Source organism: Lontra canadensis, unplaced genomic scaffold, assembly GCF_010015895.1.
Source record: "Lontra canadensis isolate GAN:19392208 unplaced genomic scaffold, GSC_riverotter_1.0 scaffold30, whole genome shotgun sequence".
Taxonomy (NCBI): domain Eukaryota; kingdom Metazoa; phylum Chordata; class Mammalia; order Carnivora; family Mustelidae; genus Lontra; species Lontra canadensis.
Window position 1 is genome coordinate 14242661 of NW_022631024.1, and position 124605 is coordinate 14367265.

Below are 124605 nucleotides of genomic sequence, written 5' to 3' on the forward strand. Positions count from 1 at the left end.
TCCCAAAGGTCAACTCCCTGGGGGAGACGGCCGAGCGCCTGATCCAGTCCCACCCCGAGTCGGCCGAGGACCTGCAGGAAAAGTGCACGGAGCTGGACCAGGCGTGGAGCAGCCTGGGGAAGCGCGCGGACCAGCGCAAGGCCAAGCTGGGCGACTCCCACGACCTGCAGCGCTTCCTCAGTGACTTCCGGTAGGAGGCCCGGAAGCCTTTGGGCGGTCATTCGCGTCGGGCAGGTCCCCCTGGGCGAGGCGGAATCGTCCGGCTCCCCATGCCCGCGAGTCAGGAAGAAGTCTCCGCTTCCCTGTCCACATGCGCACCGTTTCCCGCCGGATGGCATTCGGTTTCTGCCTTCGACGTCTCTCTCACTTACTACAGATGTACCGTAGGCTCTTTCGCAAACCTGTTTTAGTGAGAGAAACTTCATAGTCTTCGGGAAATAGAAAGGATGAAACAGTGAACCCGGACGGCACCTTTCGCAGTAGCCACCAGTTGGCTTTGCCGCCGGACACCTGCTTCTGCGTTGCTGACCCCGCTGTCGGTGCTTTGCAGATAACATGGCCCTTTCCCTCTAAATACATGGGCCTCTGCCTCCCGCGTGCCCCGCGTTTCCACCCTCCACCCTCACGTCCAAGGCCAGTACAGCAACATCTTAACCTAGTCCCGGCCCAGGTTCTCCCGGTTGTCTCAAATGTGTCTTCACGAGTCCGGGTTTGTGTTTGGGTCCAGGGTCCAGCAGACAGTTCCCGTTGCAGTGGCAGTGGTCGCCTGACCCCGCCGCCCTCTGCGTGTTGTCTTTCACGACACTGACGGTTTTGAAGGGTCGAGGCTGGGTGTCTAAGTGGGATGTCCCATGACCTGGGCCTCAGGCTTTTTTAAGGCTACGTAGTGCCCCACCGGCGGGTGAGGTAGAACTTGGTCCCTGGCACCCATTCGGGACAGGTGTTTCTCTGTGGCACGCTTCTGTGCTAACAAGGGTTTCACACGGGTGTGTGCGCACAGGGGTATACACGTACATTTGTTTTATCCGGGCACTTGCTCTGCGGGGCGGGGCTGGGCAGGTGATGCGCTTCCCCTTCCCAGGCCTCTAGTAGGAGGTCCCAGTTGGGTTTTTGGTTTTCGGTTTCTTTTTTTTTAAGGTAAAAATCGAGTAACAGAACAGTTACATGTCTTAAAGGATGTCATTTATTGGTAATCTTACTGTGTTATACACTGGTACTTACTGTGTTATACGAGTAGTACCTCTCTGAAGTTTTGACACTTTCCACCGCCTCAGAAGAGCACCCCGAGCCCCATGAGGAGTCACCCCCCCACACCAAGTCTGTTTTCCGTCTCTGGAATTGCCGATCCCAGGTGTATCTGATCAAAGGAAGCCTAGGATAGGACCTGTGACCTCACACGTTGATTTCTGTGCCCTCACCTGCAGACATCGGTCAGAAGCTGGGTTCAGTGCCTGCGTGGGCCCAGGACTGCTGCAAGCTCAGAGAAAAGTGATTCCTCCGAAGCTGTGGAAAACTGCACCATAGTTGTTGCTTGTGTTAGAAACTACTTTACGGCTAGAAGATCTTAGTCACAACTTTAGTGCATTGATTTCTGAGGAATGCTCATTCTTTTGTTGTCGTTTTTAAATTTTTTTTAACATCTCAATAGGATGAACAAGAGGCTTTGAAATATTTTGCCCAGAGATGCGGATTATAACTAGTTAACCATTCAGTAGATTAACCGGTTAGTAGATTAACTAGTTGACCCTGAATAATCATTTAGTAGATTAACTACTTGACCCCAAATAATCTTCTGAGACAGGAATTGTGTGGTTCTCTTTTCCTGGGCAGAAAGCTTGCTTGCCAGGTAACGTAATCGCTGTTCCTCTGTGTCTGCTTGCCAGGGACCTCATGTCTTGGATCAATGGAATACGAGGGTTGGTGTCCTCAGACGAGCTCGCCAGGGATGTCACCGGAGCTGAAGCTTTGCTGGAACGGCACCAGGTAGGGGGCTCTGCCCGCCGAGTGGCGGGGGGGGGGTGTCATGCTGCTGGGCTAGGAAGACTGTGCCCCCTTCCCGCCCCCCTGCTGCCAACAGCACCCTAGCCACGAGTCGGTGGTTGACACGGCGGTGGGCATCCCGTGCCGGTTACCTAACCCCTTCCCTTCTCTTGGCAGGAACACCGGACAGAAATCGATGCCAGGGCTGGCACTTTCCAGGCCTTTGAGCAGTTTGGGCAGCAGCTGCTGGCTCATGGGCACTACGCCAGCCCAGAGGTCAAGGAGAAACTAGATATTCTAGATCGGGAGCGCGCGGGGCTGGAGAAGGCCTGGGCTCAGCGCAGGATGATGTTGGATCAGTGCCTCGAGCTGCAGGTGCGCACAGGACGTCGCTTCCCGTTTGCCATGGGCTTTCAGACCGGGAGTTTCGTGGCCCACGGCCCCATCTGCCCACCTGCCCCCTTTTCTTCAGCTCTTTCATCGGGACTGCGAGCAAGCTGAGAACTGGATGGCTGCCCGCGAGGCCTTCTTGAATACCGAGGACAAAGGGGACTCGCTGGACAGCGTGGAGGCTCTGATCAAAAAACACGAGGACTTCGACAAAGCCATCAACGTCCAGGTGAGGCCTTTCTCCCGTCGGGTCTCGGTGTAGGTTTGTCCAGAGGGGCAGCTCTCTTCGGGGGCTGCTGCCGCTTCCCCTCCCAACGACTAGAATAAAAACTCATCCCTGATGTGCCCAGCTCAGCCTTGGCCGCTCCCTGAAGCCAGGAGACTTGCTGTTGGCCACACGAAGGAGGAGCGGCACCCCTGTGGGAAAGCGCATACAGACCTGGGTGCTTTTTAAAACTTCTAAGTTCTGATACGTGTGAGGTTTTAGTAACAGGGAAGCCCCACGGAAAAAACGTATTGTCAAAGCAGAGTCACAAGTGTGCTGGTGAGAGAGAACGCCTGAGCGCTGACAGCTTGGGAAGATGGGCACCTCTTTGATTTATAGCCCGTGTTGTTGAGAATCTGGCACCCATCTGACAATCAGCTTGATTTTGTGTGTGACAACTCCTGGTGTCCTAGCCCCTGTCCCCAGTGTGACCTGGAGTTGTCTTGAGTTAAACTCTGCTAGTGGTCGAAATCAAGCTTCTCCTGGCCTCTGCTCTCCGGCTTCTAAAGTGTCAGCGTAGTCTGATCCCGGCGCCAGCTCAGGCCCCGCCACCCAGAACAACCACTCTCTTCACAAGACCTGCGGCCCGTGCAAGGCTGGGCCCGCCCGCCGTGGCCTCACGCCTCTGTGTGCCCACAGGAGGAGAAGATCGCCGCCCTGCAGTCCTTCGCTGAGCAGCTCGTCGCCGCTGGCCACTATGCCAAGGGCGACATCTGCAGCCGACGCAACGAGGTTTTGGACAGGTGCGTGTCGGTGCTGCGCGCGCACGGGCCCCGGGGAGCCTCCGGCCCGTCTTGTTCTCCGGGAGCTTCTCGCTTGGCTTCCATTTCACTCTCCCAGGTGGCGCCGCCTGAAAGCCCAGATGATTGAGAAGAGGTCAAAGCTGGGAGAATCGCAGACCCTCCAGCAGTTCAGCCGGGACGTGGACGAGATCGAGGCCTGGATCAGTGAGAAGCTACAGACCGCAAGTGATGAGTCCTACAAGGACCCCACCAACATCCAGGTGAGCCGAGCCGAGTGGCCGCTCATCCCCGAGGCAGCCTCGGCTTCGGGACAGGGTCTGAAGAAGGCAGCTTCGGCTGGGGGCTCCACCTAGAGAACCATGTCCTGTGTCCGTGCGGAAGCCAGCCAGGATTATGCCAAGAAGCTCAGCCCGCGGAGGGGTGTCACTAAATGACCCCATGGGCGACAGTGCCTTCCTCACCTGTCCCCGTGGAGGCCGTGTCCGCTAGAGAAGTGTGCGGCGTCCCCTCTAGCAGCTCTGCCCCACGCCGAGCTTCCCAGGGGAAGGAGGACAACAGAGCGAGCCTCTGTTTAGTAGCGGATATGTGCTTTCACCTCCGTGTACTGAACTCTTGTTATTTTAATCTGTTTTTGTAGCTTTCCAAGCTGCTGGTAAGTTTCTAATCTTCAAGAGTTTTTTAGTTAAATGCGCTCCAGTGTTTGTGTCCCTCTGCGTAGATCCTTGTCGTGGCCTCGTGTGGTCGGCTGGCGTCTCCTCACGCGTGCTTCTCATTTCTAATGACCCATCACACTCCATTCAAGTGTCCCTGTGGGATGTGGCTTTCTCTGTCGTAATTAGCCTGCACCCCTGCACCCCCTCCCTTGTCCCCATGTGTCACTTAGGCAAGTTCTGTACGATGTTTGATTTGGGGGCAGTAGTTAACTGCTGTCTTTTCAGAGGCGCTTCTTTAAAAAAAAAAAAAAAAAAAAGGAGTAACCAGTTTTTTCTGTATGGAGTTGTGCTCCCGGTTCTCGGTGGCCGAGGACAAGGCGTCTGGCATGGTGCGAGTCTGATGACGCAGCCAGGCTGCTGTCAGAGGTGCTGGTCCCTGGAGACAGACAGTTAAGTTGCCTCAGGGAAGCAGATGATCTGCTTCCAAAGCTCACCGGAGCCAGGGGTGAGAGATTAAGGAAAAAGAGGGACGTTGTTACGCAGGGGGCAGCGTAGGGGACTTTTCGGTGAAAATGTAGTCCAGATGGTGCTTTAAACGGATCAAAGAAATGAAGAAACGGGATAGGTGGGCTTTGAATCAAAGAGTGATCAGAGCAAGAAAGAGAAGCGGGAACTGGACTCGGGTCAGGGTTTGTGGGTATTTGAGACCCTGCTCGGACTTGGGCAGCGGAACGTGGAAGGAGGCCACCCGATGTGAGCTCTGCGCTCCGCCAGCCGGGCGGCTCCGTCCTTCGACAGTTGCTGCCCCTGAAATGAAACATTTGATGCAGAATCCTTCCCTGACCGTACTTTTTTTATTTTCTTTAAGTTCTTTTCCCCCAAATAACATCCCCCGAGACCCTGCCTTTCTCACCCAGAATTGTGTCACAGCTGTGTCCTTGCATTGTCTTGTAGTGTTTCCCGTGCCTTCTGTTGCTTTGCAGACTCTGAAAATCCCCTTGAGACCTAGCATCAGGAGCCTGGCATTCTCCCAGCCCTCTCTTTCCTTAGAAAAAATCATTTCCTACTTCCAGTCAAGCTTGGATTTTAACAGTGCTCAGGAGTTTTGGTTAATGACAGCTACAAAAGGCAGCAAAGTCAAGGTCTGGGGCAGCCGTAGTTACTCCGCCTGCCAGCCAAAGTGATCACGGCCTCATGAGTATGACAGGCGAGCCAGGTGTGTGTCACCTGTTAGATCGTCTGTCCGTGGAGAAGGTTGTGGATAGAAATTGATGTCCGAGTAGTTTAAACACTGCCGTTGGCTGCTGGTGTTTTCTGCAGAATGGTAGAATGTACCCAATTCTCGGACTTCCCTCCCAGCTGATTGAAGAATTGACTCCATTCCCCTGCTCCTGAGCTGGTCCATCTCCTTTCTCCCAGCCGGGTCCTTCTGCCCAGCTCCCAGAAGGCTGAACCCCACACTGTTTGACAAATGCCATGACTGCCTTCTATAAGAAATGTTGACACTTGCCCCCAGTTGTTTTAAGTTTCGGAGACTCCCTCTTCCCTAAACGGAGGTAACCTCACAGGACCTGGTTTTGAAAGGTCATCTTTCTGGAATTTTAGAGCAAGCACCAGAAGCACCAGGCCTTCGAAGCAGAACTACACGCCAACGCCGACCGCATCCGCGGGGTCATCGACACGGGCAACTCCCTCATCGAGCGCGGGGCCTGTGCGGGCAGTGAGGATGCTGTCAAGGTATGGGCCGCGTGGTGACAACTTTGAAATATGGCTTTAAGAACTAAGCAGATAGGAGTGCCTGGGTGGCTCAGTCGTTAAGCGTCTGCCTTTGGCTCAGGTCATGATCCCGGGGTCCTGGGATCGAGCCCCACATTGGGCTCCCTGCTGAGTGAGGAGCCTGCTTCTCCCTCTCTCTCTGCCCTTCCTCCTGCTTGTGCACTCGCTCGCTCTTTCTGTTAAATAATTAAATAAAATCCTAAAAAAAAAAAAAAAAAGAACAAAAGCAGATTGAAGATTTTTGCCTACATGACCGATGGGGAGTGTTGGTAAGAAGGGCTCCCGTGAGGCTGTTGTTCTCTCCCCACGAATCGCTCAGCTTTAGAAGAAGGGGCTCTTCCTGGACTTCCCCATCTCCAATGGCCCCTTCTCTTCCCCAGGCCCGACTAGCTGCCTTAGCTGACCAGTGGCAATTCCTGGTGCAGAAGTCAGCGGAGAAGAGCCAGAAGCTGAAAGAAGCCAACAAACAGCAGAACTTCAACACCGGCATCAAGGACTTCGACTTCTGGCTCTCTGAGGTAATGGCAGGTTTCCCCTCCCACCAGCAGAGGGTTTCTGGTCATTTGGGATAACAGGACAGTCAGTAAGCTCCAAACCATGAAAAAGGGCACCCCTTTCCACAGAATCTTCCTTATCACAGAGTCTTGTGCTCAAGGGGTCAGAGGAAATGAACGTTTTGAGAAGAGAGCGCAGATATAGATAGGAATTAGGCAGCAGCTCGCTTGTTTCCATGGGAATGCGAACAGGGAGCGGGGGTAGGGTCTGGGCGGCGGCAGCTCTAGAGACTCTGCCTGGGTGGAACCCAAAGTAACAGCTAAGTCAGGAAGCCAGAGTTAGTAGAAAATTTGGGCAAAGAAATTTTTGGAGCCTACCGTTAATATTTCTCTCCAGTCTACGCATATTTCCATCAACAGTAGCGTAGTTCTGTTTGTATACGGAGTTGATCTCAGAATATAATTTTTCATGAGTGTGTTTTGGGAGTATTATCCTGAGTCATTAAGAATTCTTCCTAAGGAGGCGCCTGGGTGGCTCAGTGGATTAAGGCCTCTGCCTTCAGCTCAGGTCATGATCTCAGGGTCCTGGGATCGAGCCCTGCATCGGGGAGCCTGCTTCCCCCTCTCTCTCTGCCTGCCTCTCTGCCTACTTGTGATCTCTGCCTGTCAAATAAACAAATACAATCTTAAAAAAAAAAAAAAGAATTCTTCCTAAGCATTTGAGGAGCTGCGTTGGGTCCGTCCTAGTCCTGCCATAACTGAACCATTCCCGTGTTGGTGGACGTTGACGTGTTCGCAGCATTCCGGTGGGACGTCTGCCCGTCAGCCTCGTGCATTAATCTCAGCCGCTGCTGCTGATTCTGCTCCTCGGCGGGGGCCCCCTGAAGTGCAATCGCCCCACAGTTCGCCCCTGAACCTCCGGGACCCTGCCTTGAGCTGTGATATCGCAAGTTCTAGGCTCTCAAGTCTGAATTTGATTGACAGGAAGGGAGAAGGACTCAGGCCGCAGGGGCTGATAGAGGCTGAGTTGCTGTGACAACATAACTTGGGGCTGACAAGTTTGCAGCTGGCCAGAGACCTGGCCAGACAACGGGGCACCCTGGATTTTCCGGAACACCCGCTGTGCCTCATACACACGGGGCACCACACGGTCACATCTCCCCTTTCCTGTTTCCCTGCCAGGTGGAGGCCCTGCTGGCATCTGAGGATTACGGCAAAGACCTGGCTTCCGTGAACAACTTGCTGAAGAAACACCAGCTGCTGGAGGCAGATATATCTGCCCATGAGGTGATCAGAGGGGGCTGGGCCCGTCTGAGGCGCAGCGGTGCCTGACCCGGGGAGACCCAGCGCGTGTGGGGGAGGAACGTAACGGCTGGCACCTCGAGCCACGTTCCCAGTGTGGCCTTGAGGCTGTTTTATACCCTGTGCTATTACCGAAGGCCCCAGCCAGAGTTTATGTGGGTTTGTCTGTTGGTAGTTGCTGTTTATATTAAAAAATTAATTTTAAAAGTTAAATTTTAAAAAGACAGTCTTAGGGGATTTTTGTCATTCTGAGAATGACAAAATGAGATGGAAAGCGGAGCAGTGGTCCCCGGGAGTTAGACACAGGTGGGGTGCAGCAAGGAAGGGACAGGGGTTTCCCTTGTGCTCACAGAACAACGTAGCTTGGTTTGGGTTACGGGACTCTAGGCGTGGGGGAGTCATGTGGCACTATGGACGCACACCCTCACGGACACCCTCACGGACACGGGTGGATGCACGTACAGTTGGTGAAATCTGTGGTTTTGCACCATGGATTGCACCGGGGTCCATGGCCTGGTCTTGGTGGGGCACCGCAGAAGCAGCTGCTGTGGGGAGGGACTTGGGGAAGGACACACAGGCGCGGTCCTGGTCTTTTGTTTTTGAAGCTGTCCTGGTTTTGCAGCTTCTTGTGAGTCCGTAATTATTTCAAGATGAAAAATCAAGAGTAAGTCTGAGAAAAAGAGTAGCACTTTTTATGAACGATAACCATGTCCAAAACCAAAACAAGATATAGTAAGAAGACTGGCATTGGCGGTGTTTCTCAAATCTCTTCAGTCCGGTTTAGTAGAACACAGCCAGATTCTCATAGCTGCTTCCAAATTCAGTGTGTGGGGTCGGTCAGAGCCGATGGAAACCCAGCCTCGCACAGGGGGTTCGAGAAGGGAGCGGTGTTTTCATTCACATGATTGTGGGTCCTCTGACACCAAAGTCAGTACATGGTAGGTGCTTAATGGTTAGTTGCAAAGTGGACTCTGAAACCCGATCCATCAGTGTTTCATACCATTTAATATTAAAAAGCCACTGGTCCATCATGGACATGGAATGTTTTTCTCATTGCACGTCTAAGTGCATGATGTCACAGAATCATTTGGAAAACCTTCTGACTGAAGCAGAATTACCTCTTGTTCCATGAGCTCCCACGTCCCAGTCGCTGACTTCACAGCCAGTCTCAACAGGACAACCTTCACTGGTTGAGCGGCTGGTCCCCCTCATGGAGGCCAGTGCACTTCCTCCAGAATTCCCACTTTCACCTGAAAGTTCAGGTTTTATCGGAAGCAGCAGACTCTGCCTTCCTGAAAGTGACAGGTTCACTTCCATCTTTCTGAAGAAGGCTCTGTCAGACGTTAAAGTCTGGATGGCCGTAGTCTGGTCATCGTTCTGTCTGTGAGGACAGCCCGTGAACGAGCGGCCAGCTCGGCTCAGGACACGGGCTTCTCCTCAGGACCGTCCTTGAACTTGAGCGTGCTGCTGAGTTGCTTGTGTGCGCTTCCCATGGTGTCACACAGGACACCGACACCGACACGTACTCTGAGATGGAGATTTGGTAAAATCCACAGCTTCTGCCTTCATAGGGATGCCCTCAAGTGAGGGGTTTCTCCCACGGCTCGGAGTCTGGAGGCATCGGCACCCCCAGCATGGCTGTCGTACCACATGTGAGCGTCCATTCAGTGAGGAAGGCAGATGGGGTCTTTGTGTCATTAAGAAAATAATTTTGACGTCTTAGAACCCCAGGGATCCACGTAGGCCACGTTGAGAGACCGTCCAGTACGCCACAAGGCCAGGCTGTCGGTGAAGAGTTCGAGACTTCTGCTTTCCAAGCAGACCGTCCTGGGAGAGCCGGGTTCCTCACCCCCCGTTGTGTCCCCGCCCCAGGATCGCCGGAAGGACCTGAATAGCCAAGCAGACAGCCTGATGACCAGCAGTGCCTTTGACACCTCCCAAGTGAAGGACAAGCGGGACACCATCAACGGTCGTTTCCAGAAGATCAAGAGCATGGCAGCCTCACGGCGAGCCAAGCTGAATGAGTCCCATCGCCTGCACCAGTTCTTCCGGGACATGGATGACGAGGAGTCCTGGATCAAGTACGTGTCCTCGGGCCTTCGCAGTCAGGTCCTCTGGGAGGTCCGTTGAGCCTCTGCTGGCAGGTGCTGGGAGCCACCGTACCAGGGGGGTCTGGAGCTCTGGGCGGCCTGGCCGTGAGGTCTGGCTCTCTCCCAGAGTGTAGCAGCACCTGGCCCACGGGGACACCTTGGCGGCTTCTGTTGCCCAGCTGTGCAGTTGACAGGGCCGTCGATGGCCTGAGGTGGGAACAGTATGTGATGATGGAGCCAGACTTTGTGTAGACCCTGCCCGGGGTCCCCAGGGAGATGAGCGAGTCTTGTTCCTTCTAGAAAAGACAGCCCAATATTCTGGGCAGGGTCAGTCCCCGAAGGAGGGAGAGTTGTTTTTAATTCCTTTCCCGTTGCAGTCAGAGGGGATTAGCGTTTTGTAAACACGCCATATTTTAAGGACAAAAATCCCGTCTCCTCTTCCTCGCTTCCTTAGAGAATGTTGTCCAGGTTTTTTCTATATTTCCACGTGTGGTGTCTGCACGTTTGGAAAAGCGGGGCTGGTGAGGCGACCCCGCTGGCGCCTCCTCGTTCTCCTGCGCACCCTGACCCTGGTGGGGCTCCTACATGCCCGCGCCGGTGCCCTTCGTTTGGGAAGTGGAGGCTTTTATTTTCCAGAAGACTGGTCGGGGTTTTTGTGGCGAGATCAGCAGGTGTAGGTGAAGGACATGGGGTCCGGAGACGTCACAGCTCCTGACCAAACCTGTCCAGTTGAGAACTCGGGGTGCAGAGCGCCTGCCCGTGTTGTGCAGGGAGAAGAAGCTGCTGGTGAGCTCTGAGGACTACGGCCGAGACCTAACGGGCGTGCAGAACCTGAGGAAGAAGCACAAGCGGCTGGAGGCGGAACTGGCGGCCCACGAGCCCGCGATTCAGGTGAGGGGTGGGCGATGGGCAGGAGACCCTTTGCCCTCGCGCTTTCTGCTGTCTGCGGTGTCTGCGAGCCCTCGTTCCACAGCCGGAAGAGAGGACGCCTGGGTCTGATGCTGAGGCCTTTCTCTGGACACACCGAGGGGCAGGTGATAGCTGTTGTTGTCGTTTCTCGCCCGTCAGGGTGTCCTGGACGCTGGGAGGAAGCTGTCTGATGACAACACCATCGGCAAGGCGGAGATCCAGCAGCGCCTGGCCCAGTTCGTGGAGCGCTGGCAGGAGCTGAGGCAGCTGGCGGCTGCTCGGTGAGCGGCCAGGGAAGGGGCGCGGGCGCTGCGCGTGGAGGCCAGGACCGGGGCTGCCGGCCCTCTGCCGCCTCCTGGACCCTCGTCCCGGGCGCGGGCGCCGCACCGGCTTGTTTCGGAGCCGCCTGGACTGGCCCGTGCTGAGCGGGTTCCCTTGCGCGGATCTGAACCCGCATACGGCTCCGGAGCTTCTCCTGTGAACAGCCCTGTGTCGGCTTCACGTGACGCAGAAGGGTTGATGGAACCAGCCACATCCCGTGTTTGAAGGAAAAAAAAAACACAACTTTTTTTTTGTAGAGGTTTTTTTGAGCTTTTTTAGTTTATTTGACAGATAGAGCAAGAACGGGAGCACAAGCAGAGGGCGTGGGAGAGGGAGAAGCAGGCTTCCCGCCAAGCAGGGAGTCCAGTGTGCGGCTCGATCCCGGGCCGCTGAGATCATGACCTGAGCCGAAGGCAGCACTTAACTGAGCCACCAGGAGCCCCAGGAATGTTTTTAAATACACATTAGCTGTGAGGGTTAAAGTCGGATGACATCAGTGGCTCCTGTGGTGTGTCCTGTCATCAGGGGCCAGCGGCTGGAGGAGTCCTTGGAGTATCAGCAGTTTGTGGCCAACGTGGAAGAGGAAGAAGCGTGGATCAACGAGAAGATGACCCTGGTAGCCAGCGAGGACTACGGAGACACGCTTGCTGCTATCCAGGTCAGAGAAGCTGGCGCGCCGCCCCTCGCTTTGTCCAGTGGCTGCGTTGGTGCCGGGAGATCCCCCGGCCGGCAGCCTCCGCCTCTGGCTTGGTCACAGTCCTCCAGACCTCACGCTAGAGATGCTGCTCCTCTGTCCAAATGCACCACGGCCGACGGCCCGGAGCCCACAGGCTCCTGATGTCCATGGGGGTCCAGCAGCTGCCACCCCGGCGCGCCCTTGGCCGGGGGGCCGTACAGCAGGCGTTGTCCTGGAGGCTGGAGGTCTGAGACCAAGGTGTAGACAGGGCCTCGCTCCCCAAAACTTCTAGGGGAGGCCCGTTCCGGTCTTCCAGCTTCTCGCCGGCGCGCTTTGTCTTGTGGCCACGTAACCTCAGCCTCTGCCCTTCACGGCTCTCCCCTCCGCATCTATCTGCCCGCGGCTCTCCCTCCGGGCCACTGCATCTGGAGTTCCCGCTCAGAAGGACGCAGGTCATCCTGGACTGGGCCCTGCCCCAGTGGCTTCTGAGCATCTTCAGTTGGTTTTGTCTGCGTCTTCCACATCCCTAGGTGCCAGGAGTCAGGACATCGTTCTTTCTGGGGGAAGCATCTCCGCTTCTGCCTTCAGTACGCTGTGTGACAGCCCGACAGGTCGCAGTGGCTTGTTCCCTGAGGGGGGTCCCTCACCAGCACCAAGGTGTGGCAGCAGGCCGAGAGAGCCGCCATTGTCACCAACGGCTGGCACGACTCTGTGTCCCCTGACCCCCCACACCTCCCTTCCTCCAGCGGCCCTGCCCCGTGTCCGTAGGTAGCTCTCAGAATGGCAGAGACAGAAGCTTCCAGTTTTAGCTTCAGATGTTACATGACCTTGGCCATGCTGTGTTCCGTTGGTCCGACTGGTTGCAAGCAGCCCAGAGCCATGGGCTAGTTGAACGGCCTCCTCTCTTGCTGGGGGGACCCCCACCCCATAAAGCCCCACTTTATGGTCAGATGTTCCCAGATGTGGGCCACCGGCCGTGGAGGCAGAGGTTGCCTTCCCCAGAGTCTGGGTGGTCCCTGAGCCACATTCTCAGAGTGGCTGTCCTGGTTGGCTGGTCAGGGTGCTTCCGGTGGCTTAGAGGGAGGGATTTCCTGTCCCCAGGAAGCCCACATAGAGCCATCGTTTCCAGTCTTTCAGGTCTACCGAGGACGGGGACACTTGGAAGGTCCCTTAGGAGCTGTATTCAGGGAAGCCATCTGTTGGGTTCTGTCTTAAGCTCCACGGGGTTGTTTCCTATGTGGCCTTCCAGAGGGGACAGAGGGACACTGTAGTGGTTGCTCAGCAAGAGCTTAACCCCTTCAGAAGGGCCTTCCTGGACGTCCCTGCTCCAGCTGAGCTCACCGCCAGTTACCCTTGCTGCCTCCGAGTTTTACCACCCTTGTGATTACCCACCGACGTCAGTCCCCAGCTGGACTGGGCTGCCCCAGAGGGCAGGCGCCTTCCAGCTCTGGTACCCTCCGACCCGCAGCCGGGCCCGCCCACCAGCCCATGCCCGGCTCTCAGCCACCGGCCTTTCTGCTTCCACTGCAGGGCTTGTTGAAGAAACACGAAGCTTTTGAGACGGACTTCACGGTGCACAAGGACCGTGTGAATGACGTCTGCAGCAACGGACAGGACCTCATCAAGAAGGTGAGCTGGGGACACGCTCACTTCCCACACCCGACACCTCCGTGCCGGGGCCGGGGCCCCACAAAGCCCATCTGCTTGGAATATCCACCCCAGAAAGGTTTGCTTGGAGACCGGGAGCAATCCCACTGCCGTATTTCATCACAAAAGAAAGAGTCTGCAATTGGGCGGACGTTTTCCCCCTTACCGAAGCCAATTAGTGACGTTACTGTGGGGCACGTACGTTCTGTGCGCGAACTAAGCAGAGAAGCCTCCCTTCAGCCGCCCTGGCCCCCCACAGGGCTCTTCCCTTAGTTCGCTTCTGTGGTAGTACAGGCTCTCGACAGAACTGGTTGGAGATGCAGGAAGCATCACGAGAGCCGCCCCTACCCAGGACAGAGCCCGCTCCTCGACGTGCGTTGCTCCACAAAGCCTGGCTGCTGTCCACGCTGGCTTAGAAATGAGTGTGTTTAAGTCACAAGACTTGGGTGTCACTCAAACAGCCCCCTAGCGAGAGAGCAGAGGGGAGGGGTCCCGGGGATTTCTCCCCGGCACTGAAGTCAGGTCCGTGGCACATTGGAATTCCAGGTCCCCAGTTAGTTACCGCCGATCACTTAGGTGCGGTGACAGGTGTTTGGTACTGGAAGACAAGAACTTTTCACAACTATAATCTGTTGCAAATGTAACTAGTAGAGAAGATTTCTCATCCCGGCCTTTGCTGCGGTCAGCATGGAGATTCGGTTCATAGGTAACAGCATGTTCAAATCCATGTTCGGATTTGAGCTTTTTTTCTTTACCCTTATGGGCAAATGAGCTACCGTGAAGCTCATGTCCGGTCCAGACTGTGTACAGAGGGGGAGGAGGTCTGTGTCCGACCGTCACCCACACACAGCCCTGCGTCTCAGTCTCTGCTCTTTCCGCCTGCGCGGGGACCAGCCTGTGACTGTCTGCGGCCAGCAAAGGAGCCCGGTGCTGTCCGCAGCAGTCTGTTTCCTCCTCGAGCTTCTCTCTAAATTTTATGCTGACTTGTGTGTGTTCTCAGACTCCGTTATTCCAAAACCAAATCCGAGTGTTTGGGGCCTAAGAATTTCCAGTGTCTGCTTTCTATGAGCCATTGTGTTTGTTGCTTGTGTTGGGAGCCGCTGTTTGGATGTCTCACATTTTATGTCTAAGTATTTGCTCTTTTACTGATTTTTATTATCAGACACACTAATGAGTACGTCACTGTGATGTTTCAGCTCATTCCTCGTTTCTTCAGGACTCATTCTTATCGGTGAAATTGCCAACAGTCATCCTCTCAAGGCTTTTACTCATGTTGCCTTTAGAAAATCTTTAACCTGTTCTCCCCTGGAGGCTGGTGCTGGGCCGGAGGCGCAGGGCCCGCCTTGCAGCCCTGGAGGACCTGCCATGGCAGGGAGGCCGTGGATCATCCGGCCAAGGCAGGGCGTGAGGCCGACCAGAGTGTGCCTTCTCTTTATGGCCTAGAACAATCACCACGAGGAGAACATCTCTTCAAAGATGAAGGGCTTGAACGGGAAAGTGTCAGACTTGGAGAAAGCTGCCGCCCAGAGGAAGGCCAAGCTTGAGGAGAACTCGGCCTTCCTTCAGTTCAACTGGAAGGCAGACGTGGTGGAGTCCTGGATCGGTGAGCGCTGTCCCGCCCGGCCGGGAAGATTGTTCCAGAGCCGTAGCTCATTTATTATCTAAGCAGCTGGTCTTCTCCAGAGAAGAAATGGTCTAACGCGGGCATTTCAGTCATGTCCGGCGGCCGAGAGTGGGGGACCCCGTGGCGCCCGGCACTGGGCCAGCACCAGGGTTAACAAAACAAGAATCTTTAAACCCTGGGAGAAGCAGTAAGCGTCACAGCTAAGCAAGATGGCGCAGCAGCGGGCCCCCAGCGGCTCTGTCCCCTCGCTGCCCGGGCACAGTCCGGCTCCCGAGCGCAGGGCGGCTAGGCTCGGATTTCAGGACCCCTGTGACCCTCGGGATTGCTGTCACATAAGTGGCAGTGGAAACACATCCAGGGTGAGCTGGAAGGATCTCCCTACAGCTGGCCAGTGGGGCCCAGGCTGCGAGGAGGAAGGGGCAGCCGGCGTGGGGTTGGGAATCCTGCAATTTAACCATCAACGGGGTGATAGGTGCGCCTCGGTTCGCTTTTTTCCCTTCGTCATTCGCTGTACCAAGGCTGGCCTGTTTCCCACGCTTGGTTCCCTAGGTGAGAAGGAGAACAGCCTGAAGACAGATGATTATGGCCGAGACCTGTCTTCCGTTCAGACTCTCCTCACCAAACAGGTCAGTCGTAGCCCCTGTCAACAAGACTGGGACGTCCGCGGCTAGCGCTTCCCGGTGCACGAGTGGTGGTCGGCGTCTTCCAGTGAGAACGGCCGTAAGGGCCCGGCGGGAGCGAGGTCATTCTGGTTCTCGGGGAGCTTCCGGACGAGGCTTCGGTGCTAGAGCGGCGCGGCGCTTCCGGGGAGCAGAGCGGTGGGATGTGCTGGGGACTTAACCCCCAGAGCTGACTCGCTTTGCCGCGAGCCGGGGTTGATGGGGAAGGTCTTGCCCGAGGAGAGGCGTCTCAGCTCCGCTCACGAAGGGCAGACCGCAGCTGTCGGCGGGAGGCAGCCATTCCTTCTGGGGAGAGATGGTGGGGAGAGCGTCGCACATTTAGGGGACCCTGAGCCTCAGTCTGCCCAGGGGGCAGGAGGATCTCAGGACAAGGTGGGGACTCGGGGCTGACCATGTGGCCGGGGCGGCTGGCTGAGCAGACCGGTGCCATCAAGCTGAGCCACTGCGGAAGGGTGGCTTCTAGCATCCCAGGCGACCCTGCAGACCGGGCCCACCGCTCTTTGTTCCAGGAAACGTTTGACGCTGGCCTGCAGGCCTTCCAGCAGGAGGGTATCGCCAACATCACCGCGCTCAAAGACCAGCTGCTGGCTGCCAAACACATTCAGTCAAAGGCCATCGAGGCCCGGCACGCCGCCCTCATGAAGCGATGGAGCCAGCTTCTGGCCAACTCGGCCACCCGGAAGAAGAAGTTGCTGGAAGCACAGAGTCACTTCCGCAAGGTAGGAGCGGGCCCCTGCAGAGCTGCCCCGGCCCGGCTGTGGGGACATCTGCCCCCCGGCGGGGAGCCCGCCAGAACCCAGCAGGGGGCCCTTTGCCTCCGAAGCACCCGAGACAGACTGAGGGGAAAGGGTAGCGAGGGAGGTCAGAGGCCTTTTGAGACATGGAAGTGGGGCACCCCGGCTTGCCCTGGCTGCCCCCAGCACGACCGCTGCCTTCCTGTCCTGCCTCCTGGGTGCGGCCCGGGGGCCCTGACGCAAGCTGCTCCGCTTCCAGGTGGAAGACCTCTTCCTGACGTTCGCCAAGAAGGCCTCGGCCTTCAACAGCTGGTTTGAGAATGCCGAAGAGGACCTGACCGATCCCGTGCGTTGCAACTCCCTGGAGGAGATCAGAGCTTTGCGCGAGGCCCACGACGCCTTCCGCTCGTCCCTCAGCTCTGCCCAGGCCGACTTCAGCCAGCTGGCCGAGCTGGACCGCCAGATCAAGAGCTTCCGTGTGGCCTCCAACCCCTACACCTGGTTCACCATGGAGGCCCTGGAGGAGACGTGGAGGAACCTGCAGAAGATCATCAAGGTGCCCAGCGCCCCCGCCCGGGGCCACCAGCCAGCAGCCCCCGCCGCCAGGCTGTCGATCAGCCACTCCCCCTTACCTCTTGCCAGAGTTCTTGGGGGCCAGTTGTGAGCGGCGGGGAGTGGAGGGCTCTGAGCTCCCCGAGTGTCTCCCGGGCTCCTCCTTCGGGTTGATGTCAACATCCGGTTCGCCCTGCCCCACAAAACCGTGATTTCTGGTCACGTTCAGCGTCCAGAAACGGAAGTCGTTAGGCCGCTCGTCCACCCCGAGGGCAGACCAGCAGGAAGGACAGGCTCTGGTGACACGGCCTCTCCTCCCTCTGGGCCCTAGGAACGGGAGCTGGAACTGCAGAAGGAGCAGCGCCGGCAGGAGGAGAATGACAAGCTGCGCCAGGAGTTCGCCCAGCACGCCAACGCGTTCCACCAGTGGATCCAGGAGACCAGGTGCCCCCCGCCCCCGGTGCACAGGCCCCCAGCACTCTGCTCCTGGGCCCCCGGCTCTAGCGGGAGGGGAGCTCTGTGGGAAACCGGAAGGCGGCTCGCAGTAAGGAAGGAGAGTTAGGGGTGCACCCTGGTCTGGCTCGAACCGGAGGGGCGGGCAGAGTCTCGAAGGTACTTTTTCTGAAGGTCAGGTTGCTAGGTGTCCTGGATTGGGTGGAGCCCTGCGTGGCCAGTGGTCAGTCCTAGGCAGCACCGCGGTGATACACAGAACAGAGTTGAATGCAACGTGGGTACTGATGTTCTCGGTTTTGTTTTTCTTTTCTTTGCTGTGTCTCTCTCTGTCCCCCACCTCCCGACCGCTGCTGTCCGGACGCCACTTTGTCTTGCGGCTGCTTGGATCCCATCTGCACAGAACGTATCTCCTCGATGGGTTAATATTGTCTTCTTGTTTCTCCGGGCTCGTGGTGTGGTGGTGTCTCGTGTGCTTGTCCCCCTGCCCTCTGTCCCCCCATGGCCTGGCTTGCAGAGGATCCCAGGATGGGCCTTTCTGCCCCAGGAGGGCTGCACTTTCCCCATCCCACCCTCGCCCCACCCCCGTCCCCGTCCCCCTACAAGGAGTTTGTGCCTTGCCCCACGCTGTCCTGACAGCCTGCGGTCTGGGGAGGGGAGCCACTCGCACCTTCCTGTTCAGATTCCAGGGGTTCTCAGGGAACGTGACCAAGCCAGAGGGCCAGAGCTGGAGTCCAAAGCCTCTGAGAAACCCCATGCTTGTTTAGCCATTGGGATTTCACTGGCCTTCTCTTCTGCTTCTCCCCGTGTGTCCGGTGGGACCATACTTAGCTTCCTAGGAGGTCATGGTCCTGCATGGAGGAGGAGATTCAGCGGGTGCAGTGAGTCCCCAGCTGTGTACTGACCCCTCCCCCAGGGCCCCACCCCCCAGCGTTCCCAGGAGAAGGGGAAGAGCATTGTTGCCCCTAATAGAAGGCAAAAGTGCCCGGGGTTTCGTGCGATGGAGAGATGAGGCTAGGGAGGAGCCCCCCGGGAGGAGCAGGGCGGCCCTGCCCAGTCCAGTCCTGGGAGTGGCGTCTCCTCTAGACTTTGGCCTCTGCCAGGCCCACGTAAAGCCAGGGTAGCGCGGGGGCCAGGGGTGGGGCGCGGGCCTCAGCAGCTGAGACGAGCGCTGCTGGGGTTCTGCAGATGGGTAGTTGGGGCAGCTCAGCATGGCACCAGGAGAAAGAGGCGCACGTTGACGCGACCACCTGTGCTGAAGGGGGGGGTGGGATTTAGGGGTCACGGTTTCTAGCTTGAGTTCATTAGCCCCCTGGCCTCCACTCCCCTCCCCAGCCCTGTGGCTGTGTCTGCCAAGCTGGTCTTGTCTCCGTGGGTGCCATGCTCCCCTTCCCATGTGGCTCCTCCCTAGCCCTGTCCCGTCTTGCTTGGTCCCAGTGTGAGCTGCCCCAAGGCCGCCTGTCCTCCCTGCGGCCGGTGGCCCAGCCCCACCAGGTCCTGCCTGGGCGCCAGGTTGCCCCGCCTGTGCACCGCCAGCTTGGGCCTTGTGGCGCGTGTCTGTCTCAGTCTGCTCTTGCCTGCCCGTGCCTTTGGTGTATTCATTTGGTTTCTTTTCTTTGACTAGCATAGCGTATCGTCGGGTCATTCGTGTCTATCAGTATGAAGTTGGGGATGATCTGTCCGGAAGGTTTTTCTCCTCTTATTTCTCTTCTTCCCTCACTGTGGTTTTACCAATGCACTCTTGACTTCCCCAGGCGGCTCCGCTTTCTGACTAACCCACCGCCCTCGGCCGCTTGGGAAGGAGGGATCTGTCCTCCTCCCACTGCTCCGGCACCCGGCCTCCTGCCCCCGGGGCCGGGGGGTGTTGCTTTTCCCTGGGGGCCATGGCGTGACTGTGAGTCTGAACTGCTGGGGTAGGAGGAAGCCCGGTGCCTTGCCTTGCTCGAGCACTTTGAACTTGGGGAAATTTCAGAGCTAACCCGGGCTCGCTGGGTGTTGAAAGGGTAGGTTGGGGCACACGTGGGTGCGGGGGAGGCTGGGCTAAAATCCCACCACAGACCCGCGCAGTGTGACTCGTCCCTGCACGTAACCCCAACTCGTTTGTTGTCTTCGTTCACTGGTGGCCTTCTGTGACCGCACACTGTATAGCGTCGGGAAGATGGAAGCTCCCCGGGGCACCCTGTTCTTGAAACTTGGCCCTGGGAGCCTCTGGCCCAGACAGTCTCATGGAGCCTGAATCTGGGGCTTAATCACAGCCACCTCCCTCCTTTGGGCAGAATTAGAATCGCTTTCAAAACCCAAATCTGGTCATGATCTCTTAGCATCCCAGCTTCGTGTCTGAGGGGGCATCTGACTGCATCTCTTCCATGGCTGTCACACCCTAGAATGTGGCTCCCCTCCTCAGGAACCTGCAGGAGACTTCCAGGGATTTCTGGGGGTGGGGGGCAGCGCTCTATTTGTCAGCCTCTCCCTGCTAAGGTCTCCGCAGGGGGGCAGGTGCCAGGGGTGTACAGAGCAGCCTTCTCCCCAGTGGCTGCAGAGAGGGCATGCTGTCAGGCCCATGGGCCCTCTGACGTCCCATAGAGCAACTTCAGCTTGGTTCCTCAGGTACCCCTTGAGGGCTGAGGGCCTAGTTTGAGTGAGGGACCAGGTCCTAGCCTGGCTGGGCCGGAGGAGCCACATGAGAAAGGGTCCTAGCCTGGGAGCAGGCTGGGTGGGGCTCGCCCCTGGCCCCCCAGTTGGCCTGGGGCAGGTGGCACCCCCCCTGGGGTGGCAGCATCCTGTCTCTGAAGCAGGAGAAAGACTGCCTCCGCTCCCCGGCTCCCAGGGCCCCTTAGGAAAAGATGACCAATAGCAGATAGGTTTCATTTCCTTGAAAAAAGAGATTTAAAAAAAAAAAAGTTTCAAGACAGCAGGCACTGTAACCTGGGGATAGTTAGGTTTGAGCTCACAATCCGGCCCTCCCGCCTCACTGTGCTTCTGTGTTCAGGTCCTGCATGGTGGAAGAATCTGGGACTCTGGAATCCCAGCTCGAAGCTACCAAAGTAAGTACCCCCTTTGTTTAAAGTCTGGCAGGAAGGAGGCTGGGTGGGTGCCTTTCTCCCTTTGCATAAAGCAGCACAGAACACCATCTTGTTTAGAGAAAGTCTTTTGCTTCTGACAGTTGCCACATGGTGTCTTACCAGAAAAGAAAGAGGGCCGTTTGGTTCTTCGTGTATAGTTTCCTCCGCAGTCTGACCCTGCTTGTCCCTCCGTGGACCAAGGCTGCTGAATTTCCCCTCGCACCGCCCCACACCGCCCCATGCAGCCCCGCAGACCTTGGGCTGGGAGCACTCTTGAACAGGCTCTTAAGCCCGGTGACTGAGGCGAGAGCCCCTGTCACCTACATCCTCCCTCCCCTGCCCGTAGCGCAAGCACCAGGAGATTCGAGCCATGAGGAGTCAGCTCAAGAAGATTGAGGACCTCGGGGCAGCCATGGAGGAGGCCCTGATCCTGGACAACAAGTACACGGAGCACAGCACCGTGGGCCTGGCCCAGCAGTGGGACCAGCTCGACCAACTGGGCATGCGCATGCAGCACAACCTGGAGCAGCAGATCCAGGCCAGGTACGCGCCCCCAGGCCCCCTCTAGCGTCCAGCACTCGCTCTGCTGGGATCCAACAGACTTTGCCACCTGCTCACTCCTTCCCGTTCTTCTAGGAACACAACCGGAGTGACCGAGGAGGCCCTCAAAGAATTCAGCATGATGTTTAAGTGAGTATGGCCTCCCGGGGGTCGGGTGGCAGGCTTGGCCCTGCGGCCCATGCTGAGCAGCCCTCGTCCGGCAGACACTTCGACAAGGACAAGTCGGGCAGGCTAAACCACCAGGAGTTCAAGTCCTGCCTGCGCTCCCTGGGTTATGACCTGCCCATGGTGGAGGAAGGGGAGCCTGACCCCGAGTTCGAGGCAATCCTAGACACCGTGGATCCAAACAGGTGAGCGGGAGGGAAGGCAGCAGAGGTGGCTGTGCCTGTGGCTCTTCCTGGCTCACTGCGTTTGCCCCTCTCCAGGGACGGCCACGTCTCCCTGCAAGAGTACATGGCCTTCATGATCAGCCGTGAAACCGAGAACGTCAAATCCAGCGAGGAGATCGAGAGCGCCTTCCGGGCCCTGAGCTCCGAGGGGAAGCCCTATGTGACCAAGGAGGAGCTGTACCAGGTCTGGGGTTCTGCTTCCCTGCCCCGGGGGTGGAGGTTTCCTATCTAAATGGACAGACGTCCCTGTGGAGACGCTCTGTTGGGCACAGGCCTTTCATCCCTCTTCACCGCTGACCCCCCCAGCCCAGCCCCTCGCATCCGCGAACGCGCTGTGGCCTCTGAGCACGGCTCTCCCTGACGCTGGGGCCCGGGGTTCCTGCTGTCCCCCATGCCCCAACCCCCCCGGGGGGGCAGCAGGGCTGTGCTGACGGGCAGCCTCCTCCCTCCAGAACCTGACTCGGGAACAAGCCGACTACTGCGTCTCCCACATGAAGCCCTACGTGGACGGCAAGGGCCGCGAACTCCCCACCGCCTTCGACTACGTGGAGTTCACCCGCTCGCTCTTCGTGAACTGATCCCGCCCCCCGCCCGCCCGCGCCGCTTGCCCTGCCGTTGCCTCGCTGCATGTCACCTCCTCTCTGTGCTCAAGTGTTTCCAGTGTCACTCTCCACTGTAAGCTCACGGCCGCTTCGCTTGGGGCTGAGACTTAGAACGGGTGCTTCACTAAGCCGCTTCTGGTCCAGAGGCACTCGCCTTTGCCATGGGGACCCAGACTCCCGCCAGGAAGCCAGCTGCCCATTCCGACTCGAGCAGTCGCCGCAGCTGGCTCGCTCCCTTCTTGTTCTCCCCCTTCATTTTGTTTTCACGTAAAGACAAATAAAGGACTCTCCCCAGAGATTTGTGAGGTCTTCATTCAGCTTCCCTGAGAGCACCCCACAGCGCGGCACAGCTGTGGCCTCGCCAGACCTGCCCCCCCCTGCAGGGCCCTGCTGTCGTTTCGCTGTCCTCAGGTGGCCACCTCGGCCGCCAGCTGCTCCAAGTCCTCGGTCTCCCGGGGCCCTTGTTCTGTGAACTTGGTGCTCAGCTGCCACACCTTGACCGTGCCCTTGGCGTCGCCTGCGGCCAGGAGCTGAGTCTGCTGGCGATTAAATTCCAGGCAGTAGACCGGGCTTTCATCCTGGGTTTGCTTGATTGAAACCGTGGGTTTCTGGGAGCTCTTCTGGAGATCAAATAGCTGCACGTCACCTGCGCGGAGAGAGGCGTGGGGACAAGTGTCTGCCCCTCCTCCAAGTCCCCTGCGTACCCGGAAGAGAAACTCGACAGGCCGCAGCACGAAATAAAGCCACTGGCCGGTATGGCAACCCCCCCACGTGCTGTCTCTCCCCAGCTCAGAATTCCAGGTCAGGGCCGGGCCCCTGCAGCGTTAGTGGATCTGAGTCTGGTGTCCTTCCTACCTTCTCCAGAAGCAGCTGCAAACACCAGGGGGCGCACTGGCGACCAGCGCACGGCGAACAGATACTTGTGGGACAGCTGCAGGGAGGCCAGGGGCTGGGCCTGCAACATGGAGTACAGGTGGATATGGCCATCGGTCCCCGCGCTCAGGAAGAGATTCCTAGACAGGAAGCAGGGGAGGAGTGCTGAATGTCCTGGTCCACTGGGCCTCCCTGGACCTCCCCAAACCGGGGATCCCCTTAGGGAGCGAGAGGCTGATGCCCTGGAGCCAACCACCAGCGCTCTGGGCACGAGAGCTCCCATGGGGAAGACCTGGGCCGCGAACAGACTACAGGCCCTTCCCACGGTTCTGCGGGACCCCCTTGCCCTCCCTATGCCGGGGACACTGGGGCCTTCTCTACCTGTGGAAGGGGGAACAGCTCACGGAGTAGATGGGACCACCGTGGGGAGAGAAGGTCAGCTGTGCCGGGGCCCGCAGGGGCACAGAACTAGGCATCCGGGTGAGGGCGGCCTCTTCCGCCGCCAGTGAACACTGGAGTGGGAAGCCGCCTTCTGTGCCCAGGACAAAAAGGCTAGGGTCAAAGCTGGAGAAGGCCACCGCCGTGGCACCGATCTCAGTCTCTCCCCGGGGAGGCTGTGGAGAAATGAACGCCAGGGCAGAGTCAAGAGAATCCCACAGTGTCCCACAAGAGCCCAGTCCCTCGAGTGGGCACCGGGGCCCAAGGAGGTCAACGGGCAGGTCCTCCACTGGTACTGCGGGAGCCCGTGTCACCTGCCCCCTCCCACCCAGGGCTCCTCACAGAGGCCCTGCAGGGTCCAGAGGCAACTGGGCCCCAAGTACCTTCTTTAGCTTGGTGTTCCTCGGGAGCTGCTGCACAACCAGGGCGAAGCCCTCCGTAAGCTGCAGCCGGCCCGCCCCGACCCCCTGCCAGAGCAGCACCTTCCCGTCCGTGGCCACGCTCAGCACCTGGAAGCGGTGGCTGTGCCGGGGCTCAGGCAGCCAAACCACCTGGGGCCGCGGGATGCAGGACCGAGGTCAGGAAAGCGCTGCTTGCTCCCCAGCCTGCCCCTACCTCCCAGCCAGACCAACGGTCATTCCCCCATTCCCACCCACCCCTTCTAGGAAAATAAGGAGAATTCTGGGGGAGGCCAGGAGCCACCTCACACACCAGGGGGCAGTCCCGAGGGTTCTGAGCTCTGTCCCTGAGCCCAGGCAGGCCGGGACAGCTGGGAACCTCTAGTGGCAGCTTGGGGGGGGTGGGGTCGGGGGGTGCAGCTGGGAATGGCCCAGGGCCCTGGGGGTGGCTCCTGCCGGGGGTGGGATGTGACTCATGCCCTGGGAGCTCTGAGAATGCTGAAGGCAGCTGTCCCAACTGCCAACTCCCCAGTGACCTTCTGCCATGCCTGTGCCGAGCGGGCACCCTCTCTCCTGCCTGGCCTCCAGGAGCAGGCCTGTGACAGCCCAGCCCAGCCTAGCAAGAAGGGGATGGTGCCTGGTGCCTCCCGGACACACACAGCAGCCCACTGCTCTGACCTGGTACACGGGGTCTGTGTGTGTGTCATCTGTCAGGCCCGTTCTCCAGAGCAGCGGGTCCTCGGGATGGCTCATATCCCATACCAGCACCTCACCATTGTACAGCCCACCTGTGGGACCAAGCAGGCCCGGGCAGGAACTGACCCACACCCAGCCCCCTCCGGCTTCCTGGTCAAGTGCCAGCCCTTCACAGCCACGGAGCCAGGACGTGGAGCCACTTCCCCAAAACCACCCTGAGAAGGAAAAGCCCTGGTCCTCCGCACACCCCCCACACACCCAGGATGCTTCTCCCGCTGCCAGGCTGACCTCCCCGCCCCAGCATCCTGCCATTCCCTCCAGCAAAACCCCCTTTCCCAACACATGAGGCTCCTATCATCGCTGACAGCTCCCCAAGGGTGCTCATGTCGCCCCGCCTCTGGTCCTGACCTGGCTGTGCCCTTCCATGGCCCACATCCCAAGGCCCACACCCCATGGCCCGCCAGACTCCGCGATGACCTGCCTCCTCCGCCTCCCAGCTCCACACCAGCCATCCTCAGCATCCTCACCTGAGCTCAGGGATCAGAGCCCCCCAGTCTCTCCTCCCCCCCTCAGCAGACCTACCTTGGCTGTGCCCAGGGGCTGACAGCCCAGTGGAGAGCTCACCACCGGCCACCCTCCACGGGGGCAGAAGCGAAGCAGGCTGAAGGCTTACCTGCGATGTGGGATGGCTGTGTTGGGTGGAAGGCCAGGCACATGACAGCGCTGGGCACCTCCACCACCGCCGACGGCTGCCGGGGGTTTAAGCCTCGCCTATCCAGGTTCCAGGCACACACGAAGGACTTGAGCGTGCTCCAGTCCCCGTCATCCAACCTGCACAGGGACAAGCCTGAGCTGGCTCTGCCTCGAGGCCGGGGCCTCCTCCCCACCTTGTTCCTATCACCTGACCTACCGTCCTCCCCAGCCAACCCCGAACAGATGAGCCGCAGTTTCCCCCATCACACCCAGACTGTACTGGGTACTGAAGTGGCACAGGCATCTCCATGGCACCCCAAGGGCACAACCTCTAGAAAAGGGTTCCCGGAAACCAAGGGTGGGTGCACCCAGTGGCAGGGAGGGGGAACCATGGCCCATCAGGAGACAGCTCATGGAGCAGAGGCGGCAGGCCCAGGCTCACTGCCCTGTGCTGACAGACAGGTGGGCACCAGGACTCCTGCACCTGAAGCCCTTCCCTCCTCTGCTCTTACCAGCCAACCTGGTGCCCAGGCAGCCTTGAGAATAAAAATACTCCCAGAATGGCCAGACTCTGGCCAACCCTTCACCACACGGACAGGAAAAAAGAGGTCTTAGACCTCTTAGACCAGGGTCTGAGGGCCTCCCAGTGCCCGATGCAGCCACCACGGCAGCCACTCACCGGCCATAGGCACAGGCCACCACAGACCCGGTGGTATTCCAGGAGACGCTGGTCACGTGCAGACCCTCCCCTTGGGCTGGGGGGTAGCCCAGGGTGTGTAAACAGGTCACCTGCAAGAGACAGACCATCACCAACCCTGAGCCCAGAGCCACCCAACAGGTGGTCTCATAGCCACCTAAAAAAAAAAAACTATACACAGGCTTGGACCACCCAAGCCACCCAGGTCCACTGCCCAATCCTGGAGGGAAATCTGGAGGCTTCACCCAAACATACCCCTCAAAGGATACTTCCAAAAACCCAGAAGAAAGGATCTTCCAAATCGAGACAAATGCCAGGTTCTGGATCAGAGGCAGACCCTGTTCTACACACCATTTCAATAGGTTTGGCTTCTGGGGTGCCTGAATGGTGCAGTCGGTTAAGTGTCCTACTGTTGGCTTCGGCTCAGGCTTGGAGCCTGAGGGTTGTGAGCCTGAGCCCCGTGTCAAGCTCAGTGCTGAGTGCAGCCTGTTTAAGATTCTCCCTCCCACGGGGCTCCTGGGTGGCTCAGTGGGTTAAAGCATCTGCCTTCGGCTCCGGTCATGATCCCAGGGTCCTTGGATTGAGCCCCACATCAGGCTCTCTGCTAGGCAGGGAGCCTGCTTCCTCCTCTCTCTCTGCCTATCTCTCTGCCTATTTGTGATCTCTGTCAAATAAATAAATAAAATCTTAAAAAAAAAAAAGATTCTCCCTCTCCCTCTTCCCCTCCACCCCCCCCCCCCAAAAAAAAGAAAGAAAGAAAGAGAAAGAAAGAAAGAAAGAAAAAGCTTTGGCTTCTGGAACTGGATGGTGGTGATAGCTGTACAATGTGACTATACTCAGTACCACAGGGCTTTACACGTAAAGGCCTGGCATCTTCTTTCTCAGCCCAGGGCAGGCTGGCACAGCAAATGAGAAGGCTGGCCATGCGGGCCACCATGAGCCATCAGCCCAAGGTTTCTGGGATGGGATCTACAGCACAGACCAAAACTTCTGTGAAAAGCTCCATACTCCTGACCTCGTGACTCCACAGAAGGAAACTATCCAACGGAAAGAACTTAATACGTGTAAAAAGCTGTACGGTGGGAACCCTCATGTGTCACTAGCAAGAATGCAGAATGGCGCGGCCGCCGTGGGGAAACAGTCTGGTGGATCTTCAAATGGTCAAACAGAGAGGCACCCTATGACCCAGCAATTCTGCTCCGAGGTCCACACCCAGAGAACTGAAAACACGTTTATCCAAAAACTTGTACACAGGTGTCACAACCGAGATGCCCACCAGCCAATAGATGGGGCACACCCCCCCCACGCAGGAAGGACTACCGAGCCACGGGAAGGAAAGAGCTGCTGGCACACGCCACAGCCTCGCTGACATTCCACACGTGGAAGAAGCCAGTCACCGAGACGGCTTCGTGCAGGATCCCATCCACAGGAAATGTCTACAACGGACACCGTACAGACAGGAAGACGAGTAGCCGCCAGGGATTTGGGGGGAAATGGAGAGTGACTGCTGGTGGGTATGGACTTTCTTCTTGACGGCAATGAAAGTGTTCTAAAATTGTGCCAGTGGGGCGCCTGGTGGGCTCCTTCGGCTCAGGTCATGATCCCGGACTCCTGGGATCGAGCCCCGCATCGGGCTCCCTGCTCAGCAGGAAGCCTGCTTCTCCCCCTGCCTGCTGCTCTCCCTGCTTGTGCTCTCTCTCACTATCTCTCTCTCTCTCCATCTCAAATAAATAAGTAAAATCTTTAAAAAATAAAAATAAAGTTGTGCCAGTGTTGTACAATTCTAGGAACGTAAAATCTTACTGAACTGTACACTATTTTTTTTAAGATTTTATCTATTTATATGACAGAGTGAGAGAGTACGAGCAGGGGGAGCAGCAGAGGCAGAGAGTGAAGCTGGCTCCCCGCTGAGCAGGGAGTCTGATGCAGGACTCGATCCCAGGACCCTGGGATCATGACCTGAGCTAAAAGGCAGACGCTTAACTGACTGAGCCGCCCAGGTGCCCCTACACTTCACTTTTTTTTTTAAAAAAGATTTTTGTATTTATATTTGAGAGAGAAAGAGCATGCACACGAGCAAGGGGTAGGTAGAGAGGGAGGGGAGACTCCCCACTGACCAGGGAACCCAGTGTGGAGCTCAATCCCAGGACCTGGAGATCATGACCTGAGCCAAAGGCAGAGGTTTAACCATCTGAGCCACCCAGGTGCCCTTGAACTGTACACTTTAAATGGGTGAATTATATGGGATGTGAATGATATTTAATAAATTTTAATAAAATTTAAAACCAAGCCATATAAGGGTGCCTGGCTGGCTCAGACAGCAGAGCATGCAACTCTTGGCTTCACGCTTATGAGTTTGAGCCCCACATCTGGGGTAGAGATTACTTAAATATAAATAAACTAAAAAAAAAAAGAAAGAAAGAAAGAAGAGAAAAAGAAAAGCTGTGGGGTAGGAGGTGGAGGGAACTCAAGAAAACCTCCAGGGTCGCACTGCATTCAGTTTCCTGATCTGGGTTCTGGTTCCACAAGGGTTTTCACTTTGAAAAGCCACAGGCCTGAAGTGGCAAGATGTGTGCCTTTTTATGTCACGTTCAACCAAAGTTTACATTAGAAATAAACCGTATATATTATTTGTCATGACACTACTTATAACTGCAACAACCAGTACAACTGAGATCTGAAGATGAGACTACAAAGTGGGAGAAGCTGGAGACAATGGGACCACCCCACACTGTCACCGTGACGGACACAGAACAGCACAAAGGGTAAACAGACATGTGTGGAGAACACACCTTAGGAAACCTGGCACAGGGGCTCCTGGGTGGCTCAGTGGGTTAAAGCATCTGCCTTCGGCTCCGGTCATGATCCCAGGGTCCTGGGATTGAGCCCCACATCAGGCTCTCTGCTCAGCAGGGAGCCTGCTTCCCTCTCCCTCTCTGCCTCTCTGCCTCCTTGTGATCTCTGTCAAATAAATAAATAAAATCTTGAAAGAAAGAAAGAAAGAAAGAAAGAAAGAAAGAAAGAAAGAAAGAAACCTGGCACAAAAAAATACAGTGTGCAGACAAAACATTCAGAGGTTTTTAAAAGGACAAGCATGAAGTCTCTGTAGCCACCTGACAACACAAAACAGGCTTTGCTCCCCAGAAAAGACCCCGAGATCGGTCACAGTGACGCACAGCTGTCCACACATATGTGCAAAGCCAGAGGAAGGAAACAACAGAGCCAGGAGATCAGAAGTCCTGTGGGAGCCCCTGTCTCTTATCTCTGATTTCTAAGCATTCCCCAAGGTTGTCAGATTGTTTTTGGAAATCGGAAATCAGGGTTTCTCTCTGAGCACGGCATCCCAGCCTTTCCGGAGTGGCTACAACAGTGCCAAGGAGAGCGATGAAATGTCAAGGCCAACACTTTGACAGCAGGAGAAGACACAAAAACCCCATATCAGCCAAAATAATAACTCCACTATGAGGAAATCAACAAAAAGCTAATACAAAAGAAGAAGTGAGAGGGAGAGATTTGCTGACGTTGTTAATCTAACAGCAAACTTGGAGAATTCTCTGCCCGGCATTCCGGGAACCGCTAAGACACGAGGCCATCAGGGCAACACGCCCCACTGCCACTGAGAGGGGCCCAATCTCCCGCCTGTCCACACGTTTCCGGAAGAGACCGAGTCCCATAGGAGCGTCCGATAAAGGATGGCACATCTATGCAGTGGGATGCAGCCTGGCGCACCTTTATAGGAACTGACGTGGAGAGCCTTGGCAAGTGAGAAAAGTCATAAAGAAAATGTACAGTGCTTTCCATTTTTTGTTTAAAATGTCCTAGGGATGGGCGCCTGGGTGGCTCGGTCATTAAGCGTCTGCCTTCAGCTCAGGTCATGATCCCGGGGTCCTGGGATCGAGCCACGAGTCTGGCTCCCTGCTCGGCGGGGAGCCTGCTTCTCCCTCTCCCTCTGCCATTCCCCCTGCTTGTGCTCTGTCAAATAATAAATAAAATCCTTAAAAAAAAAAAAAAAAGTTCTTAATGACACTAGTAACAATGGTGTGTGTTATTGTAGCACAGGGAGGAGTTAAAGGCCCAGGAACAGGAGTTCCCTACCGCTGTCTACATGGTACACGCTTGTTGTTTCTGTACTGCCCGGATTTGTTACAATGAACACATATTGTTTCCGCAGTCAGAAAACAGGTATTTTGTAAAGGGGAGAGAGCAATATACACTGGGACCAAATTAATTCATAGAAATGAGTAAAAGCACCTCTAATAATAAAAAAAAAGTTTAACCTCTCTAAATGCAACTGTAAAGTTGGGGGCTGGTGCGCGCATGGGCAACAGCAGGAGAGTGGGCTGGGCTCTGATCACCAAGCCCTTCCATCAAGCAGCTTCCCTGAGCCTCAGGGACTGCCCACTTCGGTATGGCCTCCACACCCGCTCTTCAGAGGGATTTTGAGGATTTCCCTGGAACAAACCAACTCTCCCTTGCCTTCCACCGACTTGGGGGTAAGTGGGCAGAGGAGGAGGAGCGGCTAGAGCAGGGCTTATGACCTCTGAATACACAGTTACTCAGCTCTATTTCCCAAGGAAGAAAGCATTGTATAAAAAGTTTGGCCCGGAGCTCCAAGGCTCTGCAGCCGGTCCGTCGAGGGCATGCAGCACCAAGCAAGTGCCCTGTCCACAGGGTAGGCTGAGGCCCAGCACAGAGCCAAAGCCAAGAGCCCCTCCCATTCATGCCAAGGCTTCCTCATCTCAAAGGCTGGGCTGTCTGTGCGGCTGGCCACCTGAGTATACAGGGTGACGGCTCTGAACTGAGCCCTGGAGACACCGAAGTCACTAGAGCATGGTAGTGAAACCAGACCAGGCTCATATCCCAGCTTAGCCCGTGAAGCTGTGTGACCACAGACAAGTCACTTAGCCTCTCTGGGCCCCCTGTATAAAATGGCGATCATCCTAGTACTGCCTCATGCAGTCATGCTGAATGAGATGGCACAGAGAGCCCTCAGTGTGTGCTGCCTGGGGAGACACAGCCAAGCAGTGGGGAGAATTCAGTCCAGAGTCCGACTCCCCGGGTTCAAACCCTCCCTCCATTGCTAACTAGCTCCGTGTGACCCTGGAAAAGTCACTTCAGCTTGAAGTCTCCCACCTGTACCTCTCAGTACCTCCCAGCTGTAAATGGAGATAACCACACCTACTTTTTTTTTTTTAAATATTTTATTTATTTGACAGAGAGAAATCACAACTAGGCAGAGAGGCAGGAGGAAGCAGACTCCCTGCGGAGCAGAGAGCCCGATGCGGGGCTCAACCCCAGGACCCTGGGATCATGACCTGAGCCGAAGGCAGAGGCTTTAACCCACTGAGCCACCCAGGCACCCCAACCACACCTACTTCTTGACAGCAGGGAAGTCTTTTTTTTTTTTTTTTTTAAGATTTTAATTATCTGTCAGAGAGAGAGAGAGCACGCGCAGCAGGGGGAATGGCAGGCAGAGGGAGAAGCAAGCTCCTCACTGAGAAAGGAGCCTGACGTGGGACTCGATCCCAGGACTCTGGGATGATGACTGGAGCTGAAGGCAGATGCTTAACCGACTAAACAACCCACAGGTCCCTCTCCTTTTTTTTTTTTTTTTAATACTTTGTTTATTGAGAGAGTGTAAGAGAGAGAGAGAGCACCCACAAGTAGGGGGGAGGGGCAGAGGGAGAGGGAGAAGCAGGCTCCCCGCTGAGCCACGAGCCCGATGCAGGGCTCAGTCCCAGGACCCCGAGATCATGACCTGAGCCAAAGGCAGGCACTTAACCGACTGAGCCACCCAGGGGCCCCTGAGGACTTACTCTTGTAAAATCATCCACCCGGCAGAATGTTAGAGCCCAGTGAACTCTGTTAGTATTACTACTATTATCAGTATCTGGTTGGCGTAAAAGAAGGACTGAAAGCAAGGCTAAGGCGCGAGCTGGAGCAGAGGAGGGGCGCGTCCCAGGCCGCGCCAGCCCGTTCCCTACCGTTGGCTGCTGCTCAGTCCAGTTCACCTCGAAGCCATCAAAAGCATGGCTCTGCCAGTTCTTGTTCAGCTCCCGAATAACCATGGCCTCCACCCTCCGAAGAAAGGCTGCGAGCCGGGGGTCATCATGCGGGGACACGGACGGCGCGCTGACTGGCACGGGGGCCTCCGTCTGCACCTCGGCATCCACGTGCTTCCGGGTCTGGGCCGCCTTCTCGGCGGTGGCAATGCTCGCTGTCTGGCAACTTTTCTGCAGAAGATCACAACCCAGCAGTCAACACCCAGCCTCACCAGCCCACACACTCCCCTCCCATGCTGCTGCTGACCCTCAGGCCTCTGGTCACCCTGTCCGCCCCAGCATGTCCCTTTCCTCTTGGCCCATCTTCCAAAGGACGAGCCCAATCCGTGTGCCAAGGGTAGAGACGACCCTTCAACCTTCCTATGTGCCCTAGGTCACACTGAGAGGTCCAGGGGCAGCCAACATGACCCAGTAAGAGCCTGACTCAGAACCTCTGGTGACATTATGACACTATTTGGAGCAGATGCAGGAATATCTTTTTTTTTTTTTTTTTTTTTTTTTTTAGGAGTGCCCTTTTGAAGAACCTGACAGTAGTCATGTCATATTAGAGCCAGCAGTGGTCGCCTAAGCATGTCAAACCTGGACACCAGCAGAATGGCCCACGGCTTCTCCCTCCCTTAGCAGGCACTGTCCAAGATGCCCCCCGTCATCAAAGAAAGTGAGTGTGTCTGTGATGAGCTAGTTGGTGGAAGGCAGGCTTCTTCCCAGCTGCCCCTTTTCCCCACCCCACCATCTGCCTCCAATCCCTCATCCCCTGTTTAGCTGGGCACAGGGACAGACAGCAGATCAGCCTCTTTCTTACATGGACGTGACCCATCATTTACCAAGTGAGGGGCCATCTATCATATGTCGTGGTCTCGCAAGAGGCTCTGTTCACGCGGCCCCTCACCAAGCACCTGAACACAAAGGGCAATGATGAGGCCCAGACCCCTGTGCCCCGCACTCAGGCCTGGGGGACAGCGCTGGGCAGCAGGCCAGCACTAGCAAGCCCGAAGGAAGGGAGCTGGCCCTACCTAGGGGCAGCCCTTGCTAGAACATGAAATACCCATCCTCACATTCCCTTTCACGTTCCACAAAATTCTCCTTTTCTACCACCAATTAAACTGTAAGTGCCTCCAGCTTCAGAACCCTTCTGATGTCTCTTTATATCCCCGGCTCTTTGCATGGTATTTGGCACATGGCATAAGCCTGTTTATGCTATATACTACATGTATACACACACACACCCATAGCACTGTATTACATATACATATATACCATATGTAACGTGTATTACATGTTATTTATATGTATCTCCATTTTGCTACACACACACACACACACACACTATTTACTGAGCATCCACTTGCCAGGCACTGTCCAGGTACTACTGATACAGCAGCAAACAAAATGTGCAAGATTCCTGTGCCTAAGGAGGTTCTACGGGGGTCGGGGCTACACAAACAAGAAAAGCCATCAACTACCAATGACGCTAAGTGCAGCAGAGGTGTGGGAGAGTAGGGAACAGCTAGGAAGGCCTCTGGGCACACAGCACTTGCGCTGAGGTATGAAGGACAAGCGGAGAGCGGCAGGAGAGGGGCCTGGAACAGGGATGGGGACCAGCCGGGAGGCGAGACCAAAACCCGCCGGTAGAGGAGGCCCCACATTCAGAAACTGGAGAGCTGGCGGCGCACCCGGCCACAGTGGGTGAGGAGGGCGGCACGCGAGCAAGGGCAAGGCCCAGAGGTGTCTGAGAGCCAGGACAAGTGGGGCTTTCCCTCTAGGTGTGAGCCCCAGGGTGGCCGTAAGCAGGCCCATGCCTCTCTGGCTGCTCAGGGAGACGTGAGGAGCAGAGAGCAGGTGTGACAACCAGTGAATGCGATGGCAGGTTCTGGGAGAAGAGAGCGCAGAAGCGGTTCTGTGGGGCCCCCTCTATACTGAGATGCCTCCCTGCCGTCTGCATGGAAGCGGCCACAAGGCACGAGGCTCGGAGAGCATCCAGCAGAGACTCGACCTGAAACCATAGCACTGGAGGGCTGCCCCAGTGCCAGTGGAGCGTGCACACTGAGGAATTCGTGGATGGGCTCGGGGACCAGAAAGAATACAGGCTGAGCCAAATTCTAAGACGGTGGGAGAAAATCAAAGTTCCAGAAGCCACAATGATGGTAAGAGTGTCGGTGACTAAGTGCTCACTCACGCAGTCTCCCCAAAGCTCTAGCCACATCTTATCCACGCTCACAACCACCCTATAGAGAAAATCCTATTTCTGCATTACTGCTGTTGGCGCCGAGGCACAGAGAAGTAACTCACCCAAGGTCACACAGCACAGAGGTGAGTGCAGTGGAACTTGAATCCAGGTAGTCTGACCTGTGACACCAGCCTGTCTCAGCCACGGTGTTCTCTCCCAAACAGTCCAGCGTCCTGGCCACTGATCACACCAGATGAATGCAGAAAAATGCTTCTAAAAGAATGTTACCCCAGTGTCCTAACGTAAGACAAAAATGGCCACAAGAGACACATAGCGGTCACCTTTCCAGCTATCTCTATTAATATTTGCTTGCTGCTTGCTTATTCAGACAAACGACAAATGTCAAAAAAACACTAGGGAAAATTTAGGGAGAAAAAAAACCTTAAAAAACCAATGATAATGCACCTGCAATTTTTTTTTTTTTTTCTGTGAACTGGCAGGAAACCACCATGACTCTCTTTTCCCTCGGGGACTCCAACGTAGGTTTCCATGGTTCATGATCCAAGTATCTGGTCTGATCCTGACCAGACCCAGATCGTCTGGGGTTGGAGCCCCAAACCTCCAAAAAGGAAGGGCTCGCTCAAGGCTACCCAGTATATACTGGTGCCTTCTGTGCCAGGCAGTGTGTGGCTGTGCTGAGGCTCCCGTCTGAGATGTCAGGGAAGAGGTCAGGGCCCAGTGGGGTCCTTGCTTCTTAGGCCCCAGCAAGGCCCGGAAGGAGAGTGTTCGGGATGCTGGGCTGCAGCCTGCCTCCCACACCTCGGAGGCACAGGTGTTGCAGGGGAAATGCGGAGGTGGGGGAGGAGCTGGGGCCAAACTTTAATCGCACTAGGAGGTGTGGACCAGGGAAACAATTCCCAAATCAAGACTACCAGGCTCCGTGCTCTGGAGTCCGAAGCCCCAGCAACCTAAAGCGGAGAGGAAGGCAGTGAGACTCAGGGAGTAGAGCCTAGGATGAGTGCCTAACAATCCTGCCCCAAGAGAGCCCGCAGACATCCAGAACGCCAGGACTCCTACCCAAGCCACAAAATGTGCCCCCAACACCAGGACTGCAGCTTCCGACTAGATGGGAAGTGAACACTACTCTGCTGGGCCACCTGAGCTCTCTCAGGGAAACTCATGACAGAGACAAAGATTTCACAAGTTAGACAGCACAGGCCCGGAACTGAAACCTCGAAACTCTGGGCCCTGACACTCAGCCAGTGCCACCATGTGACCAGGAGCCAAGTAGAGACAGGCCTCAGGGAATGCATGGCAACAGCAGAGCCCCCAAAGCCTCCTGGATTCCTCAGGACCAGCCGCCGCACCTCCATGAGGGACCCAGGAGACCCCTGCATCCTGAACAGAAGTGCCTGGTCTGGGCCAGTTTCTGTCACTTGCTATCACACTAACCTCTAGGAAGGCTTCCTGACCCCCAGACCACCACCCCTCAAGGCCTCATTTCTGAAATAATGGGTCTCTGGCTGGCATTTAGGATGGATCGATCAATTTCAGGAACATTCCTCATGACAGAGGAACTGGCCCCACTGGGTCTGGTGACCGGCCCCCACCCCAGGCTCTGAGAGGTATGTTGACAGAATACTAGGCTTTGCCCTGCCTTCAGGGTCAAAGACTGACCAGTGCCAGTGTAACTGCGCCGATGTGTGACTCTGTCATTCAGAAACTGGCCAGCTAGAGAAATCCATCCAGGGGATATCAATATGGGGCAGGCCAACTTCAAAGTCATAAGTAGAATAGTCATTTTCTTATTAAAAATATACATTCTAGGGGCACCTGGCTGCCTCAGTCAGTAGAGCATGTGACTCTTGATCTCAGGGTCATGAGTTCAAGCCCCCCACTGGGTGTAGAGATAGATAGATAGGGGCACCTGAGTGGCTCAGTCCGCGAAGCATCTGACTCTTGATTTCAGTTCAGGTCATGATCTCAGGGCCGTGAAATCAAGCCCCTCATCTAGCTCCATCCCAGACATGGAGGCTGCTTCAGATTCTCTTGCTCCCTCTACCCCTCCCCCTCCTCTCTCCCTCTCAAGAAAAAAAGAGACAAATAAAATATATACATCTCCTTGACTCTAGGATGTATTGATTATAAAACATTCCAATTATTTAATAGTTCTTCGGGGGAAACTATATTAAATACACAGGTCATTTGTGAGACACACCGAATTTTAAGATCTATTACAAAGGCTGGGGGTGGGCGTGTGTCCTCTAATTGAGGAAATACATCACCATAGAAAGAATGTGTCTTTGAAGGTCTGGGGAAATGTCGTGAGAGACGAGCCCCCATTACTCCCCTGGGTAGTAACCACCACCAGCTAATACCAGAAGCATACCACTTCTCGCTTCATTCTCCCAGTCAGCCTGAGCCAGCACATCTGACTCCAGAGTGGAAAAGAACCTCAAAGACCATTCTAGACCTGCATTCTCAATGGGCAGGCCCCAGAATCACCTGGAAGCTTGCGAAAACACAAGCTGCGACCTCCTAAAGGGGGGCTGAGTGTGCCGTGCTAACAAGCCCCCAGGTGATGTGGATGCTGGGGGGGGGGCGGTTACTGAGACCCCACATGTGGGCCTCACCCCTTTGTATGCTTCCCAGGGCCACAGCCCAAGGCCCATCACCTCCCCCTACCCCGTACACACCATGCTCACATTCCCCCCCTTTCTGACTATCTCCATTACTCCGGGTCCTGGGCTTCACCTAGGGTCATGGCTCATCCCCAGAGGCAGAGGAATGCTGCCAAGCCCACCTGAGGGGCGCTGCTGGGCACCTGCGGGGGGAGTGGCTTGTCACTATCACCTCGCCACTTCCAGCAGGCCCGCTTCCACTTGTCCTCCCCAGAGCTACCTTTTCCTCAGGCTGCCATCACCCCAAAGGCCTCCTTTCTTCCTCCTCATCGGGCCCACACACCTGAGGAGAAGGCAGGTGTGATGGCAGCGGAGAGGACCCCCGCCTAGATCAGCAGCTCCCTGTGCACATGCTGCAAAGCCCACGCACCAGCCCCGCCTCGATCTGACCCCGGTGTGAGGCACAATCTGCCAACGAGCAGACAAGGTGGGGCGGGAATGTCTTGGGTGTGATGCTGAGTGGGTTTCACGAGGCAGCATGGACAACCGTCCCAAGTGGCCTCTGCAAGGGTGGAGTAACTGAGCCGGGAACCCGTGTCAAGGCACAACCTCCTGTTCAGGTGAACTTCCCTCTTGAGTCTATCAGGGCAACAAACAGCTTTTCAAACGACAACGTGGAGCCGGGGCTCGGCCACGTGCGGAGGACAACAGCAGACATTTCCACAGAAGCTGGGAGCCACCGAGGTGCTAGACCCCTTTGAGCTGCAGTTACTGCAGACCATTTTGGTGTCATTTTAGCCTCTCAATCTCCTCTCGTGCTCTTTTAAAAAAATGAATAAATCTAGTATCAACACTGTCTAGCAAACTCAAAGGCAGAGAACCACAGACTGAATTCTCCTTGAAAATCAGTAAGAGGCCAGACCCCAGTTAAAAACAAACACCTTCCAGCAGGGGGTGACATACGCTACAGAAGCCACCAAGGCCACCAAGCAGCAGCCCGTCAGGAAAGGAGGAAGAGCCCGCAGGAAGGCAGCGAATTTAATTCAAAGCAGGAGAGGAGAGATGTACCCTGTGTGGGATGACAGCACACGGGAAAATTATTCAATCCAGTATTTCCTGGTTGCCTTCAGGAGGTGCAAAAGTACACAAGACTAACTTCCCTGTCCTCTGGGAGCCCACAGTCCAAGGAAGACAGATCTGAATGTCCAAAATGCATCCCACAGATGAGAAAGTTCTGAAACTAGAGAGTGGTGAGTGGTGGCACCATGTGAATGAACTTGACGCCGCTCAACTGTACACTTAAAAACAGTAAAATTTCTATTATGTGTCTCTTGCCACAATTTTATTTATTTTTAAGTAATCTCTATGCCCAACACGGAGCTCGAACTCAAGACCCTGAGATCAGGAGTCACATGCTCTACGCTGACCCAGCCAGGCACCCCACCACAATTTTTCGAAAAAGGAAAAAAAACACACCCCACACTTTCCTAGGATCAGAATTGGGCTTCGCTGGAAAGTAGGATGCACTCGATGGATGGTCTCAAATTTTGCTACCTATTAGAATGACCTGGGAAGCTTTAATAAAAGCAGATTCCCACATCACAACACTTACCAATTAAGCCAGAATCGCTGAAGGTAGGACCCAAACATCCATATTTTTCAAGGGTCCCAGGACATTCCAGTGTCAGCCAAGTTTGAGAAACGGCGGATGAGAAAGGAGGGATAATTACACAGCCTCCGTCATCTCAGGCAGCTGCCCAGGCGCCTGACACCTCCAGATCATTCACCTGAGCAGCTCCAGGCTTTCAAACTGCTTTCTTACTCACAGTCTCATTTAACCCCTCAGGAAGTGTTCTCATAAGGACCCACTTTGAAGAAGAAGAGATCGTGTGACTGGCCCAAAGCCGTAAAGAGTGTGTGCACTCCGGTCTCGAACCAAAGCTCGGGACACTATCCCTCTGTGAACATACTGGAATACGACAGGAAAACTCAAGGAAGGCCAAAGACCATTAGTATTAAAACAGAAAAGGGGCACCTGGCTCATGAGTTCGAGCCCCACGCTAGTGTAGAGATTACTTAAAGAGTAAAATCTTTAAAAAATATATTAAAAAGGGGAGTTTGGATGGCTTAGTTGGTTCGGTGTCTACTCTTGGTTTCCACTCAGGTCATGATCTCCGGGTTGTGGGATCAGGCCCTGCACTCAGTGGGGAATCTGCTGGGGATTCTCTCTCCCTCTACCCCTCCCTCCCCAATGCACTCTCTCTAGAATAAACAGTCTTTAAAAAAAATTTTTTTTAGGGGCGCCTGGGTGGCTCAGTGGTTTAAGCCTCTGCCTTCGGCTCAGGTCATGATCCCGGGGTCCTGGGATCGAGCCCCACATTGGGGTCTCTGCTCAGTGGGGAGCCTGCTTCCTTCCCTCTCTCTGCCTGCCTCTCTGCCTAATTGTGATCTCTCTCTGTCAAATAATTTTTTTAAAAAAATTATATTAAAAAAAAAAAAAAGCAATGTACCTCCTTCTTCCGACCCCTGCAACATTCTTATAACTTAATCAAACATCTCCTTCAATAAGACAGGAGATGCTAGTCCAGGGAAACCACCCTCACAGATGAAAGCTTTTTACCTGGAATTTGTTCTTAGAATCCTACAGGTAAAAACTATAGTCACAAGAAAATGAACCTGCCTCCATTTCATTCTCTGTAAGAAGAAAGAAACTTAGACTGAATCAGTGGTTTCCAAATCTAAAGTCTTCTAGAATCTGGGCCTTTGGCAAACAAGAGCTACTTCAAGTGCTCTTCAAAGCCAGGAACTGTGAAGTACACTTTTACCTGTGATAAGAATGGGCAGATTTAACTAAAACATCCACTTGGCTTTGCACCAGAACCATTTCTAGGCAGGATGTGAGTGGGGAGAGCTTTGAAGCCACATCAAATCCTGGCTTGAGACCTGCAAGCCCGAGGCAAGAAACCTATCTTCCAGAGTAAGACTTCATGGAAAGCTCATCGGTGTTGGTGAGGAGCTAAGCTCTGCAGGTCTGGCCACTCTGGTGGCAAACTAAGTTTTCTTTTCTGGTAAATGCATAGCACCTTACAATGCCCCCCATTTTCACCAAGGAAAAGCCAATGTCCTTAAAATGATCTGCAAGACCCTACCTGACCTGCCTCTGCTTACCCACTCTGACTTCAGTTGGGACCATTTCCCCTTCTCTCATTCCACGCCAGCCGGGCTGCCTCCTCAAACACGCAAGATCTGCTCCAACCACTGGGCCTTTGCACTGGCAGTCTGCCCTGCGGGGCTGCTCTACCACTCCTCTGATGTCACCTTCTCAGTGAGGCCCGCCCACCCCCTCACTCTCCAACCCAGACCCTCCAAGCCCTCACCCTTCTTTTGCGTTCGTCCGTGGCACTCCTCACCTCCTAACAACACACCGCAGAATTTACTTATTGCCTAAGTTGCCTATTGCCCGTGCCCTGCAAACGACCCCACGTCGGCTCCAGGAGGGAAGAGCTCTGGGCACACAGCAGGCCCTCAAAGTCTGCACAAAGTTCCCTGAGGAGAAGACCCGACGCCCAGGAGCCCTGCCCCTCACTCCTCAAAAAACCTCGCTGTGTGCGCTTTTGATGACGCTCCTAGAAAAACGCGTATCTCGACCTTGAAACGCAATCTGCTCTTTTTTTTCTCTCTCTTTTTAAGAAAAGTTAGTTTGAAATGCCCCGAAACGGAGGTTCACACAAAATCCTGCAAAACACGGTGTCTTCAGGAGTCTTAAGGAAAAACCCCTTCTGTGGTTGCACAGAGAGTCTGAGGAAACGCTCGAGAATCCCGCCAGGGTTAGCGTCTGTGAGTGAAAATACAAAACAAACCGGCGGCACGCCAGAACTCCGCCCGGAGACCGCGCGCGGACCCTCGCCCTCCGGCCCCCGTCGCCCGGAGCCGGGCCGGCGCTCTCACCGTCTCCCGGCGGATGCCCTGGACGCCCCTCCACTGCGAGGGCACAGATGCCACGCCCAGGGTCTCGTCCTGCAGGGGCGCCGGGCGCCCGGGCCCCTCGGCGCTCAGAGCCCCGCCTGTCGCCAGCGCCTCAGCTCCCGCGCTTCCCGCCGGGCCGAGCGGCCCGAGCTGCGCGCGGGTTGCCATGGAAATAGCCCCGCCCTGTCGCGCCTGCGCACTCCGACGTGACCTCGCCCATGCGCGTCTAAAGCGGAAGACAGGGAAGGTGAGGGTATCCCCACCATTTTTGAATTGGTCAGACCGCATCCTCCAAGACCTGGGAGTACGCGATAAATTATTATTTGGGGCCAGCATGAGACAAGCCTGGCCAGCTACGGGTACTTCATCCCAATAGGGGAACACTTGGGCATGAGTGGCTACCCCTGGTTTGGGGAGGAAACTGCGGAAATACGGCTCCGTGCCAGGCTCAAAGATGGCGCTGAATGGCTAGATGCAGAAGCGAGGACGGGAGGCTGTGAGGACACGAGGCTGCGACAGCGGCGGGCTGACAAGTTGTGGGTCTTGGGGGTTGCAGGGCCCACTGAGAAGTTGGGCGCTCCCCAGGGGAGCGGGCTCCAGTTGGCGGCCACCTCGAGTCCAAGTGCTTGCCCTCTGATCCTCAAGTCTCTACCGCGATAAAATGATTATTTAAAATATGCATCTGCGGAGGTAGAGTTTGATTGGATAACTGAAAGGCCAAATGAGGTCGAATATAGAAAAATGCTTGTTAAATCGAAATGAAAGGCTCAAATAACTACCACTTATTGTCTGTCTTGTGTCAGGCAGAGCGCAGAGATGTTATGTATGTAGAACTTACTAAATCCTCAAAACAACTCTAAGAAGAAGCAATTGCTCAATGTTACATGAGGGTACCTGGTCTGAGAAGTAACTGACCAGGTCACCCAGAAAAGCCCATAAGAAATTTGCCCAAGGCCCTGAAGATTGCTGCTTAGCCCCAAAGGTCGGTTCCCGGCTTCTTGGCAGGTATCCTCCCCGCAGGTCCTCTGGGCTGCTTTCATTCTATCCCTGAACTCTCAGGGATGAAAACCTGCCCAGTTAGGGGCCCCTCTGCACCACAGCACAAATGAGTCCTCATTAGGACCCTGGTGCAGCTAAGGCCTTGAAGACTGATTAGATTAACAGCACTGGGGGGGGAGGGGATGAAATCCAAAAGAAATTTCTTATGAAACGAAGAAGAATCAGATAAAATTGTCCTAGTGAGGCCCTCTTTAACAATGTGCAAACGTCACCAAGGATTCCAAAAATCGAGCTCAAAAAGAAGCTCAAGAACATGGGAGTCAAGAGGTCTAGATTTGAACCCTGCACAATGCTATGTCCTCCTTGATAAAATGGGGACCTCTTCAGGCCTTGGTTTCCTAGGTGTCAAATGAAGTTAGTAAGACTGGATCTGCTTTACGTGACCAAGGATGGTAAATATTTCAGGAAGAGAAGAGTGGCCAGAGGTATTAAATGGCCTAAACAGGTCAATGAAGATAAGGACCGAAAACAGATGAATCACTGAAAATGACACTCGATGAAATCTGATGACCTCAGTGAGAATAATTTCAGTGGAGTAAGAAGAACAAAACTCAGCCTGAAAAGAGTTTAAGAATGAAATAAGGAAGTAGAGAAACTATTGGACATTATCAAAGCAGTTAAAGACAGGAAGTGGGTGTGAGTGTAAATTGGGAAAACCTAATTGGAGGGTAATTTGACCTTAAAGTCTCCTCTTGAATCTAGAAATCCTACTTCTGGGAATTTTTCCTGTGTCAGCAATTACAGACATGCCCAGATGTTGAGCCCCAAGGAAATTCACTAGCGCCTCGTTTATAATAACTTTACTATGGTAATAGTAGGATCTTGCAGTCAACCTAAATTTCTAAGCAAAGTCATGCCACACAATAGGTGCTCACTGAATATTTGAGAAAAAAGGGTGCCTGGGTAGCTCAGTGGGTTAAGCATCTGCCATCAGCTCAGGTCATGATCCTGGGGTCCTGGGATAGAGCCTCACATTGGGCTCCCTACTCAGTGGGGAGCCTTCTTTTCCCTTTGCACTCCTGCTCCCCCTGCTCATTTTCTCTCTCACTCACTCTCTCTCAAATAAATAAATAAAATCTCAAATATAAATAAATAGGGGCGCCTGGGTGGCTCAGTGGGTTAAGCCTCTGCTTTCGGCTCAGGTCATGATCTCAGGGTCCTGGGATCAAGCCCCACATCTGGCGCTCTGTTCCGCGGGGAGACTGCTTCCCCCTCCCTCTCTCTGTCTGCCTCTCTGCCTACTTGTGATCTCTGTCTGTCAAATAAATAAATAAAATATTTAAAAATAAATAAATAAATAAATAAATATTTGAGAAAGAATGTATAGTTGGCTTTTAATTGAGTATTTCTGATGCATGGTATAGAATCTCAGGTGGCCATTAACAGTGTTGTTATAGAGATATTTACTGTGGCAAATGTGCAGCATATTAAAGTTTTTATGACTCAATTTATGCACAGTGTATCCTCTTTTATGATATTATGTATCATTATAATATATATCATTATAATACATATTTCTGACAAAACCTAGGAAGATAGATCCACATACTGATAGCAGTTGCCTCTTCATGGCATTCAAGTTTTATGTGGCTTATTTGTTAAAAAAAAAAAAAAAGCCATGAACGAATGAATGAATGATTGGAGTATGCTTAGTTATGCTGGAGAGAGTATTAAGTATTATACCTTGGGCAAGCAGGGCTGTTGGGGTAATGTATCCAGGGTGGGAGAGTCTTGAGCAGGGACATGTGCCAGGAAGGAGGAATCTGGAAGGGAGAGCACTGGATGAGGAGTGGAGGGGACAAGGACAAGAGCAGTTGGGCAGCCAGTGGCCTGTGGTGCTTCTCCAGTCCTCATCCTGAAGCAGCAGGCACTCTGGGGCATCCTCTGTTCCCCTGACAGCAATTCAAACTCCTCTGCTCAGCCTTTGGAATGCTCCTCCCTGCTCTCCTAACCTTCAGGCCTCCCACGAAGTGTTACTTGCTAAAGGGACCAGGTCCCAAACCCCTTTATTGTCTAACAGTTTCTCTCCTCTGGAGCACCCCTCCAACTTGTAATTAGGTAACAAGGTACTAATGCCTGTCTTTGCCCCAGTGGGTCATTTTCACCAACACAGGAACCACAGGTGTCCCCAGAGCCCAGCCCTGTGCCTGGAATACAGCAAAGACTAATTGAATGCCTCACTATTGGTAAGTACAGTTTCAGCCTTATAGGAGGATGGAGCCCCTCTTAAATCTCAGATGGGCAGAGGGAGAGGGAGCTCAGTGAGTTAAGCATCTGACTCTTGATTTCAGTTCTGGTCATAATCTCAGGGTCATGAGATCGAGCCCCATATCAGACTCTGGTGGAGAGTCTGCTTGAAATTCTCTCTTCCCCTGTCCTTCGCCCCTGCCTGGTGTTCTCTCTCTCTCTCTTTCTCTCTCTCTAATATAAATAAGTAGGGGCACCTAAGTGGCACAGTCAGTTAAGCATCCGACTCTTGGTTTCATCTCAGGTTGTCTTCTCACTGTTGTAAGATCAAGCTCCATATCAGACGCCACGCTCAGTGTGGAGTCTGCTTGAGATTCTCTCCCTCTCCCTCTGCCCCTCCCATTTGTGCTCTCTTTCTCTCTCCAATAAATAAATCTTCAAAAATAAATAAATCTTGGGGAACCTGGGTGGCTCAGTGGGTTAAAGCTTCTGCCTTCGGCTCAGGTTATGATCCCAGGGTCCTGGGATCAAGCCCTGCATAGGGCTCTCTGCTCAGCGGGGAGCCTGCTTCCCCCTCTCCCTCTGCCTGCCTCTCTGCCTACTTGTGATCTTTCTGTCAAATAAATAAATAAAATCTTTTTAAAAAATAATTTAAAAAAAATGCAATTATTGTCTTTTTTAAGTTCTGTTTTTTGTTTTTTGTTTTTTAAGATTTTATTTACACAAGCCAGGGGAGAGAAAGCAGGGAGAAGCAGGCTTCCTGCTGAGCAGGGGGCCAGATGCAGGTCTCAATCCCAGGACCCTGGGGTCATGTCCTGAGCCGAAGGCAGATGCTTAACAACTGAGCCACACAGATGCCCCAGTAAATCTTTATAAATAAATAAATCACTCTGTGTCTCAACTATCTTGTCCCTAAAACTGAGGCACTAGGGTCTGTCTCTTTGGAGTTGAAATAAGATTGAATGAGTTAACACTTGGAGAGCTAGCACACAAAGCAGTGCCTAGGATGTTATCAGTTCTTAATACTTCTAGATTAATTTTTAAAAGATTTTATTTATTTATTTGAGAGAGAGAGAGATACAGTGAGACAGCATGAGAGGAGAGGTCAGAGGGAGAAGAAGACTTCCCATGGAGCTGGGAGCCTGATGTAGGACTTGATCGATCCCAGGACTCTGGGATCATGACCTGAGCTAAAGGCAGTCGCTTAACCAACTGAGCCACCCAGGTTCCCCAATACTTCTTGATTATTTTTAAAGTGTATTTATTTAAGTGATCTCTATACCCAATATGAGGCTCCAACTCACGATACCAAAGTCAAGAGCCACATGATCCTCTGAGCCAGCCAGGCACGGCACTACTTCTTAACTATTAGCATGATTATTTTTGTAAAGACTTTTATTTACTCATTTGAGAAAGAGAGAATGAGCTGAGAGGGGCAGAGGGAGAGGGAGAAGCAGGCTCCCCCCCTGAGCAGCGAGACTGATGTGGGGCTCGATCCCAGAACCCTGGGATCATGACCCGAGCCAAAGGCAGATGCTTAACTGACTAAGCCACCCAGGGGCCCCTTAACATTATCTTTTTTAAGATTTCATGTATTTATTTGAGAGAGAGAGAGAGAGAGAGAGCAGGAGCAGGGGGGAAGGGTAAAGGGGAGAGAGAGAGAGAAAATCCCCAGCAGATTCTATGCTGAGCATGAAGCCCCACAAGGAGCTCCATCTCATGACCCCAAGATCATGACCTGAGCCAAAACCAAGAGTCTGACACTCAACAGACTGAGCCACCCAGAAGCCCCTTAATGACTAACATTATTATTACCACCAAGCCATATGAGATCAGGGAGGCCACACAAAGGGAGGCTGTGTCTTAAAAGATGGGCAAGATTAGTCCTGAGTAACACTGGGCACCGGATATGTTCTCAACATATGTGTGCACACATACATTTGGGTTTGGTCTTCCAAATAAGGGTCGTCTTCCCCAAGTTGCCACCAGTTATGTGCCAGGCACTGCCCTAGGTTCTGGGGACCATGTTTCTGCCTTCAACAAGCTTACAGTTGTACAAGACAGACAGTGTCCATACTCTGTGAGTCAACTCTGGTGATGGCCAGGAATGTGTAACCAGCAAAGGAGCCTCATGGAATGGGGTATCAGGAAGGGCTTCTGCAAGGAGAGGGCTTCTAGGCCGAGCTCTAAAGAAAAAGAAGTCATCCAGGGAAGAACAACTTGAAGGTGAAAATAGGAGTGGGAGCAGGAAGAGAGTTTTCCAGGTAGAGGGAATCATTTTTTGAAGAAAGTCCCCAAGGCAAGAGAGAACTTGGGGCCTTGATGTGGCAGGTGGACCCAGGCTGGATCACGCAGATATTACAGGTACAAGGAGTTTGAACACCAGAAAACCACTGATGGGTTTCAGGAAGAGCGTGACTTAATTGGATTTACATATTTTAAGAAGAAGTCTGGCCGCAGAATACAGAAGAGATTGTGAACACCTACATTCCGTTAGCCCAGGACGCCCACTAATTCATTATCTTTAAGGTGGGTTCTGGGATTTCCCTTGGTCATTCTCCAAGTGCTCTGAAGTTTAAGACCTAATCATTGCAGAGGAATTCCAGAACCATTCAGAGTAAAGGTGGAATCAGTGAGGTAGGGGCTGCTCAGAAGAGGACAAAGCCCATGGAGTTCAGAGCAGTGGGCATTACTGCAAAGTCCTGGCCAGCAGGCTTCCCAGTTCAGCCCTTCCCAGGCATTCATCCCTTCATTCGTCCACTCACTTAGCAAATGATTGTCCAGCACCTCCTGTGCATTGAACACTGTGCTTGAAAGCACGAAACATCACCAAAGAGTCCTGTTTTCTTGGAATTTACACTTTGTGCATTGACAACGTACACATGAGGGTAAAAAGTGCTTGCAAGGGGCATCTGGGTGGCTCAGTGGGTTAAGCCACGGCCTTCAGCTCAGGTCATGATCTCAGGGTCCTGGGATCGAGCCCCGCATCGGGCTCTCTGCTTAGCAGGGAGCCAGCTTTCCTTCCTCTCTCTGCCTGCCTCTCTGTCTACTTGTATTCTCTGTCAAATAAATTTTAAAAAAATTTTTTTAAATAAAAAATAAATAAATTTAAAAAAAAGATTTTATTTTTTAAGCAATCTCTACACCCAGTGTGGGGCTCAAACTCACAGCCCCAAGATCAAGAGTCACAGGCTCTACCAAAGGAACCAGCGAGGGGCCACAAAGAAGGACCTGATTTTTAGAGTCAGGATTTAGCCAGAGACAAAATGAATGATTATATGGGACCCAGCAAAGTGATCTCTTTTGATCTATAAAATGGATTGTGAACATGACTTCTGTTCTAGTTCATTGGGAAGAATAAACCCATAAGAATGCCCAATAAATTAGCTAAAATTATAGAATAATGAAAGCAGCCAGGCCCTACTACACAGTAAGAAGTAGACAATAATAAAGCCAGATGTAAAAGACAACATATTGTAAGATTTAATTTATGTGAAATGTCCAGGAAAGGCAAATTTATAGAGACAGAAAGTAGTTTTAGTGGTTGCCTGGGGCCGGGGGTGGGGACTGGGCATGAGGTTTCTTTTAGGGGTAATGGAAATATTCTAAAATCAGATTGTGGTGATGGTTTTACAGTTTTGTAAACTTACTAACAATCACTGAATTGTATGGTTAAAATGAATGAAACATGTGGCATATAAATTATACTTAAATAAAGCTATTAAGTCAGAGAGAGAAATAGTCCAAAAAAATAATATAAAGAACATGGAATTGAATTTGGAATCACAGATATCTGTTCAATGGAATAGCAAGCCCAGAACCAGCTATGGGTAAGAATACATTTAATGTGTATGTCAGAGGCAATACTTACATTGTTCAGTAAATGATGTTACCTTCCTAACAATGCAAGCTCACATACTCCACTCATCTATGAGATGTGAATGATGGGCTACATTGTTTTAATCTTTGCAAACCTAAGGTCTAGCTCAGTACTAGAAACATGTAATATCCATTCTAGGGACCCCTGGGTGGCTCAGTCAGTGAAGAGTCTGCCTTCAGCTCAGGTCATGATCCCAGGGTCCTGGGAAGGAGCCCCAAGTTGAGCTCCTTGCTCAGTTAGGATCCTGCTTCTCCCTCTGCCTACCTCTCCCCCTGCTTGTGCTCTCCCACACTCTCTCCCTCTTTGACAAATAAATAAATAAAATCTTTAAAAAATATAACATCCATTCTGTAAAAGGCTGAGTTGTCAATTCCTTGCAATTTTCAAAGGCTCAGAACAAGAATTCTCATTTTATTTTATTTTATTTATTTTTTAAAGATTCCATCTATTCACTTGACAGAGAGAGATCACAAGTAGACAGAGAGGCAGGCAGAGAGAGAGAGAGAGAGAGAGAGGGAAGCAGGCTCCCCGCCGAGCAGAGAGCCCGACGCGGGACTCGATCCCAGGACCCCGAGACCACGACCCGAGCTGAAGGCAGCGGCCCAACCCACTGAGCCACCCAGGCGCCCCAAGAATTCTCATTTTAAAAAAATATTTATTTGAAGGAAAGAACGAGAGAGAGAGAGTATGAGCTGGGATAGGGGCAGAAGGAGAAAGAAAAGCAGATATCCCCCAACTATCCACCCCAGCTGAACAGGGAGCACAAAATGGGGCGTGATCCCAGGACCCTGAGATCATGACCTGAGCCGAAGGCAGTTGTTTAACCAACTGAGCCACCCAGTCACCCCTTGAACTCATTTTTTTAAAAACTCTAACAACTTTGGTACACCGGGGTGGCTCAGTCAGTTAAGCCTCCCACTCTTGATTTCAGCTCAGGTCATGATCTCAGGGGGAAAGGATCAAGGCCTGTGTTGGGCTCTGCATTTAGCACCAAGCCAACTTGAGATTCTCCCTGTTCAGTGGGGAGCCTGCTTCTCCCTCTGCTTCTGCCTGCCACTGTGCCTGCCTGTGCTCCATCTCTCTCTCCATCAAATAAATAAAATCTTTAAAAAAAAAAGATTTTATTTATTTATTTGAGATAGGGGGAGATGGACAAGCAGACCCCCTGCTGAATAGGGAGCTCAATGTGGGGCTCAGTCCTAGGACCCTGAGATCATGAATTGAGCCAAAGTCAGATGCTTAACTGACTGAGCCACCCAGGCGCCCCAAGAAGGTCTTTCCTTATTATTTGTATTTTGTTCATAGAACTTGTAGTCATTGCTACCTGGCATGTATTAGACAACAAATATTGACCAAGTGCATGGATAAGTGTGATTCCATATACGCAAATTTTCTTCTAATATGGTAATTCCAGCATTTCTTTTGTCAACATTATGACTTGTAGCACAAATTCTTTTTTTTTTAAAGATTTTATTCATTCACTTGACACAGAGAAAGAGATATCACAAGTAAGCAGAGAGGCAGGCAGAGAAGGGGGGAAGCAGGCTCCCCACTGAGCAGAGAGCCCAATGCAGGGCTCCATCCCAGGACTCTGAGATCATAACCCGGGCCGAAGGCAGAGGCTTAACCCACTGAGCCACCCAGGCGCCCCTGTAGCACAAATTCTATTGAAAGAAATGTGTCATGTAAACAGTTACTTGGATAAAGTTAAACTCTATGAACTTCAAAGTTATTTGGGGAGGGATGGTATGTGTTATATCCATCTTGATGTTTGCAATCACTTTTTAAAAATTAAAAAAAAATTTTAAGAATGCTGTATGCCCAACCAGGGCTTAAATTTATAATCCCAAGATCAAGAGTTGTGTGCTCTATGGACTGAGCCAGCCAGGGGCCCCTGCCATTGCTTTTAACCAGAGATTTCTCATAAAAAATAGATACTTGATATGTATTGAATAGAAAGAAAAATGTGTTGGATCAACTGATCAATTTGATCAATTTGGGGGGGAAAGCCTAATTATATCTTTGCTTCACATCATATTTCAGAATGAATTCAGATAGGTTATAACTTATAGCATTAAAAAGGAAGATATACCAATACAAGAAGAAAACACAGGTGATTATTTGCAATAGCCTGGGATGGAGGAGTCTCTCTCTCAGTGTCTCCAAAGGCAGAAACCATTGAAACAAGAAGAAAAAGAAGATGATGAAGAAGAAGGGCAGTGGGGAAGAGAAGGAGAAGGAGGAGGAGGAAGGAGAGGAAGGAGAAGGAGGGGTAAGGGGATGGGGAGGGGGAGGGGAGGAGGGAGAAGCGGAGGGGAAGGAGGAAGAGGAGGAGGAAGAGAGGACAAGAAGGAAAGAAAAATTTGAGAGCCTTGATTACATAAACACATAATACTTTACTGAGTCTTCCCCAGAATTAAAAGGTCACTAAAAATACAGTGAGTAGCAAATCACCTAGGGAAAAATATTTTGTTATATATAAGAGAGAAGGTTTATATGCTTAATACATAAAATACACTTATAAATTAACAAAGAAACATCCCAGTAGGAAATTGGGAAAATTGATATGAACAGACTATTTTCAAAAGAAGAAATATCGAGGCATCTGGGTAGCTCAGTGGGTTAAGCCTCTGCCTTTGGCTCAGGTCATGATCTCACAGTCCTGAGTTCGAGCCCCACATCAGGTTCTCTGTTCAGCGGGGAGCCTGCTTCCTCTCTCTCTTTGCCTGCCCCTCTGCTTACTTGTTGTCTCTCCCTCTCTGTCAAATAAATAAATAAAATCTTTAAAGAAGAAGAAAAAGGGGCGCCTGGGTGCCCAGTGGGTAAAAGCCTCAGCCTTTGGCTCGGGTCATGATCCCAGGGTCCTAGGATCGAGCCCCACATCGGGCTCTCTGCTCAGCGGGGAGCCTGCTTCCTCCTCTCTCTCCCTCCCTGCCTCTCTTCCTACTTGTGATCTCATCTGTCAAATAAATAAATAAAATCTTAAAAAGAAGAAGAAGGAGGAGGAGGAGGAGGAGGAGGAGGAGGAGAAATATCATCAGAAAAGCATAAGAGAAGTGCCTGGGTAGCTCAGTCGGTCAAGCATCTGCCTTTGGCTAGGGTCATGATCCCAGGTTCCTGGCATAGAGCCCCAGCTTGGGCTCCCTGCTCAGCGGGGAGTCTGCTTCTCCCTCTCCCACTCCCCTGCTTGTATTCCCTCTCTTGCTGTCTCCCTCTGTGTGTCAAATAAATAAGTAAAATCTTTAAAAATTTTAAAAAAAGGGGGGCGCCTGGGTGGCTCAGTGGGTTAAGCCGCTGCCTTCGGCTCAGGTCGTGATCTCGGGGTCCTGGGATTGAGTCCCACATCGGGCTCTCTGCTCGGGAGGGAGCCTGCTTCTCTCTCTCTCTCTCTCTCTCTCTCTGCCTGCCTCTCTGTCTACTTGTGATCTCTCTCTGTCAAATCAATAAATAAAATCTTAAAAAAAAATTTAAAAATAAAAGAGAGTAAACACAGCTTAAATTTCCATTGCTGACATTTAAATAAATCTTAGCATATTTAGGGGCACCTGGCTGGCTCTTTGGGTTAAGCCTCTGCCTTTAGCTCGGGTCATGATCTCAGGGTCCTAGAATCGAGCTCCACATCGGGCTCTCTGCCAAGCGGGGAGCCTGCGTCCTCCGTCTCTCTACCTGCCTCTCTGCTTACTTGTGATCTCTGTCTGTCAAATAAAGAAATAAAATCTTCAAAAAAATACTATTACGATAACTTTTTAATGAGTACTAAGGAGCCAAAGCACAGCCTGGGGGGCAATGAAAGAGGAACCAAGTGACTTTCAGGCCCTGGCAGCCAGTTAAGAAAAAAGATTGTCTTAATACAAGTGCCCCCTCTGTGCTGAGAAGTATGAAGGAAAATCTACCAGGAGATGGCCAGAGATGATCTCCTGAGGTTCTAGGAGTCTCAGAGACAAGTTTTGGTGTGTTCTGGGCTCACCCAGCAATGAGGCTCTGGGTAGCCATTTGTTTGCATCACACTAATGCCAAAGTCATACACCAAGTCAGGAAGACAGAGGTTTGAATCCTGACTCTTCTATCCCTTTCATTCTGGGACCTGATTCTTTGATTACTGACTCTTCATTTTGGTTGGATTCTCCCATCTGCAAAATAAGGACATGATACTGTCCTGGCAAGGATGATGGAGGGTTCAAAATGATAATGCTTAGTGAATACCTCTCATACCTCTAATGCTCAATAAACAGTAGCTATTTATAGCTACCCTCTGGTGCACACAGATAACTAAACAATAGTGAGTTCTGGATATTTTGGAAACCCCTGGTTCCCAGAAGGAGCCTGGCCTCAGGGTTACAGAACATCATGAGCCTGTCAACCTTTGGTTGGGTTGGAGGGAGGCCATTTGCCTGTCCCCCACCTTGCCTGCAGCTGTCCTGGAATGAAGCAGAGTTGCACGGTTGCCTAGTAACACCTCTGGAAATCCAGGAAATTAAAATTTTGGAAGCCACAGAGGAAAGGAAAGGTGGGGTCGGGCATGTTTGAATGTAAGCTGACACGTACCAAGTGGGTGCTGTATTTAGGTGATCTGAATGACTCTAAGTATTGGAGCTCAGGTAATCCTTGGTTGCTGTTATTGTAATTTAAAACAATTTATTTTTTAACTAATCTCTACATTGAACATGGGGCTTGAACTCAAGATCCCAAGATCGAGAGTCACCTGCTCCACCGAACTAGCTAGTCAGGCACCCCTGTTTTGTTCTGTTTTAGTTTTATTTATTTGAGAGAGAGAGGATGCACACAAATGGCAGTGGGTGGGGGGTGTGGGGAGGAACAGAGTGGGAGAGAGACAAGCAGACTCCTGCTGAGCTTGGAGCTTAACTCAGGACTTGATCCCAGGACCCTGAGATCATGACCCAAGCTGAAGTCAGATGCTTACCACAAAATAAAAAGTGAAGCATTTCCCTTTTATTTCTGTCTTCTCTTTTGTCACCACCCAGTCCCCTCCTCAAGGCTGGTGGGTTATGGCCTTCATGGGAGTCCTTCAAGAGCTGTATTATAGGCATACAGGCAAATAAGTGAATATGTATATTTTTAATTTTTTAAAAAAGATTTTCTTTATTTATTTGACAAATGGAGATCACAAGCAGGCAGAGAGGCAGGCCGGGGGGTGGTGGGGTGGTGGTGGTGGAGCAGGCTTCCTGTTGAGCAGAGAGCCTGATGTGGGGCTTGATGCCAGGACCCTGAGATCATGACCTGAGCTGAAGGCAGAGGCTTAACCCACTGAGCCACCCAGGTGCTCCGTGAATATATATATATTTTTAAAGATTTTATTTATTTATTTGACAGATAGAGATCACAAGTAGGCAGAGAGAGAAGGATGGGAAGCAGGCTCCCCGATGAGCAGAGAGCCCAATGTGGGGCTCCATCCCAGGACCCTGAGACCATGACCTGAGCCGAGGCAGAGGCTTTAACCCACTGAGCCACCCAGGCGCCCCTGTACTTTTTTCTTAACACAAATGGTAACATACTAACCACTTGGTATAGGATTTTGCTTATTCCACTTAGCCATGGCTCTGGTTCCCTATTTGGTTTGATGGTTGTAAGGCATTCCATAGTTTGGATATACCATTTGGTCCCCAGGAGCCTAAAGAAGCTGTTAGGTTGTTTCCAATATTCTGCTTTTACAATGTTGCAAATGAGGGGCGTCTGGGTGGCTCTGGAGCCCTCCGTGAAGCAGGGACTCATGATTTAGGGTCAGGCCAGGATCTGAGGGTCTTGAGATCCATTCAGAATCTGTGCTTCAGCATCTTTCTCTCTCTCTCCCTCTGTGCCCCCCTCGGATGCCCCCTGCTAGCAAAGGTGAGTGGGGCTCTTGCACCTCCCCAACTCTCTCTCTAAAAATAAATAAATAAACAATGTTGCAAATGAATTGTTTCATACAGGTGGCATCTCCCTGCAATACGACCAATCTGTAGGACAAATTCTTGGAAGGAGAAATTCTGGGTCAAGGGTAGGTACTTTTGCACTATCATAGATATCCTGACGGCTAAATTGCCCTCCAAAGGAGTTTTATCTCTTTAAGCTGCTGCTAATAAGGAGAGCACCTCGCTTCACACCCTCTCCCAGGTGTTTCCAACTTCTGGATCTCAGGTTGGTAAGTTAAAAAAAACAAACAAACAAAAAAAAACAACTCAAGGAAATTCCAGTTTGTCTTATAAGATACCTCTGGGCTACTCTTCATTTAGTCCCTCCTTTGTTCTAGGGACCCATCCAGTGCTCCATCCTGTCCGTACACCCTGTTGTGGCTGCTATAAGCAAGGAATTTTGAATTTGCCCCTCAGCTTCCAGAGGTGTCCCTTGCTGATACTCCCAGAAACATGTAGCCAAGGCGCCTTGTCCTTCCTTCCTGCACACAACCTGTTTCTTTTCTACTGCTTTGGCCAGCCAGTCACCCATTCTGTGGTCTGGGGTTTAGCAGACTCCCAGTTTCATCAAAAGAGAGTTTTCATGTTTTTTTCCCATACAGTTTTTGGACAGTTTCAGAGGTAAAAACAGTGAGAAGATGACTCTTTGTCCACAAATTGAAAATTCTAAAATCAGGGGCATCTGGGTGGTTCAGTCGTTAAGCGTCTGCCTTCGGCTCAGGTCATGATCCCAGGGTCCTGGGATCAAGTGGGAAGGCTGCTTCTCCTTCTCCTTCTCCCACTCCCTTTGCTTGTGGTCCTTCTCTTCGCTTTTTCCCCTCTTTCTGACAAATAAATAAAATATTTTTTAAAAAAATCCAGGGCTCCTGGGTGGCTCAGTGGGTTAAGCCTCTGCCTTCAGCCAAGGTCATGGTCTCAGGGTTCGGGGATCCAGCCCTGCAGAGGGCTCTCTGCTCAGCAGGGAGCCTGCTTCCCCCTCTCTCTCTGCCTGCCTCTCTCCCTACTTGTGATTTCTCTCTCTGTCAAATAAATAAATAAATAAATAAATCTTTAAAAAATTAAAAAAAAAATTTAAAGATCCAAAATCAAGAGGCCAGCATTAATATCACCCAAGTTACAGGTATAAACAGCAAGACTGAGGTTGGTTAAAAGATGCATCCCTGTGATCAAGCGACCCAAGACCCTGGTTCTAGCTATAACTTATTCTCCTCAAGACCTCAGGCAAATCTCATCTTTCAGGTCTTAGCTTGCTTATCTGTAAATCAACATACTTTGTGGTTTTCAAAATGTTTTAGAAGGAGCCCAAAGTCCCTCAGAAACTGACAAAGTATGGAGGGATGGAGGGGAATGAGAGGTGGTAGTGGGGAGGAGAGTCTTCTTCCAGAAAGAGGTAAGCTTTTTATCGATATTAACATCATAGACTTGTGCCTAAGATTTATTTTGTTAAGAGATTAATTGATAGGGGAAAAACCTTTAAAAAAAAAATGGAAAATCATTGCACCATCTCACAGGTTACAAATCATGGCTTATAGAATGAAAGTAGCCTGGCCAACATGTTTGGTATGGTCCACAAAGTATGTTTCAAAATATTTAAGTTGTGGAGTGCCTGGGTGGCTCAATCGGTTAAAGCCTCTGCCTTCGGCTCAGGTCATGATCTCAGGGTCCTGGGATAGAGCTGCACATCGGGCTCTCTGCTCAGCAGGGAGTCAGCTTCCCCCTCTTTCTCTGCCTCCCTCTCTGCCTACTAGTGATCTCTGTCTGTCAAATAAATGAATAAAATCTTTAAAAATAATAATAATAAAAATAAATAAATAAACTAATTAAGTTGTGGCTCAGCCGGTTAAGCAGCTTTGTTTGGGTCAGGTCATGATCCTAGGGTCCTGGGATCCAGTCCCACATCATGCTTCTCCCTCTGCCTGTCACTCCCCCTGTTGTGCTCACTCTCCCTCTGATTTAAAAATAAATAAAATATTTAATTCGTTGCTAATTTTAAAAAATCCAGAGAGTTCACATTAAAAAAAAAAAGGAAATGAACCCCTGGCTTCTCTTTAGAAAGACCAGAAACCTGGTAACAGAGATTTCATGAATCAGACACAGTGATATAGCAAGTCCGAGATCCAGAAACAGGCACCCGGAGGACTCCAGAGGCCCCTGGTGCACTCTTTCGATGACATCTCTCCTCAAGGCTAGTTTAGCTACTCTCCAGACTTCTCCTAAGCATTGACCAGTTTTGCCTGTTTCTGTACTTTATATAAATGAAATCACACAGCCTATCCTATTTTGTGGCTTGTGTCTTTCATTCAACACTACACATTGTAGGCTACAGACACATCATGGCATGTAGTTGTGGTTTGGTTATTGTCATTGCTTTATCATATTCCATTGTGTGAATATTTCACAATGTATGCATTCAAGTATTGATTGTTTCATTTTCAGATTTTTACTACTGGGGCCCCTGAATGGCTCAGTCATTAAGCATCTGCCTTACAGCTCAGGTCATGATCTCACGGCTCAGGGATGGAGCCCCACATTGGGCTGCCTGCTTCTCCCTCTCCCCACTCCCCCTGCTTGTGTTCTCTCTCTTGCTGTGTCTGTCAAATCAATAAATAAAATCTTAAAATTTTTTTTTTCTATTGTGAATCTTGGTATAAACATTCTTGTACATGTCTACCACACATATTAGAATACACCGGTAAGCATTTCTGTTGGGAATATAACCAGGAGCAGAAATGCTGAACACGAGTTCAGTTTTGGTGGAGTTAGCTGTTTTCCAGAGTGGTTGTACCACTCCGCCTTCCACTGGCTCTGGTGAAATCCAGTTGCTTGCTTATTCATAGTTATTATCTGACAGGCTACTAGCTCTGAAGTTTGTGACCAACCCCCCCCCCACACCCAACTCCCCAGACAAGATGCCTTCTAAAGATTCTTCAAACTCAACCTTCTTTTTCCAAAATGAACGTAGAATGAGATGCTCCAAGTCTTCTCAAGAGCACCTTCTTTTCCCTCTTCCTTTGTAATTCTTGACTGGGAATCCTGTATTTCAGTGTTCATTTCTTTCTTTCTTTCATTCATTCATTCTTTCTTTTTTTTTTTTTTTAGATTTTATTTGTTTATTTGACAGACAGAGATCACAAGTAGGCAGAGAGGCAGGCGGGGAGGGGGGTGGAGCAGGCTACCTGCTGAGCAGAGAGCCCTATGGGGGGCTCGATCCCAGGACCCTGAGATCATGACCCGAGCTGAAGGCAGAGGCTTTAACCCACTGAGCCACCCAGGCACCCTCAGTGTTCATTTCTGTCTCCAAGCTGATACCTGGAGTTTGGGTGGGAGTTAGCCAGACATGGATGGGAGTGAAGGTTATGGCTCTGAGGAATGATCCAGGCTGAGGTGAAGCAAGGGTATGTTTAAATCTAGAAGCCAAAAGAAAAAAATAAAGAAGAGGACAAGTTCTCAATGGGGCAGGTTTGCCTATCTAGAAGATTTAGGAAATGCTCACTACGGAGGGTCTTAGCACAGAACTTCTCCCACAGGAAATACCTCCTCCCGCCCACCGAGGGCCGAGAATGCCCCATAGGGAATTGCAGAGAGCAACTAAAAGAAGTTGATCTTGATTGGAGGGTGGGAGAGAAGGGATGAGACTGGGGGAGGGGATGGGGTGGGTGTCCCACTGTCATGTAAATATCCCTTCCTGCTGGCGGCGGCTCCGGTAGATTTAAACCTCGCCACCTGGGGCAGCTCCAGCAATCAGAGCTTCCAGACGTGCCTCTCTCCCGGTTTCCTGGGGTTTCCTCGCAGCATGGCCCCCAAACGCCAGTCTTTGCTCCCGCCTCAAACGAAGAAACCGAGACTGCCTCCTGCCTCCAAGCCAGGGCAGACGTCAACATCTCAGCACTTGCATAAGGGAGGTAAGTTCCTACACTACGCTTTATGGGAGACTTACAGGATTTTTTTTTCTTCCCAATGCCTGTTGAGATATGACCCCAAACACCTTGAAGGCTTTCAGCACAGGGTGGGTGAGTGGATTAGGGTGATGTGAAGAAAAAACTAGAAGGCAAAACTGAGAGACCTGGAGCACGTGGGACTTCATCCCTGCCCCCAACCCAACACTTAAGCTGGCCTGTCTCCCAGCCCCCAAACTCACTCCTCTTGGGTTCCCGGTCTTGGTAAGAGGCACCCCCATCCAGCCTGAGGCTGGGTGATGCATGACCCCCCTCCCCATCCAGACAAATCCCCCAGTCCTGGTGGTTCTACCTCCTGAATACCTCTCAGATCCGTCCACTTCCTTCCTGCGGCTGCTGCCTGGCCTCAGCTCTGGCCGGATTACTGCCACTCCTCTGGCTTCCAGCTTCCTCCTCCCGCCCCCCACCCACCCATCCAGCCCCAGCAAAGCCAATCACGTGACTCTCTGGTTAAAAACCCTTGCCTCCCCATCGCCCTCAAGGAGCCGACTAAGAGACTTCTCTCGTCCATCTGGCCCCTGGCCACCTCTCCAGGTTCCTCCTCCTTCTGGCACCTTTCACTGCTCTTCTCTCTCTCTCTCACCTCAGGGGCTGGAAGCCCACTTTTCCTCTGCCTGGATCACTCTTGTCTCCTTACCTGTGCTCCTCTCCTTCTGCCCTTTCTGCTGATAAGTCACTTCTTGCAGGTGTTCTTTGAGCCACAGCTGCCGGGTGTTAGGAGCCCCCTTCTGCCCTTGTAGCGAAGCGCCCAGAGTCCCCCCAGCCTCCCCCTTACCTCATTACATTGTAATTGTCTGTTTCACATCTGCCCCTTCCCCCACATTAACTGTTAACTTGGAGGTAAGGTCTGTGTTTTCCAGACACACTGCTTGGAGCCAGTCACAACGTGGTCTGTTTGTGAGATTAGGCCTCTCCCAATAGAGTGGGGATATGTGGGGCCTTCGAGGGAGCTGGGTCCCGACACTCGGGAGACAGGAAAGCGTTGCACTAGGAAAATGTGACAGCAGGCTGCCTAAGTGCAGAGGGGAGCAGCTCGGAGCCCATAAATCTTCCTAATTTGCTGACATGGCTAAGATCCAGTCGTGCTTGTGGAGGGAGCACTGGATGAAGAGTCCACATCTTGGTGCTCCCGTGGGTCTGCTGGGTGACCTGGCAAGTTTGGCTTGAATGGGTCCCAGTCCATCCGCTTCCAAATGAGATGTGAAAGACCTGCCCCGCTGATGCCTCCCTGTGGTAAAGCTGGACAGCCAGGGTTATAAACCTGGCTCTGGCTGACTGTGTGATCTTGTTGGGCAAGTGGCATAACTCGTGCTTCCTTCTTCTGTAAGATGGGCTCAACAGAATCCCTCTGTTAGGCTTGCTGTATGGCTTAAACAGATGTGAAACACTCAAGACACCAAATGGCTCATAATCCGTGCTCTTGATGGCTCATAAATTTCTTCCCACTTGTGAGCAGTAAAATATGGATGAGACCTCCTGGTCACCTTCTGTTTAGCTCCTTGGGAGAATCGACAGGACTGGGATGGATTAGAAGATACAACCATAGCTCCTCCAGGGTGGTTCATCTAAATCCAGATGACAGCTCATGCCCCTCTCAGGGCACCCATCAGGCAGGCACATCAGCTCTCAAAACAGAAGTTGTGAATAATCCCATTTGACAGATCAGGAAAAGGAGGCTCAAAGAGGTAGATGGGATAGGTTTTGAAGGCCATCCTTGCTAACATTTCCTGGTCATCTTGGGACACTGCGGTGTTGTAGAGAATTCCCACATCTTTCTTCCAATCTTTAAGTTGCGGGGCTCTCCTCCCTCAAAGAAAGCTGCGGAGGAGAGGAGAGAGGTCAAGGAGAGAAAGCAGAGCTCATGGTGTTAGATTCGGGGAGACCACAGGGACTAATTCAGCATGGGTGAATTATCTCTTGGCGTGTCCATGCCACTCCCTTGTTTACTGAAAATCTTGCCCTTTTGCTTTCTCTTTCTCTTCCACTTCCTAGTGTGGGCTCCCTGCATTCATCTTGAGAAATGTTGTGGGAAAGGTCAGGAAGAGGAGCGGAATGCTTCTAAGGGCTGGGATGGTTGGAGAAGAGACTTGGAGCCCTGGCGGATGTGTGGGATATTCAGGTAGATCAGGCACTTAGGAGATGCTCTGGGTCACTGGTACTCACAACCTGTGAGCAGGCTTTGTCTGAAAACAGCAGCCCTCAGCACAGTGTTTTTCAGACCATTTCATCTCATTAATGGGTGACAAAATCAATTTAGTGGAGTGCAACCTGCATTTAAAGAAAATAAAATAGAGTAGAAAATTAAGAGGCCCATCACACTTAGTAAGGGTAAGTATTATTTTGTGTCTAGGTGTCTACTGAGTCCTGATGTCAAATGTCATGTCAAAAAATGGAAAAACGATCTTTGGGCAGGGGCCTTATTATCTGCTGGTCTGCCACTCACATCAGAAAAAGTTGGATTTAGCTGCGAGATGAGGATATTAATACTTGCTTTGTATTTTATGAGGATTAAATGAGAAAACATCTATAGTTTATCACAGCCTGTGGCCCAGGGTGCATTCTTCAGCAGTGCACTAGAGCCTTATGTTTTAACTCAGCATTGTTCAGTGACATCACAGGAAATTGGCCAGGAGAGTACTGATACACCACGGAAATCAGCAAATGCTACAAATCAGGGGTTTTGGTGTGTGTATGTGTTTTTTCCCTTCTGGGAAACGGTTGTCAAATATTGACCAACTCATCACTGGTACTAATAATTCTTCCTTTAAGATGCCTGTCCAACTGAGACAGGTGCGGGATTGAGGTGGGCTCAGTCCCAGGGAGCGAGTTCAGGCTTTTTGTGGTCCACCTCTTGGGGCTATGGAAGAGGGACTAGAACAGTGGTGCATTTGCATTATCTGAAAAACATTTATTAGAGAGAGAGAAAGCAAGAGAGGGGAAAAGGTTAGAGGGAGAAGCAGACTGATGTAAGGAGCTGGGAGCCGGGTGCAGGACTCCATCCCAGGACTTCGAAATCATAACCTGAGCCAAAGGCAGACGCTTAACCCACTGAGCCACTCAGGCGCCCTGAAAAACATTATTTAAACAGACATGTCTTGGCCTTACTTAATGGTTCAAGTCTTGGCGGCTGAAGCAGGTCTTGTAGGTCCCATCTCTGACGTGGTGAAATGAATTTAACACCGTCTACACCATAGGACAGTTGTGTGCCTCAATGAGATCCACTCCTATTGCTGTCTCCTAGCCTTCGGTACTGTTTCTCCTAAGTATTAGGCACGGAGTTGGGCAGAAAAGGCGCGGATAAGTGTGGTATCTTCCAGTTTGGCACCAATCACACAACGTTCCCCCTTGTCAGCCTTTTTTTTTTTTTTTTTTTTTTTTTGAATTACATAATTTCACAACAGAAATAGGCACAGAGAGGGAAGGTGACCTGCCCAAGTGCACACAGCCGTCGGGGCAGAGCTTGGACTAGAAGCCAGGAAAAGGCCTTGTAAGTGGACTGGACAGCTTCGGGGTTTGCAGACAAGCTTGAGTGAATCCCAAGGGCAGCTTCCCCATCTGGAAAATAGGATGGAGATGCCGTCTTCCTTCACCCACCAAGAGTGATGCCCCAGCAGTGTCCCAGGGCGCCGAGCCCGGGGTGCGTGTATTTCTGGGCCCCGGTGTGAAGCTAGGCTACAACAAGGCCTACACTTCTGGGGGGCTGTAACACCCCACTCCCCCGCGCTCCTCGCCACCCGGCGGAGAAGGGAAGCCGCTCCGCCACCACGTGATACGCCCGCCGGGGGGCCTGCGCGCAGCCCGGCGAGGCCCCGCCTCTCGGGCCGCCGCGCGCCCGTAGCGCGCAAATGTCCCGGGTCGGGCTGGAGAAGGGGAAAGCGGGGGAGGGGAGCGCGGCGCGGGGGGCCGGCCCCGTACGTCGCGGCGTTCCTTCCTCCCGCCTCTCGGCCGGGCCCTGTGTCTCCTCGCCGCGGCTCCGCCCCCTCGTCCCGGAGCTCCAGCCAATGGCGGGGCGGCGCGAGCCTCTCCGGCCGGGGGCGGGGCGTGCGCGCGGGGCCTGGCGCGCCTGCGCCCTGCCGCCCGCCCCTCGCCGTGAGGAGGAGGTGGTGGAGGAGGCGGCTCGGGGAGAGCGAGCAGCGAGCTGGACCGCGGAACCTGAGTGAGGGAGCCGAGCCGCCTGCCCGCCCGCCGCCGCCTCCCCTCCGTAAGCAGGAGCCCGGGCCGGGGCCCGGCACGCCGCCCCAGCCCCTCCCTCGCCGTCAGGCCGCGAGGGCAGCGCGCGTGAGCCAGGGGGAGGGAGAGCGAGCGAGCGAGCGCCGGGAGGAGGCGGCCGGACCGAGCGAGCGCCCGCGCGTGTGGCGTGAGGGGAAGCCGCTGCCCGCCCCCTTCGCCTTCCCTTCTCTCCCCCTCCCCGCTCCCCCCCCGACCGCGGAGCAGCACCATGTCGGCGCCGGCGGCCAAAGTCAGTAAAAAGGAGCTCAACTCCAACCACGACGGGGCCGACGAGACCTCAGGTGAGGAGCAGGCGAGGCGGGGGCCGGCCCGCGCCGCCATCTTCGCCGCCCGCCCGGCCCGGAGGCCGCCGGCGGGGCCCGGGGCGCGCGGGGGGGCGCTGGGCGGACGGGCCGGCGCGCGCCTCGGCGCCCTTTTTTGTGCGCGCGGGGCCGGGGCCAGGGTGGCGCCGCGGCGGCGGACGGCGCTGCGAGGCGGGGGTGCTGCGGCCTGCTCGGCGCGGGCGGAGGAGCCCCCCCCTTCCTCTCCCCCCTCCCTCGCTCTCCTCCCCCTCCCTCCCTCCCGAGAAGCCTCTCTTTATTGTGCTCCGCCATGATGCCTCGCTCCCATCAGCCGCCGCCGCCGCCACATGGTGCGGCCGGACGCGGCCCCGCGGCCGGGCCTCCGCGCGGCTCCCCCTTCGCGCCCGGCCTGCGGGCGGCGTCCCCGCACCCGCACCCGGAGGCCGGCCCCGGCGCGGCCCTCCGCCTGGAGCTGGGGCGGGGTGGGGGCGCGGGGGAGCACGCGGCCGGCCGCGCACTGGGCCTGGGCCGCCGGGGAGGATGCTCTCGCCGGCCCCGGGCACACTTCCCACGTGGGGTAGCCACGCCGTCGCGGCAGAGCGCTGTGAAACCTGGCCCGGCGGCCAGCGTGTCGGAGGGGCTTTACAATGGCTCTCAGCAAACCTCCCAGCCTTGGCCGTAAAGGCTTTCTCGGCAGGGGGGCTGCAAAACCCGGGATGGTTACCGGAAATGAACCGCGCGATCGGGCCCCTTCACGCCCACTTAGCTTTGTAGGTTCTGCAGTCTTCGCCGGACAAAAGGGCACCTCTTCCATAGCACACCCCTTTTCCTCCTCTGCCTTCTGTGGCTCATAGTTCTCAGCCTTCATGCTTGCTCCCTCTGAGTGTGCTCCAGAATCGTGTGGGGCCGCATCTGAGATAAGCCCGCCTGAAATTGGGTTGGGGAGGGGAGAGAAAGGTCAGGGTGGAATCCCAAGGTTCCTAATCTAAGAAGGTAAAGTCTGGTGTTTACGATGGTCGGGTAGATTCAAGGGCCTTACCTGTCACGCGTGTCTGATAATTGTAATCGATGCAGAGCGGTATTTTCAACTTTGTGTAAGAAGTGATTCTACCAGTAAGATAGGTGGTGTCCCCATTTTCGTTATGGTCTTGGGTTAGTTTCCGTATTGGCGTTAACAGCTGGCATCATTTCTGTTAGCAGGTATATGATGTGATAAGTAACAGTAAGAATTTTTGAATAAGGCTTATTCCTTATCTTTCATAATAGAAACTTTGGTAACTGGTCTCGTTCTTGGAAGGGAAGTCTTGAAAAAGTGCTGCAGATATTTTGAGTAGCCTAGCAGATTGCATTTGTGAATAGTCTTTTAATTAAAAAGCAATTTGTCAACTACAGGCATGAACACGTGGAGAGCATGCCGTGTAGTAGGCAGTTTGTTTTTGCAAAACTGCTTTATTGATGCGTCACATCACAGACTGTTGACCTCAGGAAAACTAATTTTATATTTTAACTGGTATTGAGTCCTGTTTTTTTTTTTTTTTTTTTTTTTTTTTTGCAGAAAAAGAACAGCAAGAAGCAATTGAACATATTGATGAAGTACAAAATGAAATAGACAGGTAAAGTTTTTTGTAGTTTACTTTGCAGAAGTTTTCTGAGATATTCCACTTACAGTCTGGTAATCATTGAAACTGTGGTCAAATAAATCTGTATCCACTGCCTAAGAGGAGATGGTTATAACTTGGAAATATTTTGAAAGTTCAGTGTTAATTTCCTGTGAAATACTTGTATGTGGACCAGAACGTTTTTGAAGAAAGTACATTGACCTAAAGCCTGGGTTTGCTTTCAAAGGCTACAAGTTGTCTGAATTGCAGTGCCTGGACTTCTGATAGTTCAGCATTATGGCATCAGTGTTGCTCCCACTTGGGTTATAACTTTGTTACTTTACTGGCAACTTTTTTTTTTTTTTTTTTTTGTAAACAGTCTGCCTGAGGTTGAAACAGTTGAAGTTAGCCTGGTGATAGAGTTGGTGATGTAAATATACAATGTTACGAAAATGCTCAGTTTGGGCACTTTGCGAACTCTTAATTATTGAGAATGTGTGTTGGTGAAGCCCATCAAATTGCCATCTTAGTTTTGACTTGTGTCTCTAACTAGAAAAATAGAGGTGTTTCGGTTATTATAAATAAGTACTTTGTATTCTTCTAAAGCTAATAAGTAAATATTCTGGAGTTTCAGCGGTTTTGTGTTTGTCAGTAACCATCATGGTCAACATGGTTTTTTCATTTGCTTCAGACTTAATGAACAAGCCAGTGAGGAGATTTTGAAAGTAGAACAGAAATATAACAAACTCCGCCAACCATTTTTTCAGAAGAGGTCGGAATTGATCGCCAAAATCCCCAATTTTTGGGTAACAACATTTGTCAACCATCCACAAGGTATGTTGTATCATAACATTTCTTCTAGGGTATGGGATGTCTGTGCTTGTTAGAGTGGAGGGACTTGGCTGGAGAACTTAGTTGAACATGTTGGTTTTACAAAGAGATTAAAACACTTGAGAGGGGAGGCTTCCTTTTAATGCTTTCTCTATTTTAGAAGAGACTGTTCTGATTTGAGATTCTCTTTAATTACTTGGTAAAAGATAGTGACGGCTCTGACACTGATCTGTCTGGTTTGCATTTAATGGATTTATGAAATCAAAGATTCTCCTTTGGAAAATTTTTAAAGGCATCACTTGAATTGTTTGTTAATATTTGTTTAATATTCATTTGACCTATAATTTGGTCACCTAGTGTCTGCACTGCTTGGGGAGGAGGATGAAGAGGCGCTGCATTATTTGACAAGAGTTGAAGTGACAGAATTTGAAGATATTAAATCAGGTTACAGAATAGATTTTGTAAGTATCAGTAACTCTTATTTGCCAGTATGGAAATGAATTGGAGCTTTGGTTTGAAGACCTGTTTTGTATTGATTTCCAGTTCTCCCATCTTTTATTATAGTATTTTGATGAAAACCCTTACTTCGAAAATAAAGTTCTCTCCAAAGAATTTCATCTGAATGAGAGTGGTGATCCATCTTCAAAGTCCACTGAAATCAAATGGAAATCTGGAAAGGTATTTGAGGAATTGTTGGGTGAAGGTATCATTTCATGTATTTTGGTTTAGTTAAACCACTTAGCCAATACTGCTGCTTTGGTAATGTGTGTGATACAAATCCTTAATATTAAAAAAAAGAAAGAAAGAAAAAATCTCTAGTGTGTTAAAGCCAAATACCTTGGCTTGGAGCTGTTGTTACAAATTCTAGTTGTAACAACAGCTCCAAGCCAAGGTATTTAAAGAAACATTGTTTTGATTTTCATATTGGTGGTTGAGCTTTTTCAAATGGCTTGCTACTTCCCAAGCTGCATTTATGTCTGCATCTAAGTGGTGAACCCATTTTAAAAATTTTTTAAAGATTTTGTTTATATCGGGGGGGGGGAGGAAGAAGCAGACTCCTTGCTGAGCTGAGAGCCCTATTTGGGGTTCAGTCCCAGGATGCTGAGCCACCCAGGTGTGCCTCCCCCCTCCCATGTTAAGTTATTATACTGTGTTATGGTAGTGGTTGTCAAACTGGACCTAATTTTGTTAAAAAGCCAAATTTATATGGTACCTTTTCAGGAAAAACTTATATAAACTTAATAAGTCTTTGCAGACCTAGAATCCTAGGATTTCTTTTATTTACCTGCTATATGTTTTATTTGTTTTAGATGGCAAGTGTAGATAACATACAAGTATTACCCACACTCCCCACCCAGCTTTTGGGTTAAAATCTTAATTTATAGGGAATTTAGGTGTTGTGGAGAACCTGACTCAAAAGTTCTTCTATCTTCATTTATTTAGGATTTGACGAAACGTTCAAGTCAAACACAGAATAAAGCCAGCAGGAAGAGACAGCATGAGGAACCAGAGAGCTTCTTCACCTGGTTTACTGACCATTCTGATGCAGGTGCTGATGAGTTAGGAGAGGTCATCAAAGATGATATTTGGCCAAATCCATTACAGTACTACTTGGTGAGTTGAGAATGCGCTTTTTTTCAAAGTTGTATTTGTCTCCTTTGTTTGAAAATTAGTTCCTCAGGTAACTCTTGGTTTTTTTAAGGTTCCCGATATGGATGACGAAGAAGGGGAAGGAGAAGAGGATGATGATGATGATGAAGAAGAAGAAGGATTGGAAGATATTGATGAAGAAGGAGATGAGGATGAAGGTGAAGAAGATGAAGATGATGATGAGGGGGAGGAAGGAGAGGTAAAAGAAAGTTTGGTTAAGTCCAAAAAACGATCATCTCAGAGAATTTACCTTGTTACTTTGTGGGTTTAAATGTATTGTATAATAGAACTGGCCAACTGATCGTGGGAGGATTTGTAGGTGAGATAAGCTATTTTGTTGTATGGAAGGAGATTTTAATAAGGTCCTTGTATCCGTGACATAACTATAACTCGTTCTGCCTTTGTAGTTAGTACTCCATCCTGTCCTTCCCTGGCCAGTACTTAACGAAGGTGGTACGGATAGTGCAGCTGGTCAAATTCTGAGAAATCTAAGTAACAGATTCACATGTTTTGGGCAAACATTAAAATTCTCAAAGTGCAATTAAGTAGATTGGTTTTTGTTTGTATTATTTGGTATGAAAGAGGTGAGTGATTTTAGTGAGTGCTGAAAAGTTAACTAATTTATCTGAAACAACATCACTGTGTTTTTCAGTTGAGATTTGATAAAGACTGACTCGTAGGTTCGTAAAATTACGAGTACCGATAATGTGGCAGTAGGTTCTGTGGAAGTCCGTAAGTTTTGTGTGAATGTTGAGGAATAACTTTAGAATTAACCCTGAAGGTTGACTGCCCACTTTTTTTCTTACAGGAGGATGAAGGAGAAGATGACTAATGGAACACTGATGGATTCCAACCTTCCTTTTTTAATTTTCTTCAGTCCCTGGGAGCAAGTTGCCGTCTTTTTTTTTTTTTTTTCCTTTTTCTTTTTCTTTTCTCCTCTCGTGCTCATTCGCCCTGTTTTTTTGAAGTCTCCTTTTTCTCTCCCTTTATACCATGGTTCTCAGCTTATTTTGGGGGGGAAATACCTTGAGCAGAATACAGTGGGAAAAGAATCTCTACCCCTTTTTGTTCCAAATTCATTTTTGTCCCTTCCTGTCTCAACAAAAACAAAAACTTTATGGAATCAACACCACCGTGCTCTGTGGGAAAAAAGAAAAACCTTCTGCTCCCTTAGCTCTGCTGGAAGCTGGAGGGTGCTAGGCCCCTGTGTAGTAGTGCATAGAATTCTAGCTTTTTTCCTCCTTTCTCTGTATATTGGGCTCAGAGATTACACTGTGTCTCTATGTGAATATGGACAGTTAGCATTTACCAACATGTACCTGTCTACTTTCTCTTGTTTAAAAAAAAGAAAAAAAAACTTAAAAAAATGGGGTTATAGAAGGTCAGCAAAGGGTGGGTTTGAGATGTTTGGGTGGGTTAAGTGGGCATTTTGACAACATGGCTTCTCCTTTGGCATGTTTAATTGTGATGTTTAACGGACATCCTTGCAGTTTAAGATGACACTTTTAAAATAAAACTCTCTCCTAATGATGACTTGAGCCCTGCCACTCGATGGGAGAATCAGCAGAACTTGTAGGATCTTATTTGGAATTGACATTCTCTATTGTAATTTTGTTCCTGTTTATTTTTAAATTTTCTTTTTGTTTCACTGGAAAGGAAAGATGATGCTCAGTTTTAAACGTTAAAAGTGTACAAGTTGCTTTGTTACAATAAAACTAAATGTGTACACAAAGGATTTGATGCTTTTCTCTCAGAACAGGTGTATTTAATATGATTTTCCAAGTTTGACTTGTATAACGTATTGTCAAACTTTGTCACCCTGACTCCGTATTTTTTGATACACACTTTGCAGGGTGACCTCAGGGCTGTGTGGACTGAGAAAGGGATCTGAATCAATGTATTAATGTCTCCAAAGCCAGGAGCCATCGTGGGTACAGTTTGCCGTCAGTTTCTGAAATCTTCCACATCAGTCGGGATACCAGATTGCTCAGAACTCAATTCTGATTATGTTGTGCCCTTGATTTGTGTCTCAAATTGGCATTTTTAAAAATGGGCCTTTATTTACCTGGATATAATAATAGTGCCTGCCACCACCATCAGACAGACCTGGTGCTCTAATGCCAAGTTACACACAGGGCAGTTACTGGCGCGTCTTCGTTGGTACTATGAAGTGTGGCCGAGAAGACAGACTCTCAGTAAGAAGTCCGTATTGGTGGTAAGAAACTCAGGAGTACTTTTGTCTCAAAGTACTAGCTATTTAGCATATAGCTCTCAAGCGAGGCCTGTCTGTGTGAATCCGGGTGAGATGACAGGCCCAGCTCTGCTAAATGCCGTTGTGCATAGGATACCATTTTGGGAAGCTACCTAATGCATAAGCTTTTTAATGCTGTAAATTATAGTAGCTAAAATTAAATGCCACTTAACTTTTTCAGAGATGAATTAATGGACAGCCTGGTCAAATTCAAAGCTTTTTGATGTATAAAACTTTATAAATGGAACTATTCCATCGATAGGCAAAGTGTAATGAAAACCTGTCTAGATGGATAGTATGTAATTTCTGCACAGGTCATGTTTAGTAATACATTACTGTATACCGGTCAGGAATCTTGCTCCAATAAAGGAACATAAAGATTTTTTTTGACTGGGGTCATTCTCGTTTTGTAGAGACATGTTAACTTGCTCTTGGATTGAGATAATAAGGAAGTTTTTCCGTGTGACTTGCATTCACAGCGACGGGAAGGGGGGAACCGCTCTTCAAATTGTACAGTGTAGTAGAGAGAGCATCTGTACGAAAGGATAGATAAAAAGTTCATGGAAAAAAACTTCTTTGGAATGTAGTTAGTTCCTGAAGGGATTGAGTATTTTCCTATTGAAGTCTCAACATTTAAAGGACTCTTGGCTAGCCAAAAGAAAAAAAAAAAAACAAGTAGTCACTTGAATTACTCATTAAGTAGGCCTGTAATATTTGTTTCTCAAAGTTACAGCTTACTAAAACTGACAGATGGTGAATTCAGAGCGCTGTCAGGTTATAGGTCACATATAATCTTAAAATATTCCTTTACTTTTGAGCAGGTGATTTAAGAAAGTAGCCCTTAAAAGAGAACTTCCTCCCTTGGGGCACTTGGGTGGCTCAGTGGGTTAAACCTTTGCCTCTGGCTCAGGTCATGATCTCAGGGTCCTTGGGATTTATCCCCACATAAGGTTCTCTGCTCAGCAGAGAGCCTGCTTTCCCCTCTCTGCCTACTTGTGATCTCTTTCCCTGTCAAATAAAATCTTTTTTAAAAAAAGATAATTTCCTCCCAGCTATTGAGACCACCTTTGAGACTGCCCCATCCCTGCAAATCTGTGAAGGATCCTAGGCTGTGAGGCAGGCAGGTGGCAATGTTAGTGTACTAGAAAGTGCTACACAGTAGCAAGGGCGCTTTGTGCCCCATTGCAAGAGGGGTTCCTGGGCTGGCCCTTAGGTGTGTATTGGAAAGTGCCAAATGAATGGCTTAAAACTCCTTTGGTACAAGGACATTTCAAAAGAAAAAGGGCAAGTGTTGGCTGTTGAGGTACTTTCTTTGGGAAGAAGGCATCTTCCAAAGCTGTGCCAGACTTTGCTAAACTCTGTGAACTGGGGCACAGAGGATAATGTATCTATCTGGTAATGTATCCTTAGGTTTCATTTCAAACCTGAAGGAACATGTTATTTTAGACCATCCGTGCAATTGAGGGGGTTTCTCCAAGGATGTTCTGATTTCCGAAAGACTGAACTGTTCCCTGACCTCTGTGATAGGCCCTGCAGTTTGACCCAGCTCTGGCTCTAGGATGTAGAGTCGTAAATGTCCGCAGAATCCTGTCTCTTTAGGTTGCCATTGGTTTTATATCTGGCCTGTTCCACTTGTGTTAGCTGTCAGGCTGCCAAAAGTTAGATTTTTGACTTGATGGATTTGGGGGGCATTTTGGGCTTCAGAGGATTCCTAGCCAATTGTGTTTCTGAACTAATTTGGTAATTTTTATCATTACTGCTTTATAACAACTGGTTTCAGGGTTTCACTTGGTTCTAGAAACATAGGTTTAGTTTTTCTGACTTTTCTGTTAGCTTTTGGTATGACGTCTCTCTGCTCATTTCAAGAATGGAATTCTGTTGCAAAGGGTGAAAACTCTCAGGGTTTCTGAAGATCAAGACAAGTTATTTAGGAGATAAATGGATAGCCATTCCAGTTGTTTAAAGAGGACATCTTACCCCTTGGAAAAATACACCCCCCTCCAACCCCAGCAGTGACCATTCCTTTTCGAACATGTATCTGTGTTCATGAAGACCTACAAGTGTGATTAGAGCAAGAATAATGAGGGTGTTGTCAACTTGATTAGTTGGTGACATTGCGTACTCCTACTACCTACCCAAGGGAGGGAAATCTAAACATAGATGGATTGACGTTTCCAATACCGGGGATGAAAAAGTATAGAAAGAAAAACATTTTTAATGTACTCTGCTAGGAAGTTTTACAGTATTTTGGGTTGATGTTTATATAGTTTTAATAGCCAATTAGCTAGAGAGTTCAATATCCACTGGATATTGAATGTGAAGTGAACTTCAATTTTCTCAAGAATTAGTTTCATGAAGTGCCATCAGACAGAATGAAGCTATCTGATCTGACTCCTCCATCAGCCTAGGATTTGGTTTCCTTGTGGGTTTGCCCAGTCTGAGATTCATGGATTCTGCTACTTCTGAGTGCCTTTCCTTTATTGACCAGTTAGTGAAACACACGGCAACGTTGGAAAATCATTTTGAGTTTGTTCACATAATTCAGCTTTCTTGGCTGTAAAAGATAAATGATGGGAGAGAGGTACCCGCTGAAAAGAGGATATTGGGGCGCCTGGATGGCTCAGTTGTTAAGCATCTGCGTTCGGCTCAGGTGGTGATCCCAGGTTCCTGGGATTGAGCCCTGCATCGAGCTCTCTGCTCAGCGGGAAGCCTGCTTCTCCCTCTCCCACTCCCCCTGTTTTTGTTCCCTCTCTCTGTCAGATAAATAAAATCTTAGAAAAAAAAAAGAAAAGAGGAGCTTAGCTTTCCCTCAATCCTATGACCTACAGTTAGGAACTGATAGTCTTTTTTTGGTTCTAAATTATCCTTAATCAACATTCAGCTCAGTGCAACTTAATAATAACCCATTTAAAAGAGCCTACTATGTGCTGTTGTCTAAGCCCTCGGTAACTGATGTGCCCATGTGTAAAAGTGTCTCGACTTGCCTCTATGAAGTGTGGGCATGCCACCCCCCCCCCCCACTAAAGCGAGTTGCGTTTGCATATGTTGGTGTCCTTGGTTAATTTCCCATTGCAGGACAACCCAGGATTGTCCATGGCTTGTCAGTATCTCCTCCACTCTGTTGGGGAAGTGGAGAGAATGAAGAGGAACTCACATTTTCTTCAGTAAAAGCACTGGAGGGCGCCTATTCCAAGTCAGCAAATCAGCCATTCAATATTTGACCCCTACTCCCAGCCCCTTGGACCAGACTCCTTCCAGTGAAGTCCTAGTCATAGTGCTGGTTAGCACAGGATCCTAGAATTCCCACACAGGCAAGCCACTGCCAGATTGGTTCGTGCCCACCGGTTGGCTTTCCTGAAATTGGGGGTATTTCCTAAGATGTAAATGTGTCTTCTGTTTGGATGCGTTCTTTAGGGCAAGGAAAGAATGGTGGCTCTGGTTGACCCAGAAAGCTCCACTTTGGTTGAGTGGCAGGGGCCTGAGAGATGTTTGGTTTTATTTATTTATTTTTTAAGATTTTATTTAATTCTTCAGAGAGAGAGCACAAGCAGGGGGAGAGGCAGAAGCAGACTCCCCTCTGAGCAGGGAGCCCAGCGTGGGGCTGGATCCCAGAACCCTGCGGTCATGACGGGAGCCAAAGGCAAATGCTTAACCATCTGAGCCACCCACCCGGGTGCCCCGACATATTTGGTATCTTCACCTGTCATTTGTAATTTGGCGTGATTTGGGTGAAGCTTTACTTTCTTGAGACGCATACATTCTTAGAGTAGTGACTCTACACAGGGCCAAGACTTCGTGGGGCGACAAGTTTAGGATTAGCCCATTTGACACAAGGACCTAAGACGATGAGATGATAAATTTTCGGGGCGGGAAGCCGGTGGTGGCGGGGCAGCCTGCGGGGACCGGGCGGGCCGCACAGCAGGGTCCCGTGGCCGGCAGGCGGCGCTATCGCCGCCCGGCCACCCCTCAGGGCGCTAGAGAACCCCGGCCCGGGAAATGTCCCTTCCTGCCCTTCTGTCCCGGGCCAGGGGTCCGCGTCACACCGAGCGGGAACCGCGGCCTCAGGAAAGGGACACTGGGCCCCAAAGTCCGCGGACCGTGGGAGCCGGGGAGGCGCGGGGGCCCCGGGTTGGGGAGTAGGGTCCCGGGCGCTGACCTCTCGCGCCGAGAGGCGGCGCTGATCCCAGGTCCCGCGAGGGCCAGCGGACTTCGGGAGGGGGCGCCCGATCCCGCGGCTCCGGCTCCGCTTCCCGGGAAGTTTCAAGTTTGAAAGTCCTGGCGGAGGGGCCGGGGCTTCCGGAACGGCAGTGGTCGAGAGGAGGGGCGGTGCGGCCAGAGCGGCGCCATGGAGGAGGGGGCGCCGCGGCAGGTGAACGGCGCCGGGAGAGGCCGGGCTGCGGGCGCGGGCCGAGGGGCTCGGGAAGTCTCATGCACGCCGCGGGCGCCCCGAGCTCCGGCCGCGGCGCCGAGACCCGACCCCCAGCCCCTGCCCGGTCCATTCTCAGCCCCGGCCCCGGGCTTCGCTACACCTCGCGGGGCAGAGCTGAGCATGGGGGTGAGTCGTTCAGGCCCCCTGAGAACGTCCCTAAATCACCCCCAAGTGACTCAGAGCCTCCAGTCAGGCCAGCGCATGAGCACCTCCGAATCCGCAGTCAGGGCCACCGGGATGGGCCCCAAAGTTTCCTACAATCGGCTCTTCCCCGTGGGACCGTAGGACCGTGGGAATCTGTCTGGAAAGCAAAGGGGGGCCGTGGGGGCACACTGGGCCAGTCCTGGGGGGAGAGGAATGTGTGTGCGCTCAGGGGGAAGAGGCCCGAGGAGGGGGCCAATCTCTGCGCACTTGTGGGGGTCCTCCCCAGATCACAAAGGCATGTGGGGATTGGACACGAGAATGGGGGGTTCTGGCCCAACACCTGGGAGGGAACCTTGGGTCCACAGGGGGTTCTAGTTCAAATGGCTAGCGGGGAGCCCGGGGCGGGGGCGCCCTTAGTAGGGGCTGGTGGACACAGCAGCCAAAGCTGTGTGTTTGTCTGTCAGTGGTCGGGGAGGGGGGGAGGTCCACCCAGAGCAAATGTAGAGCTGAGAGGCGGCCTGTGTCCTTGGCAGGATGCCAGAGCAGTTAGGACCTGGGGAATGCCAAGGGTAAAGTGTAAAATGTCCCCCATAAGATTCCTGGAGAACCCCCACCCAGTGTCTTAGGCAGCCTTAAGCACTCCTCTGCCCCCTCCCACCCCCTTCCTCCGGAGGTCCCTCAGCCTGTTTCAGCCATGGCTTGTACACATTTTCCTATTTCCTGTGAACCTCCGCCCAACAGCGGCAGCTGGGTGACTCAGGACCCTGGTGGCCGGGCCCCCCGCTCCATGGGATCTTTGTTTGCTCAGGCCTTTGGCTCTGGCCCTCTGGCCTAGGGCCCTCAAAGGATTTCCTGAGTCCCGCCCCTGCCCTCTGACAGCCAGGCCAGCAGGCCAGCGCAGGCCTGGGGTCGGATGGGGGTTGTCCCTGAGGCTGGGGTGGCACCCCTAGCACTGGGCGCAAGAGATGGAGACCCAAGAGGTAAGGTGGAGGCCCCAAAGGAGTCCATGGGGAGTGGGGGGCATCGTGGGTCACTCTGGACTGAAGTCAGCTTTGGCACTAGTTGGTTCGAAATGTTGGCTTCTGAGAAGGAGCCTTTCCTCTTCCTTGCTCCCACCTGGGGTGAAGTGTGAGAAAGCTTCTACTTCCTCCTAGAAGCTGAGCTGGGAATGGCCTCCCGAGCTCTCCTCTGCCCCTCTCTGTGCCTCTGCTTTGCTACCTGCCGGAACATTCCTACTCAGGCCTCTGGCTGCCCTCTGTGTGTGACCTTGGGCGGTTCCCTAGCCTCCTTTCTGGCCCCAGATCTCAGCGGGAATTGTAGCCTTAGAGATGGCAGCCCGATGGGTTGGTGGGCAGAGGGTGGACTCCCCTTCTTGGTGCTGTGACCTCGGGCAAGTTATTCAGCCCCTCTGTGTCTCAGCTTCCCCATCTGTAAAATGGGGATAACAACTATACCTACCCCATGGGGTTGTTGTGAGGATTCGCAAATTAATGTCTGCAAAGCTCGGAACAGACCCCGACACCATGTACTATTGTCCCTTGAACAACCCAGGGGTCCGGGGCACTGACCGGCCCCCCGCTCCCCGGGGAGTTGAAAATGCACGTATATCTTTTGACTCCCCCAGAACTTAACTCCTAATAGCCCTACTGGTGACCGGAAGCCTTACCCATAACATCAACCGTTGACTAACACCTGTAACGTGCATCACGTGTACCCTGCACGGTATTCTTACAATAAAGGAAGCTAGAAAAAGAGGAAATGTTATTAAGAAAATCGTAAGGAAAAGAAAATACATTTACAGCTCTGGGCTGTATGTATGGAAAACAATTTGCTTGTAAGTGGACCCATGCGGTTCAAACCCGTGTCGTTGAAGAGTTGACTGTAGGCAGGACGAATTTTTCCCTTTCCCTCCTCTCTCGTAGCAGAGGGAGGGAGCACGGGTAGGGGACACAGCTTTGGGGTTCGCATCTGGCCCGGGGATACTATCTGGAAGGTCAGAGATGCCTCCCGAGATCGGGGGCTCCATCCTGGCTGCCGGATGGCACCAGGCACACCTCCGTTTGGGGGGACCCGCGGCCGCTGGTGGCTGGGATGGGAGGGGGCGTTACTGCTCTGCCATTCCACAGCCTGGAGCCGACCAGCGGCCCCCTGAGGATGAGAAAGAGGTGATCCGCCGGGCCATCCAGAAGGAGCTGAAAATCAAGGAGGGGGTAGAGAACCTGCGGAGGGTAGCCACGGACCGCCGCCACCTGGGCCACGTGCAGCAGCTCCTGCGTTCCTCCAACCGCCGCCTGGAGCAGCTGCACGGAGAGCTGAGGGCGCTGCACGCACGCATCGTGCTGCCGGACCCCGGGCCGGGCCTGGCCGGTGAGTGGGAAGTCGGACCCTCGGGGGCAGGAGGTGCTGCGCCCACCTAGCTCCTTGACCTCAGCCCTGACCCCTCTCAGAGCCTCCTCAGGTGTCACTCTGGCTAGGAGGGGTGGGGAGGGGTGGAGAGAGTGAGGCCCCAGGGCAGGGGGCTATGGGTCTGGGTCAGGGCCTGGGTCAGGGCTTAACGGCCCTGCTCTGTGCACAGAGCCTGTGGCCCCAGGCCCGCCGCCCCCCGTGGAGCAGCCCAGGGCTCGGCACCTAGAGGCTCTCCAGAGGCAGCTGCAGGTCGAGCTGAAGGTGAAGCAGGGGGCAGAGAACATGACCCGCACGTATGCCACCGGCACACCCAAGGTAAGGCTCCTGGGGTCTGGGGGAAGAGTTGTGGCTCTCAGATTGTTAGGGGAGGGGCTGCCCCAGCCCCCATTCTGAGAGGGAATGGAGCCGGGCCAGTGACCCTCTAAGGGAGACACAGTCTTAGCCATTAGTCTGATGGGGGAGGCATAGCCCTTAAATCTCAGCTCGGTGGGGCAGGCGCAGCTTGACGTCCTAATCTAACAGAGGGGCCCCAACTCGGTCTAATGGGGAAACCCCAGGCCGTGTTCCCGGTGTAGGAGGGAAGGCCCAGTCCTGGCCCTGACTCCGAGTGGGGAGCCTGGTCCTGATGTAATGGGGGAAGCTTGACCCCAGCTCTTGTCTGATGGAGGAGGCCTCCATCTGATGGAGGAGGCTCTGCCCCAGACCGAGGCTAACAAGGGAGGCTTGGCTTCAGCTTTGGTCCGACAGGGGAGGCCCCGGGCCGGCCCTGGATCAGTGGGGCCATATGTCATGACCCTACAGGAGAGGAAACTCCTGGCAGCGGCCCAGCAGATGCTGCGGGACAGCCGGCTGAAGGTGGCCCTGCTGAGGATGAAGATCAGCAGCCTGGAGGCCAGTGGGGCCCCGGAGCCAGGTGAGGCTTGGAGAGGCGCGGCTGGGCGGGGCTGGGCGGGGCTGGGCGGGGCTGGGCCTGAGGGCTGACCCCCTCCTCCCAGGTCCCGAGCTGCTGGCAGAGGAGCTGAGACACCGGCTACGCATTGAGGCCGCTGTGGCTGAGGGAGCCAAGAATGTGGTGAAGCTGCTGGGTGGCCGGCGAACGCACGACAGGAAGGCGCTGGCCGAGGTCAGACGGGGTGCCCTCCCTTCGTGACCGCTGCTCTCTGAGTGTCGGCTTGTCCCCACGCCACCCTCTGCACCGTGGTCGGGCTGTGCGGGGCAGCAGTGAGGAAACCGGACTCACGCTCTGTCTGGCTTTCATTGCGGGCAGGTGGCCTGAGCCCCCGGCCCTGGCCGCCGCGTTCATGGGCCTGTCCGCCCTTCCTGTTTCGGCTCCGCAGGCTCAGGCCCAGCTCCAGGAGTCCTCCCAGAAGCTGGACCTCCTGCGGCTGGCCTTGGAACAGCTGCTGGAGGGACTTCCTCCGGCTCATCCTCTGCGCGGCCGGGTGGCGCGGGAGCTGCGGACCGCTGTGTCTGGGAAGCCCCAGCCCTCGGGAGTGCTTGTGAAGCCTACCGCTGTGACAGGTAGCCAGGAGTTCCTCCCACATCAGGGCTCCCCTTTTCTTCCAGCGAGGGCCCTGAAACACAGAAGGGGTAGAACTCTGGAGAAAGAGTTTCAATCCAGGTCCCACTACCCGCTAGCTGCGTGAGCTTGGGCAATGGACTTCTGCTCTCTGGACCCTTAGGTTTTGTTTTCGTTTTTTTTAAAGATTTTATTCATTCATTTATTTGACAGAGAGAGAGATCACAAGTAGGCAGAGAGGCAGGCAGAGAGAGAGAAACAGGCTCCCCGCTCAGCAGAGAACCTGATGTGGGGCTCGATCCCAAGACCCTGAGACCATGACCTGAGCCGAAGGCAGAGGCTTTAATCCACTGAGCCACCCAGGTGTCCCTGGACCCTCAGTTTATTTTTCCCTGTCAAATGGGGATGACAGCTCCTATTTCATGGGGTTGCTGTGAAAGTCAGCGAGTTGTGGCGTGGGAAGTGCTAGGCACACTGTTGGCATTGTCCACACGCAATTGGCGAAGCCGTTATTTACGTGAGTAACCATGACAGTGGTTAAAGCACCCATGTTCGGGGAGCTCACAGCGCTGGCGGCAGTGGTACCCAGTCCTGGGCAGTTTGGACTACTAGAAAGTTGTTTTTTATCCCGGAGCTGGATTTGTCTGAATTGTAGCTGAATTCTAATCAACAAATAATCTAAGCATGCTGACTTTGGAAACCCTGAACTTCCTACCCAGGACACAGGGCCAGCCAGAGAGCCCAGTACCTTCCCTGCTCAGGGCTGGTTCAGGGTTAGATAGGCCACATCCCATTGTGAACAGAGCTGAGAAGGGGAAGTACAGGGGCTGCATAGGCTCCCTCATCTGGCTTTGGGAATTCAAGGAATGCTTCCTAGGAGGTGATATCTACACTTAGCCTTGAAGGACTTCTGGGAATTGGCCAAGTAGACAAGATGGGCAAGGCAGGGCAGGGCATGGCTTGTTAAAAGGCCTAGAATTCATCTGGGTGCTTGGGGCCACCTTATATACTGTCTCTTGGCTAGCCCCCCTCCACCCCCAGCTTAAGGTGGGCAAGATCTGGGTTCAGCCATCTTGGGGAGACCTGGGTGTGGCAGAGGGAGAATGACACTTCACGGTGTTCCCCGAACTCTCCCCACAGGGACGCTGGAGGTCCGCCTCCTGGGCTGTGAGCAGCTGCTGACAGCTGTGCCTGGACGGTCCCCAGCGGCCGCGCTGGCTGGGAGCCCCTCCCAGGGCTGGCTCCGGGGCAGGGCCAAGCCGCAGCGTGGTGGAGGAGACCTGGCCAGTGAGTAGGGGGCCACAGGGAGCTGGGGACAGCAGACAACCTCCATTCCTTGCCTGCCCTGAGCTCCCTGTCTGGCCCTGCAGGTGAGGTGCTGGCCGTGCTGAAGGTGGATAATCGTGTCGTGGGCCAAACTGGCTGGGGGCCGGTGGCCAAGCAGTCCTGGGACCAGACCTTTATTGTCCCCCTGGAGCGGGTGAGCCGTGGGGCAGGCAGGTGTGACCTCAGGCCATGGGGCAGAAGGCCAGCCAAGTAGGGACACATGCCATGCCCCACTCCTCAACCTGGCCTCCCCGACGTAGGCCCGGGAGCTGGAGATCGGGGTGCGCTGGCGGGACTGGCGGCAGCTGTGTGGCGTGGCCTTCCTGCGGCTGGAGGACTTCCTGGACAATGCCTGTCACGAGCTCTCCCTCAGTCTGGTGCCCCAGGGCCTGCTCTTTGCCCAGGTGCCCCCTACCCTGCCCTCTGACCTGACTAGAAGAGCCTTCAAGATGAGGTGACCCATCAGAGTGGAAATTGGGGCCCCAAGGGAGGTGGTCTCCAGGAACTAAGGATTCCCAGCCCCTGTCTGAGGACTACAGGGGAGTCCTCATCTTGGTCCTGACTGCCTAGCCTCACATCCGACCTGGACAAGTGCCTCTCTCCTCTGGACCTCAGTTTCCCCACGGGTACCAATGCAGACAGTGAATCCCTCTCTCTGGGCCCCTCTGGCTCTTGCATCATTGATATTGGGGGCTCAGGCTGGGATCCTAGAGATCAGGGAGGTACCCTCGTGGCAGGTGGGGTGGGAGAAGACTGGTCTCCAGCCCTGCCCTCTGCGCCTGCAGGTGACTTTCTGTGACCCTGTCATTGAGAGGAGGCCCCGGCTGCAGAGGCAGAAACGCATTTTCTCCAAACGCCGAGGTGTGGACAGGGAGAGGGCTGTGCATTTAGGGAGCAGGGCAGGGGCCGTTGGGGGCCCTGGGCTGAGCCCCCCTTTTGTCCCAGGTCAGGACTTCCTGAGGGCTTCGCAGATGAACCTCAGCATGGCGGCCTGGGGACGATTGGTCATGAGCCTGCTGCCTCCCTGCAGCTCCCCAAGCACAATCAGTCCCCCCAAAGCGTGCACCGAGACCCTGTCCACACCCCGGGCTGACCCTGCCTCGCCCAGGTGAGGAGCCGCCCTACCTTGGGGGCCTGCTTCTCTGCCGCATCCACCTCTCTCCAGGTGCAACTGCTGTCTTTCTGTTCCCGTCACTCCCCCTCCGACCCTCCATCTGTCTGTCTCTGGTTTTTGCTGTGCGTCTGTCCCCACTGCTCTTCCATCAGCCTGTGCCCCGCCATTGTCTGCTCTCTCCATGTAGTCATTTCCCACCCAAGAAGAGCCACTTGGGAGAAGAGACAAGGCCCCCGCCCAAGCCCCCACGCCTCTACCTGCCCCGGGAGCCGACCCCCGAGGAGATCCCGGTGAGGGGGTGCTGATGGCCCCAGGGAGCTGCTGGGTTAGGGGTGGCGGGGCTGGAGGGAAAGAGGGTGGGAAGCCCGGCTCTGTTTGAGCCCCTCTGCCCTCACAGCGCACCAAACGTCCCCACATGGAGCCTAGGACACGTCTTGGGCCGCCTCCTCCTGCCTCAGTCACCAGGTACCCACATTGGGCTCACTTTTATACTTAAGACATTTACCTACTCACTTGGGGTGTCCATTCAGACACCATCGGATGCTCCTTGCTGTCAGGTTCTTACTCACTAAAGCCATATTACTGAGCTCCAGCTGCATTCCAGACTCTAGGAAACCGCTATGCCTGGAACCCCCTACCCCCACCCCCAGCTGTCCAGCGTCATTGGTGGGGACAGCCCAGGACTGGACATGGAGGGTTTGGAGCAGCTCTTCATGGAGTCCCAGCTCTTGTCCTGTGCCCTCTGTCTTGCAGGAGAGCCCCCCGGCTTCAGGACTTCCGCTGCTTGGCCGTGCTGGGCCGGGGACACTTTGGGAAGGTAGTGGGCCGAGGAGGGGACCGTGGGAGGAGGTGAGCAGGCCCCAGCACCTCAGCTGAGAGGACACTGTGATCCATGGGGCCGTGGGTGTGGGAAGCAAAGGCAGCCCTGTGCTGTCCACCTGGAGCCTGAGCTCTCTCTGGTCCCCAGGTCCTCCTGGTCCAGTTCAAGGGCACGGGGAAATACTACGCCATCAAAGCGCTCAAGAAGCAGGAGGTGCTGAGCCGGGATGAGATGGAGAGGTGTGTAGTCAGGCCCATGGGCGTCTGGCCTTGGAGGGGATCCTGGATGGCCGGCCTGGGCCAGGGGCACCAGAAGGCTCTGAGCCAGTCCTGGCTTCTCTTTCTAGCACCCACAGCAGTTAACTGGGTGCCCTTGGGCAGGTCCTGCCTTCTCTTGGCCTGATATGTAGAAACCATCATTCTACCACCTGACACTTGGAAGTGCCAGAGAGCCAGGGCTCAGTCAGCAGGGGTCTTCCTTCCCTCCAAACACCCACTCCCCCCATCACAGCCTGTATTGCGAGAAACGCATCCTGGAGGCCGTGGGCCGCACGGGGCACCCCTTCCTGCTCTCCCTCCTTGCCTGCTTCCAGACCTCCAGCCATGCCTGCTTCGTGACCGAGTTTGCAGCTGGTGGCGACCTCATGATGCAGATCCACGAGGATGTCTTCCCTGAGCCCCAGGCCAGGTGGGTGCCCACCCCTCTTATCTGCCTCTCCCAGCAAGCCTTTCCCGGTCCCCTCTGCCCCGCTCCCTTCACCCTGCTTCCCCCAGGGTGCCCAGCAGCAGAATAGTGTGGAGTCAGGGAAGCCTTGGTTCAAACCCTGGTTGTCGCTCTTGTCAGCTCTCACAGCACCTCTGACCTTGGGCCTCAGTTTATGGAGCTGTGAATTGGGCACATGAGAACTAGGTCATAGGCTTATTGGGTAGATGAACCCAATGTTTATAAAGTGTGGAGCACTGGAACCTGTGACTAGTAAGGGAATGGCAACTGGAGTTATTTCTGTTTTCTTTTTTTCTTAAAGATTTTATTTATTTGTCAGAGTGAGAGAGAGAGCGCACAAGTAGGGGAAGCAGCAGGCAGAGGGAGAGGGAGAGGCAGGCTCCCTGCTGAGCAGGGAGCCCGACGTGGGGCTCGATCCCAGGACCCCGAGATCATGACCTGAGCTGAAGGCAGACGCTTAACCGACTGAGCCACCCAGGCGCCCCTGGAGTTATTTCTTGAGTAGCAGAGTGCTGGTTCTGGAGTTTGGGTCTGCCACTAGCTGTGTGACCCCAGGGGCATCCCTGATCTGAGTCTCAGATCCTCCTTTGAAAAACAGATGCGATGAGTATCAGCGGTGCATGGCTGGGAGGATGTGGGAGAGTAAGGCGTGAGGACACGTGGCATCATTCCTGGCACAATCTCAAAGCCCAGGAAGGGTAGGCTGTCAGCGGGCAGCAATGTTGGGGCCACTGTCTGGAGAAGCACCCACTCTCCCCGCCCCCTCCCCCTGGCATCTGACTCTGGCTGGGACATTCAGGGCTGCCCGGGTTGGGGCCATCCTGGTGTCTCCCCGCCCTGCCCACCACAGTCCTGGGTCTGAACTCCCTCTGCCCCCCCCCCCCCCCACCCCATGCCACTCACAGGTTCTACCTGGCTTGTGTGGTCCTCGGGCTGCAGTTCTTACATGAGAAGAAGATCATTTACAGGTAACTTGCCGCAGAGGTGCTGGGGGCGGGGGTGAAAGAGCAGCCACTGCCCTCCTCCTGCGATGCTCTAGGGCCCCTCCGATCCGCCCCCTTACCCTCAGGGACCTGAAGTTGGATAACCTTCTGCTGGATGCCCAGGGTTTCCTGAAGATCGCAGACTTTGGGCTGTGTAAGGAAGGTGGGTCCCTGCTGCCCAGGATTCCCTGTCCTCCAGCGCTGCTCCCCAGCCCAGGCCAGCAGGGTTGTGGCCCACCATCCCCACCCCAGCCCTCATTCCAGGGACCAGCTGGACACATCGGTTTTTGCTTCCCAGCCTGAGAGGCTCTTGAAGAGCCCCAGCCTGCCCTCAGCCAGAGGGAGAGGGCACCAGGTTCTCATTTTCCTTTGTGACCTTGGCATATAAACTTGACTGGGCTCTGCTTTCTCCTGTCAGATGACGTTAAAAACTGCTCCCCCTTCTAGGGTATGGGGCAGGGCTTGGCATGGGTCTCAGTACCTCGGGTCACGAGGGTTGGCTGTTGATTCTCACGCCCACTGAGGCTGTGTGGATGAGACATGCTGGGCTAGCACCAGTGTGGATGCTGGTTTGCAGGGATCGGCTTTGGGGACCGGACGAGCACGTTCTGTGGCACCCCCGAGTTCCTGGCCCCGGAGGTGCTGACCCAGGAGGCCTACACACGGGCCGTGGACTGGTGGGGGTTGGGTGTGCTGCTCTACGAGATGCTGGTGGGTGAGGTGAGCACTGGACCTGGGCTGCCGGGGCTGCTAGGTGGGGGCGGGGGGTGTGCTTAGGCACCCTGGTGAACCCCCTTTCCCCCTAGTGCCCATTCCCCGGAGACACGGAAGAGGAGGTGTTTGACTGTATCGTCAATGCGGATGCCCCATATCCCCGCTTTCTGTCGGTGCAAGGTCTCGAGCTCATTCAGAAGGTGATCACCACGGGGGACTGGGCAGGGCTGGGCTGGACAGTGGCCATGGCTCATGGCTGCCCTGTCACCACCCATTCTCTTGGGGGCCCCGCGGCCCAGCTCACTTGGGGAACGTGGGCAGGTGGGCAGTGCCTGGGGCCAAGTGCCCTCTGTGAGCCCCCGTCTTCTGGCCCAGCTCCTGCAGAAGTGCCCGGAGCAGCGCCTAGGGGCAGGTGAGCAGGATGCGGAGGAGATCAAAACCCAGCCCTTCTTCAGGGTGAGTGGTGCCGGGTGCCGGGTGCCTGGCCCAGGGGGGAGGCATGGCGTGGCCACGTGGGCCGATGTTCATCGTCTCAGGCAGCTCTCCCCTTGCCCCCCCCAGACCACCGACTGGCAGGCCCTGCTCGCCCGCTCCGTCCGGCCCCCGTTCCTGCCCACGCTCTGTGGCCCTACAGACCTGCGCTACTTCGAGGGCGAGTTCACGGGGCTGCCGCCAGCCCTGACCCCGCCTGACCCCCGCTGCCCCCTGACCGCCCGCCAGCAGGCTGCCTTCCGAGACTTCGACTTTGTGTCTGAGAGATTCCTGGGGCCCTGAGGGCCTCTCGGGTGCGTCCACCCTGTCTCCCCAGATGCATGCCCTACCCTGGAGGCCTGGGCCTCCCTGGGTTATTTGTGGGTCTTGGGCCTTGAAGTGGCAGTTGTCGGGGGGGCTTTCCGCTACCACCACCTCCCTCCGCCCAGGAGACCTGGACCAGAAAGGGCAGCACAGCAAAGAGCAGTTGGTTTTTTTAATACTTGACTTGCTTTATAGATTATTAAACTTATAAAACTGTGCACTGGAGGCATCCTGGCTTGGGGGGGCGGGGTGGAGGTCTCCGAAGCCCAGGTCTCTGGTACCTGAGCTCCCCCACCCGTCCTCTGCCTCCCATTCTTCCTTTACAGGGCAGACCTGCCCACTGACACAGGGTTCTGTCGTTCAGCTCTGCTCTGAGGCCTCGGAGGAGCGGGCAGGAGCAAAGGACCTCAGGGCCTCTGAGGGCCGACCCCAGCAGGCTGCATCTCCTCTGGTTTTCAGGCACAAGATGGTGGCCTTGCCTCCAGTGACCCTAAACAGCCTGGCTTCTGCCTTCCCCCTCCTCATCCTCTCCCTCGGCCCAGAGGGTCTCCCAGGACCCTGAGGGCCATCCGCAGAAGAAGTGGGCCAGGTTGCGGGTCAGGCCACGGTCGAAGGGGTTGCTGGGGCGCTGGCGGAGATAGGCAATGCGGTGCGAGGAGATGAACTCCCAGGTGGTGGTGTTGCTGGCCACCAGGTAGAGGTGCGAGGCGAGAAGCAGGCTGGCCACCAAGGAGAAGAGGGAGAGCAGCAGGAAGGTGGCAAACAGCAGCCCGCTGGAGCGCAGCCATAGCCCCCAAGGCTGGAAGAAATGGAGGCCAGACCTGCACGGGAGGAGACAGATGGGGAGTAAGGCTGGGGGAGGGCAGGGGTACCCCAGGGAGCCCCGGTGGGCAGGCTGCTTGGGAGGAGGTCCGAGGGCACGGAGAGGGAGTCCCAGCTCTCCCCCCCACCTTGCGGATGGATGCTGCGGCCCTCCCCCCGTAGCCAGTAGTGGAACCCACCAGGCCAGGTAGAGGCTCCACAGAAGCACCACCAGCTGCAGCGCCAAGTAGGCCACGAAGAGCGGGTGGTTGCGCTCCCCCACGCAGTTCTCCATCCAGGGGCAGTGGTGGTCATAGCGGCGCACGCAGCGCCGGCACTCGCGGCAGTGCCGGGCCCGCAGGGGCTGCTGTGGGCAGGGAGGGAGGCAGGCTCAAGGCCAGTTCCCCTCTGGGCCCAAGACAGAGGGGAGTGATGAGGTCAGGAGGCTGGGGCCTCCATCAGGGAGGCCTTCCTGGAGCGGGGAGGCCAAGGCACGGGGCAGGAGGTCAGGGAGTCTCCACCTTGCCCCCACGCCCTCCCGTGGAGGTCCCGGTCACCCACCAGCACCAGGCAGTATCTGCAGCGCCGAAGGGGGATGGCTTGAGGAACCATGGCCGTCTGCTCCTCCTTCACCTCCTCCTGAAAGTGGGAGAGGGGTAGAAGATCGGGTTCCCTTGGGAGGCAGATGGTACCAGTGGACATTTCCCTTGGGGACTAGCTTAGCTCCGGGTCTGCGCAGTTGGGGGCCCATCCCCTGTGTCTTGGAGGGGGTTTGAAGGGGCAGAATGCTCTGGACTGAGTGAAGCAAAGCTGTGTGACCTCTACCAGTTGTTTTCCCTCGCTGGGCCTTGGCGATTTCCTCTTTGTAGGATGGGGCTCTAGGCTGCTAAGAGGATTCACTGAGGCGCCCCCAGCAGAGCACTCTGCACAGATCCTGGCATGAGACCGTTACGGAGGCCTCGCGTGTCCTGTTGGGGGGGAGAGAGGGTTCAGGCCCCCAGGGGCCCCCGGGTTACCTGGGGCTGGGGCTGGACATTCACATATCCTGGGTCCATGAGCGACACAGCCAGGTAGAGCAGCAGGGAACCCAGCACGAGAAGCAGGAAGGTAAGGGGCAGGAGCAGCTCCCCCTGCTCTTCCCACTGCCGCAGAGCTGAAGAGGCCAGAGGAGGAGAGTGAGGCTGAGGCCCAAGCTGAACAGGAAAAGGCTGTGTGTTGGGGGGTGTAGCTGAAGGTGGGGAGTCTGTCCCTGGCTGAACAGAAGCCTGGAGATGGGGCTTAATGAGCGGGCAAGTCTGCAAGTGTTGCCACTGCATAGGGTACAGGAGGGAGAAGTTTGGGCCCGGGGGGGCGGGGGCGGGAAGGCAGTTCATCTGCCTTTTACCTGGAAGGTGAAGGGTAGTAGGGAGCCATGGAGACTTATAGGGTCAGCACTGTTTCTGAAAACCCTCCTGCTGGAGAAAAGATGGATGGGGAAGCAGGAGGAAGCCTGGAGGCAGAGAGCTTATCCAGGAGGGAGAGGAGGGTAGCCAGACAAGGGCACTGGCAGGAAGAGTGCAGACGGGGGTGGACAGATAAGGGGGAAAGGGGTGAAGGGGCCAGACTTGACTAGATGTGTGGGAGAGGGAGGAGGGGTCCCTGCCTTTGGCTCCATGATGGGAGACCAGGCAGGTCTGATATGCCCATGAGATAGAGACAGAGGAGGGGCTGGCCAGGGACGATCCAATTCATGGGGGTGAAATGAGGATTTTGGGGGGAGCAGGGGTGAGGAGTGAGGTGCATGGGACAGTTAGGTGACAGTGTATGGACAGCTCAGGGGTCCCTTGGTTGTGAAAAGGAGCAGAGAAGGAAAGGTGGGTTGGGGGGCTCCTTTTTGATGGGGAGACGGAGCACATTTTTAGGCTTAAGGGTGAGGACTGTGGAGGAGGCTTGAGAAGGTCTTGGGAGGAAAGGGACAACAGCCCCAGTCCAGGGGCTGAGGCTGGAGCAAGGAAGGGGGAGTGGAGCTACCCTAGCTGGCAGGGAGGGAGGGTGAGAACTTGGGTTGGAAGCAGCCTGGCGGGTAAAGAGGGGAAGGATATTAGCCGGGTTAGGGACCACAGGGCAAGAAGTGAGGGCGGCGAAGTGAGGGGCGGGCCACTCCCCTCGGTGTCTTCTTGCCCCAGAGCGTGGGGAGCCCGGACCTGGGCAGCTAGTGGCCACGGAAATGGGTGGGGTGCCAGTCCTTGATCTACTTGATCCTCGGAATCTTACGGAGGGACGGTTGGGAGTCAGTTCCTGGGAAGGACCGGGTGGGTCCCAGGATCAGGGGAGATGGGGGCTCTGGTCGGACGTCAGATCTGGAGGGGACCGGATGGGTCCTGGGATGCACAGGGCATCTGGCAGGGATCAGGAAGATGCTGGGATTAATGAGGGATCAACTGGGTATTAGGCAGAAGGCAGGTGGCTCTTGGAATGATAGATGGGGAAGAGGCTCAGGAGCTAGCGGAAATGGGGTGAATCCCAGGATTTCTGGGGCTTCAGCAGGAGACCCAGTGAGACCCAAACGTCTGGGGAACCACGCGGGATTGGGTGGGTCCGGGGTCGCGCGGGGTCCGGCTCACCGGTATCGTGCAGGAAGAGCACCAGCGTGATCCCCCAGGTCAGCACAGTATGCCCGGTCCGCACCAGGACCCCTGGGCTGAGGAGCGCCCACGGCGCCATCTCCTCTGCCCGGGGCCCCACCCGGAAGAAGCGCCCGGAGGGGCGGGCCCTTCGAGGGAGAGGGGCCGCGGCCACCCGAGGATTGGTGGATCTTGGAGATAGGCGGGGCCTTATTGGGCCGGGGAGGCTGTCTATTGGATAGCATCTGCGGCCGCGTAGGCCCTCGAGCCAACAGGTGCCTGAAGAGGCTGAGGGCGGGGCCGGCGCGCGCGCAGCTGGTAACTCCCCCAGCCCCAGCCCCCACCGGCCAGGTAACTTTCGAAAGCCGAGGAGCAGGCGCGAGTCTCGACCCCGCCCCCTTGGGCTCCCACCCAGCCCTCCCCAACCCCACGACCTCGCGCATGCGTACAGTTCTCCGGGCGCTTCCATGTTCAAGGTGTTTGGTGTGACTCCAGGTTGTGGACATGTACTGGTTTCTAGGGTGTGATGCCTGAGGTCTCTAGGGGGGCAGGACTCGCCCTCGGATGCTCCGTGGTGACACCCTTACCTCCTCGCTATTGATTTTTAGATACTGCGAACAGGATGAGAGCAAAGTGGTCGTCCCGGGTGCAGATCCTGGGTACGAGGGGCTCAAGTGGAGTCAGAGTGGGAAATACCAGCACTGCCCCTTCCTATCTGTGTGAGCTCGGGCAAGTTACTGAACCACTCTGAGCTCTGTTTTCTGTCTATATAGTGAAGACCGACGATACCATCCCCCTGACAGGGTGGTTGGGAGGATTAAATAATGCAAGGACAGTGTCTAGTACAGGACTGTCATCTCCCCCGCTGTAAGCCAATACCTCACCTTGCTCGAAGGACTTGCCCAACCCGAGGCTTCGGGATATTCTAAAATGAAACCTCATCATCATTCACTGTTCACACTCCTTTAACTGTGTCCCCAGGGCACTCCCCATTCAGCTCTGCCTTTCCACCCACACTTGCCACTGATACCAACATCCACCTTCTTTCTCCAACAGATTGGCCCTATCGGCTCTTCCAGGACACTCTTCTGGCATCTGTTGTTTTGTCAGCTCAGCATCCCCTTTTCTGTTGGGGAACTGACTCTTCCCCATCTCATGTGGCTCTGGAGGAACTCTGTCCCTCACTCTACCAGGTGGCAGGAGACAAGATGTGGTCATGTGACTCTACAGGGCCAAACCTGGGTCCCTATATCAATGTCTCCAGTGATTGGTCCTAGGGGCTGGACATGTGACTCAGCACAGCCAATCAGAACAGTCTATAAGAGTACCTTATAAATGCGGAGAAAGGGGCGTTCCCTTGGATCTCAAGCATAAGAAATAGGATGTAGGAGCAACTGGCAGCTGTCTTTACACTACAAGGAGGGAGACTGTGCCAGGAGGGTATGAAGCCAACTTATAGAGTCACAGAGATAAGCAGCACTGAAAGAGGGAGTGAGAGAGTCTTACCAATGTTGTCTCGGCCCCTAGATCCAGCTATTCCTAGAGCTGATATTAATCTCTAGGTTCCCTTAATGAATTTCCTCCCACCTTTGACCAGCCTGGGTGGGTATTTGAGTTGAGTGACTGTCACTTGCAACTCAATCTTGGTTACTGCAATGGGTGACTTAGTGTGCTGAATGGAAACAGATAAATCACACCAAAGCTTCCATGAGTCATGCCCTGTGCTGGTGTGAAAGATAGACAAAGTCAAACACTAGTTAAAGTGGTAAGGACAGATTTTCATCAGTAACATGCTACTGCAGTGTAAATTGAATGCAACTCTCACTTGCACAGAGGTGACTGGGTGTTTTAAAGGAACCAGGAGGGAGTGGAAAGGGAGAACAGCAGTGGCTTGTACAGACGCAGGGAAGTGAAAAATTATAAAGGATTGGTCAGTGTAAGTGCTGAGGCGGCCAGCTGTGTATGTGAGCGGGCAACAGCTGAAGTTAGGTGCCTGTCCTCCCACAGGGACTAGGAGATGGAGGCCCCATCCTCCCTGAGCACTGCTCTTTGAAGGAATAGCTTTCAGGTCTCCTGAGTTGTAGAAGACGCAAATACATTTCAAAGGGACAGAGGAAGGATTCCCAACTGTAAGCCCTTTTTAGCAAATCCTCGAAGACAGGGTGGTGTGTGGTGGTGGTGGTGGTCGTGGGGGCTTGGGTCAGGTGGTGGCTAAAACAAACAGTAGGTTCTTTGGGCAGCTTGGAGGCAGGCCCTTTAAGGGGGTCTGGGTCATTCTAGGGCTGCGGCCTTGAGCTGTGAGAAACTACCTTAGTGGTTTAGTGTTTTAAGGTAGGGGAGGGAGAAGGACAAAATCACTTGTGGTGAGAGCCTGTAGTAGGGCTCTTAGAGGGCCAGGTTAAGGTGTAGTTGAGAACAGGGCTCAGGGGAGCCTGACTAGAGTTTGGTCAAGGAATGGGTCTTTGTCTCTGGGCACTGGCCACACACGTGCCTGGCATGTGGGGTGGGGGTGGGGGGATGATCCCCTTCAATTGGCCACCAGCATCTAGACTGTTCTTTGGGGAACAGCTCTCCTCAATTGGGTGCAGCCTTGCTGGTCAGTCAGCAGTTCCACCAGGTCAAAGCCGGATGCCCAGCTGCTTCTCCAGGTCCTCCTGCTTGTGCCCTTGTTCCTTTGCTCTGCTGTGGCTTTCATGGCCGGCTTCGTGGCTCTCCCTGTAAGGCCCCCGTATCAGGCCCCTCTGTCTGCGGTGCTTTCTGTGGCTGTCACAGCCAGGCCGGGCAGGCCCCCTCCCTTTTTAAAAGTATATTTATTTTAGAGGAGGGAGGGGCAGAGGGAGAGGGGGAGAGAGAGAATCCCCATCAAGTAGGGGGATCCCACTTGATGGCGATCATGTCGATCAAGTCGATCCCACGACTCTTGAGATCATAACCTGAGCTGAAATCAAGAGTCGGACACTTAACTGACTGAGCCCCCCAGGCACCCCGCGGCAGCCTTGTCTTTGGCTGGATTCAGCTCACACGTCTCCTCTCGTGAGAAGCCTCTGTGTCTGCTTGCGGACACCATGTTGTCTCTTGCCTCCACGCTGAAGGTGCTCTTTCCCTCGGTGAAGCATGGCTGCCCAGCGAACCTGTCTCCCCGGGCCCTCCCTTCCACTCCTGCCAGTGCACGGGAGGCGCCCTCTCTGTGCTCCCTGCTCGCTGCACACGGGGTCGTAATCTCACACAGAACATCGTCTCTACCATCAGACTGGACCACCCTGGGCAGAGGGCCTGCTGCCAGCTGCATCCCAGTGTCCGGGCATGGGGGTGTGGAGAGAATGGGAGGCGGCACGGACTTTAGGCCAATCCGCCACCTGTGTCCAGGCTGCAGTTCACTGGCCCTCCAGGCTGGGCACACAAATTGGCCCGAGGCACCCTCCCTGCTGCAGGTCCCCTCATTCAAGGCCCAGTGCCCAAACTGCTTCCAGCCCCTCTCCTGACCCCATCCCTTCTGCAAAAAAAGACACCCTGTTCTTTCCACTTTGCACAAAAATGTATTTCTGTGACATCCCAAAGTACAGACATTTACCCAGGCCCCAGGTGGTAAAGCAACGCGATGTGAACTCTGCCCAGGGTCTGGGCAGGGAAGGGAGGGGCAGGTGTGGCCTGTCCGCCACATTCAGGAAGCGCAGGGCAGCCACCCCCTTCCCGGGGCTGGCAGGGACAGACTCTGGGGGGAGAAGGCCTGGTGCCTCTCCCCTGGGCTGCTCATCCAGCCTGTTCTGCCTCGAGGCAGAAATGCTAGGAGAATCCAAAAACAGGCCCAGGGAAGGAGGAAGGAAAAAAGGTCATCCCCTGGGGGATGCCTGCAGAGTTGGCCCTGCTCCCCCAGAGCCTTGTTCTGGAAAGGCCTCCTCGCCGCCGCCTGTCTCCAGAGAGCAATGCAGAGTTACATCAAGGGAGGACCACAAGATATTTCAAGATACATTTGCAGCTCACACTTCTCTGAAACACAGCACAGAGGTTCCCAAGGTAAAGCCTGGGGGCAGGGAGGAGGGGCTCAGAAGGGCCACGTGGGGCCACTGCAGGCTGTGCCCAGTGCTGGTCTGGAAGCAGCTACCTGTTGGCTGCGGGTCCGGCTGGAGTGGGGACCTCCTGCCTCACCGAGAGGCATGTGGGGTCCTCCGGGCAGCGGGGCAGGTGTGTGTGTGTGTGTGTGTGTGTGTGTGTGGTCGGGGGTAAAAGAGGCCGGCTCAGTTCTGCTGGTGGGGTGCCTGGGCACCATGGGTGCGGCGGGCAGGGGAAGGGCTGGGAGTGAGGAGCAAGTCCCAGGCCCCAGCGGTGCTGGCTCCCAGGGCTGGGGCGGGGGCTGAATATGTTTGGCAGAAGGGGCAGTGGAATCTGCCTGAGTTCTGACCAGCCCTGGGCTGGGGCCTTCAGTAGCCTGGGACCCGGTGGGAGACCAGCAGGCAGCCTCTATAGCAGCGTGGCCCCAGGCAGGTCTGGCCAGAGAACTGGCAGGGGGCCAACGGGAGCCCCGCTCCTGAGGGTCCCCGGGGGCTGGGGCCACCTGAGCACTCACTTCCTTGCCCCGGATGGCCGACGGCTGGGAGCACCAAGGCATTCAGGAGACCCAATGGGGTTAGTTTTCCTCCCAAACCCCATCAGCCACACCCAGGAGCCCAGATGGGGTTCTCAGGCTTTGGCGGCTGCGTTAGGGTACGGGAGTGGGCTTTCAGAAGCCGCTGCCTCTCCTAATGGGAAGCGAGGCCAGGGTCTGAGGTCACTGGGAAAGGACCGGACTCTCACGACGTTTGAGGCATTGAGTCTTAGGGGGGTGGGAGTGAGTGGCAGCGATGAAGGCTTGGAGTTGGGGCTTGAGAGCGGCCGAGGAAGCTGTGGGGACTCAAGGAGTGTTCTTTTGTTTTTGTACAGAAATCATACACACAAAACTTCACACTTCCTAACCAAAAAAAATTATATATATATATATATATATAATATATATATATCTCACTAATGTTAAGGAAAAGCGTCGGTTGTGCAAAAGTCCCCGTGTCCCTTCATCCAGCAGGAGGCTACCCGGAGGCGGTCCGCCCACTGGGCTGCTTGAGAGCTTCCTCCCGGCCTTGTGGTCCAGAGCAGTGGCGGCCGTGGGGGCGGAGGCCTCTATCTGGACGTGTCCATGTTCTCCTCTTTAAAGTTACTGCAGTGCCCAATCACCTTGCTGGAGACCACGGGAGAGAGCATCAGAGGGCAGCCTTGGGTCAGGTGGGGTTGGCTCCTCCCGGCAGGGGAGGCCACTGGATTTGGCAGCCAGTGTCAGCAGTGACACTGATGTGAGCGAGGAGGTGTGTTGGGAGGTGGGGGGGCGGGGGGGGCTGGCACGTGTGGAGTGCCCAGGAAATGGCACCTGCGCACACCAATAGGATCAGCCCCCTGGGCCCCCTCCTTCCTCCCTAGGCCCCTCCCCTTCCCTACCTCTCAGCCCCAGGGCCTCTCTGGTTAGGGGCTCCCCTGAATTGGCTCACACCTGACCTTCCCAACTCTCTCTGCTCCTTTCTTGAGCACCACCTGCCTTCTTCACTTTCTCCCTGCCTAGTGGGGCGGCATACTTGTGGTCCCCAAATTGCCTGCGTGCCAGATTCCCCCAGAGAGCCTGAGCCCACTGCGGTCCGCGTGGGGTCAGGGCAGCTGTGCCAGCACGAGGGCCCCTCACACTCTCCAGCAGCCAGGGCCAGTGCTGCGGTCCCAGGAACCGCCACTGGTGCTCAGAGCCCCGGTCTCGTGCCCCCTCTGGACTGACCCTTGAGAACCGCTGGCTCACTGCAGTCAGGTGTCACCTGGGACCTCAGATGGCCTTCCTGTTCAACACTACGCCTTTGGGTTGGTAGGGAGCAGGGGGTGGTACTCACTGCAGCCTCCATGTGCTAAAGAGGAGCCTACTGCCTCTTAGGAAATAAGGGATGCCCAGAGTGGGACAGGAGTGGGATAGGCGGAGTGACTTCTCAGCTCCCTCTTAGTGTCACTCACACCTGCTTCACACAGGCTGGCCGGCTCAGATACGCATCTCAGGTCTTACAGAGATGTTCAAAGGGACTGTGGTAGACGTTCAAAGAGACTGGCGGCTCTACCATGTGCATGGCCTTACACCTTCACTTGTGCAAACCTATTTGCATTCGCCGGCCAGTTCTCTCAAATATTCTTTACCACGTGGTGTCCTTTCTTGTTGGAAAGTCTTTGGCCAAAAATGATGAATTCTGACCTGACTTGCTAAGGGCCAGGGAGGAGAGAATGGAATTTGTTGGGAGTAAGAGATGAAGCTTACAGAGGAGGGGAGTGATGCTCTGTGCAGGCTGGACAATCTAGTTTCTGGCCACACTTTGGCCAAAGTGACACTCAGGGAGGGCCCTGACACCGTCCCCCCGCTCCCCCACACCGAGGCTGCAAGCAGAAACACTACCCATCTCTTACCGGGCCATTTCCTTTGTCTCCTGCCTGGCGGTGGCCATCTTGATCATGTCCCTCAGCAGGGGCAGCCCCCCTTCTTTGATCAGCAGGGGGCAGTATTTGTCGGCTGCGGGGAGGGGCAGACAGCAGATCAGCTCAGACTTCCAGCAGCCTGTGGCCCAGAACCCACCCTTGCTGTGAGGGCCACCCTCCCTGAGGGGTGGGGGGAGTAGGGACGCAGGCCTGGGGGCAGGCGCTGCTGCACCCAGGAGCCAGCCGACTCGGGGAGCAAGGGGTGAGTCCTTGGAGAAGGCTACTTTGGGACGCGGCCGTGATTCTTTCCACAGCTCACCCCATGGGAAATAACACCCAAACCAGTGGCTTCTTTTCTCAGAGACTTTATAGAAATAAAGATTCCTAAGCCCAGCCCTTGGGTATTCTGAGTCAACAGATCCAGGAACCTGTATTTATTTGTATTTTTAACAGTAAACTACCAGCTGATGCTGGTGGCCAGCCAGGCTGGAAACAGCATTCCTTCCTATGATTGGGTGGTTCACAGTCCATGGCAATAAAGAATATTCTAGCGCTTAGGATCCTAGGGCTTTAGGCTCCATGGAGAACACGGGCTCTTAAGTGGAGCCTCTCCACCCCCTACCCCGCCCCCTCCAAGCAGCTCTGTGTAGTCAGAGTCACTTTTATGCTCTGCATTTTACAGATGAAAGAACCGAGGTTCAGAGGGAGGAAACAATTCATCCAAAGTCACTCTGGAAGTTTGTCCGAGGGAGTCCCAGCTCAGGGCTCTTCCCTCTGGGCTATACTGCCTCTCCAAGGTCAGGGGCTACACTTTAGTGAGACCAACCTCAAGTAGTAATGAAAAAGGCTGAGCCTTATCGAAGAGCTGGTATGGGCCAAGCACTGTTCCAAGCATTTTCCATGCCTTACTTCACAGCAATCCTATTTTTATCCCATTTTAAAGAAGAGACAATTGAGGCACAGATAGGTTGAGAAACCTGCCCCAAATAACACAGCCACAGCAAGTGGGAGAGCCGGGGCTCAAAGCCAGATGTCTGCCCCCAGAGCCCGCACTCTGATCCACTCTGCTAGTTAACAGCACTGAGCTAGTTAACAGGATCCAGGTACTGGCCTGGGCACTTCGTGCTGGTTCTCTTTTCACATCAATCTTATGAGGTAGGCATTATCGCTGTCCCCATTCTACAGGAGAGGAAACTGAGGCCCAGAGAGGTTAAATAACCTGCATGAGGTCACATAACCAGTAAGAAAGAGATCGAGGGTCAAACCTCGTCTGTCATCAAGGTCTCCTCCCCCCAAAGCCACCCAGCAGATGGGCCACTCTCCGAGGAATCAAGTTAGAATTGTTTTAAAGTTCTCTCCCGTTCCTGTGGGAGTCTGTTTCCTTGGTGGCACTTAGTTCTTTGTTTGGTCTTACTCTATCCCACAGAAGGCACGGAGATTTTTGACTCTTCACTTCTGGGGAAGCAGGAAGCATTAAGCAGGCTATCTGGGAAGTCTGGATGGCCCATCGGGCCTGCCAGACTCGTTTCTGGTGATGAGGCAGAGCAGGCCATTATGCTGGGCGGCCCACAGATGCTGGAAAGTGGAGGGCTGTGCTCCCGGGTACAGACTCTGCACCCCAGTTACAAGCTCCCTGGGGGCAAGCGTGCTTGAAGCCCAGTGAGCAGCCCCGTGTCTGAACAAAGGGCGAGTGGATACTCACGGTAGACAGACACGAGGTTGTACAGGGCCCAGGTGGCCCAGTGCTGGCTGACAGGGGAGATGCCCTGGGGAAGGAGGCGAAGAATTGGCTCAAATGACCTGTAGAGAGAGAGGTCAGGGTCACTTCTGCGGCCAGGGGTTGGGGGAGTGCCTCCTGCCTGCCGGAGAGCTCTCCTGCCTGGAGCGCCCTACACACAGCCCACGAGCAGGCTAGTAGGCTGCAGCGGAGGTGGAGGCGGAGGCATCAGGCCCTTCAGGCTCCAGGAAGGGAGCTCACTCGGAGAGGTCAAGGGCAGGGCCATGCAAGGGTGGCAGGAGGGAAACAGATCAGGTGGAGAACAGGGGACCTCGGCGAGGAGGAGAGAGCCAGTCTTGGGGAGGCAGGGAGAAGTACACTGAGAAACAGAAATGACACCATACTTCTTATAGTGGCCTTCTACAGGCCATCTGGAGTCATGGTCCCAGAACCTGAAAAATGTACGTGCAAACCCCCTGGGCCAATGTTTCCACCTCATGTCTCCTTGGGAACGGCAGTCACCAGAGCACAAAGCCACAAGCACAAGCCTGCTCCTCCTAATATGGGATTTCTTTTCCTTTTCTTTTTTTTAAAAGATTTTATTCACTTGTCGGAGAAAGAGCGTGCATAAGCATGGGGAGCGGCAGGGAGAGGGAGAAGCAGGCTCCCTGCTAAGCAAGGAGCCCAATGCGGGACTCGATCCTAGGACCCTGGGATCATGATCTGAGCCAAAGGCAGACGCCTAACTGACTGAGCCACCCAGGTGTCCCCCAGTATGGGTTTTCGAGGTCAGGGTCAATCAGTACAAGATGGTCCATCCACACCCAGAAAGTGACCCAGTCACAACATGAGGAGGGAGACCTATACCTTGTGGCTGCAAATCCAGCCACAAGACAGGAAGACATGACGCCCACTGCACTGCCAAGAATGAAGTCGGTGCAGAGGGTAACTCCTGGGAGGGGAGGCGCCAGACTGTGATCAGAGTTTCTTTGGCGGAGTGAGCTCAAGAATGGTTTTTGTGGGAGTCCCGCCTGGGTGGTTCAGTCGTTAAGCGCCTGCCTTCAGCTCAGGTCATGATCCCAGGGTCTTGGGATCGAGCTCAGTGTCCAGTTCCCTGCTTGGCAGGAAGCCAGCTTTTCCCTCTCCCACTCCCCCTGCCTGTGTTCCCTCTCTCACTGTGTCTCTGTCATATAAATAAATAAAATCTTTAAAAAAAAAAGGAATGGTTTCTGTTTGGTTCCCTGGTGCATACTGGTATTTTCCTCTTCTTTTCTCCTCCCACAGATAAACCGTCTCAAATGCTTGTAAATGGCTTCGGGTACACACGGGTGTGGATGTGTAGGAAAGGTACAGCCAGCCTTCCGGGTGAGGTGTGTGCTGTGCGGGGACCGTCCCTCAGGGAGAGTGACAAGGGATGAGAGAAAAGGCCTTGCTGGGAACGAGCGTCCCCCTCGGACCCCTCTCGAGCACCCTCCCTCCCAGCGCCGCTCCGCACCTGTAATTGATGTTTCTCCGAGAGTTGATGTCCCAGCTCTGGATGGCGGCCCACATGCGCTCCTCTACCTCCTCCCGCTGGGGCTCGCAGATGCCCCACGCCTCAGGCCCATCGAACATGATGTGGGAGAGGACGCCGCAGGCATTGTACGAAACTTCGATCCCGTCAGCCTTGCTCTCCAGCAGGTTGCTGCCAAGGGGAGAGAAAACTCCCTCCAAGTCCCTCTTCAGACACCAGCTGCTGGGCCCCAGCTTACAAACTGGATGCCAGAGGTGTTGCTGACTTATTATCCGTACCCAGCGATTATTCTAGATCTGAGGTTGCTGAAGACACAGCGACAAGAGGACCATTTATGGCGGCTTGAGGGAAACCCCTTGTAGACGGAAGGTAACAATTCTAACAGAGATCTAGGCAGAGAGTGGTTGCTGCAACTGAACACAGACTACAGCCCTGAGCATCCTGGCAGCCAAGGCAAAAAGGGAAAGGGAAGAAATACCAACCTGAAGACACTGATGAACTGGGAAGTCATTAGCTGCGGCCGTAGCTCCTTCACCTCGGCCACATTCCCCAAGAGTCCTAGCATGTTCCGATGCAGTTCCTGCTTCTCTGGGAATTCCTGGCAAAATGAGAGCCATTGGGGCCATGTCAATTAGTACTTAATTAGTGGCTGGTATGTTTTTAATAAGTGTCTGGTACCACTAACCTAGAAACTTTATGGGTATCTGGCCATTGCACCTAGACAAAGAGGGGGAGCAACATGCTGTCCTCACACCTTCTCCTGCACCGAGTACAGCGTGGGGTACGTACCGTATGGGATTAAAAAGGGTAGGGGCCCCTTGCTACCAAATCAAAGGCTGAGTGGAGATCTGACCTATAAAACTCCAAAGAGGATAAACAAGGTTCTATTTGCCAAAAGCTCAAATATGAATTGAAGGGAAACTTCATAGAAACTAGAGCAAGAAAATGAAGGATGAGTTTTATCTATTTCTTATAATTGCTACCTTTATTTATTATTTATTTATTTAAAGAAAGCTCTATGCCCAACGTGGAGCTTGAACTCACAACCCTGAGATCAAGAATCAGTCATATAAATGCTCTCCCGACAGCCAGCCAGGTGCCCCAAGGATGACTTTTAAAAGACCATCCTAGGGGCGTCTGGGTGGCTCAGTGGGTTAAAGCCTCTGCCTTCAGCTCAGGTCATGATCCCAGAGTCCTGGGATCGAGCCCCACATCGGGGCTCTCTGCTCAGCAGGGAGCCTGCTTCCCCTCCTCTCTCTCTCTGCCTGCCTCTCTGCCTACTTGTGATCTCTGTCTGTCAAATAAGTAAATAAAATCTTAAAATAAAATAAAAGACCATCCTACTGGACAGAATCCTTCCCAGCTGACATCCCAGGGAACCCCGGCCAGACTACGGGCAGCCAGAGAATCGCTGGGAAGAAGGATGGGACTGGGCTTTCCCTCGGAGCAGGGCTCTGAGACAGAGGTGGGCCTGTGAGTTGGCCCCCGCTGTCCTTCTGTGGGAACCACGGGGGGAGGAGCTGCTGATGGATCTGGGGGGTGGGACGCCTGGGGCAGAAGAGTGGCCGTGTGAGTGGTCGAGGAGGCTCCGCCACTGGAGACGGGCAGTACCTTCAGGCAGTCCAGGAAGAGCTTCATGCCATTGAAGTTGAGGAACATCTCGCAGTTGTCGGGAGTCTCGTCCGTGATGTTCCACAGGGCGCTCCAGGAGAACTCCATCACCTGGTCGCACTGAAGGGAGAGGGTGCCTCAGCACAACTGGCCTGGAGGGCCCGCAGGCTCCTGGCACCCGTGAGGGAGCCCCCTCACGAAACATGGGTATCCTCCAGGGACAAACCAGCCCCTCTTGAGGGAGGGGAGGGGCGGAGGAGCTTCACGAAGGCTCAACTTACTATCTTGTCCAGCAGCTTCTTCTGAATCAGCTTCAGCATGGTCTGCGGGCAGAGAAGAGAACTTGCAGGGGGACAGGGCTCAAGAGGTACTGTGTCCCCCAAGACCAAGACGGAGAGAGGGGAGCCAGCCGTTCCACTCCTGGCTAATGCATCCTGACAAGACCGAATGTACCTATCTGGTCCGGGGGGGCCTGCAACCCACAGACGTGGTCCCTAGCCTCGGGAGGCCTGGGGGCTGGTCCAGCTCGGGCCTGGCTCCCTGTGTAGCGCTGGGCCTGGCCCTCCCCTCTGTGGGCTCCAGCCTCTCCATCCAGCACGAAAGAGGAGGAGACCAGACACTCCTTCCTCACTCTTCCCTGCCACCTTGTGCCAGGCCCCACTCTAGAAAGTGCTGGGGAGGTCATGATGGAAGAAGGAATAAGCATAGTGTCTTTCCCTGCAGAACTCACAACCCAGTGGGGAGGCCGACATTAAACAAACAGTCCCTCAGACACTTATTTAACCCCAGTGAGAAAGACCTAATAGGGGACCTGGTCTGAGGAGCCAGGAGGGGCTTGAACAGTGGGACCAAATGCGCGGCTGCAGCGGCCGGGAGAGGATGCCAGAGTGTTCTGAGCAAATCTACGGGGACGTAAGCTCCATTCATGGTGAGAAGATTTTTCCTCTGGTCTAGCCTGAATCCGTCATGGGGCAGGGGGCTCTGGAGAAGGGGCAGCCCGAGGGCACGCACCACAACGAAGCCCATCTTGCCCACGGCCTCCTTGTGGTCGTTGTCCACTTGGCAGACCAGGGCGTTGCACAGGTGCACGGCGATGCGCTGGATTGACTCGTCCTGCCGCGTGGGGTTGAGGATGCTGAGCAGGAGCTCGTTAACTCGGCGGTACTGGAACTCGAGCTCCTCAGGGATGCTGAAGTTACAGAGGGTCAGACAGCAGTTCCGCTGGACCTGGGTGGGATGGGAGACAAGGGGAACACAGTCAGGGTTGGTTGGACTCGGGAGCTGGACTCCAGGGGCGCCCTAGAGGCGTGAGATCATCTGGAGCTGTGGTGGTCCAGGAAGGTTTTCTGGAAGAGGAGACTCCAAGGCTTTTTTTTTTTTTTTTTTTAAACATTAAAAAAAAAAGTGAAATATAATCTTCATACAGAAGAGGGCATAAAACACAAATTTATGGTTTTACGAGCATTTATGAAGCAAAAAAAACTTTTTTGGCAACCATGGAACCCCGACTTGGGTCAGGAAATAGAACACTGGCAGCACCCGGAAAGCCCCACACGTCCCTTCCTGGCCCTCAGTCCCTCTCCCCACTAGAGAGAACCACCGTCCTTGCGAGTCCCCACGGAAGGTTCTCCAGCATCTTGCTTACTCTTGTTTACCACAGGTTTGTAAGAGCAACTATGTCGTCATGAGCAGCTGAAAAGCATTCATTTGTTCACTGTATCACGGTCCTTGAATTTATTGGCCCATCCCACCATTGGTGGACACCCGAGGGGGCTTCAGCGTGTGGTAACTTCAAATGATGTCTCATGCCTCCATCCTGGCCTCCATGCACAGCGGCTTCTGGGTCACACGCGGCATGCATGTCTTCAACTTGACCAGGTGACACCAGACCGTCTGCCGAAGTGGCTGCGGGGTCTACAGTCCCAATGGGCAGAGCAGGAGGCCTCATGCTGCTCGAGAGCTTCAATTTCTTTTTTCGTTGTCTGTGGGCTTTTTTTTTTTTTTAAAGTATTCTTGGAGCATTTGCCTGTAATTTAATTTCCTTCCATCCTTTCACAGATTTAGCAGATCACTGTACTTCATTAATTATGTAATTTAGAGGGTGTATCACTCTTAGTTAGCTCTTTTTTCCCCTCAAATACACATACACTTTTTAATCTGAGAAAAAATTTATTTCAAATTACAAGAGACAATACTTACTCACCGTAAAAAGTTCAAATAGTAGTATTTGAGAGAAAAGTTAAAGTCTCTCACTTTATTCCCCAAAAGTAATCACTGTTAAAAGTTTGGTGCATGTCCTTCTAGATTTTTCTAACATGCAAATACAAATATATATTTGGGGGAGAGGTGAGGCAAAAAAGATATTAATATACACTGCTCTAAAACCTTTCACTTATCAACATGCAGTGGACATCTTACCACATTAGGAACGCGCAGATTTGCCAGAATATCCAATTGTGGGGGTATGTTACTTTTCCAGGTCCCTATAGCTAAAACGTTCTGGTTTCCTCTAATTTATTTTTATTTATTTTTAAAATTTTACTTATTTTTTTTGACAGAGACACGGCGAGAGAGAAAACAGAAGCAGGGAGCGTGGGAGAGGGAAAAGCAGGCTTCCTGCGGAGCAGGGAGCCCGATTCGGGGCTCGATCCCAGGACGCTGGGATCATGACCTGAGCCGAAGGCAGGCGCTCCACGACTGAGCCACCCAGGCGCCCCTCCTCTAACTTATTTTTAATTAAAAAGAAAAGATGTGATCTTTTTCCTCTAAAAAACATTTGAATCATGGAATACATAGGCCCAAAGATCAAGGCATTTACAGTTTTGGCAAACTCGGCCACTTGGCCTCCAAAAAGGTGGTACAATTCCTACCTCAGCAGGGAGAAGTATGCAAAAGTAATCTCCCCTGACCTCTGTCAATGTTGGGGATCCTTGGTGTCTTGAGATAAAATGTGGTACCTCACCATTTTAATTTCCATTTCTTTGATAGAGTTTATGAATTTGTTTGGGAGTCTTCAACTAGCAATTTTGTAAAAAAAAAAAAAAAAAAAAAAAAAACAACAAAAAAAACACACCCCTTTTACCTGATGATAAAATCAATCTCAAGGTAGCAAAAGGTTGCTCTAAAGTCTGGAGTTGGCAGGCAGGGGGAAAGCAGGCCTTCTCACCCCTGCAGAGACTGTATCTCTACCGTAGCCTTTCTGGAGGATAATTCGAGACTATGTCCCAAATGCTTTAAAAATACACCTACCCATTCATGGCCCGGCAATGGCAATTTTAGTCACGTATTTTAAGGATTATCAATTGAATAGAGTCAGGAAAGCCTTCTTTGAAATAGCAAACAAGAAAAAAGTCACCTAAATGTTTGACCACGGGGGGGCCAACTCCATGACTGCCACCTGGGCCTGTGGGGCAGCCTGGCCTGCTACTCTGTGGGGAAAGGGCCTGGCCACTGTGTCCCAGCTCCAGCACACGGCTGGCACCCCAGTGGCTTCCCCTGGATAAGGACACTGAGCATTAGGCTGACAACTCATTTTGTAGTTAACACATTTTCTCTTTCTTTTCTCTTTTTTTTAAGATTTTTTTTTTAAGATTTTATTTATTTATTTGAAAGAGCAGAAAACTATAAGCAGGGAGAAGAGCAGGCAGGGGGAGAAGGAGAGGCAGACCCGGGCTGAGCAGGTAGCCCAAGGTGGGGCTCGATCCCAGGACCCTGGGATCATGACCTGAGCCCAAAGCAGATGCTTAACCGAGTGAGCCACTCAGGCGCCCTGACACATTTCTGTATCACGGTTGACCATCAGACAGCCTGAGGGTTAGGGGCTCCAATCTCCTCCCCACCTACCGCCAAGCAGCTGAAAAGCCACCTGTAACTTCTGACTCCTCCCAGAACTTCACCGCGAAGAGCCTACCTTTGACTGGAAGGAACCCTTCCTGATAACATCTATAAGTCAACTAACATGTTTTGCACGTGATATGTGTTACATATCGTAGTCTTGTGATAAAGCTAGAGCAAAGACAATGTAAGGAAATCATTAGGAGGAGAAAATACACTGACAGTGTAATCTGTATTTGTCAAATAAAATCTGATCCAGGGGCGTCTGGGGGTGCTCAGTCCGTTAAGCGTCCAACTCTTGATTTTGGCTTAAGTCATGATCTCAGGGTCGTGAGATCGAGCCCCGTGCTGGGCTCGGTGCTGGGCGTGGAGCCTGCCTAAGATTCTCTCACTCTTTCCCTCTGCCCCTCCCCCCCACTCCTACTTGCTCTCTCTCCTTCAAAAAGAAAAAAAAAATCTTTTTTGTTTTTTTAAAAGGAGCACCTGGGTGGCTCAGTCGGTTGAGCATCTGACTCTTGATTTCAGCTCAAGTCATGATCACAGAGTCATGGGATCAAGCCCTGCATTGGGTTCCTAAATAAATAAATACATACACATATAAAATCTTTAGAGAAGAATTCTGCATCTGAGTTGAAACCCATGTGGTTCAAGGGTCAATGGTGCTTGAATCTGTTTGTTTTCTAAGCATTAGATGTCTTACTTTTATAATTGGAAAAGAGACATTATTTTAGAAGTTCTGTTGTAGATATGTTTGTTGATCTGGGAGATGTTCACATTCATAAGACACTGTTGTAATAAAAATCCACATCATGCAAACAGTAAGTGCGGAATGAACCCATCTACTAAATAAACATGCACAGGCGAAATCCAAAACAACAGGTGTCCAACACCAACAGTGGCTCTCTGTGTGGAGGGATTACGAGTGGTTTTTTTTTTTCTTTCTGTCTGTAATTACAGTTTTTCTAAGGTCAAAATTTTTGTAACTTTACAATAAAAGCAGCTATTGGAAAACAATCCCCTGCCGGCAGAGTGTTACTGGGCGGAAGGGCCGAGGAGTCCGCATGAGCAGAGGCCCAGAGACAGGAAAACAGGGTCCCTGGGCGGGGGGGAGTGGCCATGGGGGAAGGACCAGTCAAGTGGGACCAGGTTACAGGGTCCTGAATGCCAGGTCCTAGAGTCTGGGAGGGATGCCATGGGTAAGGGGGGAGGTGACTGCAGCAGGGGTGGAGGGGGGCTGCAGTTCAGAGCCAGGCGAAAAAGGGTGCAAACAGGCTTGGCCCCCCCGAGGGCCCAGGTCAGTGAGGCTGGCACACAGGGTGCGCAGGGAGAGGAGGGGCTGGGCCTGAGCATGCAGGGCTGGCACGGGTAGGGGGCTCACCGTCACCTCCTGGTAGGATTCCATGCCATTCAGCACCACTTGGATGACCTGCCGGCGCAGCTTGACGCTCTGCTCGGAGCGGTACTCAGAATTGGTCAGGTAGAAGAGCGCAGCGCTGCCCGTGACCTGGATGTTCTTGTCATACTTGTGGCACTTGAGGGCTGTGATGACCAGCTGTGGGAAGACAGGGTGGGCCTGGGTTGGCCAGCCCTGTTCAAGCCGTGCCAGGCCAGGCCTAGGGCTCTGCCAGGGGGCTGGGAGAGTTGCTCTGGGGCTCAGCTTACCCTGATCCTGTTCCCCGAGAGCAGAAGTGCGGGTTGGGGGGCAGAAGCTAGACGGGGCCACAGGTCTGTGGTAAGGTCAGTGCTGGGACAAGCTAGGCCTGGGGCTCGGGGCTAATGCTGCTCGGGGCCTGGGGGTGAGGAGGAGGTGGAGAGGAGGGACACGCCTCAACCAAGTCCAGCGCCTGCCAGCTGGGGATGGGCAGGAGGCTGAGGACCCCGGGGTTGAGGCTGACCTTCAAGGCCCGAAGCAGCTGGTTGCAGCGCTCGATGCGTGCGATGTCAAAAAGCAGGTTGATGGCCCTCGAGGTGATCTCAGGCCTGTGCTCCGTGTAGGCCTCTATGGCATTCAACACCTGCTCCTCATTTTTGTCACCACTTACCTGGGAACAGAACATGCTCAGAAGCACCCGGAAGAGGCCAAGCGGTGGGATCCCCAGACCCCAGGGTCATCTCTACTCCAAGGGCAGACACCGTGGGGCCCCCAGCCGACTCCCTTCCCTTGTCCCAGGGCCCCCTATTCCTCCCCTCCCCGACTCCCTCTCTCACTTTGTAGGCAGGAATGTGTGTGAGGCGGCACAGGGAGGTCTCAAAGAGCCCGAGGAACTGCAGTGGCCTCTTCAGGGCCCGGAAAGGCATGATGCTGCTCTTGGAAGGCTCAATGCTGGGAACAGAGGGTGCTGGGGTCAGTGGCCTGTGGACTGGGGCTGTCCTGGGTTCAGGAGGGGTTCTCCCTGGGGATGGCTAGGCATTTACTTGGGGCCCTCTTCTAGGCCTTCCTGCCTCATCTTTTGGGACACAGACCGCCACCTCCTGATGGAGAGGTGGCAAGGTCACACTGTATAACATGGGGGATGGGAGTTACTGTTGCACCCATCTTTGGAAAATACTATGTGCCCTTCTAGTGAGGACTTGTCACCCTTGTGTAAAGTCCTAACCAACGATCATCAAGGGACATGCCCATCAACCTAGCCCCGTGAATGCACAGCTGGGGCCAGGGCCCATAGTCAATTACAGTTGGATCGGTTTGAATCCGATCTCGATCTCTCAACCAACCAGGCCAGGAAGCAACCTATGTGCTGGGATACCTAAAGCAAGGGAGACGCTGCTGGCCATCCTACCACCAACACTGTTGCTAGCCAGGCTGAGCGTCCTAATTCTCTGCTCACCCCTCAAGCTTACACCTGCCAGCCTTTGCTGTATGCTGTTCCCTCGGCTGGAACACCTTTCCTCTGGCAAACTCAGGAGCTTTCAGGATAACCTGGATGCCATTCCTCCTTCTTCTTGATCCTCAGGGCAGTCCCACAGTCCTGCGCCTCCCCTACCACCGTCCTGATAAGGACTCCTTTGTCCCCACTAGCTTGAACAGACTCAACAGGGCAGGGCCTGGTTCGGTTCTTTATCTCTGGCACCCAGCACAGGCCCTGGCTTGGTAAATGCTTGTTGAATGACACCCTGCTGGCAACCACCACGGGTGGGTCCCCACCTAGTCTGCCCCGCCTCCTCGTCCATCTTGGAGATGCTGCAGTTTTCCAGGATCATGTGGCCAGAGATGTCCAGGGACATCAGGTTCCCCAGCTTTTGCACAAAGAGGCTCAGCACCTTGCGAGTCAGCTTGAACTTGTAGTAGCTGGAGAGGCGGTCTCGGGAGATGTCCAGGTGTCTGGAGATTGGAGTGGGGGCCACAGGTCAGGAGCTGGACATGGGCTGGGGCTGCCTCAGAGAGCCCCGCTCCTTCAGCCCATGGCAGGGAGGGGAGAGCCCCTCCTTCCCACAGCTGCTCCAGAGCATTCTGGGGAAGAGCCTGCTGGCACCCCAAGGCCCTGAACAGCCCAGATGCAGCCAAAACACTGGGCTTAAGGAAGGGGACTGTCTCTTCCAAACCCATCTGTGCCCGGCCAGGGGCTTACAGACCTCCGGGACTGGCGACCCCCCCCCTCTCCCCGCCCCTAATGAGCTCTGGGCCAGCAGCTCACCGCAGCTTGTGCAGCTGGACGATGACCCGGATGTGGTCGTCTGACAGGTCCATGTTGTAGAGCACAAGGGACACCAGGCTGTCTTTCCACTGGGTTAGGAAGGCCGCGTCGCTCGTCTGGATGCCCGAGAGGTCCAGGGCAGCCAGGGAGCTGAGTGGCCGCAGCAGCGACTCCACAGGGACCCCGTCGATCATGCGACCCAAGTTGAGGAAGCGGAGGCGGCTAAAGCCCTCAAACGTAAAGTCCTTGACCAGCACCTGGCAGGTGGGGTTGACGAGGCACTCGTCTTCACAGCCCCCTGGGTTCTCCTCCTCATAGAAAATGTTGGCACAGCCGAAGAGGCTCAAGGACACCAGGGTGTGGCTAAAGCTCCTCAGCGTCTGCAGACTCTTGGCGGACAGCTTCTCGCAGTTGGTCAGGTACAGCTCCACCAGGTCCTGGGAGCAGGGACAGCTCCGTCACCGCCACAGCCCGCCAACCCCCACCTCTGGCGACCCCCAGGCCCGAGCCCAGACCGCAGGTGGGCTTCAGGAGGGGTGTGTGCAAGGTGCGGGCGTGCTGAATTCTTGTCCCGGAGGGGTCACTGACGCTCTCCGGCCGGCCTCCCCATGGCTGTCCCCACTGGCTGGTGACGTAGGTCTCACCTGCTTGCGGATGGCCTCCAGGTCCTGGTCCTGCACCAGGTCCTCGCGAAGGTGGATCCGGGTGAGGCGGGTGCTGCGGGGGTCCGAGAAAAGGCTGAAGAAGCTCTCGTGCGGCTCAAAGTTGCAGGCGGCATTGACCAGCTCCACGTACCTAGGTGGGGAGGGAAGCCTCGCTAGCGGAAGGGGCTCAGGGGCCTTCGTCCTCCCTCAAGGCTCTGCACTAGCCCTCCTGTCCCTGAAACCTTCCCTTGCCACCCATCAGCAACTCCCATCTCTTCCAACCCCTGTCCCTCTTTCTAACAGCATCTGCTTGGACCCTGACTGCCCTGCAGGTGACAGGAAGATGCTCCCCCAGGAACCAGGACAGCAAAGGTAACAAAGCGGTCTCTAATCAATAGCAAATCCCAAACACTTCCTCCCGAAACCCGTTTGCATCTGTAACAAACAGAGGCGTCTGCACTCCTCGTCTTTCAGCAGGCTTAGGTTCCTGATCGGCCCCTCCCGGGACCTTTTCCAACAGGAAGATTAAGCCAAGGGGTTTGACATTCCCAGCTGGGTCCAGGCCAAACACTGAATAAAACCCTGTTTGAGATCCCAGTTGATACAAGAATCCTGGTCTGGTGGAAGAGGCTTGGGAGTCAAACACTGGGCTCTGAATCCTGGCTTGGCTGTTTACTACTTGGGCAACTTCACAGGAGTAATGGAACTTTGCCAGAATTTAGTTTCTTCATCTGTAAAATGGACATAACTCAGGTCTGCAAAGGGTCCACGCGAGTGCCTGAGCCACATCAAATGCCCAGAACATGATTACAAGTCGGGCTCCGTGCTGGGGTCACACACAAGTTCCCACTCTTTCTTCTTTTTTTCAGATTTTATGTTTTTAAGATTTATTTATTTGAGAGAGAGTGCAAGCGAGCAGAGGAGGGGCAGAGGGAGAGGGAGAGAGAGAAGGAGACTCCCCGCTGAGCGTGGAGTCCAATGTGGGGCTTGATCTCAGGGCCCTGAAATCATGGCCTGAGCCGAAATCAAGTCAGCCACTCAACCAACTGAGCCACCCAGGCACCCCCTATTTTATTTTATTTTATTTTTAATTATTTTATTTTTAGGGGCACCCGGGTGGCTCAGTCGGTTGAACAGCTGACTCTTGATTTCGGCTCAGGTCATGATCTCAGGGTCCTGGGATAGAGCCCTGTGTCAGGCTCTGTGCTCAGCACGGAGTCTGCTTGGGGTTCTCTCCCTCCCTCTGCCTCTGCCCCTCCCGACTGTGTGCGCTTTCTCTTTCAAATAAATAATCTTAAGAAAAAAAAGATAAGGGGCGCCTGGGTGGCTCAGTGGGTTGGGCCACTGCCTTCGGCTCGGGTCATGATCTTGGGGTCCTAGGATCGAGTCCCGCGTCGGGCTCTCTGCTCGGCGGGGAGCCTGCTTCCCCCATTCTCTCTCTCTCTCTGCCTGCTTCTCCGTCTACTTGTGATCTCTCTCTGTCAAATAAATAAATAAAATCTTAGAAAAAAAAGAAAAGAAAAAAAAGATCGCATTTTTAAATAGTCTTCACACCCAACGTGGAGTTCAAACTCACAACCCCAAGATCAAGAGTCGCATTATTCTCCACGGACTGAGCCACCCACAAGTTCCCACTTTTATATGCAACTGTTTGGTCTAACAATTTCCCTTCTGGGGATGTGGACTGACCTCCCTGAGGTGAGTGAATGCATATCCTATTGCCAGGAGCCTCTCATAGTGGGGAGTTCCTTGGAGGGCCCAGATACAGATTTTCTGAATGATTCGATCCCTGGTCATGGGTCCATTCTTTACAGTGTACCAGTGCACGAACGTGTGTGTGGCTCTGTGCACACACAGACGTGTTTATAGGCACAGGCATGTGCACATAGGCACACGGAACAGTCAGAATTCCTTTGTTTATGTGCACGTTTCTTTAAGATTTTATTTATTGAGAGAGAGAGTAGAATGAGAGAGAGAGAGAGTAGAGTGAGAGAGAGAGAGCATGAGTGGAGCGGGGGGAGCAGCAGGCAGAGGGAGAGAGAGAAGCACACGCCCCACCTCAGCAGGGAGTCCGATGTGGGGCTCGATCCCAAGACCCTGGGATCATGACCTGAGCTGAAGGCAGACGCTTAACTGACTGAGCCACCCAGGCGCCCCCTATATGCAGGCTTCTATACCCTCTCATAGATGTAATGCACACTTGCAGTCACCCACTCAAGCATACCCCATGCTGCAGAAACCCACGTGTACATACGCCCATTCCTTCACATGCACACCCTTCCACACACATACCAATGTGCACACATGTAGCTTTATGGTTACGAATATACCAGTGTTCTCCACACCCACAGACACCCAAGTCCATGCACACACCCCCCACACGTGTGTATCCATGGCCACATTCCTACATGGTGCACACCACGGTCCCAGAGCTCATGCTAAGACTCATGCCCATGCCCCAGCCCCCTGCCCGCTCACTCATTGACGAGCCGGTCACAGATCTCGCTGGGCAGGAAGATGTCTGGGTGGAGCCGCAGAGTCTCCTTGTCCAGCAGGTAGCCCAATGTGCCATCCAGGTTGCGCAGGCAGAAGTCAGTGCAGAGGGCCATCAGGGACTCAGGGGTGTCGGACGCCATGCTGGGGGGGCAGGAGGGTGGGCCAATCCAGGACAGGAGCCCCTAGGGGCAGCAGTGACTCCCCAGCACTCACAGGGTCATTGGCAGAACCACAGCCTGGGGAACAGGAAGAAGCTAAGTGAGCCACAACCACCAGCTACCCTATGCCCACTCTCTGAGTAGGGAAACTGAGGCCCCAAATGTCACACTCAATTGAGCAGCTTAGCAGAAACATGCCCCCGGGCTCCTGCTCCCTTTCCTGGTCCTCTCTGCTCCACCACTAGCTGTGTGTGATTTGACCTGCAAAGAGCAGGGGCCTTGTCCGGGCATGTTTCTGCCATCACAGTATCCGTGGGCAGACGTGCATGTGTTGGGGACTCAATGCTTGGGTGAGGATAACGGGGCTTTCATTTACAGCTACACTGGGGCATCCCTTACTGTGTAACCTAACCCGTAAACAGTAGTCACCGTGTGAACATTCAGTATATGCCAGGCCTTCATAGTTATGCTGTCATTGAATTAAACTGTGTATGATTAAGAATGATTAATCATTTCTCCCAAGGGAAGTGAAAATATACGTCCACATAAAAATCATACATTCATGTTCACAGCGGTACTATTCGTAATAGTCAGGAAGTGGAAATTACTTTCCATCAACTGATGCCCGGATAAACAAAAATGGTCTATCCCTACAACGGAATGTTATTCAGCCATAAAAGGAATGAGGTATTGACATGTGCTACAGCATGGATACCTTGAAACCGTTATGCTAAGTGAGAGAAACTAGACACAAAAGGCCATATGTTGTACGGATCCATTTACACACAGTGTGTAGCCAGAAGAGGAAACCCGTAGAGTCAGAAGTAGATTAGAGGTGGCCTAGGGCTGAGGGCTGTGAGGCATAGGCAGTGACTGCTAACACTACGAGGCTTCTTCTAGGGTGATAAAAATGTTCTAAAATTGATGATGGTGACAGACACAGAACTCTGAATATACTAAAAACCAACAAACTGTCTATGTTAAATAGCTATAGCATATGGTTTAGGAATTGTAGCTCAATAAAACGGTTATTAAAAAACTAAAGTCAGGGGGCGGGTGCCTGGCTGGCTGTCAGAAGAGCATGTGACACTTGTAACATCTTGGAGTTATGAGTTTGAGCCCCATCTCAGGCGTAGAGCCTAAAAAAACAAACAAACAAACAAATAGGTAAATAAAGTTGAGGCCCTTGGCTGGCTCAGTTGGTAGAGCATGTGACTCTTATCTTGAGGTCATGAATAGAGATCACTAAAAACAAAATAAATAAAAACTAAAAAAAAAACCCAAAACCCTAAAGTCTCCTGCTATCTTCATGACCTTGAACTAGGTAAAGATTCCTCAAATAACACTCTTGAGGGAAAAATGATAATCCAGTCTGCACTGAAGTGAAGAAACTTCTGTTCATATATACACAAAAATTAATCTAAAATGTGGGTGCCTGGGTGGCTCAGTGGATTAAGCCTCTGCCTTCGGCTCAGGTCATGGTCTCAAGGTCCTGGGATCGAGCCCCACATCGGGCTCTCTACTCAGCAGGGAGCCTGCTTCCCTCTCTCTCTGCCTACTTCTGATCTCTCTCTCTCTCTGTCAAATGAATAAAAAAAATTAATCTGAGATGGACCCCAGACCTATATGTGAAGGGTAAAACAACAAGATTTCTAGAAGAAAACACAGGAGTCTATCTTGTGACTTTAGAGTAGGCAATCATTTCTTAAACAGTTCACCAAAAAACCCCCGAAACCATAAAGGGAAAAAAATTGTACTGCCTTAAAATGTACGTCAGTCATCAAAAGATATAATTAAGAAAGAGAAAGGATAAGCCATTGACTAGAAAATATTTCCAATAATATATCCAACAAACGACTCATATTCAGAATATATAAACTCCTTCTACAAATCATTCTTTTTTGAGTTTTAGCAATTTTGAACTGGATGGTTCAGTCAGTTAAGCAATTGTCTTCAGCTCAGGTCATGATCCTGGGTCCTGGGAGTGAGCCCTGCATTGGGCTCCTGGCTCAGCAGGGAGCCTGCTTTTCCCTCTCCCTCTGCTGCTCCCCCACTTGTGCTCTCTCTCTCTCACTTGCACACACACATACATACATACATACACATTTTAGCAACGTCTACACCCAGCATGGGACTTGAACTCACAACCCCAAGATCCAGAGCTATATTCATGCACCACTGACTGAACCAGCCAGGCACTCCCAAATTGATTTTTTAAGATTTATTTATGTGCAAGCGAGCAGGGTGAGGGGCACCGGGAGAGGAGAATCCCCAGAAGACTCCCCACTGAGCATAGAGCCCCACACAGGGCTTGATCTCCCAACCCCAAGATCACGACCTGAGCTGAAATCAAGAATCAGACACTTAACTGATTGAACCACTCAGGCAACCCCCCCAAACTCATTTTTCAAAAAAATTTTATTAATTGTTTTTATTAACATATAATGCATTATTTGCCCCAGGAGTACAGGTCTGTGAATCGTCCGACTTACATATTTCACAGCACTCACCATAACACATACCTTCCCCAATGCCCATAACCCAACCACCCTCTCCATACCCCTTCCTCCCAGCAACCCTCAGTTTGTTTTGTGAGATTAAGAGTTTCTTATGGTTTCTCTCCCTCCTGATCCCATCTTGTTTCATTTTTTCCTTCCCTACCCGCTAAACCCCCTACTTTGCCTCCCAAATTCCTCATATCAGGGGCGCCTGGGTGGCTCAATGGGTTAAGCCTCTGCCTTTGGCTCAGGTCATTACCTCAGGGTCCTGGGATCAAGCCCCACATCAGGCTCCCTGCTCAGCGGGGAGCCTGCTTCCCCCTCCCCCTCTGCCTGCCTCTCTGCCTACTTGGGATCACTCTCTCTCTGTCAAATAAGTAAATAAAATCTTTTTAAAAAATTCCTCATATCAGAGAGATCATATGATAATTGTCTTTCTCTGATTGACTTATTTCGCTCAGCATAATACCCTCTAGTTCCATCCACATTGTTGCAAATGGCAAGATTTCATTTCTTTTGATGGCTGCATAGTATTCCATTGTGTATATATATACCACACCTTCTTTATCCATTCATCTGACCCCCAAACTGTTTTTAAAAGGACATAGCATCCTACTAAAAAATGGGCAAAAGACTTAAACAGGCATTTCATAAAGGATAGAAAATATATGGAAACATATGTTAAAGGGCTCAGCTTCATTAGTACCTGTGAAACCACAATGAGATCCCATTTCCACCCACCAGAACGGCTCAACTGGAAACGATCCAGGCAATACACCAAGCTTGTGCTGTGGTGACAATGGAACAACGGGGTGTCAGCCACGCTGCGGGTGGGAGCGTCCATTGGTGCAAAATGACAGTGTAACGGGATACTGTTCGACACTGTGTACCAAAGCTGAGTATGCACGCGTGTTCCATGTTCAGCAACCCCACTCCTCGGCACACACCCAACAGAGATGCCCAGAGATGTTCCCCCAAAGACGCAGACCAGAATGTTCACAGCAGCGTTATTCAGAACAGCCAAAACCAGAAACGAACTTGAACGTCCCGGACACTAGCATGAGTAAGTTTGGTACACTGACCCATGCGCTATTAGGGGCAATGAGAACACACAAACTACTGTTAACATAACAGCTTGGATGAACCTCCTGAAATTAGTGAAAGGAGTCAGATAGAAAAGAGCATTTATCGGATCATGGATCAAATGAATCCAATCGCGTTTTATTCCATTAAGTTAAAAAAAAACAAAAACAACAACAACAAAAAACGAACAATCTGATCTGTGATGGTAGAAGTCAGGACTGAGGTTACTTTGAGGATTTGGCCAGGTGCCGAGAAGCTTCTAGTCCCACATCTGAGTGCTGGGTATACAGGTATGTTCACTTTGTGAATATTCGGGAGCTGTATACCATGGTGTGCGATTTTTAAAAAATGTATATTATAATGTAGTAAAAGTTAAGAAAATGGCCTAGACACCAAAAGGGGTCCACATTTGGAGGGGACTGGGGTTCAGTTAAGTGACGCTCTGACAGTGTAGGTCCTCAGCGACAAGTGGCTGAGACAGAATGAAAACGGAACCTTCACATTCAAATTGAATGACCAAGATAGAAAACAATCAACCATTTATAGAACCGAGGGAAGTTGGGAATGAATCCCAGACCATCTTCCTACCAGAGTCTGTATTGGAAAGGGGCGGGGGGATAGGCAAAAGGAACCCATGGTATTAGAAATCAGGGTAGCGATTCCCTTTGCAGTGACACAGCGATGAGAAAGCGGCAGTGGGGACTCGGGGACAGGTGTGTTCACCTGTAGACATTTATCAAACTGTCCCCTCATGCTTTCCAGGCCTTTCCCTAGCTACATTATACTTCAATAGCTTCTTTTCTTTTTCTTTCTTTTTAAGTGTAGGCTCTGTCATCAGATAGATCTATGTTTCAACCCAGTTCTACAATTCACTGTAAATTACTTAACCTCTCTGGACCTGTTTCCTCATCTGGAAAATGGGGATGATAATTCCCACCTTATGGGGCTGCCGGAGTAAACGAGATGTCGGGAAATTCTTGGTCTCAGGCTTGATGAGACTGAGTACGCAAGAAATGCTGGTTATGATCCCATCTTGCAGATGAGAAAACTCAAGCCCAAAGAGGCTCCTCTGTCCAAAGTGGGATTTGAACCTGGTCTCTCGGACTCCATTACATCACCCCTTGGAGAGCTTTGAAGGAGTCTGAGGCCCCGCACTGCCCCTGGCTTCCTGGAGCCCCCACGTCCATATCTGAGCCTTCAGGGCCGCTCTGGAAATCCTATGGGCGGCCCCAGAGCCCCGTGCCTTCTAGAATCACAAGGACTAAGTTCCGGCACCACCACTCACTAGCGCCAGTGCTCTGGGAGGTCGGGAGTCAGGCCCACCCAGCTTCCAGGCCCAGCCCTGCTGCTTCAGGGCAGATGAACTTGGGCAAGTGTCTTCACCTCTCTGTGCCTCGGTTTCTTCTCTAAAATAGGGAGCACTGTGTGAGGATAACATGGAGTATGCAAAGAGCTTAGCCTGACACCTGGTCGGTGGTAACTGCCCCAGAAAAAGCAGCTACTGTTACAATCATGATTACCACCATTGCCACCATCATCGCCTTCTCTGCCTCACCTGCCCTGGTCCCCAACAGAGCACCATCTGCTCCTGGCCAGTTGCAGGCCTATGCTCCCCAGGCCTGTCGTGCCCGCTGTCCCCCTGGCTGTGGGCCACCCTTGATGGAAGACACAATAAACAGGCTGCCTGGGCACTGGGCACGGCCTTCCTTTACCTTCATTCACTTCCAGATCTTCCCTAGGCAACAGGAGCCCAGGGAGCACCACTGGCAGGGAAGCGCACCCCGCTGGCAACCGAGTCCCCTCTCTTCAAGCAGTCACTCAAGGCCTCCTGAACTGCAGCCAGCCTTCTGGCCCACTTGGTGCCCACTGGCCCCTACAGCAGCCGGCCTGGCCTCCTTCGTGGTACTTGCAACAGGCCCTAAGCACAGGGTCACCTTCAGACCTTTGCTCAATCTGTTTTCTCTCAACCAGGAGCATCCCAATTCAACGAATTATCCCACTTTCTATTCTAAACACTACTCCCGCCGCCCCCAAAACACATCTGCGTCGCTCCTCCAGGAGGCATCCCCGCCCACACACGCATCAGCCCACACCACCTCTGAACGCCCCTTCACGAGCTGCTCCCCGTACATCTCCGGCCTTAGTATCAACATCGCTTCCTCTGGAAGCCTTCCCTGACCCACTAGGGTGGTACCCACCAGGGTGGTCCCCGCCATGTGTGCCCATGGCCCCACTGTGACAACTAACACTTTGAACTAATGCTGGTTTAGTGATCAGGCTTCCTGGCCAGATGGCCGGTTCTATGAAGGCAGCAACCGGGCCGTCTTGTGGGGCATCGCCCTGCATTGAGTCCCGGTCACTTCTTCACCCACTCAGCAGCTGTCTATCGAGCACTGCGGGTCCAGTGGTGAGCGAAACTGACAAGGTCCTTGTCCTTATGGAGCAAACTGACTCTGAGGGAAACAGACATCCACCTAAGCAGCACACAAACCCCATGCCATGTCACTGGGACCAGGGTTCTGAAGGAGAAGAAGGTACCTGGGGCTCTGGGTGCCTCTGCCAGCGGACCTGCCCTGGACTGGGGAGTCATGGGCAAGCTTCCTTGGAAGTGACATTTCAGCTGCAACTTGAAAGATGAGTCATAGTTAACTCTGGCGGTGGGGAGAGAAGGGAAAGGCATCCCAGGAGGAACAGATGTGCACAGACTGAAAGTCCAGAGGGTATGGGATGCTGGTGCCACAGGCCCAATTCCACGACAATTTGCTGGACAAAGGAAGTGATGAACCCCTGTGCGGGCCTGCTACATTGTAGGGTTTCCACACGTGACCTGTGGAAGGGACGAGAGGGGCTTGCAGGTTGAGGCAGAAGTGGCAGGCACCCAGGGGACAAGGCGCACCCTGTACCCTCCCTGTCCACTGTGCCAGGACAGTAGAAGGCCCCAGTGGCCACAGACAAACCCTCACCACTCTGAACAAGAGAGCAATGCGATGGGTTCTGCCTTTTCTGCAGGACTGGTTCCAGCTACCCAGCTACCCACCAAGCCCTGACCCTGCTCACCAGGGGGAAGAAACACCACCCTTTCAGCCACTAAGGTCGCCCAAAGACAAACCAGGCTGATAGTACCATCTGCTAACCACCCTTGGACAGTGGGACCCTGCTTCTTGGGCCTGGGGTGAGCTGGAGGAGCAAGGGGCCATCCTCATCTTGGCACAGAGGTGAAGAAGCCTGGGGCACCCTGCCTCTGGCACCCCCATGCAGTTGCCATCTCTGCCCTCCCCACGCCCACCCCTGAGGGCTCCTCACTTCTGAAGCAAGCACCGGCCATCTGGGATTCTGGCAACTGGGGACAGAGGGAACTCATTCTGAGAGCACACCGCATGGTAAGAAGAACTCTGTGTCTTCCTCCCTCCCTTCTCCAGCAGGTTCTTTACACTGGATCCATCTTGAGCTCTGACATGGGGGCGGGGCAGGGGGGGAGGGAGGCGGGGAGCAGAGGGGAGAAGGGAGAAAACAGAAGCAGTGACCATAGCCTCCACTCCGGACCTGGGGAGCACTGAGCCCCTCATTCTTTAGTGCATACAGTTCCTTATTTAACCAACAAACCACATTCCCCAGGATCTGGTACTTGAAGCTAATTGACACTTGTATAACAATTGCCGATCACCCTTTCCACAGCCCTGTAAGCTCGGGGAGGATGGGAACCCAGCCTGCTTGCAGGCTCCGGGATCCTCTGTGCCAGCCTGTGCCTGGCACACATCAGAATAAAGGTTTGCCTGTGCCCTGACCTCACTATAGCAGCTGAGGTATTGACTACTGACTGTTACCCCATTTGCTGATGATGACACTGAGGGTTGCCTGAAATCACAAAACGGATGACAGGGGACATGATCCAAAACCAAACCCGTGCACCTCACCGCACCATTGGGTCTTCTTTCCATGCAGCCCAAGGGCTGGGGGGTGGGGGTGGGGGACAGGGGACTATGGTCCAGAGGGAGCATGGGATCCCCACAGGCGACCTGACACCCGGCCAACAGAGAGGCTGGGGGGAGCCAGAAGCTTCAGTTTCGGAGCAGTGCCCACCCCGTGAGATATTAACCCAAGAGCCGGGGGGGGGGGGCGGGACTCAAACAAATACCCTATTTACAGAAGGTGGAAGCTTTCCAGGAAGGAGCAGATCCCACGCCAGATATTGGGTGGTGGGAAGCCGCTGGGAGGGGAGTCAGGGCAAGTGCCAGGGTCTCCCAGGGGCCAGGGTGCAGGCCAGGGGCAGAAAGCATCCTAAAGCGTCGCCTGCCTGGTTGCCGGCCTACCCGGCCTACCCAGCCTACAGCGCCTAATCCGCAGAGTGGGTGACATTAAAGAAAATGCAGAAATGTAAGGAGGCAGGGACGCACCTCCCTGCTCCCTGGTGCCACCTGGAGGCAGAGGGGCGTTGCAGAATACCTGGGTTCCCAGCTTGCAACCAAACTTAACCATCACACCCAGACTGAGCACCATATACCAGGAACTCTAAGTACTTGATATCCACTAGGCCATTTAATTCCCTCAGCAACCACATGGAGCAGGAATTATTAGAATCTACAACATGCAGATAGGCAGCTGAGGAGTGGCAAAGTAATCCGCCATGGACTATGTGCGGTTCAAGGGTCTATCTGTCCCTAGACACACACAAGCAGGTGCGCCTTAGTTCCAGACCCAAAGTGCCGAGCTTTCCACGCATGTTCTCACCAGAGGCACAAATGACCTAGGAGGGACACATTATTTTGTTTTCCAAATGAACAAACTGTGGTTCAAAGATGTGTGAGGACCTGCCCGAGGTCCCCCAGCAAGTGCCTGGCTCTCTTCCCCATGACGCTATGGGGCAGGAACTCTTTTCCTCCACCTCAGACCTTGTTTCTGCCCAGGAGGCTCCACTGACTCCTTAAAACTCTACGTGTCCTCAGGCACCGAGCACAGATGATCTCTTACCGCTGGTAACTGTGCTACAATCATGTGTCATTTTGGCCACACGACTCAAAGCTTCTTGGCGGGGACCTTGTGTGATCCATGGAGGCTCCACGACACAGTGAGCCTATGGCTGTTTGGTGGCAGATGAAGGAGCCTCAGCTGCACGAGATCACCAAGCGATATTTACCAGCCTCCGTACTCATCAGGGTCCTTATCAGTCAACATGTGGCGAACAGCACCTACCTTGGGGTTGCTGGGGAGATGCCATGAAATAATGGCAAGGAGGTGGTGAGCAATCATTATGGAGTGATCTCCCAGGAATCATGCCTGGGGAGAGCCTTCTGTTCATTCTGGCAGGTTTCCGCCTGCCAACCAACAGTTTTAGTGATTGAGCCAGATAAAGAATGACGGTCCCCAAACCAATGACCCAGCAGGGGGCCCTGAAGTGGCATTTCAGGAGTCAAGAACAGCTGAGACACGCTGACGACGGCAATAATAACAAGAACCGTTCTTTGCCTTTGTAAAGAGCTTCAAAGTGCACCCAGTGCTTTCATGACCGGGGTCTCGTTTCATCCTTCCAACAGCCTTCAGCGTTAGAACACAGATAGGAAAACTGAGGACCACGTAGGCGATGGAACTTGCCCAAGTTCACAGTGAGCCAGACGCAGAGCTGGGGCTTGAACCCAAATCCCCAGGTGGCTGATCCTAGGTTCTAGCCACGATAGCTGCTCGAGTAGGCTGGCTCTCGGCATCCAAGTGCTCTGACTTTTCATTTTTAAATCATCTGGCCCAGTCACCCTGTTCCGCTTATGACCCAGGTCTGATGATATAGTCCAGGCTTGGGGGTTGAGGAGGGAGAGCAACCGTTGTTCCGCTCCCTATAAGGCAGGCTGCAAAGTCTCGGCCTCTGCTGGGTACTTCTGGATTAATATCCCCCATCAGCAGATCTGCCACACGCACCCCAACCGCCTGTCTGAGGCCAACACAGACTGCCCTTCCCAACCTGTCCTCACGTCACATTTATGTCAACACCATCATTTTGTCAATTTTACATGGTAGAATGGGGATTTGCTTTGCTCTTTTTAAAAAGCCATCATCTTCTAGTGGCGCCAAGACCAAGCTACCATCCTCCCTGTAGGATATGCAAGCATTGTTGCCACTGAGGGGTGACAGTTAGTGTCCACTGTGTCTCCCCTCACCCCCACTGTTCTCCAAAATTCTAATAGCTCAGGGAGGAAGCCAGAGCTGGTGGCACCACCAGCTGGTGCTAAAAAGAAAGGCTTTGAGGTAGACACATGTAAACAGTTCCTCCTCATGGCCACTGCCATCATCACAACTGTTAGATACCGAGCACTTAATCCATGCTAAACAGTGCACTAAGCACTTCAGTGTGTGATGTCCCTCATTAAGCCCAACAGCCCTATTTTACAGATGAGGACACCGAGGTGGTCCCTTGCCCAAGTTCTCACAACCGGGGAGCAGCTGCAAGACCTGATTTATCTATAGTGCTCTATGGCCGTCCTTTTTGTCTTAATTCCACCAGCGGTCACCACAAAGATGGAAGAAGATCACTTATAACACCAAGCCAGAGCATAATGGCTATTTGTCATCTGAAACAACTCTATATTTTCTCTGACTACCATGTTTGTTCAGATCTAAAAGGGTGCTCCTTTAGATACTCCGGGACCCTGCATCACAGGGACAGCCCCTGACATTCTCCCCACCATTATCTGGTTCCCACTCTTCCCCTCCTCCAGTCCTATTGTCTCCTTGTTGTTTCTTAAAACCATCAAGAATATTACCTCATGACCTTTGCACTTGCTGTTGAATGCTCTGCCCGTAGACGGATGCATGGCTTGCTCCCTCCCTCCCTTCAGGACTTTGCTCAGATATCACCTTATTAGAGACCTTCTCTGATCAACTTCTCCACAAAGGTGACTCCACTCTCTGCCTCTTGCCATGGCCCTTCCTGCTTTATTTTTCTCCATGACACCCTACGTATGTTTCTTATTTTCTGAATGAAGCAATGAACAGAAACAAAGACCCCCTCACCACTGCAACCACCTCCTGCTCTAAGCATAGCCTCTTGCTACTCTTTTTAAAGCTGCCTTCAAAGCTCATTCTAACCATTTTGAACCCTGAAGAAAAACATTCTGTGGGAAAGATGAAAGGGGGTGTTTTTCCCTGTGGAGGCACTAGGCCTTCCTCCCTCCCTTCAAAGCCAAGAGCGCCGACAGGCACAGGCCAAGACTGGAAATCTTGGATCCCCGGTCCAAAGAGCTGCTAAGTCCATTTCCACACACAGAACTATGGTAGCCAGCAGTCAGTTTCACTTTTAACTCACCCATGAGGCTCCCCTGGCCCTCAGGTTTGCAACCCCAACCCATCCCTTTCCCATCCTGTTGGATTTCCTGCACCTTGTCATCCCTTTGGGGAGCCGTTCCAGAATCCACGCCGTCCCCGAGCTCTCAAGCATTGCTTTGGAGGAACTTAAGCTCGTCCAACAGGTAGGAGGGGCAGAGGCCGGCCCTTTTTGCCCGATATAGATCCCCCATTTTGTAGGGGCATCCGACAGGGCGTCATTTTCTTTCTGGAGGAAGGGAGCTCAGTTTTAAGGGAACGTTTCTCAAACCTGGCAGCAGGGGCAGAGAAGCGAGCCCTCCACCACTGGCCGAAAGGGACCTGTGCAAGAGGTTGCAGCGGCAATGCCCAGGCGCCTGAGGCAGAAGGGAAAGGGGGGAGGACGCGAATAAATACCCTGGGCACCGGGAGCCGACAGGATGCTTGCTTCCTCTGCGAGGAAAGCAGGGATGTGACCCGGAGGAATCGGGGGCCAGAGCGCCAGGGAGACAGGGAATCTCGCCAGGCTAGGGCCGGGGTCTCCGGGAGACGGGGGTCGGCGGGGCGGAGCTTGGGATCCCGGGGACTGGAGCCCCGCGCAGGAGGGGGTCGCGGCGGGGGAGGACCCCGCGGCCGTTACCTTGCCCTTAGGGCTGCGGGCGGGGCTGAGGGCCGCCGGGTGCTGGCTCCGGGGCCCGGCCCCTCCCCCGATCCGGCTCCTGAGGCTCGGAGCCTGCAGCCGCCGCCGCCTCCGCTGTCAACAAACCCCGGGCGCGTCACTTCCGGGGCCGCCCCTTAGCAACAGCGAACGGGTTCCCGCGACGGGTCCCGCGGCGAACGAGGGCGGCGGCGGCCGAAGGTTCCGGGGCGCGCGGCTGCTCCTCTCCCGGCGGGACCTCGTCTGCGGGCGGCGGAGTGCGGGCGGGCCCCACCGGGCCTCGAGCTCGCTGCTCCGGGCGCTCTCTGGCTGCCGGGAGACCCACCGCGTGACCCCGGCTTTGGGGCCCGCTCTGGCCCGCGGGCCGGCAGAGCCCGGGCAGTGGTGACGGGCGGGACGGACTCCACCTCCCGCGTCACACCGACGTCTCTCTGCACGCCGCCCTCCCCCACGCCCCAACCCCATTGAACGTCCCCCGCCGGTGCTCCGCAGGTAGCACTCTCCCACGCGGCCAGACGCGCGCCGGCTTCGCCCGTCACTTAACCGGCCGCCACGTGGGGGAGTGGGAGTCGGCCTCGGCCCCTGCCTTGCCCTCAGCTCTGGTTTCTGTCGCCCAGTCCCGACGAACGCGCAGACCAGTGTCTCTCCTCCCCCTCGTAGTGCGCGGCTGCGTCCACCAGCATCTCCTTCCCGCATCCCCGCAGCGGCCTCCTCACGCGCCCTCCCCTCCACCTCTGCACCGTCCCGGAGGGGTTTTTCCTGAACTTGGAGATCGGCGCACTCCCTCGCCTACAGCCCTTAACATAGACGACTGGGATCACCTCTCCAGCCTCTTGTGGTCCTCCTCTCTCTTGGCCTCCCTTCCATTCTCCAATCAACGCAGCTTAAAGCATCTTTGGTTCTTGGAATGATCCCCTTCTCTCCTGTAGGCTCAAATAGTTTCTTCCCAACTGAACGCTCTTGCTATATCCGTATCCAACACACTTCCTGCTATCTGTATGCAACACGCATGTGTATATATATATATATATATATATATATATATATATATTTATAGTCATTTATAACCTTTAGTCCTTTATTATACATGTATATGTATATAATATGCATGTGTAGCTAAGAGCTAAAACTATAAAACTTTGAGGACAAAATATAGGAGTAAGTCTTGGTGCCTGGGTTAGGCAATGGTTTCTTACAGGACAGCAGAAGTATCAGTGACAAAATATAAACAAATTGGATTTCATCAAGATTAAAAGCTTTTGGGGCACCTGGGTGGCTCAGTCATTAAGCATCCGCTTTCCGCTCAGGTCATGATCCCAGGGTCCCAGGATTGAGCCCTTCATCAGGCTCCCTGCTGGCTGGAAGACTCCTTATCCCTCTCCCACTCCCCCTACTTGTGTTCCCTCTCTCGCTGTGTCTCTGTCAAATAAATAAAATCTTTTAAAAAAATATTTTACTTATGGGGAGCCTGGGTGGCTCAGTGGGTGATCCCAGGGTTCTGGGATCGAGCCCCACATCAGGCTTTCTGCTCAGCAGGGAGCCTGCTTCCCTTCCTCTCTTTCTGCCTGCCTCTCTGCCTACTTGTGATCTCTGTCTGTCAAATAAATAAATAAAATCTTTAAAAAAATAGTTTGTTTACTTGACAGACAGAGATCACAAGTAGGCAGAGAGGCAGGCAGAGAGAAGGGGGAAGCAGGCTCCCTGCTGAGCAGAGAGCCTGGCATGGGAGCTCTATCCCAGGACCCTGGGATCATGACCTGAGCCACCTAGGCGCCCCTTAAAATCTTTCTTTAAAAAAAGTGCATTAAGAAGGTGACAAGATAACCCACAGAATGGGAGAAGATATTTGCAACTCATATATCTGATAAAGAACTAGTAATCCAAAATATGTAAAGAATTTGCAACAAAATAACAAAAAGGCAAATAACCCAATTTACAATAGGCAAAGAGCTGAATAGACATTTCTCCAAAAAAGTTACACAAATAAAAGTCAATCAGAGAAAGACAAGTAACATATGGTTTCACTCATATGTGGAATATAAGAAATAGTGCAGAGAATCACAGAGGAAGGGAGGGAAAACTGAGTGGGAAGAAACCAGAGAGGGAGACAAATCATGAGAGATTCTTTACTATAGGAAACAAACTGAGGGTTGTTGGAGGGGAGGTGGGTGGGAGATGGAGTAACTGGGCGACAGGCATTAGAGAGGACACATGACTTGATGAGTACTGGGTGTTTTATGCAAATGATGAATTACTGAACTCTATGATGTTCAGTAATTCTGAACTGATGACGTACTCTATGTTGGCTAATTGAATTTAAATTTAAAAAGTTGTATAAAGGACCAACAAGCATGAAAAGATGCTCAACATTATTAGCCATCATGGAAAAGCAAATCAAAACCACAATGAGGGGCGCCTGGGTTGCTCAGTGGGTTAAAGCCTCTGCCTTCAACTCAGGTCATGGTCCCAAGGTCCTGGGATCGAGCCCCACATCGGGCTCTCTGCTCAGCAGGGAGCAGGCTACCTCCTCTCTCTCTCTCTCTGCCTGCCTCTCTGCCTACCTGTGATCTCTACCTGTCAAATAAATAAATAAAATATAAAAAAAAAACCAACCCACAATGAGAGGGGTGCCTGGGTGGCTCAGTTGTTTAAGCATCGTACTCTTAGTTTTGGCTCAGGTCATGATCTCAGGATCCTGCAGTCAAGCTGTGTGTGTTGGGCTCTGTGTTAACCTAAGACTTGGCTTAGGGTTCTTCCCCCTCCCCTCTGCTCCTCCCCTGACCTCTCTCTCTAAAGTAAGTTAAAACAACAACAACAATAACAACAATGAGATACAACTTCCTATTGTTAGGATGGATCTGCTCTAAGAGACAGCAATGACATATTTCTGAAGATGTAGGGAGACGGGAACCCTCATATATTGCTGGTGGAAATTTCAAAAGGTGCAGCTGCCTTAGAAAATAGTTTGGCAGTTCCTCAAAAAGTTAGAGTTACCATATGACCCAGCAATTAAACTCCTAGGTATATACCCTTAGGCAATGTTCACAGCAGCATTATTCATAACTATTATGAATTATTTCCTCCAGAAGAGGAAACAACCCAGATGTTTATCAACTGGCAGATGGGAATGAGATGGCATGATATGTTCATACAATGGAATATTATTTGGCAATAAAAAGGGAAGAAGTACTGACAGGCTGCACCATGGATGGACCTTGGAAATGTGCTAAATAAAAGAAATCAGTCCCAAAAGGCCATACATTGTATGAGTCTATTCATATGTTCAGAATAGACAGATCTATAGAGACAAAAAGTAGATTAGTGGTTGCCTAGGTCTGAGGAGCAGGGAAAATGGGAATGACTGCCAGTGGGTACAGAGCTTCTTTTGGGGTTGGCGAAAATGGGTTAAAGTTAGATAGGGGGGTGTCTGGGTGGCTCAGTCTGCTCCACAAGAGGCCTGCTTCTCCCTCTCCCACTCCCCCTGCTTGTGTTCCCTCTCTCGCTGTGTCTCTTTCTGTCAAATAAATAAATAAAATCTTAAAAAAAAAAGTCAGATAGGGATGATGATTGCATGGTTGGTGGATGATAGTTCTATATGTATGACTCTGTGAATATTCTGAAAATCACTTGTAGAGGTCAAGGACAGGAGGTCCTGAGATGGTCCACATTGGCATAAGGGTTATTTATGCAATCAAAGCCTAGCAGACGGGGCACCTAGGTGGCTCAGTCGTTGAGCGGCTGCCTTCGGCTCAGGTCATGGTCCCAGTGTCCTGGGATAGAGCCCCACATCGGGCTCCCTGCTCATCGAGAAGCCTGTTTCTCCCTCTCCCAGTCCCCCTGCTCGTGTTCCCTTTCTCGTCGTGTCTCTCTCTCAAATAAATCAATACAATCTTAAAAAAAAAAAAAAAGCCTAGCAGATGCAGGAAAAGCTCTTTGCTACCCCTTCCTGGCTTGCCCCCCTAACCCCCTGCCTTAAAAAAATTGATAGAGAACCTGCTCCAGGAAGAGAGCTATCACCATAGATAACTACATTATACCATGAGTATACAGCAGAAGTATCCATGCAAAAGAAAAAAAAAATCCAAAAATTTTGCCGGGCAGTGGCGACAGTCCTTGGCCCCTGCATTTCCCTCAGCCTCTCAGTCCTGATGACCTCACAGACCAGTCTCTCTCCTCCCCCAGTAGTGTCTCCCATACAGTCAGGTGACCTTGAATTGTTCACTTTAAATACATACACTCTAAATGTGTAGTATATGAATTATATCCCAATAAAGTTGTTAAAATGG

General features: G+C 53.0%; 6 protein-coding genes across 26 annotated transcripts in view; 3 read left to right on the plus strand and 3 right to left on the minus strand.

The window, feature by feature from the left end:
• The window catches only part of SPTAN1 (spectrin alpha, non-erythrocytic 1), a 60699-nt gene extending 38503 nt beyond the window's left edge, over nucleotides 1-22196 (plus strand). For 3 of the 15 annotated variants that reach the window (XM_032866002.1, XM_032865998.1, XM_032866003.1), the window contains 28 exons: nucleotides 9-190; nucleotides 1884-1983; nucleotides 2158-2355; nucleotides 2453-2599; nucleotides 3275-3378; nucleotides 3476-3638; nucleotides 4016-4030; nucleotides 5637-5768; nucleotides 6188-6325; nucleotides 7484-7588; nucleotides 9476-9684; nucleotides 10464-10584; nucleotides 10762-10883; nucleotides 11449-11581; nucleotides 13130-13228; nucleotides 14690-14849; nucleotides 15420-15496; nucleotides 16060-16269; nucleotides 16544-16840; nucleotides 17168-17280; nucleotides 17690-17707; nucleotides 18911-18973; nucleotides 20276-20330; nucleotides 20695-20891; nucleotides 20985-21038; nucleotides 21113-21259; nucleotides 21335-21482; nucleotides 21751-22196. In XM_032866002.1, coding sequence (XP_032721893.1) covers nucleotides 9-190; nucleotides 1884-1983; nucleotides 2158-2355; nucleotides 2453-2599; nucleotides 3275-3378; nucleotides 3476-3638; nucleotides 4016-4030; nucleotides 5637-5768; nucleotides 6188-6325; nucleotides 7484-7588; nucleotides 9476-9684; nucleotides 10464-10584; nucleotides 10762-10883; nucleotides 11449-11581; nucleotides 13130-13228; nucleotides 14690-14849; nucleotides 15420-15496; nucleotides 16060-16269; nucleotides 16544-16840; nucleotides 17168-17280; nucleotides 17690-17707; nucleotides 18911-18973; nucleotides 20276-20330; nucleotides 20695-20891; nucleotides 20985-21038; nucleotides 21113-21259; nucleotides 21335-21482; nucleotides 21751-21876 — 3633 coding nt within the window. In that variant the 3' untranslated portion in view covers nucleotides 21877-22196. The remainder of the gene's footprint in view (nucleotides 1-8; nucleotides 191-1883; nucleotides 1984-2157; nucleotides 2356-2452; nucleotides 2600-3274; nucleotides 3379-3475; nucleotides 3639-4015; nucleotides 4031-5636; nucleotides 5769-6187; nucleotides 6326-7483; nucleotides 7589-9475; nucleotides 9685-10463; nucleotides 10585-10761; nucleotides 10884-11448; nucleotides 11582-13129; nucleotides 13229-14689; nucleotides 14850-15419; nucleotides 15497-16059; nucleotides 16270-16543; nucleotides 16841-17167; nucleotides 17281-17689; nucleotides 17708-18910; nucleotides 18974-20275; nucleotides 20331-20694; nucleotides 20892-20984; nucleotides 21039-21112; nucleotides 21260-21334; nucleotides 21483-21750) is intronic. The other 12 variants (XM_032866005.1, XM_032865999.1, XM_032866000.1 and 9 more) reach the window with 8 other exon arrangements.
• On the minus strand, nucleotides 22195-40679 carry WDR34 (WD repeat domain 34). The gene is made up of 9 exons (XM_032866013.1): nucleotides 40494-40679; nucleotides 31680-31928; nucleotides 25678-25787; nucleotides 24979-25136; nucleotides 24288-24397; nucleotides 23595-23762; nucleotides 23155-23387; nucleotides 22756-22913; nucleotides 22195-22546 (listed from the first exon to the last, which is right to left on the minus strand). The coding sequence occupies exons 1-9, from the start codon at nucleotides 40677-40679 to the stop codon at nucleotides 22308-22310; spliced, it is 1611 nt and encodes a 536-aa protein (XP_032721904.1). The 3' UTR covers nucleotides 22195-22307.
• A 20912-nt stretch (nucleotides 40680-61591) lies between these two features.
• On the plus strand, nucleotides 61592-68726 carry SET (SET nuclear proto-oncogene). 2 transcript variants are annotated; one of them, XM_032866014.1, is made up of 8 exons: nucleotides 61592-62013; nucleotides 63569-63626; nucleotides 64303-64445; nucleotides 64800-64903; nucleotides 65007-65120; nucleotides 65886-66056; nucleotides 66145-66291; nucleotides 66901-68726. In XM_032866014.1, exons 1-8 carry the CDS (start codon nucleotides 61941-61943, stop codon nucleotides 66922-66924), a joined length of 834 nt encoding a protein of 277 aa, XP_032721905.1. In that variant the 5' UTR covers nucleotides 61592-61940; the 3' UTR covers nucleotides 66925-68726. The 2 variants fall into 2 exon arrangements, with proteins under 2 accessions (XP_032721905.1, XP_032721906.1); XM_032866015.1 differs by having other exon boundaries at nucleotides 61593-62013; nucleotides 66145-66250.
• A 3679-nt stretch (nucleotides 68727-72405) lies between these two features.
• Nucleotides 72406-83396, plus strand: PKN3 (protein kinase N3). Of its 2 annotated transcripts, none has more exons than XM_032866016.1 (22): nucleotides 72406-72898; nucleotides 75043-75283; nucleotides 75492-75637; nucleotides 76124-76235; nucleotides 76318-76445; nucleotides 76660-76843; nucleotides 77982-78128; nucleotides 78212-78321; nucleotides 78428-78571; nucleotides 78953-79028; nucleotides 79113-79275; nucleotides 79469-79571; nucleotides 79679-79746; nucleotides 80035-80098; nucleotides 80249-80340; nucleotides 80612-80788; nucleotides 81730-81792; nucleotides 81894-81970; nucleotides 82385-82527; nucleotides 82614-82721; nucleotides 82897-82977; nucleotides 83083-83396. In XM_032866016.1, the coding sequence occupies exons 1-22, from the start codon at nucleotides 72689-72691 to the stop codon at nucleotides 83293-83295; spliced, it is 2850 nt and encodes a 949-aa protein (XP_032721907.1). In that variant the 5' UTR covers nucleotides 72406-72688; the 3' UTR covers nucleotides 83296-83396. The 2 variants fall into 2 exon arrangements, with proteins under 2 accessions (XP_032721907.1, XP_032721908.1); XM_032866017.1 differs by lacking the exon at nucleotides 72406-72898 and adding an exon at nucleotides 73585-73896.
• Nucleotides 83397-83470: 74 nt separating this feature from the next.
• On the minus strand, nucleotides 83471-86877 carry ZDHHC12 (zinc finger DHHC-type palmitoyltransferase 12). 2 transcript variants are annotated; one of them, XM_032866023.1, is made up of 5 exons: nucleotides 86721-86871; nucleotides 85134-85270; nucleotides 84679-84756; nucleotides 84318-84484; nucleotides 83471-84137 (listed from the first exon to the last, which is right to left on the minus strand). In XM_032866023.1, the coding sequence occupies exons 1-5, from the start codon at nucleotides 86818-86820 to the stop codon at nucleotides 83807-83809; spliced, it is 813 nt and encodes a 270-aa protein (XP_032721914.1). In that variant the 5' UTR covers nucleotides 86821-86871; the 3' UTR covers nucleotides 83471-83806. The 2 variants fall into 2 exon arrangements, with proteins under 2 accessions (XP_032721914.1, XP_032721915.1); XM_032866024.1 differs by having other exon boundaries at nucleotides 83914-84115; nucleotides 86721-86877.
• A 3359-nt stretch (nucleotides 86878-90236) lies between these two features.
• ZER1 (zyg-11 related cell cycle regulator) lies at nucleotides 90237-120451 on the minus strand. 4 transcript variants are annotated; one of them, XM_032866022.1, is made up of 16 exons: nucleotides 120302-120451; nucleotides 108618-108871; nucleotides 106140-106290; nucleotides 105496-105932; nucleotides 105006-105182; nucleotides 104069-104183; nucleotides 103756-103902; nucleotides 103245-103412; nucleotides 99038-99253; nucleotides 98308-98349; nucleotides 98027-98146; nucleotides 96898-97013; nucleotides 96398-96586; nucleotides 94888-94985; nucleotides 93177-93279; nucleotides 90237-91929 (listed from the first exon to the last, which is right to left on the minus strand). In XM_032866022.1, the coding sequence occupies exons 2-16, from the start codon at nucleotides 108773-108775 to the stop codon at nucleotides 91872-91874; spliced, it is 2295 nt and encodes a 764-aa protein (XP_032721913.1). In that variant the 5' UTR covers nucleotides 108776-108871; nucleotides 120302-120451; the 3' UTR covers nucleotides 90237-91871. The 4 variants fall into 4 exon arrangements, with proteins under 4 accessions (XP_032721913.1, XP_032721909.1, XP_032721911.1 ...); XM_032866018.1 differs by having other exon boundaries at nucleotides 103239-103412; nucleotides 120302-120450; XM_032866020.1 differs by lacking the exon at nucleotides 120302-120451 and adding an exon at nucleotides 120079-120269 and having other exon boundaries at nucleotides 103239-103412.
• Nucleotides 120452-124605: the final 4154 nt, after the last annotated feature.

Coding starts and splice junctions, on each gene's coding strand:
- WDR34 (XM_032866013.1), bottom strand. CDS start 40,679: ATGGCAACCCGCGCGCAGCTCGGGCCGCTCGGCCCGGCGGGAAGCGCG. Junction 31,929..40,493: donor AGGGCATCCGCCGGGAGACG/GTGAGAGCGCCG, acceptor GATCTTCTGCAG/AAAAGTTGCCAGACAGCGAG. Junction 25,137..25,677: donor GTGGCCTGTGCCTATGGCCG/GTGAGTGGCTGC, acceptor GTCCCTGTGCAG/GTTGGATGACGGGGACTGGA.
- SET (XM_032866014.1), top strand. CDS start 61,941: ATGTCGGCGCCGGCGGCCAAAGTCAGTAAAAAGGAGCTCAACTCCAAC. Junction 62,014..63,568: donor CGGGGCCGACGAGACCTCAG/GTGAGGAGCAGG, acceptor TTTTTTTTGCAG/AAAAAGAACAGCAAGAAGCA. Junction 66,292..66,900: donor ATGAGGGGGAGGAAGGAGAG/GTAAAAGAAAGT, acceptor TTTTTCTTACAG/GAGGATGAAGGAGAAGATGA.
- PKN3 (XM_032866016.1), top strand. CDS start 72,689: ATGGAGGAGGGGGCGCCGCGGCAGGTGAACGGCGCCGGGAGAGGCCGG. Junction 79,029..79,112: donor CATTTTCTCCAAACGCCGAG/GTGTGGACAGGG, acceptor CTTTTGTCCCAG/GTCAGGACTTCCTGAGGGCT. Junction 80,099..80,248: donor GCCGGGGACACTTTGGGAAG/GTAGTGGGCCGA, acceptor TCTGGTCCCCAG/GTCCTCCTGGTCCAGTTCAA.
- ZDHHC12 (XM_032866023.1), bottom strand. CDS start 86,820: ATGGCGCCGTGGGCGCTCCTCAGCCCAGGGGTCCTGGTGCGGACCGGG. Junction 85,271..86,720: donor GCTCTTCCTGCACGATACCG/GTGAGCCGGACC, acceptor TGGCCTCTTCAG/CTCTGCGGCAGTGGGAAGAG. Junction 84,485..84,678: donor GCAGATACTGCCTGGTGCTG/GTGGGTGACCGG, acceptor CCCTGCCCACAG/CAGCCCCTGCGGGCCCGGCA.
- ZER1 (XM_032866018.1), bottom strand. CDS start 108,775: ATGGCGTCCGACACCCCTGAGTCCCTGATGGCCCTCTGCACTGACTTC. Junction 97,014..98,026: donor TCTTCCTGGACTGCCTGAAG/GTACTGCCCGTC, acceptor TCATTTTGCCAG/GAATTCCCAGAGAAGCAGGA. Junction 93,280..94,887: donor CAACCTCGTGTCTGTCTACC/GTGAGTATCCAC, acceptor CCCTCCCCGCAG/CCGACAAATACTGCCCCCTG.